Source organism: Hyalella azteca, unplaced genomic scaffold, assembly GCF_000764305.2.
Source record: "Hyalella azteca isolate HAZT.00-mixed unplaced genomic scaffold, Hazt_2.0.2 contig4943, whole genome shotgun sequence".
Taxonomy (NCBI): Eukaryota; Metazoa; Arthropoda; class Malacostraca; order Amphipoda; family Hyalellidae; genus Hyalella; species Hyalella azteca.
Window position 1 is genome coordinate 507,438 of NW_025935151.1, and position 144,179 is coordinate 651,616.

General features: G+C 38.4%; 5 protein-coding genes and 1 long non-coding RNA gene across 9 annotated transcripts; 3 read left to right on the forward strand and 3 right to left on the reverse strand.

The window, feature by feature from the left end:
• Positions 1–5,281: 5,281 nt before the first annotated feature.
• LOC108680112 lies at positions 5,282–70,917 on the reverse strand. Of its 3 annotated transcripts, XM_047880196.1 has the most exons (9): positions 70,613–70,917; positions 25,488–25,527; positions 15,599–15,913; positions 14,121–15,122; positions 13,386–13,610; positions 10,587–10,799; positions 7,870–8,127; positions 7,207–7,388; positions 5,282–6,816 (listed from the first exon to the last, which is right to left on the reverse strand). In XM_047880196.1, exons 3-9 carry the CDS (start codon positions 15,911–15,913, stop codon positions 6,681–6,683), a joined length of 2,331 nt encoding a protein of 776 aa, XP_047736152.1. In that variant the 5' UTR covers positions 25,488–25,527; positions 70,613–70,917; the 3' UTR covers positions 5,282–6,680. The 3 variants fall into 3 exon arrangements, with proteins under 3 accessions (XP_047736152.1, XP_047736151.1, XP_018024357.1); XM_047880195.1 differs by lacking the exon at positions 25,488–25,527; XM_018168868.2 differs by lacking the exons at positions 25,488–25,527; positions 70,613–70,917 and adding an exon at positions 54,281–54,326.
• Positions 70,918–76,212: 5,295 nt separating this feature from the next.
• LOC108680104 (protein disulfide-isomerase A4) lies at positions 76,213–85,424 on the forward strand. The gene is made up of 12 exons (XM_047880197.1): positions 76,213–76,381; positions 76,756–76,891; positions 77,215–77,417; positions 77,695–77,852; positions 78,277–78,405; positions 78,857–79,079; positions 79,372–79,505; positions 80,029–80,188; positions 80,665–80,830; positions 81,886–82,092; positions 82,868–83,087; positions 83,600–85,424. The coding sequence occupies exons 4-12, from the start codon at positions 77,709–77,711 to the stop codon at positions 83,648–83,650; spliced, it is 1,434 nt and encodes a 477-aa protein (XP_047736153.1). The 5' UTR covers positions 76,213–76,381; positions 76,756–76,891; positions 77,215–77,417; positions 77,695–77,708; the 3' UTR covers positions 83,651–85,424.
• An 8,492-nt stretch (positions 85,425–93,916) lies between these two features.
• LOC108680105 lies at positions 93,917–96,051 on the forward strand. Its single transcript, XR_001931406.2, has 2 exons — positions 93,917–93,996; positions 94,351–96,051. It is a non-coding gene; the product is annotated as an uncharacterized LOC108680105 (long non-coding RNA).
• A 5,302-nt stretch (positions 96,052–101,353) lies between these two features.
• Positions 101,354–105,674, reverse strand: LOC108680106 (long-chain specific acyl-CoA dehydrogenase, mitochondrial-like). The gene is made up of 6 exons (XM_018168861.2): positions 105,544–105,674; positions 105,142–105,276; positions 104,452–104,589; positions 103,733–103,897; positions 102,597–103,175; positions 101,354–101,904 (listed from the first exon to the last, which is right to left on the reverse strand). The coding sequence occupies exons 1-6, from the start codon at positions 105,654–105,656 to the stop codon at positions 101,730–101,732; spliced, it is 1,305 nt and encodes a 434-aa protein (XP_018024350.1). The 5' UTR covers positions 105,657–105,674; the 3' UTR covers positions 101,354–101,729.
• An 18,778-nt stretch (positions 105,675–124,452) lies between these two features.
• Positions 124,453–129,257, forward strand: LOC108680108 (protein OPI10 homolog). Of its 2 annotated transcripts, none has more exons than XM_018168863.1 (4): positions 124,453–124,737; positions 126,874–127,003; positions 127,465–127,649; positions 128,446–129,257. In XM_018168863.1, the coding sequence occupies exons 1-4, from the start codon at positions 124,699–124,701 to the stop codon at positions 128,701–128,703; spliced, it is 612 nt and encodes a 203-aa protein (XP_018024352.1). In that variant the 5' UTR covers positions 124,453–124,698; the 3' UTR covers positions 128,704–129,257. The 2 variants fall into 2 exon arrangements, with proteins under 2 accessions (XP_018024352.1, XP_018024353.1); XM_018168864.2 differs by lacking the exon at positions 124,453–124,737 and adding an exon at positions 124,880–125,107.
• A 221-nt stretch (positions 129,258–129,478) lies between these two features.
• Positions 129,479–144,066, reverse strand: LOC108680107 (interference hedgehog-like). Its single transcript, XM_018168862.2, has 14 exons — positions 143,833–144,066; positions 137,922–138,313; positions 137,344–137,422; positions 136,607–136,735; positions 136,128–136,276; positions 135,603–135,669; positions 135,056–135,367; positions 134,698–134,856; positions 133,707–134,290; positions 133,285–133,419; positions 132,823–132,973; positions 131,962–132,324; positions 131,566–131,657; positions 129,479–131,018 (listed from the first exon to the last, which is right to left on the reverse strand). Exons 1-14 carry the CDS (start codon positions 143,921–143,923, stop codon positions 130,947–130,949), a joined length of 2,775 nt encoding a protein of 924 aa, XP_018024351.1. The 5' UTR covers positions 143,924–144,066; the 3' UTR covers positions 129,479–130,946.
• Between the last annotated feature and the right edge of the window lie 113 nt (positions 144,067–144,179).

The window sequence follows — 144,179 nt, forward strand, 5'->3', positions numbered from 1 at the left end:
CGCTGGTGTACGCCACCGTCTCCGCGACGAATTTTAAAGCATTTCACAAATTTTACTATTTGGGCCATCTAAAATATTCTCTTGTTTCTCCAATGATATAAATAGTCCCGGTTTCAGTGCTTTGTCTTCTTGACTCCTGTTAAAATAAACTAAGGAAAATTTTATTTATGCGTCAGATTTTTCGGGAGATAGATAGTTTGATTCGTTCAAATAATATATCAGTATTGGTCGTATTATGCTTGCTAGAGCCATCTGTGGTATCGTTGTGCTCTCAAATTATGTGAAATGAATTTACTAAATACTTCTTAAGCATACGGAAGAAAACCAATTACAGGACGAAATATTTGCGTGTATGAAGATAACAGCCTTGAGCCTATATTCACGAATTAATAGGGTTGCTCTTTGTATGTTAGTCTCCGGAATCGGACACTTTTCGGTTTTGACTTTCGCCCTCACGCGATGAGCGTATTATGTTATAAATATTTCACGCTTTCTCATTCTAGGGAATTGTATTTTTACGTGGTTTGAATGCATTGTAGATATACTTGAGTAGACTTTTATTATAACTCATCAGTAAGACTTATAATTATTCTGATTTATTTAAATTTCTAAAATTTTCAAATCTTTCAATGTTTCAATGATAGGTAGCCTTGTTTCGCTTTGAATGTACTTTTCAAAAAGGGAATGCATTATATTCCCATTTTCAGGGAGTCGAAAAATTCTTTTGAGGACGTTAATAGATCAGAAGGCTAATGCCTTTTAGGTCTTTTTTATGCCCATAAAAAGAATTAGAAAGTATTTTTTTTTGCTTTTTTGATAGATTTTATGCCTTTTAATCTATTACCGTCACCTGAAGAATTTTTCGGCTCCCTGAAAATTGGAATATAATTCAGTCTCTGGTCATGAATTGTAATTGTTTCAACAAGAAAATTCTGCCACTTAATACTAATTTCCTATAAAGATTATCTGTTCATATTTTCAGCATTACTTTTTCCTGTGAATTACATGCTTTATGGTACAAGTATTTTAACATTTAACACAAGTATTAACTGTATTTTTCTTTCTCTCGTATTTCAATTTAATCTTGTATTCGACCATTCAACATTTACTCTTTTTGAAGATGGTCCATGATTTATTTTAAAATAGCCCTACCATAATAAGTATCGATATTTTCCCCTCAGTATGGCATGTATTTCTGCCAGTGTTCAGCTCAAATAAAGCGTAAGCAGTTTTAAAGTCGGTCATAGCATTCGCTCGATAAGGGAGCAAGGCAAACCGTCTCGTTGTGCTCTGCCATTCACGACGGAATGTTGACAAAGGTAACGATAATGTCCGTGTCACCATCATTGTGTCGCCGACCATAGATAATACGTTAGTGTCGCGTTTTCAGCCGCGTTAACTGAACGTAAACTTCCCTTAAAGGCCGTTCTTATCCCATGAGAACCTCCCTTGCATAGACCAAACACACAAGAAAATTAACGGTCTAAACGTATAAGTTTTTCTTTTCTCCAGGCGACAGTAAGAAAAATTAAAATAGTAACGCTCAAGCCAGGCATAACTAGTTTCTTCTGTATCAATATAACATGTATAACCTCCAAAAATAGACAGAAAATTCATTGTGTCGATTTGTGAGAGTTTATTATTATCATCGGAGACTGTTGGAACAATATGTTTATTAGAAAATTTTTTCCCATTGAATTACGAGCAAACGGCCTATCAAATTTAAACATCCATTCTTTAACTATTCTAGATGACCCGGTAGCGGTATTGAAATCTGCATAGAATGGAAATCTGAATGGTAGCGGTATCGAAATCTGCAATCATTTTGATTGTCTCCGCAATGTTATTAGCATGACTGAGCAAATACTTTTCTCATGACCTCGCTTAAGTATTTCTGTAGTTTGTCAAAGAGAGAGTTGCACGATTGAGCAAAGCCGGGCGCATCGAAAGAAGAGTCCATCCTAAAGGCTTAGATTGGATTCAGTTCTATCGGCACGGTGCGCTGCAATGGCGTGTTAAACGGACCGTAGAGCACACGACTTATAACGAATAAAATCAGGGGAAAATGCTTTGATTTATCGATGATGATCCAAACTTGTGGAATTGCAAAGACTTCGGACCATCATTTCTTTCAAGACTTTGCAGATTGAGAAAAATATTGGGAGATGGACCGTGAAAGACTAATGCTGTTGCAGACAAAACGCGAGAAACACTTTCGCTAGATTTTACATCATAGTTATTGATGGTAGATATTTCACCGCATTTCATTGTGATTTCATAAATGCTAGGGTTTATGATGTTCCAATATTCTATAATATCTCCGTGCTCAAGCTTATGCTGTATTTGGAATTTCGAATTTTTTAGACCAGTTTTGTTAATAAATTACACGTGCAATAGTTTTAGGGTAAAATCAATCTCAAACCAATCAGAAACTAATTCAAGACAGAAATCAAATTGCAGCAGATTTCTTGTTGATTATTAAAAAATTTGAATGCTCTATTCAATTCTACTATGAACTGAATCATTATGTGAGGTTCTTTATCCGATGTTCATACTTCCCTAAACATTTTGCCTTGGATCAAAAACGTGCAAATAAGTTAAACATTTTTCGTCCCAGCGATAACTTGGCCAGTAAGTTTAGATGTTGCGTCCCTGAGATAACTTGGTCTCTAAACTTGAAGGGAGTTTTACCGCGACTTTTGTACTGGCAGGTCATTCTCTGACAGCAGGTAGAACACGTTCCAAGTTTGAGTGGTTTCAATCATACATAGGTAATATTGAGGATAGTTATGACAAACGTGTAATATATCTTATATTCAACTAGGAGAGTTATTTAATAAGGATAATGATGTGGACTTAATGAGCTAGATACAATATTACACCTTGATATACACACTCCACCTTACTGTCAATGGTCCTGTAATAGTAACATACTATGAAATCCATTCTTTAAATTTATTTCTCTATTCACATAGAAGAAATCAACACAACAACCAATCATTTATTAAAAATTATTATTAGATTATTATTTGCCTTTTACGCATTTTGGTGAAAAACGAGCTTCCGGCGAGACAAAGGTAGTGAAATGTTTAAAATGTTTCTTCACATGCAGGCCAGCGCGCTGTTCAGTCATCCATCTTAAAACACAATAAACCGTAACGAGTGACTTAATTGCATCCAAATTGCATATCCCCGCATGGTCGTACAGAGTTTTATTGGAAGTCCGCGTCCGTCTTGCTCTAAATACATAGATGAACCAACTTCTTTACCTCATGTTTATGTCGTGTCAAAAATAACCCAGCACAATCTGAACTCATGCGAAAAGCCTCCAACCCAAATTAGGTTAGGATGCAATTTAATCCTATAAAACGGCAAGAAGTTCTTGGAGTTGCTGGAGGAACCTAATGCAAATGTCTAATGAAACAGCGCTAACATTTGTGGAAGATACAGGAATGGCAGAACCAGGATGCAAGTTGCCTTTCTCTGCCGGCCGCGAGAGGTAATTTTCACTGGGAATTTTAACTTCCTAACCATATACTTTGGACTGGAGTCATTTTCTGCTCGATTGCTGCCTGATGTGGGTTACGTTTCAGTGCACATTTCGAACTTTTTTGAGGGCCTGCTGAGACAACCAGGACAGTTACTTTCCTTCACTAAGCTCGTAACTCCTATTTGATTTTTGTGGCTTTTATCATTTTATGGTATTTCTTTCACGAAATTTTTTCTCTATTAACGGTTAAAATGGTTTAAAAACTACCAATAAAAAACCTCAACCTATTTCATTACTCAACCCGGAATTTTTTATTACATGGAAATAAAAAAAACGTAGTAGTATGATCTATTTGTCATCTGAGAAATTTCCCCTCGGCTGAACCTGGTCTGCTTATAGCACAGCCTGGAATGCGTATTTGAAACTTCTTATGAATAATTAGTCTTTCAAAGATGCACATTTACCTGTTGTCTAGCGTTTATTTTCTCAAGTACCGGAAAATTGGTCTTAGGAGGTTCGGTTTACGCATAGTTGAACCAATAGGAATAATGAACTAATTATTCACTTCAGAGCCACCGGTCTAATGTTCAGGTGATGGTTTTGGAATTAAATTATTTGACACAAAGTAAACAGTAAATTTATTTAGAAAGAATATGAACGCGCCATAATTTACTGTTTTGTCCTCAACACCGAATGAAAGATGAATTTAATGGAATTTTTTGTGTGATCATTTCCAGTTTCATGTGCCTAAGCTAACAAATAATTACCAATACCTAAATTTTTCGTTATTTTGCCCATTATTTCCAACCTTGTAAGTTATTTTTCAATTTTACCATAGAATTTAATTTTATATTTCCAAAAGCACCTTGATTTACGATCTTGAGCTGTTTGCCGCTTGTATTTAAATGAATGATATCTTTAATTGTAAGATATTTGCTATTTTGCGAGTCACTCAATTAGCCAATTCCCAGCAAGGCCTTTGATATATACTTCCAAGTATGCTCTTGTTTAATGAAATAAAACGGAACCCTTCGATTCAACTATGCTCGGTTCAGTCGGAAGTCAACGCAAAATTTTTGCAAAATTTAGAAGTCGTAATTAATTTGATTCTGAAGTAAATCGTTTCAGAAGTCACGATTCTTTCAAATAAATTAACCTGACTTCCTGTGTATCGCTGCGCGCTAATATCGTCGACATGGAATTAAAACAAATTACCTCTTGGAATTCTTTACTATGTATGAGTTGAAAGCTGATAAAGTAAATGCACTAATAGCATTAAAAGAAGATGAAGCATTTTGAACTTGAAACAAAAAATTTTTCGCAAGAAAATAATTATTCACCTGTATACTCATCATGCAAGTGAATTTCGTTTTAGACCTTGAATCGTATACTTTTTTTCAAGAATTTTCATTTACCCAACTTGGCAATTTCATTCTAGTAATTCAGATCACGGATAATTTTTTTATTTTTTAGTTATAGACCTAAGGATCAGTTTTCTATTAATCTAACGGTCATAGAAGAAAATTTTTCGATTGAAAATTACTATGCTTCTCAGCCTTCATAATACGAACGCCTCGACACATGTAGGGCGGACTTTTGGATTTAGTTTTAATAGTTTTTATGCAGAACAAATAATAGATCACCCTATTCGGGGAATTTTATCCGTCAGGGGGTGAAGACTAAGTAGCGCTAATAAATATTGCTACCCTGATTATCTGATGAATATTATAAACGATTCACGCTGGGACAGGTTTCTTTGATAATTGAGGAGAATAAATATACATCGCTTTCTTTACCAGACTTGTTACTTAGATCTGTTACCAGATCACTGAGTGTTATGTACAAGTATCAGAAATATCAATAGTACAGAATGATCGGGTATATCACCAACAACAGTCAATCGCTCGTAACCTTTCACCAGTTAATACTATACCTCTATAAACATGCCTGTTACCTACTAGTTCTCCCTCACTGAAGCTCCCGATGTTTTTACTGGCATGGTGTTTTTAACAAGCCAAACGAGAGCTGTTGCTCTCACGACACCTAAACTGAAAGTCTAGACGTCAGGATGATACTCCAGAAATGCAAACCACGGCGTCTAGAATGCGGATGAATGTAATCTTGGCGGCTTAGTTGATCACTCACGGACACATCACCAGTTTGATTCTCTCTGACCCAGAAGTAATCAAACTGTTGATTCTCGAGACTTTGAATGACTCAGTCATCGACCAAACTGAAAATTTGTATATGAATATTATACATACTGTCGTCTATCGGAGGCCTATTTTATTTCTATGAGCAAGCCAGCAAAATTCTTGAGGTCAAGGGTCGAGCCCAGTGAGGGGAATTAAAGCAGCCATGTTTGTCATGATTCGAAATGACACATTTCAATGTATGAACTTAACAATTCATTTCAATTCAAAATCGGATAACTGAAAAGCTGATTAATTTTTTTAATATCCTTAATTACCATGTTATCCATGTTGACGAGTCGAGAAGGAAACGAAAAAACTCGGAATGATTAGAACGTGAAAAAAAACTTCGTTCATCAGCGAACGTGATGTTTCTTCTCAATTCTTACGCGAAGACTATTGGAATCAATTGCAAAATATACAGCACAGTAACTATTTCATATCATCTGTGTATATTCACTAACTACTTGCATAAAATTAGTCTTAAGATACGAGATAGGTACAAGTAATGGAACTGTTTTACAGGTAAGCTACAAAAAATAAACATTTCATTCAGCCATGCATATTCAGATACAAAACTTAGTGCCTCAACGATAAATTATTCTTTATACGCAATTACCAATGTCATCCATGTAATTATAACATTTAATTAATGCTGTTATTTATATGAAAAAACGCACACCACTTTATGTTTATAGAGGAATTAAGACGCAAAATAAGGTACATAATACCGAATACTAGGGATTGAGTATATAACATTACTGCAAAGTTAGGGAATATTCACGTACAACCTCCTCATTTTAGATCGTAACCAGGAAATGATAAATCGGTAATTAATCGCTCGCGCAGTTTCATCGATAATAAAACTGTAAAACGTAGTATCAAATTCAAGTAAATGGTAATCTGTAACGAACGCTACTTATTGATTTTTCGAGTAGCTCGCCAACTTCGATGCGGAATTGTTCGATATTATGCAGTCAGCTGCAGTCTCCACAGGCTCATAAGTACGGTTCGGTCCAGTACCGAGACGGGTTCTGAGGCGTGGGACTGGGAGCTTCTTCGAGAGTAGCAAGTGTCGTGAAGGCCGCTCGTAACTTATCCCGATGTTTGATGTCGCGAGGCTTCAACATAGACCTGTAGGACAAAGTTATGATCAGACAACTGAGCTATATGTTCAATCAATAATTTTATCGTTTGATGATAAACTTGCGTAGCATTGTTTAACACGAGTAAAATTGAAAATTCGTCCTTATTTTCTCTAGTCAAGGAGTGTTATTGAATTAATGCACGAGGAACGCTGATAATTGGCTCTCTTACTGACAATTGCTACTGGCCCTGGAGACAAACTACGAGTCACTGACCCGATAATTCTAATAGTAATGTGGAACTGGTCGGATAGAAGTTTCATATTTTCCGTTTCTTACTGTTTGCTGCTATTATCGCTTACAAGAAAGAAAATTGAAAAGCATGACCAAACTATAACATAATGTGCTCATGACGATTATGCTGTAAAAATAAACTTGCCTATGATTAGAAAACATCCGTGATGGTGTAAGGATTGACTTCTGACTGAGTCCTGTCGCTTCCAGGAACTTTTCGTACGTGTGGCAGTTGATGCCGCCGCCGGCAGCGACGTTCGGAGCCCCCACGCACGACGCACACAACTCCGCCGTCGCCGACGTGACTTGCGCAGGAGGAGAGTCGCTCTACAATTAAGAAAAGTTTCACAACACATGTTAAGTTGTACAGGTTAATAAACTAGTTAGGTTGTCTGTCCAAGATGCAGGTACATAAATTTCTTTCTACTAAGTAAAACAGCGTTAAAATTTATTAGGTACGAATATCGTCCATGTTCTGCCAATTTCTGTGATTCATAAAAGCCAACACCCTTCTAGGTAATTTTATTGGTAGTATTTTGGGATGAATTTTTGTGACAGTTTGAAATTATCGGTTCAAATATGAATTCCATCAGTTTTCTGTACTATCTTCTTCGAGTTTACAAAGCAAGCTTATGAAATATTGTTTGCAATGCTTCTCTATTCCAGAGCACGGTTAATACTGGATCTCTTGTGTACAGGAAAATAATTTTCGCTTCTATAAAAACATTGCTCACTCCATCTGTTTTATTTAAATCAAGTTAAACCGATGTTCAATTTAATTACTATAATACAGCAGATATTAATATACCTGCATCTCTGCTCCATCGCCACATCTTCGTAACTCATAAGTGGGCAGAAGATTTTCTTTGCCTTTCCTGTTGTTTGCTTCGTTTCTGAAATGCGTGGCTCTGGCGCTCTCCTGGTCCTCGTCCAGCACCAGGGAGTCCAGTGTGAACTCTTCGAAGTTGTCCGCCATGTGATCGGGCGGGCGTCGGTCCGGGATCATCTGGCCAAAGGTGAGACGACTTCGCGACTGGTTGTCGGTGACGCCTTGCGAAGAGCATGACTGTTGGATGGAGCACGCAAATTAGTTTGATTTTCATAATTGATCTGAGAACAATCAATTTGAAATTGAACACAACTAGCCATTACATTAAATCTAGTTCAATTTATTTGAGATAATTTTTCTCTACCAATCAAATATTTTTAGAAATCAATCAACAGTTCAGTTAAAAGCCTGGAAAAAATCAAGAAGGAGAATCGGAATTATTGTTATTGCATGAAAGTGAAGGTTTAGGCCGAACCGTCTTTTTATAAATATCCTTGTGTCTATTTCTGAAAAATTTGACGCTTGCATGTATTGCCTGAAAATAGAGCTCTCTAATGCAGTAAGATCATAACAAACAAGTTAGTAGGAAAATTTCTGTGTTAGGGTCATTGTTCTTTGTTACTTATCGATGCGAAATTTAATTTTTTGTAATTACAAGTGGCTAGTTAAGATATCAAGCGTATAGCCAGTCTCGCTTAACCTCCTCTTCCATGCGAATGCAAGTAAAACAATTCTCTCTTCATTTATTATGCCGCTATTTTGACTTATTTATTATTGCCTCTTCGAATCTAGTTGTATAGTATAGTATCTTCGGCATTGAAGAATAGGCCTGGATAGGACTGTCGCCGATTCTTGTACTTTTCTTGACCAGACTGGCCCTTTGATCAAAACTTTTCAACGGACGGCTGATTTTAAATTGGCTTCTAGATTTCAGTTGTTCCGTAGGATACGAAGCATTTTAAGACTAAACATATGCTCCGGCATGGACTTGTCTAGTCTCTTGACTCTCTTCTTGAACGCGTTCATACTCGCAGCGTCAACAATATCTTCAGAGAGGCTGTTCCACATGTCGGTGACTCGCAGCGAGAAGAAATGTTGTCGCGTGGATAAGTTGCACCGCAGTTTAGTTTGTAGCTGTGGCCCCTGATGTTGGTTCTTGTTTCAAATTCTAGCAATCCTTCGGAGACCTTGTATAAACCATGAGTATACTTGTATACTTCAATGAGGTCATCACGCAGGCGACGATAACGGTGACTGGGAAGCTTCATAATCTTCAATCTTTCTTCATAAGACTTGCCCTTTAAGCCTGGAATTATCCTTGTTGCACGTCTCTGAACACTCTCAACTAAATTTTTGTCCTTTTCAAGTCTCGGTGACCACACAACGTTTCCAAACTCCAGGTTCGGGCGCACGACAGAGGTGAACAACAGCATCATTTCTAATTCTAGGTACTCGTAGGAGCATCTGGTCAGCCCAAGCAGTTTATTGGATTTATTAACTTGCGTTTCAATATGCCTAGAAAATTTTAGCTCCTTGTCGACCCAACCCCCAAGATCTTTTTCCACGCAAGACTTCTCAATCTCAACCCTCTCGTTGCAACCGTGTCTTCTCATGCTGTAAGCTTGCTGTTCATTGCTCTTGCCGAGGTGAAATACTTCACACTTGTCAGCTTTGAAACGCAGCTGCCACGCATTACCCCAGTCAACTAAACTATCAAGATTATTTTGCAGTTTCATTTTATTTGACGCATCCTTAACTGTATTATAAACTATTGTGTCATCGGCACACGCTTGGAGCACACGCTTAACACTACTTCTGGTAGATCGTTTATAGAAGCGACAAACAAAACAGGCCGAAGAACGCGCACAGTTACCCAGTCTGAAACGGTTCCGTTAATGCTGACACGTTGTCTTCTGCCTACTATGAAATTCCTGATCCATTGGAGTACATTTCCCTCTATTCCCAAAGAATTCACTTTACGTAACAGTCGCTCATGCGGAACACTCTCAAATGCCTTGGCAAAATCGAGGTACAGTGCATTCACTGGCTCCCTTTCGTCCAGCAGGCGAGTCCAATTATTCAATGTAGACAGGAGATTAGTGTTGCATAATCTGCCAGCAATAAAGCCATGCTGACAGTCTGATAGAAAATGGTTAACAGTCAAGTGATCGATAATCCTATCATCCCTCATAACCGATTCCATCACCTTACACAACACTTGTGAGACTTACAGGACGGTAGTTACCGGGGTTACTTCTGTCACTTGGGCTTCTTTCCAGTCGGCCGGCAAAGTCCCTTCGATCAAGGTTTTTCGAAAGAATACTGTTAAAGGGCCGGCCAGGACGGTTGCTAATTCGTTTAGTAATCTATTGTGGAAACCGTCTGAGATTCAGGGAGACCAAGCGCTTGAGAACCTCCTCCTCATGTATCTCAAAACTAGTTAACTTCGAGCCCACTGCTCGCTCCTCAATAGCTGTAATACTGATCAAGTCCTCATCTGTGAAGACGCTGCTAAAGAACTAATTTACAACATTGGCCTTGCCCTCCTCAGAAGATATCTTCCGTTGATTTACATTCAAAGTTGTGTAGAAGAAAACTTGGAATTTCCCACAGTAGCAAGAACATGTTAAATTTTCCCCTTTTTTCTTATTTTCGGGTTTGCCAAAATACTAGAAGATGAAAAAAAATTTATTTACCTGCACAACTTCCTGCAGCTTAGAAGGAGTGCTTGGCACGGACACAGGCCTGAGGACCGGAGAGTCCAGGTTAGTTTCCAAAATGTCGTCGAGGCTCTTGGATCTGGTGACGCCCCTGCTTGGTATGGGCATCTGAAGACGCCCACCAGAAGCTAGCTCTGAGGTGTCGAAGTTCACGTTGCTGTAGATAGGCAAGTCCTCGCTCTCCGTTACCTGATGGCAGTAATTAATTTAATTAATATTTTTGATAAAACCTTGTATTTTCAAGGTAGAACTACTCGTCGTCAATATTCTCCATATCTGTAATTGCCGTTAGTAGACGAGGTTTTGGGTAAACAAATTAGGATAACTTGGGTAAATAGCATTTTTATCTGACGAATGAAAACACGTCTAACAATCATTATAACGCCGGCAATCATAGAGGTTAAATACAGCAAACTGCGCGGCAATTCTCATCAGTACGGTCACATTCACCATCAGCAACAGTAAGGCAGCGAGTTTGGACTTTGAAGAACATCCTCGACTATGAAGACGACTACCACTATTCCGTAGTACGGTCATCATAAATTCTACGGTTAGATTGGCCGTTAGACATCATTATAGCGCGGGAAATAAGGCTATGAAGAAAGAGCAACTGTGAAAAGTGACGAGCGGTTACAGCTGCGGTACGGCCACTAGGAATACGGCCGCAAACGCGCGCGCGAGATACGGACGTTACGGGGGTCGTACCACTCTACGGCTGAACGTTTTCTGGTAAAGGTAAAAGATTTTAGTGTTGTTAAATGATAAGTTTTCAATTTTGATTGTGTTCAGAATTCCTTTTTCATGTACTAGAGCAGTGGTTCCCAAACTTTTTCAGGCTGGCGCCCCCTTTGGCCCCCTAGTGAATTTCTAGCGCCCCCCACAGACATACGCCACTTTCTTGAAATTTAGTACGTTGAAATTTTAAAAGATAAAAGTTAAACACAAATGTGTATTTCACAAATAGAACCCCATTTAGTGAACCAATATGTTTTTCAGCTGTTTTAACTGTTTCCGCACTAGAAACCTAGGACGTCTCGGGCGAATTTACGGCCGGACTCATGGCCGGTCTCACGACCAATCTCCAAATTCAATTATCAAGAAATTTCTCTCAAACAAATGAACGCAGCTCTACTAAACTTGGAACACGCATTCATCAGAACCTAACGGTGATGTTTAGCTCGTAAATTTTTTTAAATTTCACCTTCATTCGTGAGTTGCGCGTATATTGCGAAACAGGCCAAAATTCGCATTGATCAAAGAAGTTCTTCCAAACTATTGAACAGATTTGAACGAAATTTTTAATATACATTCCTAACTACCAAGCGGTGATTTTTTTTAGCTTATAATTTTTTTTCGATTTTACCTTCGTTTGCGAGTTTTTTTCACTTCACCGTCATTCTTGATTTCACACTTCCCTATATTCGGCCCGTATCGCCGGGTAATTTGTCGCTTAAATTCGCGGCGATCAAGAAATTTCTTCTAAAATACAGAACAGATTTCAACGAAACTTTGTATAAAAACACATAACCTCTCAACAGTGATGTTTAGCTCGTGACAATTTTTCCATTTTGCTTTCGTTTGCGAGTTATACAGATATAGTAGGAACGACCAGCTTTTCTACCGGTCGATCGATGGCTTCTATAAATCAGAATCAGTATACGTATAGCCGTATAACTCGCAAACGAAGGCAAAAAGAAAAAATGTAGACATCACCGTTGCTGAGGTTTAGGTATTTAAATACTGAGTTTCGTTCAAATCTGTTCAGTGGTTTGGAAGAAATTTCTTGATTACTGCGAATTTAAGCATGAATTGCTGTTTAAATCACGAGTGAAGGAGAAATGAAAAAAAAAACTCGCGAACGAAGGAACAATCGAAAAATTTTTAGTTAGGACTGTAAATTCAAAATTTCGTTCGAATCTGTTCAGTAGTTTGGAAGAAATTATTTGATCACTGTGGATTTTGGCCCGTATTGGCATATAACTATGGCAAAAACGAACGATGGCAAAATTCAAATAATTTTCACGAGCGAAACATTACCGTTAGGACCTAATGAATACTTAATGTACCAAGTTTCATCGAGTTAAAGTTCATTAGTTTGAGTGATATTCCTTGATCATTGAATTTGAAAATTGGCCGTGAGACCGGCCTCGAGTCCGGCCGTTAATTTGTCCGAGACGTAAACCCAGGAGAGCTAGGTTAAAAAAAAACAGAAAAAACCATCGCTGGGAGTCATGTGCTGCACGTGTTGTGTACAAATCGTCTAACAAACGTTCGAACTTCTGACATTGACTTCGGACAGCCGCCCTCCATATCGCTCCCCTACCGCCCTCTTCTTCCTTATCGCCCCCCAAAATCTTTCCACCGCCCCTAGGGAGGCGATATCGCCCACTTTGAGAACCACTGTACTAGAGATTTTGGTCAACGTATGATGTGAACTTCAATTTCCCAATTTAATATGAAATGTATTAAGTGTTTCATTGCTACCCTCTCTCTGTACCATTTTTTGCCGTAACCTATTTCATTTTTGGACTTACAACGTGCCATTTCTAACCACTGCGGTCGCAACCAGACCGAAATTAAAGCGATTGCCGATATAATAACAGTATAATAATAATAAATCTCATATCTAGCGAGCTTTTTTTAAAACTCTTATTTAATTAATCGCACACTCCCAAAACAATTAACGCTAAACTAGTAATTCCAGCAAGTTCACCCGAGAACAATTGGTCTCGATTGACTAATATTTTATTCACTCATGCCTCCAGCAAGCCTAACCTCCCAAACGCTGGTGTTTGTGTTGTCCAGCATTGTGGGCTGCAGGACCACGTAGTTATCCTCCTCCTCGACATAGCCTTCTTCGTCACCCTCGTCGCGGCCGTCCTCTCTGGACTCGCTCCTGAGGTTATGCGAGGACGACGACGTCGACACAGAGTCGGAGGCCAGGCGAATGTTCTCGTAGTCGTGGTCGCTGATGGCGTCGCTGTTGTAGCCACTAGTGACCTGCCAAAACAAATTAACTCGCTTAAACACTTGCCCCTTCAACTTGATGTTTTTTGTCGATATTCTTAATAAGCCTGTTGTTTCTATTTTTTCGACAGTTTTTAAGAGTTACTTTTTCAGCTGAAAAAATAATTGAATAAATTCAATGTATTCAACTTCTTCACATTTTTTCGCTAACTTTAGATTTGGATAGTTATTTAACGTAGTTTATTGGAAAGCGCGTGAAAATCATGTTGCTGTATTGTGTCCAACCACGTAACGAAAATTAATTAGTTATAAGATTCTCAACAATGATGTTCTTGTAATAACACTTGAGAGATGGCGATAGTGGATTATGACCAAAACAACGGGATATTGAATGAAGATGCTACGTCAAAATAAAATTACTAATCAATGCATTGAATTTGATTTATATGTATGACATCATAAACACTAATCTTCGATCCTACAATTGCGGCGGATTTTCAAATGGGCCCAATCAACGATCAGTCAAGCAATAAATGTCTTTACCTCGTATTCGTCCATGAGTAGACTCTTAATGACACGTTCCTGGCTGCGTATGAATTCAGGTGACGCAGAGTTCGCAGCAGAAGAAGAAGTGTCTGTATTAGGCCGCTTGGAGGCTACGATTCCTTCGTACTGACGCGCCAGTCTGATGACCCGTGGAGTTTGAGGTTTGAGGGTTGCTTCGGGCGAAGAAGGTTCACTTGAACTGCCACCTCCAGCACCATCAGACTCCTCCTCCAGAAGTCTGCTGATGGTGGAAACAATAGTGCACTGCCTGGGTCCTCGTACAACTTGAGATGCAGTCGTGAGAGGGAGCTGAGGAGGCCTGTTTTGGGTAGGTGCTCGGCTTGCATTCGTAGGAATGCAGCCTGCCGAGCAAACTTTTGGCTTCTCGGCGATCGGGGGTTTGTGAAGCACGCGGTCGGTCATCGCACGAACCGACGCAACGTTTGGGTTCACGGCTTCAACGGATTTACTGTTCCGAAGTTGGCCTTCCCAGGCTGGTTTACTGTTGTGATTGAATTTCTTTGGGCTCGTCATGTATTTTTGTTCTTTCGCCCGCAAACTTATGTTATTGCTGCCAACAGTGCATCCAATTTCTCGCGGCACACTAGATACACTAGGGGAGAGTCTGCTTGGTAGATCTATCATGGAAGTTGACACGCCGCTGGACCTGGGCAAAAGTGTCCCATATATGGAAGCATCGCTGAACTCGGATGAACTGCAGGCACTCGTCGTGAAATACTGACCCCCTCCCGAAGAGGTCTCTTGGCCTTCACTGAGTTTCTTTAGTCGATTCATGAGACGCCGATTATCTTTGCGCAATTTAGTTATTTCATGCTGTTGGCTCGCTATCGTGGCATCTCTTTGGTCCAATTTACTGAGGATTTCTTTCTGTTCTTTCCGCAGTTGTGATTCCAAGTAGAAAAGTTGGGTTTTGATTATATTTAGCTGCGCGTCTTTTTGGAGCCGTAGTCTTGACAGCATACGTTTGCTATCGCGAACCTGTATATATAAAACATGTATTCATTACTAGTGCAAATTCCATTTTTCTCATTCAATACTCGAGTTAGGCACGCTAGCTTTGAAGTCGGCGCCAAGCAATGTGCCCCAAAAATCTTCAAGACTGCAAATCTACAGTATGCCACTGAGGACGGTGCGGCTACCCTCGATTTCTTATCCTATACACTCAGCACTTTATTTCCACCAAACTTAATTTAAAATAATATTCATTTTCCAATGAATGTCCTGCAGATTTCTTACACCAAGTCATTAAGGCATAAGGATACGCTAGCTACCTGGTAATATATATAGTATAGGATTTATAGATTTAGCCAGTATTAAAAGTACCAGCATGTGGACAGCGAGAGAAAAAATAATATAAATCAACTGTAATCTGCATAATTCCATTTCCCGGAAAATGTCTATTACTAAGATTTTTATATTTTGAGCTTAAATTTGTGTCGTATTCAAAAGCTTACTTTAGACTGGTACTTGGCGAGCAGTTCAACGACCCTGCCGGGATTGCTCTGTACGGCCTCAACAGAAGGGAGACCAACGGTCAGCGCCCTGTCATCAGACATGCTCGGGGCCGACACGTTCCGACGGAGCACCGAAATTGCTGCTACACCCACGGGTTCTGTGAGGGAACGTCGGTCCGTGGGTGGCTTATTTGTGATTTTATGCACAGGTTGTCGTCGGTAGACATTTTGATCGTCGAAGTGAAGTTCATCGTTGGAGTCGAGCGAGCTGCGTAGGCTGCCTCCCTCCCAATTTTTCGTATTCTCGGCAGTCATCTGGAAGAAAAGACGAATGAATTCCCTGATAATGTTAGCAATATATCGGACGCTTTTGTGAAAATTTATCGCTGAAAGTGAATACTGTTAGCATATTAATCAAATGTTTATCCGTTTGTTGCTACACAATTTTGAAACCAAACTAATCCTACATTTACATTGTTTATTTAATGGTTATGAAATCGAAATACACAATAAATTCCCATTTGCATTTAAGTACAAAACATGCATTCGCCAGAAATTATCAACAACAAGATATTCTTAACATCTTTTGCGAAACTATTTCAAATAAAATATGCACGTAGAGAGATAGCAGCCAATAAAACTGTCAAACAACGAGGCAGCGCAAGCCTAATGGCCACTTAAAGAATCGTTCAGAAGATATAGAACTGACAAACAAGGATGTGTTCGAGATAAGCATGGAAACTGCAGTCAACCTTCAGTGCAAGAATATTGCTCTCAGAGTCAGAGATGTATACATCACACACTGCAAGCAAATTCAATAAATTTTTTACACAATTTCAATGGACAATTTCGAAAAAGCGTTACAGGTTGTACGTATAGAAAATGTTTGTAATGTGAAACATAGAAGAAAGAAAAGAATAAAAGTTACTTAAATAAATATTATATCAGCGCCCAAGTATGTCATTGAGTGAGACATGTACCTACGTTTACAGTAATCTATAAATTTGCGCTGAAATAAAATTTAACACCATTTATGGAAAAATGAATTTCCACAATGCCAAGAAAGTAAAAATTGTTAATAGGAGTACCACAAGAATTATTAAGGGTAAAAGCGAACATTTGTACAAGGCTAAATTGCAAAGAAATGCAATAGCAAAGTTCGCTAATCAAGATGAAACATAACGTGGACAGGAATAGGAGTCAGTGATTCAGACTCGTCATCCCATGTTAACTTTAGCACTAATCCTAACACCTCATACCAGAGTCCAGAAGTCGTCTCTTGAAAAATGAAAATAGCGGAAAATAAATTATCATGAAAAATCGCTTAAGTTGCGAAACCGTTTGCGGTGCAGTCTGAAGAACGATGTAACTTGTGCATCTACGACAAATGATCACAATAGTTACAAACGAACAAGAATTTTCGTTATTTTTCAACTAGCAATGAATAACGGATTTTTAGGCGATAATCAGGTAACTAATTTTCAAAGTGTTTTACCTTAGTTTTATTATTTAGAAAATACGAAGTCTTGGCAACTTTAAGAGAGAAAAAGATAGTATCGATTGACCTTCCGGGAAATTTGATCAGATAATTACGGGATCAAACGCAGTGTCTCAGAGGCTTGCTGCACGTGGGGATTAGACACCGTTAATAATGGAGCGCTTTTCTTGTTTGCGCTAGAGAAGTACTTCATAATTGCGCGTACGAACACTTCATAATAATCAAGTGTTTCATATTTATAAAGTGTTAATAAAACATGAAACATTGTTAATGAAGTATTAAATAAACATTTTTATAAATTGCGCGCGAGAAACGTTTCATAATAATGAGGTTTTCATCCAAACACATGTTGAACGTACAAAAAAATAATGAGGATTCAATAAAAATTCATAAAGAAAGCAATGGTGATGGACATTTTTATGAGCTGGAAAAAGACAAACTTAGCTACGACAGGAAATACTCAAATGACAACATAATTATTCAAAATACAATCAATGATAGCAGTGATCTAACTAATAATATATCACGACATCAATTACAGGTAAAATCCGATTAGGATTAGGTACATGAGGACATATTTAGAAATTGCACCATAGCAACGAATTCAGGGGTAACAAAGGACGCAGAGATCGGTATTCAGCACACGGAAATCAGAAGGCAAATGGGACGGACGGCCAAATTGATAAACGGGCGAACGGTGAAGTCAAGCACTTTGTTGAAACATTTATCGATCGGTGCTTCCAGTTAGTAGAAACACACGTGTTGACTGATTAAATTGGCAAAATTACTCTTCATTCTAGTTTATTTATTTAGGATGAAAAATACTGAATTTAAAAAATGCAGAAAATACTGACTATACCCATTAGTCGGCACTTAATGCACTAACATTACGTTGAAAGTGACAAACGATTGCGGCATAAGGTAGAAAATAAAGCATTTGGTACATTGCGGTGTACAAAAATTCGTTTTTTACACTGCTGTTCTTGTCAGAGCATCTTACTTCCAGTCAAGCCAAGAGAGATTGTTCAGAAAATTATCATTTTCCGCTACGCCGCCAAACATTACCGATCGCTGTTCGAGCAATGGTTGAAATAAAAAATAAATAAGGGTCATAGATAGTACACGATGTCGAATATTCGAATCCAGTTCCACAATTGCATACTACATTTTTTAGAAACGCAACATGCAAAATATCTTCCAATATATTAATTAACTGGATGCTTGAATAAAATTGCATACAAGGAAACTTTATTGCTTTAGAAGATCGTTGCGACAAATTTGGTGTTCGTTGATTTACATGCATAAAAATAAAAATTGCATGTACATAATTGGGTTTATACTGAATTATTATGCGCGCAACAAAGTTAACGCTTATAGATGGATAAAAAATCGATCAAATCTACCAGGACCAACGGTAACACGTATATGAACCATAACTATAACGGGTGCAAAGAAATTTAGAATATTTAATAAAAGTTGAGGACACACATTTGTGTTTTTCGTCAAGTGCCGTAAACGAACTACAGTACCACACCTCATGGTACGAGTGAAAAAGAACTCGGCCATACAACGCAACTGCAAGTGCAGCAAATGCAAGATAAATCAGCAACAGAACCAACTCACAAACTTTGAACTTTTAGAAAATTGCACTAGTGAGATAATACTATTTTTCCCGGTACATAAACATAAATAACAGTCTACTCGAAAATTCTGGATACAAGCTTATCCGGATTTAAACTAGCCGACAAGCGAGTGTAAATGACGATTAGCGCGTAGTTACTAAAACCTGCTGTACCGATAAGTGCGTACCTGAATTATAAAATATTATTCAAAAGATATAAATGTCGCAATAAATAAGCAAGAACTTTCATTCAATAGATATTAAGCTAAATTTTTTCAGAGACTAATATTATACATCAGCTAAATAATTGAATATTTACCTACCTCCACCGCAGTAACTAAACAATGAAAATAAATTACAATATTGATAACTGAGCGTAATCAATTATTTGATCGATATAGCAAAAATTAAACCATGACGTAAGAAAATAACTTCCATTTCCCAAGAATATTCACAACAAACACAAGGAGGTAATAATACTTAAACAATTAATATACGCGGTGCATATATACGCCCCGTGTACAAGTGCTACAGACTCACGATCAACCGAATTCAGTTGGGTTATAATTAAATATATCGGTGCAGCTATGCAGTCGCACCACTCGCTATTAGCAGCTGCTGCCAATATACAAGTCTCCGACAACGGTATGAATGCTGGCGGTCAAGTCCTAGGCCAACGGACAAGAAGAAAAAAAAATGAGAAGACTTACTGAACAGGTTTTGTATTGAATTAACGAAAAATTGTGTAGGGGACACACTGCAGGTCTCCACTCCTTTAAATCAGCCGTTCGTTGCTCTTTAAACTACCATCCACATGCTTCGCGCAATGCAGTCAGGGCAAAATAATTCGTCGTCAATGGACATGAGAACACAATTGTGGCTTGCTTGTTTCAGAATTGTTAGTAAAATCAATAATTTTGTTTCCACATTAGTATATGATTGTTAATTACATTTATAATTTTAGTAAAACTTGTAAAAAGTATATATTTAGCATAAAAAATTAGTAAAATTATATTTATAATATACCAGTAGTAAAAGTCCACTATTAAATTTCACACGAGGCTTAATTGGCATTAACACTAATAGAGTGATGTCATGTATAAGATTAAATTGCATTCGATTTAATATGCCAATCGATAAAAATCGTACCAAGTACTGACTGTGTTAAAATTTAGTTTAATTCATATCGTTGCAAGACCCACAACTGAATTACAATTCAATTAAATTTTTATCTTATAGCACCATAAATGCATGTAACATTAATGCCAGACGTTGTTGCCTCAGGTTGTTTTGATCTTTATCGACAACAATTTTGCAATATTTTGGCAGTCATAAATAGGGTCTGAAAGCATTTCGTGATCAAGTAGAGCTCAGCAGCCTTCACTCGGATTTAAATTTCACTGTACATGAACATTACTGGAATATGCATCACAGAAGGAGGTCACTAAGCCTTCAGAAAAATCGTGCTCACAAGTTTCTAGAACGCGTATTAACCTTATGACCTGAACTATTATAAATGCTTTAAAAGCAAGTTCGTTACGGATTAGTTTTTAACATTCAATTTATCCAGCGACGGTAAAGAAGAATCATCGCATGCTGCAGCCGGAGCTGCGAACGGTTGCTGGGCCGAGCAGAGCGCATAGCGAGGACGATCGAGTGAACGACCTTGCCTGAGGCGCAGCCAGCGGGACTGCGTTTGTCAGGAGCGCTCGTCATGTGGTGGCCACAGCGGACGACAAGAAATACCAGACAAAAAAGCTGGGCCACGCACGACACCGAAAAACAGAAACGCCCAGGGTCAGAGAAAAACAAGAACGTCTCTCGCTTTCTCTCTGACTAGGGTTTAATATTTTATACGTTTCATCATGTGTTACATAAGCACACGACACTAGCAGGTTAACTCGGCGTAAGAGTGGATCGACTGATAATCCCTGCAATTATATAACCCTTTTTTATCGAATCAAATTAATAAGAATATGTTAAGGAATGTTAATGTTAAGTTTGAAAAAAGAAATCGATCAAGCCCAAATTTTCCATAGAACGGAACTCCAATTTGGCTCCCGTTCAGAAATATTAAAATTTTGTACCTATCTTGAATTAAATAAATCTATTATAATTTTAAATCGAACTTCTTATTTTATCTAATCCTTCCCTCTCAGTTTTTCAGTGCTATAGGTACTATTGCACGACTGAGAATAACTATCGGGCCAAAGTAATATCTCGACACTACAGGTATTGTGGAAAAGCACTCGATCAAATATTTACATATAAGACTGGTTGACTGGAGGCGATTAAAGGTTCTCCTCGCGACATAAGCGGAAATCAATCAACCCTTCCAATATTTAATGATGCACAAATTTGGACAGTGTCAATTCTTTTTTTTTCAACGATGCATGCGTTTCGCACAGATAAATCAATTTTTTATGATTTCAAGAAATTTCGTAACTCGTTCAAATTTATGATGATGTGTTTATTCTTGTGGATTATAAAATACACCCGTGTTTCCAAATCCTCTAAATTCCCCAGACACGTCTGCTGTCTGATGCTGGTAGCAAACCATTCTAAGAACTCGGCTAGACGTTCCACTTCAATGCTCTTGACGAAAAAAAACATAGGCAGAGAATTGGTAATGTCTGATAAAGAATAATTCTATCATGCGATTAATATTATTCGGATAAACTAGTGTGAACAGGCGAGAATAATTCAACTTCCTCAATCGTTACTCAAAAAATAATGAGGATAGTTATTATATGCAATTATTCATATCACGTGATTATTCACCACTTTAATTAAGGTCAACGCATTAAATCGTAAATTAATAAGAAATTTTAGAAGAATATAGAAAAGACATAAATTTCACCATGCCACCATTAAAAAGTTCCGCAGAGAAGCTGTTTTCAGTCGTTAAATTCCAATTAGCAATACTAAAGAAAAGAATATTAACTAAAATTGTTGTGAAAAAACGTGGAAAGAGACAAGCCTAAAAGTAAACCAAGTGAAATGGTTAGAAGTCTTTTCCACAATATCGGAAAATACATACGTATGTATATACACAAAAACAACAACTCTTAACGAGCCTAAAAATTGGTATAAAAATCGCGGAAACAGAAAGGTCTGAAAGGAAACTAAGTGGAATGGTTATAAGTTTTTTACACAATATCTGGGAATACATTCATAAAAACAACTCTTAACGACCCTAAGTGAATAGTGGCGGAGGATTCAAGAAAACCGATGCTACATTAATACCTACATGAAGCTCTAACGCCGTTTTGCCGAGCTGCAATGATTATCAGCTAGTTACATGTTGATTTAAATTTTAATTAATGCTAAATTTGGCTTTCTCTTCTATAAACTCTAATTGTTTCTAAATTTCACACTGTTCAAGAAAAACAAAATTCGGACTAAACTCAAATAATTTACCACCTCGATCGCACCAGAGATGTATTATTCTCTATCGTATAGAAAACAGAACTTTCATGATTTCTTCTTATTGTTATTTTGGAGCCCACTTTTTATACGACATCAAGCAAAGGCAAGGAACTCCTTAACTGCAAATATGTGATGAGAAAGCAAGTTTGGACCAGCAAGTTCAGAATAATATATTAGACTTCTCGCATATTATCAGTGAGACCGATCACAGTTCTAGGAAATACACTGCAACATTCATCTAAATAACCAAGGCTATTCTCTGTTCAATAGTATAAGATCACTTTTTGCTCATGCTTTGAGAGTCTGCACAAAGACCAGGTCGCTTTGGTCTTTGTTCAAAATATTGAGAGGAGACAATAAACCCTTGCAGTATCTACAAATAAGTCATTGAACTCTCGACATAATGGAACCTGAAATTGCATGCAACATAACCAACAAAAAATTTCTGCAAGTAATGCTCAAATGTCAAAAACTACATGATAAAAATTAGCGCGATCGTGTTTCATGCCAGTTAGCTTCAACTAATTAATAAATCCATAAATAATAATGAAAATCATCGATGGAGGAGAAGAAGAGAGAGGACCGAGACTGGCACCGAGATACGAGACGATGCGTACACGCTGTGAGGGCGCGGCTACACTAAGAGGTCGCGAGATCAAGTTACGTGCCAGGACAATGCGCCCATGCAACCAATTAAAGGGTCAAGAAAATCTCAGTGGTTCTTCTTTTCTTCATTAAAAATATGCACTGTACCTTCTATGAGTATCTAAATTAAATGATCTCTAAATGGAAGGGAAGTAGAGTATATTGTTGTGAAATTTGGAGAGAAGAATGATGCTGGAAACGTGTGTAATTAGTTGGTACAAAAATGACCCCAAAACAGGACGAATACGTAAATGTCACCGAGAGAACGGCACTATAGTTCACACTGAATCGTCCAAGTATCTCTTTGCGGATAGATCATTTGAAAAAGTATCAAGTTAATTCAAATCCAGACATAAAGCATTTTGTTGTTTTGAATAGAGCAACTACAACAAATAAGCTTATGTTAACAACCTTTCAGGAACGCAAACGAATAAGCGTGTGAAGACGTAGACGAACGTTACACAATGAGAATAAAGAGCTTCATAGTCTACGAAAGCTTTAGGGGAGTTATAAAATTTCGACCAAGTGCTTCGAATAACAGTTTAACCTCAAAATTTCTATTCTTCAAGAGCTGCATGTGTAGTTCAGTGCAGATTGACAGTGAACGCTGCGACAAGAAAACCATTTAACCATTTTAGAGCTTCTACACACAATAAAATACTCAGAGCATCTCACATTCAACAATAGCGCTCGCAATTGACAAGCGCAATTTAGGTACGTAACGGGCTCCACGGACGTTAAACATCTACCAACATGGAAAGATCAAGACTGTGATGAAATTATTCGAATATTAGAAGAAGGTCAATGCACTAAATTGATTCAATAGCGTAAGTAAATAAATTTATTGATATAGATAAAAGATAAATCTGTACATTCTCACACTACGCTTCTATGTACATCCTTTTTAGCGCGAAATTATTCATTTCCGCGAGCAGATAAAAAATAGTACGTTTCACAGTTATGTATAAAATCTAGATTAGAACATGGGTGTGGATTAACTCTGATCAATCTCAAATGCAATAAACTAATTTTTGTATATCATGCATATGTTATAAGATTGATTAAGTATTCAGATCAAGAATGTCATCGCAAGTAATTAGTTAAAATGGTCACGTATTCTTTGATCTCGCTGCTGCCGGTTGCAGTCAAGGTAACATACTCGTATTTAGGGCCGGTGCAGCCTTGACTCTTCACGGAGCAAAACCGTTCACAATGGGCAATAAAACTGCTGTTATCACTGTCCTCTAAAGGAAACGAACCATGGAGATGGAACATTTCTACAACTATTGCCGCCAATACACTCCATTTAGAATAATAGATATTGCACACTTATCTGATTCGACTTTGCAGTCATTTTTTTTAAATGAAATGTCACGTGGATTAATAGCGGCGTTTTCAAAAAATCTAAGTACACATTCAAAATGCCGCCTAAGAACCGATCTCCGTCTACGCCATGAAAAATAAAATATACAGGATTTTTAATTAATACATATATTTTTTGCATTTTCATCCTTCAAATCGTTCTAATAGATAATGTAAGTGATGTCAAACACGTGCATCATGAATGAAAATTTCACATCATACAAATAAAAAAAAAAGAAATATATAGAAAAAGTAAATAAGGAATAGAGAAAAATATCGAGATGCTGAATTACCAATCAATTACAACACGTCCACTTGACACGGCGATCGCGCGCGCTATAGAGAAGGCGCGACCTCGCTGCGTGTATACACCAAAAGTCAGCTGAGTTCAACTCGAGGGAGAAGAGGTCGGGATGAGATAAGCAACAGATGTTGATGTTCTAGTATTATGTGTATTCCTGTGTGAATAAAGAATAAAGCAACGTCTCGTGACCGCCTCCAATACGGGTCTTATAAGCTGCTCGCTAAACCAAAGAGCTTGCAATAGTTAATTTATGCATGGCAGTCGGGGAGCAACTGAGGCACGCGTGCTGGGTCATGAGATTAACTAAACCAAGGCTGAGAAACAAGATAAACTGGTATGACAGGAAGTGAAATATTTTAAAACGGAGCTAGAATTAAATTTTTGAGTAATAATAAAAGCTGGATCATAATAAAACAAGAACGTGCGAGATAGCTTGAAATTCTATTCGCCGGATTAGCTCGAAATTTCTTATTCGAGCTTCAAACAATAACAAAGCTGGAAGATGAGCACGGAGATGTATAAAAACGTTATTTTTAGACAATTGTTTACTGCACGCATGACTTGCACAAGGAATTTAAAGACAAGGGCAGTTTCCGTGAATGAAAAAAAAACAATCGTCGGACTGAAATAAAAAAAATGTTAAAAAGTTGAAATCTGTTTGTGAATATAACGAACAAAAAATCGATGCCATTATTCCTACTCACGGTAAAAATGTTCTATACATAACATACAAGTCGGTTTAATGGAACAACACTGCACCTCCGAAAAAGACGACAGATTATTAAAGTGCGATATCAAAATATCTGCAGTGTGAGAGTTGTCTGTATGGGAATAACACCAATCTCAAATTATTATAACTAATAAAAAAACACTAACTTTCAAAATGTATTACTCGAATGTGCATTCCATCGAGTAATATGAAGTGAGGTGAAGATAAAATTATATCTCTTACAAACATGAAATACGTGTACGACATATAAATTTAAACATTATTGGAGGGATTAAGCGTCAAAATATGTATTTATTTTACCTTAATGGTGCGTATGAATCATAGAAATCCACGTTATCATCTGTAAGGGAAGAAAGGCGGAGTGAATTCTTCATTGATGTGAAAAAGTGAATAAATCGAACAACGCTAAAAATTGGCATTTTTATCAACAAACGAAAGCTTTTATTTAATATAATTTCTTCGAAGTAACAATCAATGCTCCAGTGCTTCTTTCAAGAACCTAATGAGTTTCATAAGAGTTTGAGCTTCGTTCTACAAACATACGTAGCGAGCAATTAAAAATGATCAGGTCAAAAACAAAAGTAACGTCAGTGAAAGCCGTTGAAAGTCAGCGAGTACCTACAACAGCACCAAAAATGGAACTGGTCTAGCATACGCAGGTTATGGAGTGGCAGTTAACGAAGTTCATTTCACCCTAGTTTGCATTTGACTAGGAGCACTTTGACGATTAGGCACTAAAAAAGTAAAAGAAAAACGCATGAGAAAAAAACTAGGAGGCTTGTAGGCCTCCTACTTCGCGCACTATCAAAGGAAATCTCACTTTCTCTTTCAACTGCACATGAACAAATGGCTATGCTCGTAAGAACGCATCACGGCTAAACAGAAAGTAAATGAACTCAACCATACATTACTTAAATCGGGTCCTATAATTTTACTTACAAACTAAGATACATTCTCACCAGCAGTCCCAGCCACGTTGATCGGTCATTTCCTTACATTAAAAAAGATGAAAAAGCGCGTCAAGATCATCATTACTAATATGACACGTGTTCCGGTACACACAGTTAACTAATTCCGACTTGGATTGAAGGTTTTACATTTACATGCATTTGGAAGTCCTCTATTATGAGTTTTACTCTACAAGAGAACACCGGTATTCTACCATCTGGCAATGGTTACAATAATTCATACTTATATTGATGCTTACAAAAAAACTCCTGAAATTAACGATAATCGCTTTAAAAACCTGTCGCATATTATCAAGAAGTCATCATACAGTTGTTTTAAAGTCATATCATTCTTGTTATTGTGTCCCGTATTCATCAGACGGGAATTCTTACGTAAACTTAATAGAACTTCTTTCAAGATAGGCATTAATATTCCGAATCGGAACCCAAATGAAGCAACACAAACGTATGTAAAACGAGACTTGGTTACCATTACTCCAACATTAGACGTGATCATCGGTACCGCTTGCTCCCAATACAAGACTTCACGTTAATGGGACTTTCATCTATTCTCTTTCTCTTGAATTCAACGCAAGTCAAGACACGTCCAATTTTAGACGATGGCCTTTTATCATAAAATTATTATGCAGTAAATTAATAATACTCACGAATGTAGCAAATTTATAAAGGAATTATGCTTGGGAGAATTTTGAAATAAAAAAACAATGAAAAACGTTATAGAACCAATTAAGATTGAGCAAACGTGCTAACGAGTCTACCAGAAAATTCAAGATGCTGTGTAATTGCCACATAATTTCTTTAGCCCTTACATTCTGAGTTACAAATTTAGTACTAGGCAAGTAAATGCTTACACAGGGGCCTAAACACTACACTAAGTCGGACTTAGAACAAATGTATTCTTTTACCGTATTATGGCGGTAGTAGAATAATACTTTCAGTGCCAGAACATGGCAAGGTAAATTACTGAGAGTAACTAAGAGACGCCTCTCTAAAGTGAATATGATTCCAATTTAGATGAGCTCGAGGCTAGAAGGGAAGCTGTTTTACCAGCGCGGCTTCAGTATAGGCAAAGAGAAGGGTTCAAAATGCGCATCGGGATGGGCTCTGGCAGCTCATGAAAAATGGGTACCTACTGTTTTTCTGCTTAGAAAAATAGAAGTACTAGCTACATAGAAGTGAAATGAATCTATAATGAAGCAATGCAGTGTAATTTAGAAGGCAAATCTCGTGTAAATAAATTAAGGAACATTAAACATGTAAGAAATTTTTTCATAATTTAATTGCGGTTTACGTAGCTACACGATTTTGATGGCGTAAAACATAACTAAAAGGAGGCCATCCAGCAAATGCTCAGACTGGAAGGCTTTCGTAACTAAATTCTAGTTTTTATGTGCTTTCAAAAATCATTAACTAAAAATTTTACAAAATTACAGTTTTAGTCAATATTTGAACTAAACTATTTTTGCCGAACTGTACGAACAAGTGGAACATTTGTAGCAACAATGCAAGGAGCGAAAGTTACACAATAGATCAGATTATTTATAAGTGGGCGTCAGTGGACAGCGACAGTGAGCGCTACAGAGAAGTCGCAAAACACGTAGCGTCCAACTGTCCCTGACAATTTGGGGGGCAAAAAGCTAGTGCAACGAAAAGATTATCAACGTAAATGTGAGCGCCATGAGTCATGCTTTATTAGATTTATATATTTTCTCTACCTAGAGTATATTGAGAACTCTCACAAATATTGATGAATAATTAACTTACAGCATGGAAAATAAATGGTTTACGATCGTTATGTTCCAATAAGATAGAACATTTGCATGCCTTTTTTAAAGTTTATTAAAATTGTACCAAGTTAATGGAATCCTTGCGAAAAGCAAGAAATATCAAGACAATTAGCTCAATAATAGACTGAAGCTAAAGATCCAATTCAACGAAATAAATTATCACTTCATTTTAGAAATGATGAGTGGAACACGCCAAAGGGCGGAAAATGTACTTTATGAAACAGGTACCGCATGCATGGAACAGGTACACATAAACCAACTCACAACTGTTGTCACGCTACTACAATGACAAAGAAAACGTCACATAAATGAGCGACGAAACAACGGATCTAATTTGAATGCGGATGTTTGGCAGACTTCCGGAATTAGAAGGCATTTTTCCATCAGCTCGACTTTTTCCTCATCCGTGTAACTCCTAGACACTAAAACAATTTGGACTGACTAAAATGAACTATTAAATGAGTGGTAAAGAGTCATTATGTGAATTAATGCCCGTGAATTATGCGCAGCATGAATTTTACTCAATGGTACACAATCTTTAATAGGCGAAAATTTGCTCGTTTACCGGTTCTAGGTGGGAAAATGGTGTGCTTATTTGAGGCGCATACACAAAGCATAAGCAGAGTATTTGGGAAACAAGTGCGAGCGTGAGGAACAATTGTCACCTGATATCTGACGTTAAGTAAACGTTGAATTAAATGTTGTTTCATTTAACGAACGTTGATTTTATAAACGTTGCTTCAATGTCATTTACCAGGTGCAATTTTTTCCAGAAATTTCCCATGAAGTACGGAAAGGATAATTACTAAAAAAAATTACCAGAAGTAGAACCATTAGGGACTAAATGCATTCGCTTGATCATAGACATACATAAAATCAATCTCCGATATTGCAATGGTGTCATGACTGAGCCTGGCAATTTGTTCAGTTCCAAAATATCGAGAGTTATAAAAATAATCTTATTCCATATTTCCCGACTCAATATAAGTGTATATGTTCATACATTTCTTCTTTTGAATCCCGCCTTGAATGCACCGACTAATAAATCCCCTTTCCCAGGAGCAACACGAACGGAGAAAGTTGCACACAAGCATGTGCGTGTTGATCACGCTGGAATATATCAGAGAGACTGAGGGAATAATCTCCCGGAGCAGAAAGTGGAACAGTTAGCAAGACTAGTCGAGACACAGGCGGCAAATTGGTTGTTCCCACATGCAAGCTGGGACACTCACAACACTGACCGAACTTATGACGCGAAAGCCCACAATTATGGACAATTGTGGGTTGGTTATATTAACTCGATCGATCAGAGTTGTCTTCGTTTTAAATATGAACAGCATGATAGGCTGATTTACTTATCTACGAGTTTTTATAGCGGTTTTTATAGTGGCCATTTGCTTAAATTCGGAATTTTTTGTATGAATCGAAGTTTAGGAGTTAAATTAGTAGCTCAGACAAATGAAAATGTGAGAGAGATGGTATGATAGTCACTAATTTCCTATCTCATAACTTTAACTAATACAAAACAGTATGCATTCATTAATAAAACTAGACCGAATTTCAACTACATATATACGTGTTCAATTTACTCTCTCTAGGTACGGTACTGTACTTAATTCGCCGACCTGCTTCTCAAAGAGATCTGAGGAAGCAAGACATCCGAGTTCCCAGGAAACTCATCGGGATTTGCGAATTTTTATTGATCGCGTGAACCGTTCCGCATGATCCCACGAGGCTCGAAAATTAAAACGAGTTCTGGGCTCTGGCCGTTAGTTTTCATGTGTGGCCGCGAGCAATTAAAGATATTCGCAGGCTTCCGCTTCCGTTTCATATTCCCACGCCACTCGATGACACATGACCAAGGTAGAAAATGTCTGGAGCATTTCCGCGGCTTTTTTCAAGAGTACAGATTAGCAAGTTATTTTGATGGCAATTGGCACCGAATGTCAAGCAAGGACATATATAAATTTGACACGTATTATTTAGCTTGTGGACAGATTTTTAGTTCGTTTGCATATAATTCAACTAATTTATGGTAGAAAAAATAATTCACTTAAGAACGCTTTTCCCATTGGAAATTTCATTTATGAATACCGTATAAAATGCTAAGTTTTTCACTATACTTTAACAGGTGAACGAAAATTGGACATTCGCACTCATTGAGTGAATGCGGTGCGGCTGAGCAGGCATCATGGAATAATAAATGGCACCAGATATGAGCATTAAACAGTAAACACATGTAATTTTATTTTAAGTTGTTTGTGGAAACAACTCAATCTTAAGATCACTCCAAGCAAGTTGATAGAGGAGACTATTCAAAGTATTGAAATTAATGAACATAAACTAGCATATTGGAAAATAATGAGAACACAATTGAACACCCCCCCCCCCTCACCCAATACCAGTTCTATTATGGGATACCTACTGGCAAAACGAGTGACACAATCAATCATAATAGGTCAATGGAAGTCCAGCTCGACCTCAAACCGTTACCGGAAAGATGAATCCCAAAGCGAGAAGTCTCACGTGGCGAAAAAATTATAGAGCATCAAGTGAATTCCGGTGGAGCATAGCAGGTGACCGCAAGCAATCATAGGTCTGGTCCGGAAATGATCGACAGCACAAAATTGTCCGACAAAATGGTCCAATATAAGTCCGATCTATGTGAAGACATAGATCGTCTTCACATCGTTAACAAAACAACGACATACCTAGCAACAACATCCAACATGTCGTAAAGCCAAGATAATTTGGAACGACAATAGTAGTATAAAAGAACTTGTTCTATTTTTTGGCCATAATTCGTCTAGCATATATTCAAGTAAAATTCATAGATAAAAACATTACCGAAATCAATAAAAGAACAGATGCGTAAAAATAATCAAAAGTATTCGCCATAATTGCGAGTTCAATTTCAGCTACATCACAATTTCTCATGATGCAATTAAGGTTCGTATGGGCATAATCTTCAAACGCTTTAAGTTGTACAGAAAAAAATACAAATTTAGAAATTATGAACGCGACTGGTAAAACCGTTAACCAAGCCAAACGATACTTCTATTTAGTTAGTTTAGTGGCCTCATGTTTACTATCGCATCAGCTATCGCGCACCGGAAGTCAAGATGAACATCTCCAAAAAGGTGGGAGGTCTCAGTTCTCGAAGTTTGTCAGATCAAAAATTGTTCATCACCCACAAGGGGCGGAAGGTCTCAATAGTCCAGCCCGCTGTAGCTGGCGCGAAAGAAACAGCGTTAGCATCTCAAAGAGACGAAGTGACAAGGAGGGACAGGTGAAAAGCAACAGAAACTAAGGCACTCTAACAAGAGGTCGCTTACACGGGACGTCGGCCGCCCGCACGAGAGACAGAAAAGGGAAATGGAAGGAATCCCACCTACATAATAACTTAATGTAAGGAATCCTACCTACATATTAACTTAGCCCCACAACTGAAGGATTGTTTCGCAGGAACAATCCCTCTAGGAACTCGAAATCCCATAGGACTTCTGATGAGCACAGATATGCATCAGAAGTCCCCCCTGAGGGGTTACGTTACTTTTAAAAAATTTCTTAACACAGGCGGAGCTCCATATTTAGTTATACCGCACGAGAACGAAAAATACAGGATAAAGCAAAACACAACTTAGGATTTTTAACCGCAAAGCCACGACTCACTTAGTTAAAAAAAACTTTTCCGCAAAATGACAATCGAGGCCAACAAGTATTCTGCTAAAAATTGCTTAAGCAGTTTTCTTTTATCTTAGAGATTTATTCCCATATCATACATTTAGATTTGACCATATTTACAAAATAAAATGCAAAACAAAATTTAAAATAGGAGAAAGACACAGCTAGATCGAAAAGATTCTTTGCTTAACAATATTCTTCGCTTCGCGAGCAAATTCGTGCGAAGAACATATCAAAGCTAATGTCAGCACGAAGCCATTGCAAAAATACCGCCATTCAAAGGTGCATTCCGACTAATTTCGATACTGAGAACGTAACAGGAGGAGCGCTTCCTGTCTACAGATCTTCCTTTAACTGCGAACACGGAACAAAATTGCACAATAAAACGGAACGTCAACATTCGGTTGTAATTCGAAGTACGATTGTAAAAAGAATACGTACTTTAAAAAATTAGGAGTCAGATTATTCATGAAGCAATTATAGCAACATGATAGATTATTGTTAGTAGTATGTAATGAAATTATGTTTCATTCAGGGGAAATCAAGCTAGTGCAAGCGATTTTCAAATAGCAATATTTATCTTTACACAAATGTCTGTAACTGCGTTGCTAATGATTTTAGAGAAATTGAGCGCATCTGTTCATAATTTCACCAAAAATGCATAAAAAAGGACTTGATGTCACGAACCATCAAGGTCCTTCATTGTGATAAACGTCGGAAGAACAGCTGGCATGATAGACGTTCGCCACCACAGGCAGTGCCAATAAATACAACGATGCAACGATTGCATCACTTTAGTCTCGTTAATTTCAGCGCAATTGTGTTAATAGAGATGCAGACCTTGAGGCCTACAAAGCAATGTCATACTCGTACATCGCGCACATTTAGGCGGGACTTCTCAAGGCCACAAATTTCTTTTCAAATTTGCCAAATGAATCTTCGAAGTTTTAAAAAAAAAATCCTGAAAGCTTCTTTCTAAATTATTTTTTAAATTGAAGCCATACAGCGGTTTTCCACGTGATATTTGACATGGAAACCCAATTACAGCAAACTCACATCAGAGATTCGAAACATCTCTACAATATTGAACTCAGCACGATCTCGGTGGTAGTCAAAAATTTCTGTAAACCGAATCTCATTAAATAGAATAATAACCGAAATTCTCATCTAATAAATAATAAAAATTCATCTGAATAAACAAAATTTAAGAAATTTAGTGATACTAGAATGGTTTAATATAAATATAAAACACGGAAAAGTAAAACAACATAAAATTTCAAGAAGCGAAACATTTGCACTTCAAAATACATTAGTATCTAATGTTAAAAAAGTTCATTTCTTATTCGTCGCCTCATAGATTTGAACCAAACATTCAACAAAACGCAACATGTCTGTGTGAAACTTTTGCGTTAATGTCTATCGAAACAGGATCTACAAACGCGTTACCCAACACGACCTTTCCATAGTCACTATATACCCATTTGCAAGATTGCGTTCACGCAAGAACGGTGAGAGGCAGCGCTGCGAAGCCTGCGGTAAATGGCAGTTTCAGCCTCATGCTGTAACGCTGAGCCTCCTTCGCTCGTGAGTTCAAAGCCTGCCGAGAAATGACGTTGCGCAACGAGAATCTTGACATGGCACCGACAGGAAGACCTCCTGTGAATACGTTCAGTGAAATGAAATGTGAGTGCGTGCAAATTTGCACAACGCGCGTCACTTACAGAATCAATTTTTGTTCAGAGTTCTTTATAGTAGCTTTTGAATAGCTCATTTCCGATAACTTGCATGCAAACATTTGCATTTGTAAAATAAAGAAGAATTGATGAACCAGTGTTCCGTACGACTTTAAAAGCATGATTTTCCCTAACTTTGTGCTTGAAAAGATCTCGTAAATAATATGTAAAGGAGAACAATTATCCGGTTGATCGATAAGATACATTATAGTTGACTTTAACTTCTATCACGTTGTATAAAATGGAGATATGCAAAGGGAAATTAATACGGTGAAACGCTGTCAATGCATTAATTAACGGTGAAACGCTGTCAATAGGAAGCATTCGATATTTTTTATTCAGATATGAATCACGTGCAGAGCAAGAAGACATCAAAGATTACTATGAAGCTGTAACATTTAAGATCAATGGGCGCTTTTATCTTGATCAAAATTAATTTCATACGATTACCATTTCCCAGAAAATTCTAGAAATCAACGCCTACGCCGGTGCTCTCGAAAGACGGCATGAAAGGCCCCTGGCTCAGTACAATAAAAATAAAGACGTCCTTGACTCTCAACGGTCATAAGGAACTCAGCCAGAGGACGATCGCCTTCTTCAACCAGCCAGTCCAAGCCTCCGCTCACACTAGCAGGTAAAAATATACTAAAATAAGTTTAAATAACAGTTAAAAGAAGTCCGGTGCATCATCATATTGAATCAGAATTAGATATAGGGGCTGCGTTTATTGCATGGATTATGTCTACTATTAACAGATCTTAATTTAGCCGGTATGTCAGCACAATTCAATGTTGGTATCTTTTATAATATGGCCCGTACAATACGTATGCATGCTCTGTTCACTGGTATATTTCCCGCGAACCCACAGTACACTCCTGGTTTCCTACGATAATACATGAAATTTGACAACAACAAAGGAACTTGATCTTCATGTATCGGTACACGAGATTGAAAGAGCTTTACTTTTATTCGGTTTAATGCTTAAAGTTAGGTAAACAAGAATACTTCTAGAATTTTTGGGATACACTCATTCCAATGCGGCACAAGGTTAAAGCAAATTAAAGTACATTCATTCAAAATTCTCTTACCTACAAACAAATTTACAGAATATAATATCAACGTATACTTATGCGGTATTTGAGATCCTCAATTTGAGATGAAAACAAACATTTCTTAGTTCTAGCAAAACCCACGCAACTGAAAATAAACAAAGATAACGTGTGGATCACAGTAAATATTACGTTCAGGAACTGTGGTTCATCCTCTTATCTCAAGGTATTTATTTATTCAGCACAATGCGGAGGGTTTGTGTACGGGACCGACTGGTGTACAAAGACGCAGTCCTAGCGGCGCCAGAGACCGAGGATAAGATCACACGAGGAGCCGACACGCATGCGGAACTTCTCTTCCCGTTGCAAATCACATCTTTCTTTCTCGCAGCACATCACACCCATTATTCTTATATCACATGCATTACATCACTCATGCCCGTAGCACATCATACCAATTATTTTCGCAGCTACCGTAGCATATTACACCTTCTTTCCAGTAGCATGTTTTGTCCTTTCTTCCCGTATCATTTGACAGTTCTTCCCGTAACACTTTGCACTTCTTCTTCCCGTAGCACGTTTCAGCATTTCTTCCCGAGGCACGTACCATCTTCGCTTCCCGTAGCACGTTTCATAATTTATTCCCGTATCACGTTTCGTATTTTCTTCCCGTAGCACATTGCACCTTTTCTTCTTGTAGTATACACCGAACTATTTAGAGCTAACCATTAACTAAAACAAAACGCAGGAAACAAATGCAGAAATCATAAAATCAGCGCAGAAGGCCAATAATCATTCTAAGTAATTCCAGCTGACATTATGGAAGGCTGCTGCATAAGAAGCAGCAAAAAATGTCAGTTATAATTTATTTACATGTCCAGCACAATGGAGCGTGACTCTGCCTGGCCTTCCTTCCTCTTTCAAGATCAACCGATGCGGAAGCATATTATTTTTCACTTATTATATTTTTCGTTTACAATGCAACTGGACACTGACGTTACAACCTATTCCTGCATGTAAAAAAATAAAGACCACCATTTATAATGGATTTGCAGTATAGTTACAAACTTATGCACTGTCCAGTCGACCGCGCAAACTCTTCAACACAAATATAACAAAATTTTGCAAACATTTACCTTGTAATTTCAACCAACTGTAATAATACATGGAGTCGATGACATGATTCTCATCTTAACTTCTTCATTTAAGTATAACTCAAGTAAATGTACACAATACCGACAGTGAAATGAAGAACCGAATACAAAATTCTTTTTGTAAGGCAGTTAAAATTTTTCACAGCATAAAAACAATGTATATGAAAACAAATTAAAAGGTGTTAGAGAATTAATGAAACGAACAAATGACATGAAAAAGTTACTCTGTCAATATCGGAGCTATTAACCGAATACACTAGCTAGTTAACCGAATCGCATTAAACTTCAACCCTATACGCCAGTTCTCGCTCGACTAATAAGCACCATTGTAATGCACCGTAGTACAATCAACATGCATAAGACACGACTGAGAACTACTTCCTATGACACGGACCAACAGCAGAACAATCAATATGGTATCTCATTATTAGGAATTTGCTCGAGTACGGGATAGGAGCCTCAGTACTGCTAAATAACGTCGCAGCCCTCATGAGCTGAACGTTACAAGCAAATAACTCGAGCTCCCGGTGTGAGCAAGATCGGCTTTCACGATGCATTCGGATGCGTGGCATTATTTACAGAGGACAACTACACAGCGGACCTAAATACTACAATACAACGAGGACGTTAGTTTGGTAATTCAGTTGGGCGCACTGTACATGAACACACCCATATGCCTGAAACTAAAATATGAGAAACTGCTTTTTATCGCAACCTGTATCCAGCAAGAAAATATCGTAAATTTAATCCAACAGCAGTCGTGGTTGGAAGAGTCTCCTTTATGAAAGCCGTTTTTTAACTAGTTAATGCCATATTTGTAAAATATTTAGGAAGATAATCCGTCGTTCCAATATGCTTACCGTTATAACTCATTGCTACAAATGGTAAAAGATATAAATGCAAGTACCTTGGAACACGAAACCTGTATAGTTACCTCTGGAGGAAATGCAATCCGGCACTAGGTTCTCATACGAACAAGATGGCGGGATCTGAACGCATGAATGACCACATATACTGTCGGTCAACAACAACCCAAGTCCCACGCGGCGCGCTGTGAAATAAACCCTCTAAACTGGCCATATAAGATTAAAAGCAATCTCATAGAAGCAGCAACAGAGTTTAATTTGCTAATCAGATTACAGCTCCAACGTATTTACGACTCCTCTCGGATCTAGGAAGGCAACCAATGTACCCCCAAGTCGGCCCTCAACAAATCGTACTGTAGGTGAAAAGGCGCACAAACATATCTTTTTCTATTTCTTGTATTCGAAGGCTTTACGCCTGATTGCTCATCATTTTTTGTGCGCTGTAAGTCCGTTCTTGTCTACTGTATTTACATGTTTACACCCAACACAGCTGGGAATAAGGCAAAAGGTTACTCAGACAAAAGACATCCAGAGGGAACAAAGTTTTTTAATATAACTCATTTTTCCCGTTCCATAGCCACTAATACTTCATTCCGTCCGTAACCTCAGCAAATTGCAGCAACTTAGGCAGCAACAAGACAATAAAATACTACAACAAGATAACAAGATAATAAAATACTATAACAAATACCTAGCGCAATTTAAAGAAATGAACCAATTGAATGAAAGAAAAACAGAAATAAATAAAGAGAGTGAAAATTAACATCACAATATGATATATTCTTACCGAACATGCATACGCGATACCGAATTACAACGACCAAAAATCGGGCGGAGTCCGATGAAACGATATCAGATCCTAAATATAAAGTTGTATAAGCATTATTTTAACAAGACTACGGCTTAAAAATTTTAAATTATATCACTACAAAGCTTGAGACAATATTCGATCGTTTATCGTGATGTAGTTATTCTAAGGAATACTAGAAACCTGATAATTCGTTCAAATCTAACCGACCGAATAATCTAGAGATTACTTCGACATCTTGAATTAGATGAAATTCAGGCGTAAAAGGCACAATATTCATCGAACAAGCAAATGAATGAAAATTTTATTCCATTTTTAGCGCATTTTCTCATTTATGAAAAAAATGCACTATTGTGCTCGCCATGGCCGTCTGTCTGTCCGTCCGTGACTTGATGCTTTCGTCGACGAGAAAATGCGCTCTCTGTCACTCACTGCAGTGAGTAGGTACTGAGTTATATTTTTTTAGATACGTTTGCATCCATTTCTTTTGAATAGTGAAATATTTCATTCATCATGAAACAATAGAATCGTCAGTTATGAGTTTCAGCATGTAATATCAGTTCGATATAACAGTCTCGTCGTATTAAAAATTTTTAATAATCACATGGTAATGTGGGACAATTAAAGATAAAGCAAAAGTAACGTGAATAAAGGTGTAGGAAACTAGCGATAATAGTAATACTTGTGGAGTTGGAGTGTATAGCGAAGGATCGGTACTAACGGCGCGTTGAGTTACCACCCGCTTGCAGTCTGATATAATCGAGGATTGATGAATAATACAAAGGATGGAGCAAGAACGTTTCTCCAGCTAGAATTCATAAGTAATGTACCATAGACAAAAATTTCACAAATGCATAAGCTACCAAGACGCCTTGCACCTCAATCCATAAAATGAAAATCAACGCAGTAGGTAATATCGATTAGCCGAAATTTCTCAAATCAAGAATCGTCAATGACCCACAACGCGCGGAAGATTTTATAAGGCTGAAGCTGACGTGAAAAACGTTGGCTTAGAATCTCAGAGGGACGAAATAAGAAGCAAGAACGAGAAGAAACAAAGACACTCAACAGAGCCCTGCATGAGACGTCGGTCGTCAACTTGAGAGTCAGAAATTCAGAAACCTGACCACAGAAATGCTAAGAAACCTACCTCATAACATTATAACTAAGTAGGTAGGTTAGGATGTAATCAAGAACAGCAGTCGGAGCTGTCTGTGGTGGGGCGTTCAGAAACATTGAAGTTGGGAATGCGAAAGCTCATGCGACGAGCTTTAGAAGACGCGCGTCAGAAGACTGCTGCGGGTTAGGAAGAGATTATCTCCTTACACAAATAAATGAGATCTACAACTTGGCTACGCATAATAACTGATAGCAATTGTATTAGTACTCCAGCTTCCTCGCGGAACGGAGTAAATGCAATACAAATCTTTTTCAAAGCACACATGTGCAGTGAGTATGTGTTCAAGTTTAATTTACATTACATTTGAGCTCAATTCAACTCTTTATTAATTTAAATTGCAAGACTTCCTGACGCAACAACCTCGCAAAATAGCTACAGTCATTTATGAGAAGTTCAGCAGAAATGCAAAATTTTAGAAAACATTCTTTCACACCAGCACTTTGATAGGAAATTGGTATTGGTAGGATTTGGTGGTGGATTTGATCTCTCTGTTTCGGCAAGGTCATTTGAAACTAGTTGCTGGTGAGTGGTGACAAATATCTATCCGACCAGTTTTTCTACGATCTGGAGCATCACCAGTTGATCTTTTCAAAGTTCTTCTAGCATCACCAAATGATCCCTTCAAAGTTCTTTAGCCTAACCAACTGATTAGTTCAGAGTTCACTAGCATCACTGAGGAACAAAAAAGAGAACGTCCGAAAAATCATAAGCTATAAAAAACGAGAAGGTATCGATGTAGACGTGTAATTTAGTCTCGTAAAACTTGTTTCGTTGCACTCGAGTTTCTGCCGGCCATAGTGAAAGCATCGTAATCTACGTTCTGAAAAGTACTATCTCCGCGACACGTGCAATCGAACCCTTAGCAAAAATGGTCACACAATATTTTGTAAAATATGATCGTCGATGCATCATTTTCGTTGTGATAAAAATGAAAAGTCTACACTTGTGGAATGTTAGAATTACAACCTATAAACATGGAGACATAGATAGAAAATTTGACTGTCTATGCTTCGGGTGTTTACGTACACTGTTACATTGTCCATCATCTGTCTGAAGAAACCTTCTGGAAACCTCGTCAAAGTTCAACAATCAACACCGACCAGAACAACTCGTCAAAATATTATTGATGCAATAAAATTTTTTCGAGAATTGACATAACGTTGATTATGCGGTAATAATACAAAATGCTGTAACAATAATAAAAAAAAACGACAAATAAATACTTAAATAGGCGTACTTGCAGCGCTGAACAACGCCTATTCCGAGTCACATAGGTACGTAAAAGGCAGCGTCAAGACTATTAGGGGCCGCCTCGGGAGGCATGTCACACTCCATCTAAATTTGTCACCGCTCGATTGCCCACCATTATTCACCGGCTCAGACATTAAGTGAATCCTTGGCCAAGAAAACGGTGTCGCAGCTTGCAATTCTCAGACACCAATTATCACTCGCGCCAAACAACGAGCCTTGACAGACGTGCTCCATAAATTACTGTGGCCTTCCAGTTAACGTGGCTTTGGGACGCTAATGAGCCCTTCGAAACAATAAATTTTGGCAAATGTTTAACGTAAAAACTGCGCTTGAAAACTGTGTAAAATGACAAAAATGTTACAGGGAGCTAAAATTACGAATAAGCTTTCATAGGAGGTGTGGAAGGACATTTCCTTATTGTACCTAAATCGTGACAAAACAGCTACTTTCTCGCCAGCATAGGAACAGAAATGTCCTCACAAGAGAAACATTGTAAAATCCGTTAAGCAAGCAATCCTTAATTCAGTTCAGCATAAGTTCAACAATGTCATGCTGCTTGCTAATCAAGATAAGATTTAGGGACACAAAATACTACTGCCTATTTATGCCGACACAATGAATACTTAAAAATCCATATATCGAGTTTTGTTTAGTTAGTAATGAGCAATATATTTATCGACTATTGACCGCTCGTTTAACATTTTGCTCGTTTACCTAACTAAGGATGACGAATAAAAACCGTGTCTAGACCCAAACAGTCGTCATAACTGAATTATATAGAATTACTTATATGTTTTTATTTCAATCTGAGTGTGGTTGCAACGCTTCAGCGAAAATTCATCCAACATTTTATTATTGTTAAGCAGAAAAAAGGTACGGTCGAGATGACTAGAGCTCAATTCAAGTGCCGAAGGGCAGGAAATTCTTTTATAAGTTTCTTACTGCGTAGCTAAATTAAGGTTCTTAAAGCAGCAGGAATCTTACCGTCCCATTTATCGTGCAGTTGACGCTTTGATGATGACGCATCTCATCACTTCCCGGAAATCCACAAAGAAATCTAAAGTTAAGATAAAGCTATAGGGAGAGCAAGACTTAGTAGGACGTACTGAAGACTTGACGAGGCACTAACAATAGTGCCACTTTAAAAGACAGTCACGACTTCAATTGACCAAGAGGGTGAGCGAGAGGTCTCGAGAGTTGGAGGCAGTCACGAGTTAACAATAGTTTGCAAGTGAACGTACTGAGCAAGCGTGACATAACTGCATAAATTTATTTATATCGTAGCTAAATCGTCTAAACTTAAGAGTTTCATACTCTTATGAAGAAATGAATAAGACTAAATCAAGATTGTCTTTACTTAGCATTACACTAAAAATTTTTGCTGCCGAGTGATGAAACAAGAAATCTAAATATAAAAAAATAAAATTGTTATGAGTTATAAGAAAAAATGGCACTACTTCTTTGAAATTTTCTGCACAGATTTTTAGAACAAAATGGTGACTTAGTTTTAAAAAAACTTCACATTTTCTTTTGTATACAAAGCTTCGCATCTCATAGAAGAAGCTGGTTAAAAGTAGGAGTCCCTGAGCACAAGGGACAAGCGTCGGGGTCACGTGGCATTCCGGGGACATCACACGCAAATGTCATGGCCGAAGCCGATAGCAGGCCGGCGACTTGGCACATCTTGCTCTCATGAACGCCGATCCTTGCACGAAAATTATGCGCCTGTATCTCAAAGACCTAAAAAGTACTGGTCATTATTGATAAATGTTTTGTGCGTTATCAAGAATTCAAATACAGAAAATATTGAGAAAGATATAAATAAGAACAACACTCGCCAGAAATAAAGATATTATTCGTCAATGATCTATTAAGCCCATTGAAAATCACTGCAGAAAAGTTGCATCTTTTAAAAGAGCAAGTAATTTTATAAATCAACGCATCTCGACAAATGAAGCTACTAAATTTGTCAGATTTTCAATCATTTAAAACTTCCTCAATTTGATATAATTTAAGTCAACTATTAATGCATGCCCGGCAACAGGGCAGGGATGAACATATGTTTAGGACCCCATCACTTACAAGGGCATAAAGCGTTGGGCGGACACGCATAACCTGCAAGGCCACTTGGATGTACGCAGGTCGTCGTAAAAATAGCAACTGGTGGTCATTTTTTTGGAGGCATCGGGTACGGAATATACTGTGCAGTCCCTAAGGGTTAATTCGTACTTGAAAGAAACTTCCTTGATAATTCTAGTCTATTGCACAACAGACATTTTAAAATAGTTTTAGCCGTTTTTAAAGCCATTAACTTAATCTTGACTAAATACTATCAGCATCATTTAAATATTTCTAGAAAAAACTAAACCTAATTTACAATTTTCGCTGCCAAAAATTCCCCTGTACTACTCATGGGTTACAATTCCGGGAAGGCGTGATAATACTTAAGATAGATAAATATTCGGAGGAGAGTTTCGCTTGAAATTTCTATATAAACGTCATTAGAAATATTTAGAGTAACCAACCATGGCTTGGACATCCCCAATTTTTGCTCTCGAAACGAGTTCACGTTCTATTTTCTAAAGTCTAAACAGACAGAATTCGTCTCGTCTAATCATCTAATGTAATGGCTGCTGTTCATAGAAGACTGATAATTTCGATTTGGGCCTTCTTTGCGAGCTGATAAGTGTTTCTTACTGTCTGTCCTAAAGTAGAGGTGCTCATAATCAAATGATGATACCGATTAAACCTAAGACGAAAAAAGTAATTCTCAAATATGAAACAGCGATTTGGGCAGCGTCACTTTAGAGCACTATATGACTATACCAGGTTAAATAAAATCCGGTGCTCGAAATCATGAATGTAATTGTCATAAGATGCCTGCACTCCTAGAACCTACACTAATCGGCTCACGCAAAGTTTTATTTACATGCGAACGTTTGAAAGTAACCAGCTGTTAATCATTATTTTTCGAACAGCCAAGTAAAATTAATGTGTGACTATTATTGAGTTATTAATTTATTATGTGAGGTAGAATATTTACGCACTTGAATCAATAAAGAGAATGAATTATATTCCACAATGTAGACATTGCCCATTTTCTGTCGCCCTCAAAGGTTTTAAAATGAAAAAATACGTTGGAGACAATTCGAAGAAAACTATTTTTTTCCTCAGCGTCATTGTTGCGCTTTGGCGGTAGCGAAATTCGAAGTCGATAATCTTTAGAAGATTCGAAGGACGTCAACCATGCAACGGGAACGTCGTGCAAACCCACAAAGGCCATCGCTCGAGTGTGCAAGATAAAGAAAGAGAGAAAGACATCGTACAAAAGGAACTGCCTATGGAATTCCCATAGAAGACGAACCCCACGAAACACCTGCATCAATGGGCGCGGAATAAACGCGCACCTACAAAGCATTTTGCTCTCATCCTGCAGAGCGAATCGCAACGCCGTTAATGTGAGCCAGAGTAGTAATGTGTTACGTGGTTCAGCCCGTGGATCCCATCGAGCGCAGCACCGTTAATGTGAGCCAGAGTAGTAATGTGTTACGTGGTTCATCCCATGGAGCCGGTCAAACACCCCATGCAACGAAGGCCGAACTCAGAGGTCGAGCACATGCATAGGCCCGGATGCATCCGTAATGTGCATCTGAGAGATGACGTAATTAAGGGATGTGATGTTGAGCTTCAATTAACTGGACTTTAGAGATCATGAAAATAGAAACGCGATGTTCCTGTAGGAAAGTGTATGTGCGTGTGCGTAATTTGGTGATTTAGAGATGAGCTTTTCATCTCCCTAAACTGGATTTGCAAAGCAATTAAAGGAGACGCAATGTTCCTTTTCACTCAACTAAGTATGAGAAATGACATCAGATGCATTCTTTCTATTCACTAACGAGGTTCTGAATACATGTATAAATAAACTCAGAGCCAAGAGCATTTAAACTCAAGGCAGCTAGTGTTTAAACTAATTTCAAAGCGAGCCAGAACATCTAACTCATGTGGCATGTATAAATTGCAACAGTTTATTGTTCACCCCTCAAATAACGGCACCTGTGGCACCCACCACTCCGCACATGCGGGGTAATGAGAACGAACCTGCATGCGCAGCACGATTGGTAAATATTATCTCACAGGAACACGAGTGTACATCTCTTCAAGAATGTAGCTGAGTCACACACGCACCAGTAGGTAGCTGCCTCGAAAGCGTCACTTGAAAACAGTTATATAGGAACTGCACTTACAGCTATCATGAAACAAAAAATTTACTAAATTTGCTGATAGGCAGTTTGATGATGTTTGAACTTCAGAAAGTGAATACATTATTCGCATGGGAACCTAGTGTAACAATTTTTTTTCAATATGGATCGAGTGGGGAGATTAAAGGGAAATCTATCAATAAAGAGAGCATTTTTGGTAGCCGAGAAGAGGATCCCACGTCATGCTCGGTGTGCCGGATGCTGCCGTATCTACAGCAGGCAGCATACGTGAAGGACAAAGAAATTAGTGTCTCGTGATTCGGAACAGCAGGACACTTGACGATCAGGTGGCTTCATGCATTTCTAATTACCGGAGTCAAGCAACACGCAGCAGACTCGTCTTCACGCACAACACGCAGCACACATTTCTTCACTCAAACATCTGTCTCTGTCAAGTATATAGTGGAATTTGGTCAGAGAAAAAAAAATCTTTTTCCGTTTTAATAACGCATAACACCGATCCGACGACAAATCATCTAGGTCTGTAAATAAAGGTAAATGTACAATCAAATTTATTCATGATGGCACATGGAGACATCCAGAACAAACTACATACATGGAAATTTACAATGTATTCTTATAAAAAATTAGAATACTCGAAGTTTATCTTTTCTCTTACAATGAACTCTTGCAATGGCTATATTGCGCGACCATGATTTAAATTCCCTAAAATGTTATTCATCTTGGCTGCCATATCTAACAGTAAGGAAGCTAACCAAAATATTGTCGTATAGACTCTACTAAGCTACTTGGCTTCTAAGTCAGAGCAGCAGCCGGTTCATTGCTAGTGACCGTTCTTCACACATGAGCCAACACTTATATACCGAGTTACCAACAAGCGGTTTGTTCAAGTGAGCGTCCCTACTCTGGTCTGAGAAACATCCGCTTAAAATGTGGAGACCACTCTGGACACACAACCATGTTACTCCCACCAGCTACTACTAAAGCAACATAACCGAGAACACCTTCATTTTTGTTAGAATTAAGTGACATATTTACTAACTGGATTAAAAAGTTTTCTATTTGCCAATAATGATAATGTAATTCATAATTGCAAATAACGATAACGTAATAATGTAATTGGTCTCATTATTCGATTATGGTGAGCCCGAGCATTTCTATGTTATCAAATAATCAATCTATTCAAAACATTCTGCAGACACGAATTCAAGAAACGTCAGAAAAAAATTGTATTCTATCGGAAGATTAAATATTAAGGCTTCATTTCAGATGATAGTTGTATTTTTAATAAGTTATATGGGGATACCGTAACAATATCTTAACTAAGAGTCTAGGCGCAGTTTAAATTGATATTTCGTTAGCAGCCAGGGAGAGGCGCCAGCGCAGGTGAGCAACCGTTACTAATGTTCAAGTCGAAATCCGTGGCTTCAGCCTCTGCCATGCGCGGTTACAAGTTACACAGCGGCTATAGCCGCTTTGTATGTGCCACGGGCCGTGAAGGACTCAAAACGATACTAGAAATTAGATTTCTATACATTGTTGAGACAATTAAGACCAGGAACACAGAATTTCCTAAAATATTCCAGGGATAAAATAGTGGAATTCATCAAAAAGGCGGTCATTGATGGAGAAAATCTTTAGCTGTGAGCCTGTGACCAAAAATTTACCTTGCCGAATAATGTAGCGCAAAGTCAGGAAACTAGCATTTTATTTCAAATGCCTACAATAAAACCGATGAAAGAGAACTTTTCCAGGAAATGCTTCAAAACTGTTCTCTAATATAATTAATTCTCCTACCTGTCAAATTCGGAAAAATGAACGGAATAAACCAGTAACATAAGAAAAAGGCAAATAACTTCCAGAGACATTACGTGCAGCTCTTTAGGGCGGCATAGCACAAAAAACACTCGTACACAATGAATATAACAGATCGGAAACGCTGTCCGTTAAGGGAAGAAGTTTACCGCACCTTAACACTCCCACAATGTTACTTGGATGTTGGGTTAGGAGAAGGGGTTGAGGCTTACGTCACCTCTTAGAGACGTAAATATTATGCTTTAAGAGTACGAAAGTGTATGCCCGCACCACAACGAGCGTTGGTAAACGAGACTTGCATTGTCATGAGAACTTGTTTACAATAGAACTCAGTAGAATAGAATAGCGCTTAAAGAAAACACAAAATATACTTGCTTACAATTGAACATGCTTGCATAGACACGTCCGGGCTTCGGCCGAAAGCCGCTTGCTTTTGAGTACAATTGTTCTTGATGATGCAATTTTATTTTGCTCATTGTTGAAGTTAAAGGTATTTTCTAGCCAAATGGCTCTTAATATGAATAGAGTAATAGGAGATTTGAATATCTATTCTTGACATTATGAACTCGAAAATGTAAACGGCAAGTTAGTGAGAGCATAAATAGCTCGAAAATGTAAGAGGCAAGTTTGTAATAGCATAATATTATATTACAAGCTTTGGTGGTGGAAATTTTAAAATAAAGTTGATAAGGAACATTTTTGTTCAGCAAAATCAAATTGACAATAGAAACAAACTTCAAAGAACTAGCTGAGCACCAGTCGCTAACTGGTACTCGTGCATTTATGTCTTTCAATGCATTACCATTTCCCTCGCAACAACAACAAACTTTATTCATATACGACAGCATCATCACGAAGCACTTTATTGGCATCAAATAGGGAATAACATCGATTCCAGCTAAGCCCCGAACTTTATCCCGCGGCCAGTAGAACACACGTGGCGCTGCGTCCGTTGGGATTGCGTCATCTCTCTGCACCAGATAACATTTGACTGTAGGCAACTTAAGTTCACAGGTCGCATCAACAACGATAAATTAACGACAGAATTAAATGTTAATTGATAGGAAATAAGCAACACCAAATTTTAATAACGCAATAATTAGTGGTATCAACTGATAGACGAGGCTTGGCAAAGATATATTCAGTAAATAGCTAGAATCGGCGCATGACGGCACAACGATGGCATCGGTTACAAATACATAAAGTTCAAGCCCCAAAAATACAACTATCTATAACACCAGTAACACCTGTCAAAGTAAGAGTGCACAAAGCGCACAATTAAACGCAGCCTCAAGAATAACATCTATTTAGATGCGTCAGCTTGAGCAGGTGCTATCCACAAACGCAAACACGACAGCCTTGACGGGAATTTGTTCGAAAGAAATAATGTTTATATTATAAAATCAGACTGCAGCCACCACCGCACTGAGACAAGAAGTGCTGAGTGCCACACGACTTGGCGTTAGCAATGTAGCATTCAAGATCAGCGATAGAATTATAACTGTTTATTATTACGGTGGTATGCTCCCGATCACGGATTGAGGCGATCGCGGATTGAACAGCTTGCCCAATATTCCTATAATAACGCTTGTCACAAAATTCGTATACTTGTACGGCATTTTGGCGCAATTCAAGTGGCATCAGTTTCTATCTTAAAAAGTAACATTGCTTCATTATAGACAGAATGAGGTTTTAATTGCATAATCTGTCACAATGGCACATAATCAGTAACGGTAATGAATGAGTTATAATCAAAGTTTGATGGCGATTGATATCAAAATAATAGGCGACGATGACAAAAAAATGAGGCAACAATGCAGATAACATTAAAAGTTCGATAGATGTACGAAGCGCATGGACGTTGCCTGCATTTATGCATAGAAATTTGCACATCACATGGTTACAATAGCTGTAAATAAATATCGCGTAGAAAGATAAATCTCTTATTTACAGAAGTTTATAGTAGACAAAATACTAATTGACAATTTTTTAACCAACAAGTGAATAATTTCTCCGAATTTAGGAGAGTGAACTCAAAAATTCATATTGGTTGAAAGTTATCAATTTAAAATTTTGCCTTAGGAAATAAATACACATGATTTAAATTGGGGATTGATTCGTAGGACCTAGCAAATGTTCAACTTAATGTGCCCTTGGGAAATTTTCAGTGAAAGCGTTTTATACTTTATGCATTTTAGTTAGTAATTGTAATAACAATAGCTAGATGTATCCAGCGCGTAACAATGAACTGAATGCATCGATTGTTAAGGAATATACTCACACTGAAAACTAAAGCTCATCCACTATATATATAATATGGTTCAATCGCTCCTCACCAACAATGAAATTTCCATCGTTGGACCCTCACTATGCTCGTATATGGATCCATTAGGTTCTGATAAAAACTAATTATATGCCATATTTCTTGTTAATCTATTTTTTACGACACTAATAACCACTAACTTTGAATAAATTGATAGTAAATTAAAACAACATCCAATCTGAACATTAAAGCTAGTACATTACACGGTTAATAGCATCGCATTGACACTAAAATACCGGTGATTTAGGGCGATTCGATTCAAACCTTAATCGAGCCAATATTCAATTCAAACCTAAATCGAAGATAGACTTCAATTTAGTTCGTATAGGAAGATAAGGGAGCCGTTCGTCCATATAAGCTGTCGGGCGTCCTGCTGGGTAGCGACGACCGGAGCACAACCCTGCATTGATTGCATCGATTTCAGGCGCGGCATGACAACCTCTGCTTGTTGCGTTCTGTAAGGAATTCCTTTAACGAACCAACGACAAAGAACAACTATTCCAGTAGCTATCGTACTTTACTTGTGATGGTTAAACACAAATCCAGCAATGTTTGAAGACAATTTGTTTACAAATATTTTTTCTAGGAAGACAATAATAATGATTTTTGGGCCGGGAGTTCTCGCAAAGATTAACAGGAAATGGACGTAACGGTAGCAACCTAGTTTTGCCAGCGCAATCTAAAACGACAGAGAAAACTCGACACAAATAATACGCCTTAATTACAACTTTTCAAAAGGATATGTCCACCTAAAAGTCTAATATAATATTTAAAAATATGAAAATAATGGAATGAACAAAAGACCTGTACGACATGACGCCTTTGCCTGCCGCCCCGTTACTCCACCGCACAAACATATTTCAAAAACTCGTTCGAATTAAGAAGAGTTATTGAAATTAGGTTCACCTAACGCAACTGTCGCTAATAAAACAAAGGCAGTTTTAGCCTTACCATTCAACTTTTTTCTAAAATGTTCGTATTGTGTTACAGTTGAATAAACTAATATAACTATAGTACTAAGTGCTTGGACTCAAAGATATAACATTCGACCGATTCATTGATCTTGTCTTCAGTAGCCAATTCCTCAGTTTACGTCAAAGGACTGTTTTTGTCAGCCAAGCAATTGCATTGAACATGAACTACTTTCATCAGCAAACTATATACACCTATTAACGCAATGAACTGAATAAATAATTAGTACTTTTCATATAGACCCACAATAACGGTAAAATTTCAAAATTAAACGTCTACTATTGTGATCGTAACAGAAATTTAGGATCTTTTGTAAATAAACGGTAAAACGTAAATAAAACAAATAAATTTTGCCTAATTTATTTGAGAAAAATGCGTTAGTATAGTATGAAAGTGTCCGCGCTGAAGAAATAAGACCATTGCCTGTTGCCGATTCTTGTACTTTTCGTGACCTGCATGTTTACATTGGGTCTAAAAAGCGGCCCTTTGACCAAATATTTTCAAAGCAGATCCTGCTTTGAAATATCTACTGGACTTTTATCTGGTCCGTAAGGCGATAGGCAATTCACGGCTGAACATGTATTACTTTCGCATTTGCTTTGTCTAGTCTGTTCTTGGGCGCGTTTATTGTTGGAGCGTCAACGATGTCGTCAAGGAGGCTGTTTTACATGTCGGTGACTCGAAGCGAGATGAAGTGTTGTCGCGTGGATGAGATTCTTGATACAGGTAGGAAAAATGAAATTGCAGCTCAACTAGAAGTTGATATTTCTAGTAACTATAATGAAAATAAACTTTTGTTCATCAGCGAAATATTCAAATTTGCAGCTAAGAAAACGATGAGCGTAAATTGCCGAATTCAATTCAAGCACGAAACTGCATGAGAACTGGTGCTAACAGTCGAGGCACAGAAACTTCTTGATCAACGCACCTTAATCAAACCAACAAAAATGCCAACAAAACATAGCATACCTAGTCAAATACACGGACATTTTGTTTGTTTTACTGTTCGAGAAAAATGATTGTAAATTTTGGAATCTCACGTCAAAACGATTCGGCGTAGATTCCAAATCGTTTCAGTGCAAATTGCACAGCGACAGCAACGAAAGCTATCGGCGTGGATCACTTGCATAAGATGCACACTCATCCTTCATTGAATTCAGGTTCAGTCAAATCGTCTATATTTTCAGGTTGGAGTAGTGGAATGTTCGCACGAGAGTGTTAGACGAATTACTGTATTGTATTTTCTTTAGACTATAATTTCCATGATTAAGAAAAGAATGAAACATAAAAATAACAAAGGCATGAATGTCTAAGGGAAAAATAAAAATTCTTAATCACAACAAAATAACAAAAAACACAGTAGCAATGTAAAGAAATCCTGCACAATTACACTGCACTTTTAATTACCATTACATGAAAAAGGAGATAAACTTTAGAGCATCGTCCGGAAGCTGACAATTAAAATCCACATGAGCTCCGAAAGCTTCCAAAAGATAATGAGTGACGGCTCGCGAGAAAGTCCATGCTAAAATGACTCAAATTGAGTTACAACCGAAGAATTAGGCTCGCTAAATACGACGCTCGAAATTTGTCTCGTATACACTCGTGAAAAGTCAGGGCTAAAAGCTTTAGTCAGCACAGAAACATGAGAAAGCTCTAAGTTATCGACACAGATCACAGCACAGACGAAGTCATTTATTGTAATAATTTGCGTATTGAGCCGTGTTTTATGACTCATGGAAGACTAATACAGGAAAATAATTCAGAAGCATTGAATACAATTTTTAAATAAACATAAACATAGGCGAGAGTAGTTTTCTTCATCAGTAAAACACATTAAAGTTACGTGTCTGTATGTCCAATAGTGTTACATGACGGAACTCGTGAAGCAAATAAATAAAATGCGAACAGGTGCTTTAAAAGACAATAAATTACTGTGTGAATCTCAAGGCCGCCTGCAGCTGCGGAACAAAACCTCGTGCATCGAAGCAACAAAGCCTTCAAAAGTTGCACTAGAAAAAACGTAGGATAGCACGCTCCAGTTCCCTTAAACGGCGCAGTGCCGCCATACATCGATGCGATCGCGATTTGCTTCGTCAACTCACGTCTGCTGATTTACGAGGCAAACTTAGGCTCTGTCCACACCTCCGTACTTTCAGACAACCATCGTAAATCAAGCGCAAATGAATAAAGCACTGTTACCAATGGTCAAATCTATTGCTAACAATTACGGCGGCAAATAGATGCGACAGACAGTGTTCGAAGTCGAAATTAAAGCTGATTGATACCACTCTTTTTAAATATTTCGCACTCGTTAAATAAATTTAGGGAATTATTTTTTAAACCTCCACACGATAAAGAAGATAATTGACATCTTTTCGCTGAACAAAGAATGAAGAACAGTAATACGTGCCAATAAGCCTAACTTAACTACATAAATTAGATGGTTGTGACGAGTAGATGTAATTTCGGCGCCATGTACAGCGGTAACTCTGCGCACAGGTTGAAGTCACGTTATAAACCTTTGTCTGCACACAAGCGGTGGCGTATAACAGTTAAGCGCGTAGAGCGACAATGGCAGGCTCCTCTCATCAAGTCAAATCACAATTCAATTTCCGCGTTCCTGATAGCTATAATACTGAGTGAACGTCGATCTTAGCGCACGCAATTACAAGCTCGGTTGATCACTGCTCAGCAGGGATCGCCTCACAGATTAACAGGCGTGCACATGATTACTTTGATTAAGAACCCGCGAACCTCGCGCATATTCAAGGTCTAGTAACTTCTCTGAGAGGGTACACTTTTACCGTTTAGATTAGTTACTAAAACTCAATAGGAATTCAACAGTAGCCACATTATTTACTACGCAAATGATTCTTCGTCACGACTTATAAAGCTAGTATAGTATGAAATAAGGTAGCAAGCATCGATCTACCAGTATTAAATGATTTAAAGTAATTCAATTCTTTCAGGAGCAAGACGAGTGCAAGATGTTCGTTTAATTCGATTTTTTATATGAATATCATCAACAGACACATGTAATTCTCGCTGAATTTACGTTATTTTGAAACTTAATCACAGTATAGACTCCATTTCTATATTCTATTTCATAACTGTCAGGATTTAGAAACAAATATTTAAAACCAACTATGCTCTATTCAATTATTTTCATATGAAGAAAGTTCGGAAAATCCCTCCGTAAATGACTGCAGAACAACTGCATGTAACCATGCGATATGAGCCGAGTGTCATCGTTTCGAAAATTTCGAGCGACTCAACTCGTCCAACTATGAAAATTCAGGGTCATGGTGCCTACATTATCATTATTGTTTTTTTTTCAGATATAATGACTACATTTGATGCATCATTGAAAATAAATAAGGCACACAAATAAAATTATTTATCAACGTTCCAGCTTTATTTTATAAAGCGACTTGACACAGAAAAATACGGTCAGGAAGACGAGCAGCGTCACTACATGCTACATGAATGTTTTTAAACCTAGAATGGAAAGCATGCAACGCAGACTCAAAAAAATCATTGAATCCAGCATATTTAAAAACGAAGGCACAGATGTGCTTAAGATGCAAGGCACCTAGACTGTTTCAGTATATGTTTTAAAACGAAGGGGCGGATGCGTATCAAAAAGCCAGCTACCTGGGCTCGTCCAGTATATTTTCGAGCATGGCGTCGCAGCCACAAGTTAGTCTCACCGCGCTCGGTCTCCGTGACCTCAGCGGCACTGAGTGAGCGCGCGACCTCGTGAGCGCGCTGCTCGTGCGTTGCAGCAGCTGTTGCCGACGGTCAAACAAAAGGTGTTCCACACAACACGAAAAATTCTGATTTTTTATTTATAACCATACTGCATTTAAAATTATCATCACTATCGTAGATTTCTAATAATATTTTATTTGTCGAGTTTCCAGCGAAGCACAATAATTCTTTAAACGAGTAAAACGATTATAAAAGCGCTGTGAAAGTCTTAAAAAAACATTCAAAATTGCTTTGGTTTCTATAAAACACAGAAACGATACTAAAACATGAGTGATAAAAATACATGAATTCTGAATGCATTCAAGGCGAGTAGCCGTGCCCTCGCGACCGACCTACTTCCCTGACCCCGGTGCGTGACTCGGCGAAAAGCAAAAAAACAAAAGTTGGACAATATGATGAATGCTGTCTATTAAACGCAACAACCGATAGCTTAAAAACACGATGAAGGCTGTTTACCGAATGCAAAATTAAGTGAATAGTCGTTTCATTCCGTTATCCGCTAAAAGAAACAACTTATTAGTTTGAAAATACGATAAATAGTATCCACTTGTCGTACAAAACAAGGACTTGATAACACAATGTCATTTCTCCACTGAAATTAAAGATGGTAACACCAGAGATGGTAGTCGACTAAAGCGGATGACTAACGATTGCCTGGAAACGCAATATATCTCGTATACCTAACATATTTAATGGTGAAATTCACAGCTTTCAATGAAGTGTAAAATATAATTTGTTTCCAAACTCAGTTCAAGAATTACTCGTATTATTAAAACGTCTCTACACTAATTTGTGCAGGATCATTTAAACGTTTCCGTCTCACAGGTATTTGTTTTTCAATTTATGGAGTAAAAAATGCGAGTTTCGAGATTTTTTAATCATTTTAACAGTGTGACCTCCACAAAATCGGATCGTCAAGAAGCTTGAATGGTTTACCGAAGAAAATTTATAAAATCGCAAACATTAAGTTCACGAAAAATTGAAAGCAGTATTGTGAGCTTGACAGCTTTCATACACTACTATTAACAGGTTAGCAGCAGTTCATTCAGCACCAGTCATCAAAAGGTTGTCAGCAGATTATGAAGTGCTAGTTATCAACCGATTGTCAAAACTACATACATTCCTATATAGTTATCAACATATTGTCAGCAGTTAATAAGTTGCTGATTATCAACATTATCTTAAATTGCCAGCTATCAAGAGGTTGTCAGCAGCTCTTACATTGCCAGCTATCAAGAGGTTGTCAGCAGCTCTTACATTGCTAGCTATCAAGAGGTTGTCAGCAGCTCTTACATCGCTAGCTATCAAGAGGTTGTCAGCAGCTCTTACATCGCTAGCTATCAAGAGGTTGTCAGCAGCTCTTACATCGCTAGCTATCAAGAGGTTGTCAGCAGCTCTTATATTGCTAGCTATCAAGAGGTTGTCAGCAGCTCTTACATTGCTAGCTATCAAGAGGTTATCGGCAGCTCTTATATTGCTAGCTATCAAGAGGTTGTCAGCAGCTCTTACATTGCTATTTAGAAACTGTGAAGGATGTACGTCGCAGTCGAGCCACGCGGGGCGCACGCACCAGTTGCATGAAAGACACGAGCGTGATGGTCACGACAGCGACCTGCAGAACAATAAGTAGGTCCAGTCAGGCCACCCTCATGCTCCATATTTATTGCTGAACTCTAGCAAGTCTTACAAAATGTGCCGTGGTAATTTAAACAATTTATATTGTTTCCGAAAAAGTAGCAAACAAATTAAATACATTTTTTAGCACAATCCCCAAACTGCGCTGCACCACAATACAGTGCTAACTTGTATATTAAGTTGAGCTTCACGGAAAATCACGTTTTTTCCTACTGAAACTTGTCTAGAAACAGTCTAATATGGTGAACCCTAGTCTGCCTCGCATTCATGGGGCAGACTGCCTCGCGTTTGGAATAAAATCGAAGGAGCAAACCGAATTAAAATGAACGAAACCTTGTTTCGGTGTAATTTATAGGTAAAAACTCATATTAATATTAGTTCAACAATACCATTCTTAATATTAGCGATCAACAATGCCGTAAAACATAATAATGGTAAAAAGTCAATGATCATAAATCATCAATGAAAACAGTGATATTCAATGACCGATATTAATTCAAAATATTTCATGAGGAATCATCGTGTCAATTAACTTTTTATCATATACCACATTCAGAGATTGAAGTTTGATTAATCATAACACGAACGGTAACATATTTTTTCATCCCGAAGACGACGCTATACACCAAACTAACTCCTAATACATAAAAATTTTTTCATTTGTCTTAGAACGCGTGATGAGCAAAAATCACGACTGCTCTACTGTGAAATCATCATAAAATCATAAAATAAAATTCAATTTTCCCACAATTAGATTATAACAATCAAAAAACATCTCTCGCAACAATTTAGCAACAATATAGACAAGGGGGTTTAATAGCAAAATGCGTCATAATTAAAATAACTGCAGGATGTCGTCACGTAAGTGTGAGAAGCAACAATATTCACAGTAGTTACGCTGCTGTCACCGGCCATTATGCACAGCACCAGGATTCCAAGGCCGCAACGAACACATCTCATCTTCAATTATCTACGAGATAGGTACTTCGGTAGAACAATGCTCTTCATTAAATAAACTATTAAATGAAATATCCTTGATTATAAACCTTAGCAGTTGATCTTGACATGTACGTTTTTAATTAATACAGGTACCTACTATATGCTAGAGTTCAAGTTCTGTGATTTTTCGTGGGACTGATCTGGTAAAATGTTACTCATCACGAGTGTTGTGAATTCTTCGAAGCGTCAGTCAGTAACAGTGATTGGCATTCCAGACAACATTCCTATCAATGTGCATGGATACCTGTCTCGAAAAACAGCCTACGCGCTCAGGATAAATAAGAAGTTGGATTTCATTGAAATACACGCGCACTCAAACATGCTCGACAACTAAGCTCCGCGTCAATTGAGAGAAGAAAAATTCAATCACGTTGAATAAGTTCATTCAAAGGAAAGAAAATGTGAATATTTAAGTAAAACATGATTACTAAAAAATAATTATAGCTTATTTAAAATGATTATATACACAAACACTAGATGTAATTGACGTAATTATCACAGTGATCAAAATGGCAGTCTTATTTTTTCGAACAGTCGATTTTTTCACAACCTTTTATTCGCTGAGTCTATTTTAACACAAATAAACAACAATAATCGACCATGTAGTTTCATTTCAATACAAGCGCGCATTTTCTGTAGATATCAAATCTTGGAGTAAAATTGAGGTCTTTTGACAAAAACAAAAGGATAGTTACAGCATTCAAATCGGCGAAAACAATCATAGAAAATTTCGATTTTTCGTCTGTATCTCAAAGAGAATGGAACGTTCGAAAAGGATTTAGAACATAGCACGAAGCAGGCTTCCCTTTAAAGGGCTGTCTTAGTAACAAGTCCCTTAGCCGAGCAGTAAAAAGTGACCTCTTGTGTGGGTTAGCCCACACATCCATAGCAACTAGCCAACGAGACTAGCCATTCGCGCGTAAGGAACAGGGCGAGTGTAGGAGTAGAAGAACACGCGTTCCCCGCACGATTGATAACATCACTCGCACCTCCTCTCATCAACCATGCCGAACACACGAAGTTATTTCAAGCCAGACTTCATTCTGAGGTTTGCAGAATGAAGCAATGAAACTTGCTAAATTCTGCGTACATCAGAAGGCATGACTTGATAATACTTACCAGCCGAACGTAAAATTTTTTTGACAATCTGTTTCAAATTTTCTACTGAATTCCCTCTGGGTTCCAGCAGTGAAATGCGCGAATAATTTTAGCTATGTTCTATTGACGTTAGATACTTTAACAAACGGAATAAAAATCATACCGTAGCAACAATAAGGACAATAGCGAGACAGATACAACATTTTTTACTGTAGATATGGCGCCTAAAGTTTCAAGCACCATTAATTACTGTTCCATGGCGGGTTCACTCTAATTGTGGACTCGACAAAATCGATCTCAGGATGCACAAAAGATTTCCAGCTTCAGGTTGACCGCTAGGGCATAAAAGGAAGAGAAGTCAAAAATTTAAAAGTAAAGAAAAAATAGCCAGAAAATTCACCATTTCTTAAAAAAGGAAAACGTTTCGGAGACCAGCTACATCATCAGTTCAAAACCTAAAACACAGGTACAAACAATTAGCAATAAATTCACATTGAAGCATAAATCGTCAAATGAGAAACAAGAATGAAGCAAACACGAGCACAAACCTATTATGGGATACCTACAATTTCGAGGTAATATGAACTATTAGCGGCATTTAAAATAACCTTTTGTTTAAAAATATAAAAGGACTCTAAAATTCGCAAGTCGGAAACACCGGTCGCGGAGGCTAAAATGCGAAAATCACTTTCGGACACTGGCACGTTGCACTGCTCGGCATGGACGCGTGCTGCTGAACGAGGGGGATGCGCAAGCAGGTTTCCTGTTCTAAAACTCCTTCCTTCATGCTCTGCCAGCCTAGTATAAAAGTTGCGAGATGTCATACCGACATACGCAGATGCGCATAGCGCACAACTATATTGATAAACTATGGACGATCGCATAAGAACAGGAAGTGTATCTTTATACTTGAAAAAAAAAACGATTTTAAAATTATTCACCAGCAATACATGAAGATTTACATTTGGGAGGTATTTAGAGAACAAACCTTTCAACTCTTTAGCCATAGACTCAGAAGCGGGACCAAAGTAAGGAAATGAACAATAAACAGCATTCCTATGGTCACGTTCGGGAACAACCTGCTTATTGCTTATAGACTAAAATTTCTTAATTTGTGTATATACCAATTGCGACGGAAACCCATTAAGTGAAAACGTACTGCGTAAAAATTCAAATTCAGAGTTCATAGTATGTAAAGTTGAGCAGATACGAAAGACTCGGTTTATTAACGTTCGAATACCATTTAATTTGAAACGAAATGAACAAATGCTAAAGAAGCTGGTGCATAAACCGGAAAACCTCGATTTTCGGTAAACAGAGGTCTGAAAACGGCCATTTGATTTTGTGACATTGCAATCAAGAAAAGATAGACTATTGTTTCATTCTAGCTCCATGGTTAACTTGACGGACTTGTGCTGGAGATTAAGATAATCAAAAAAAAGGCCTACATGAGAGGGATGCTGAAAGGAGGGAAGAGAAGTGCACAGAAAATTCACGACAGGCTAAAACAATGAAACAATCGTTTCTATTCGTCGCCATTTATCCTCATTTCTACCTGAAAACTCGATTTCGGATTGATAATTTTAGATTGCGAATTGTAGGTATAAAAAGCTAAAAGGCCGTAAGAGAAACACATCAAATTTAAAACATTGATATTCGTTGGTTAATTTTTTTAAATAAAATTAAAATGGCTTGGAACATAAATTGAACTCATTAGAATAATCGGCTAGAGAGAAGATGAAACAGATCCAAAGCACGCGCGAAATCACATCGTGACAAGATCTGAACGACAGAGCAAACCTAGGAAATCCTGTTATCGGGACTAAAAGATCAAGGATCAAGTTCTTGGACTTTTAATAAATGCAGAACATGAGAGGCGTACGTGGCGCTGCATACGTCATCAACGAGGAAACTTCAGTCAAAGAAAAAAATGAATTTTTAGCAGCAGACTATAGACATACTATTGAGAGTTAATCTCGGTTTTGGTGATGAGTATATAAATAACATTTTTTATGAATTGCATGGAGTTTCTACTGAATAAAAACGTATCTTTGAAGCGTATAGCTATATTTAGACGAAATGGTAAAGAAAGAGTTTGGAAGTTGCAAACAAAAAATAATAGAAAAAAATTGAAAGATCTATCGCACCTATTCAGCACAAGTAAGCACGGTCGCCAAAGATCGAAACTTCTTCAGGTGCATCAGGATTTTCAGGGATAAAGGATCTAGTGAGATTTGTACTAAACAATTTCTCTAAACCACCCCTTTTCTCTAGCAGCCGTCCTTTTTACTCTTTAGAAGGAAATACGACAAAGCCACAGCTTTTATCCGTGACGCTCACGACTTGCACAAACCCCACGTCAAGGTAAATAAAAGACACGAGAGATCTTACTGCAGTCATTTACTTGCACGCATTAGGGTTGGCGCCATGAGAATTCCCAGGTCACGATTTTTGCTGCGTAACCATTCTTTTTAAACACAACCTCCATTCGTTACCAACTGGCTTAAACATGATGAAAAATTCCACATGATGAAGAAGTTGCGGGCCTCAAATGTGTTCACGGGAACTATATATATACACGAACCTAAACTGCTGATAACATCACGTTGAGATGTGTCGAAACATTGGTGGTAAGAAATATAAAAAAACTATAGGATCGAACACATTTATTTCGCACGGTGTAAGGAAATGAAGATTGGTAAAAATCACAAATTAATAGGTTGACATGAAGTCTTCAAGTTTTCTACTCGACTATGTGACTGTCTCTTTCCGTTAAAAATTATACAATATGTTCATCTTACCGCCATCGCATTTACGACTTGGAATACATTTGTTGGCCAGAAAGTGCATGATAAACAACAAAAATTCACATTTGGAACATGAGTGGGACAAAAATTTTAAATTATTCGAAGACAATATCTTTCAATTAAGGCCTTATAAATAAATATTCTCATCAGGCCTTATGAACAATATGACAGAAACGTCCATGCGTTCGTCTGACCTGCTGTGGCCGCAATACAATGCTTCCCATTTGGATGGAACGAGTAAGCTTTTGCATTGGCCACAGGTCGTTACTGAAGCATGAAAATTTGAACATAAAACCTACTCAGCAAGGCAAAGAACGTACAGATAATTATCTCAATAACAAGAGCATCAAAAGATGAAAATTGAACAAAAATTAATATTTTGCGCGAAGTTTTCATCTATTCTTACACACTTGCGACACATCCCCGGGCGTGTGTCTAAGTTCTTCAGCACAAGTTCTTCTTTCTAAGTTCTTCTGTGTCCTTCTTAAACAGAAAATGATCAATAAATTAAGCTTAACACTCTTATTCTTCCTTCATAGATTTTGATTTTTTAATTTCGTGTAACGATTTAACTGTTGTGTCCATGTTCATATATTTATCTCAGCATCAGTACAAATAACCCCATAACTAATTTTCATGCCATGGTTCTTTGCAGATGCGTACTATGATTTTTGCAAGACAAGATGTGAACACGGCACCGAAAGCGCACAGTGAGCTTCCAGCACCAGCATCGCAGTGAGGCGTGGTTCAGGTCATGGTCGAGCTGCCGTCCAAGTGCCAATACTGACGGAGGGTCTCGGTAAAACATGGCTCGGCCGACACGTGCTGGGTAAAACTTCCCTTCCTTGCATGAGATAGAAGCAGCTTTGTCATAAGGGCGCCGACCCACTCTCATGAGAGCAGGAGACATTCAGGAAATGATTACAATATTACGATCTACACTATTTTGCTCTACACTATTATGCTCTACAGTCTACAGTACACTATTTTGCTCTACACTATGCTTAATATCATTTTTACAGTCCACAATTGGCTATTGACCCTTGAAAATCATTCAAAAATATAATAACGCTTTACATTGGTGATTGTTGATATAGTAAAAACTAATATGATAGGTATTCTAAATAGCGCAATTATTTGCGCCACTGATTCCCCGTTGCTGAATTTCTTCGTCGTTATGCACTCATCGATTTTATTACTCGACTTTAGGCATCGAACAACTGCGACAATACACGCTATTGGCACGACAATGTATACCGAATTTGTTGACATATTCAGAATTATGATTTAGATATGCAACTTGTCTCGTCTCAGTTTATTTTGCAATGTCCGCCCGCATGCAAGTCTAGTTTTGAAAATTAATGAACATCACGTTTTCTCCTTCTATGACTAAACAGGGCACGTGCAACTTAAAAACGTGAGGCAATCATAGAAAGGCACCTAAGTCTTAAACCGATCACATTATGAGTTAAAAACTCGTAAAATAAAATCTATTTGCAGGCTCTCTATTAGGTCAAATTAAATATTCAAGTAAGTAATTAAATAAAACAACATAGGTTAATCACCTCACCTGTACTGTCCAGTGTTGAACACTAAATAACCAATGAAAACAAGCAGTAAATAGCAGATGCCAACACTCGATCAAAAACTAACGACGAAGTGAACGGTGTGATGCAAATGAGAGGATGGAATTAAGAGCAAGTAAGGAAGAAAGACGAGGCAGAGGCTCGAAGCGAACGGTGTGATGCAAACGAGAGGATGGAATTAAGAGCAAGTAAGGAAGAAAGACGAGGCAGAGGCATAGCGGTGCGGGTCATCGCGGGATGCACAGCCCAGGCGGTCCCAGGCTCCAGCAAACCGGTCGACTCGGAGCAGCGACCGGGGAGGAGGTATAGAAGCGCTCGCTCTCGAGGCAAGAGAGAGGAAGGCTGCATGGCAGCCAACGGCTGTTCCCACACAATAGCTCGGCAACTAGGACGTTTCTTACTGTTGCTTTATCTTACGAGTACTCATTATCACGAGGAATAAGAGTCTCAATCGAAAAACTCCTGGCAACAAGAACGCTTCTTACTAATCCTCTATCTTACGATCACGTTTTAACATCGGGAATGTTCCACGCAATAAAAAAAAATTGCTCGGCAACAGGGACGTTTCTAAATACTCCATTACTTTTCAGAAAGTATTATGGTTAGGAACGGCCAGTTCAGTCAAAAAATAGCTCGGCAACAAGAACGGTTTCTAAGGTACGAAAGCAATGGTCTCAATTACGATATTCGATTTAATCCAATGCTTTGAAGACAAATTGGATGATTTAATCCAACCAATGCTTTGAAGACAAAGCATTGGTTTCTAATTAGTCAAATTTACGAATCGATTGCACCAATCCGTTATTTAAACTAGAATATAAAATGAATTCATGGTAAATCAATGGTTAAACTTCTGCAACCGAGCAGATTAAAAATGAAAATTTAGTTCGAAACCCATCAAATAATGAAACAAATACAGACGCAATGAGGTTAATTGAAAATAAACTTTCTATCTTTAATAAATAGGAGTGTCGAGGGCTTATCTCTTTGAAGTTATGCTTGGTTTGTCGATTTTTGCTTTCTAATAAATTCATTTGTCTCAACTAGGACCGGGGTGGTACTAATGGAGGGGAGGGTTGTTTTTTTTTGCCAATTCGTAAATATGACTTATTCGCAAACCAAAAATTTACTAACATTTTTTTAAACTCTCTATTCTCACAAATGATGTGTAGCCCATAATGTATATTTTTCAGCGATTATTTCATTAAAATTTGAACTTGCCATTCAGTGAACAGGGAAAAAACAGACAACGTTACGTTGTTTACACAAAATTGAATAAATTACCCCAGAACAAGCCATCGATTAAGCAATACTAAAGGGAAGTTCAGGACGGATCACGTCAATATATTTCTAAGTTTATGGAACTTTGCTAAAATGTAGGAAAGCCCCGTTAGGCGCCTCGTTAGTTAGAGATCCCCGCTGGCCAGGGCTCGGAGCCCCGCTTTCTATTCCAGAAACTCCGCTCGAGCCAAAAATTAGGAGGACCATAGAAGAAATTCCGGCGCCCGGGCTCGTGCGGTCACTCAGTCATGCCAACGCTTTCTATTTTCCATTACCTTACGCTTACGCCGTCCTGCATAACTGAACAAAATGCTAGGGAAAACCCAGTAGGTATTTCATCAAATGTGATTTTCTATATAAGGCAAATATTATATGGTTTAGGCAACAATCGGAAGTAGTTGATGTTACTATCCCGTTGTCAATTTCGAGCAACAGCCGCCCTGCCACAATATAGCGCTAAACCTTTTTTATACCCAAATAACGCGCAGAGTTGCATAATCTAACTTTTAGGAGCAAGTAACTTTAAATATTAATAATTGAATTCAACGAATAAATTGTCTTTCTGTTCACATCGAACAACTTTACGAATCGGAAAGCCATCGAAATTGAGATTAGGCTGAGAAAGTGTTTGAGTATACACATTGACCGATTGAAAATTTCCATACTAGGATTCGCATTGCACTTCCAAATAATGAAAATTAACAACTGATCAGGATTGATTGAGGAATTCGAGCAACTATATACCAAACTTGGTAGAAGCAATATACACATGAGAACCTGAACGACATGAAAATATTTTCGGAGATTGTGGTTGAATTTTAAGCATCATCAGTTTACATAGATAAATAAAATAAATAAATTCATGAAACTACGCTCGAACCTGTCGTCAAGATCGTACGGTTACATGCAGTTCATCACACAACGCAATCACGCGTCCACTTGGGCTTGCTGATTCGGCATCGTTTACTCTTGTTCAAACTTGACTTTAGATAATTTAAAAACATATCAAGTTTAAAATTTAAATAACACAACACAAAAAAAAGTTTAATATACTTGAAGAATATGTCGATCGAGTTTCGCGAGCACCGAAATAAGAAAACACGTTCATTCTAACGCATAAGTTTTTCGCAAAGCTCACCAATACCGTTCCAACGATAAGAGATTTCGTTAACATAGGTTGTGCCAGGAGGCAACAAAATTCATTTTGAGCATGAAAAAAAAACGAGATGATATTTATAAAATTGTATTACGCAATGGATCCAAAGACATGAAGGGCTTTTACCTGCATAATGCGTGGTTTCAAGTTCTTCCGTGCAGATTGAATCAATTAAGTTCTTCCGTGCAGATTGAATCAATCTAAGAATTCATACCCAATTAATTTATTGCCACTTTTCAGTTTATCCATATTTATTCTGAAGAATCAAACGCTTCCTTGCTGCTTCATCTGCAAAAATCGGCATACAACCATCATTAAAATTTTCATGACGTGCATTTAGCGCGGAATGCAAGGCTCTGTAGCTTGCAGTCGGTCGAATGGCGTATAGAGTTCAATAGGGCACATTATTTCAAGCATAGATAGCACACGGACGCCCCGATACGCTCCATCCTTGACTTTTGAACGAGGCACTCGCATGATCAGATGCATCCGCACATATCGACTGCATTCCAGGGAAGTCTCGTGTTTAGCTTGCTTGATCTCAGCGTCTGCTCTCACACTCACAGAAATGAGAGTCTTACTGAAGTAATCTGTAAATGAATAAACTTTCAGAGAGCCATCCCTCCTCACTTTCGCTCCGTGACCCAATTCAGTCAATCAATTATTCAAAAGTTGTTAACGGAATAGAAATAGAGTTCGTCAGGAAGATCCACTAAAAGTGCGTTGCCTTTAGGTTAAGCCATTTCGAATAACCAGAGGTGGGCAGTAGCGCGCTACATGCAGCGGCCGCTACATTTTCAGTAGCGGTAGCGGTAACGGCGCTACATTTAAGCAATTGTAGCGGTAGCGCCCGCTACATATTTAAGTAGCGATACGAGGTTTTGCCGCTACAGCGCTACCGCTACAATTATAGATAAGGCCTTTATATTTTACTTAATAGTATTAAACATTATTTAAAAACCAGCATGATATACATACATAATATACAGTGGGGGGAAATAAATATTCGTACACTTGAAAAAGCGTATTTTAATGTATGTAAGTACACAAACTTAACAGGAAAAGTGATTTAAATTATGTATAGAGACGCATAGTATTCAAAAATACTATCAAAAGAAATTAAATCTCAATGCAACAAAAAAAAATGATATTTTTGAATACTATGCGTCTCTATACATAATTTAAATCACTTTTCCTGTTAAGTTTGTGTACTTACATACATTAAAATACGATTTTTCAAGTGTACGAATATTTATTTCCCCCCACTGTAAATTACACAATAAAACTGTACGAAAGATTTCGGTGTAATGTTGTCAACCTCAGCCTGCTACTAGTGTCAACATGCAAGTTGTTACCAGAGGTGGGCAGTAGCACGCTACATGTAGCGGCCGCTACATTTTCAGTAGCGGTAGCGGCGCTACACTCAAGAAATTATAGCGGTAGCGGTAGCGCCCGCTACATTTAGAGCATGTAGCGGTAGCGGTAGCGCCCGCTACATTTAGAGCATGTAGCGGTAGCGGTAGCGCCCGCTACATTTAGAGCATGTAGCGGTAGCGGCCGCTACATTGCAAAGTAGCGCAGCCCAGCTCTGCGAATAACCCAGATTTAGATTACATTGTGAAGTATTCTGATACACTAGTATAGATTCTGAGCACATAATAAACCAGTTTCTTATCTTCCTTCCGGTCATTTGACTAACTACATTCTTCCCTGACAGAATAATAATTCTCTGTCCAGCTCAAGAGCGCAATGGTATTCATGGATTCTTTTAATTCAGATAATGAAATTTTAATCAGGTTATCTGTTTGATTTTAGGCTCCTAATTTAATCAAAGAAACGTCTCATATATTTGACATTGTTGATTAACGACAACAGATGAGGAACTTCAAAATAATTTGTACACAGCTTTGGCACCTAAAACACATAAAAGGTGCAAAGCTAGTCCGCATTTTCATGACAAATCCGTTGGTGACTTCTGAACTCATTAGATCAGCTTTCCGGGGAATTATATCAATCCTCGCAGCATTACAGGAATTAATTAGCCACTAAATGAAATAATTTCCTATCAGGAATTGTCTTGTTTACCTATCATGCAGGAATCTTACGACTTTCTAACTGTACAGGAAAAAAATTGATCTGATGGTACTGGCGCCATGCATCGACTTTTTTTCTTGTTGGTTTTCAAATAAAATCCGTTGTTAAAACAAATTTAAAAATTAATGTAGATGGAATGCATAAATCAGCTACGCTAATATCAAATATTTCAAGGCTGGAAATAAACAAAGTTCAGAATTATTAGAATATTATTTTTTTATAATAATTCACATTTAATTGGCGGCAAAGCGGATTCATCACCGAGTTCAAGGTAAGATGCACATAAGATAAGATGCACATCGAGAAGAAGTAGCAGGTGTTCCAAGAAATTTTCCATTCCATTTCGCAACCATACTGCTTTATTTCTATAAAATCATGTATACCTACACCATGTCAAAAAATCTGAAATATTTCAACTGAAGCTGTCATAGAACAGTCAAGTCATCGTACTAAATAAACACAACAGCTGTTGTAACACCAAAAACCGATAGAATAGCTGTATCTATCCTTAATTTCTCCAGCCAAGTAACCACAAAATTTCTGTACAAAACATACCGTAGGTCCCAAAAAAGTCGTACGTAAAAATCAAATTTTGGTTTCATTGATTGTTTTCCGCGATTTTTCTTCACACCATTTTATTTCGTACTTTTACTACTTTGATTTTTCAAGTACTACTTGAAATGAACCTTTGATAAGTGTTCGTCAAATCACACAACGCATATGTTTTCCATTAGAGAACGGAGAGGCCCAGCTGATCAACATCCATCGGGTACCTGAATCTTTACTTTCTAAGGGACAAGCTGCACGAGGTCAGAGGTTGGAGACTCGCAGCATAACTTTCTACGTCCATACACCTTCTATCAACAGTTCAATACCTTCGGTGCCCTAAACTTGACGTAAAATTACTAACGAGATAAGGGTTCCAGTCAGTTCAGCTATCGCGGCTTACTAAGCGATTGGTCGTTTGGCAAAGAGGTCTACTCATCATATTGTCTGCGAATCTGCCTCATCGAACACAGTTCAACACACTAACAATATATTATATTACTAAGAAAACCTTAAAATTTATATGCGCAAGCGGGAATTATTTTGGGAGCATTAAATCAAGTCGAATACCTTCGACAAAGTTTAGGAACAACAAAATGAGAGTAATTAGTAATTTTATGTAAGACGGAACGGCACAGTTCCGTGTTGTTGAGGTTCGAGCTCGGCCAAAGTCAAATGTCCCCAGTCATTCCATCACAGAAAATGCGATACCCGAGCCCATGCCAACAAAATGCTGCGCTAAGCAGCCAGCTTGGATAGATTGTAGTTGTACTGAGCACTTTCACTGTGCACGAGGCTCTGAACTTCGTTTATGACTCCATTGTGAAGTAGGAGAATACTGACAGCAAGTGCCGGGCATCTAAGTTACAAAGAATTACCGTTGCCTAACCACGATGCTTCCAGCTTCACAGCTTTCAACGCGATGATTAGGAGAACATTGTGGGGTAAGGTGAAAACTTCAACCTAGATAAAAATGCGAAAACCAAAGATTACGAACGTATGACAAACCTTCTCCACTTATACCTAGCGCATGATTTAGGCAATAAAATATATAAAGGTTTCTAGAACCAGCTATCCTTCATAGCTAGAACCAGAGTAATATAGCTAGAACCAGAGTAATAGCTAGAACCAGAGTAATAGCTAGAACCAGAGTACCTAATAGCTAGAACCAGAGTATCCTTCATAGCTAGAACCAGAGTAACTAGTGACAATTTCGGTTTATATTCAACCAGAAACTCTAATTAATCAACAAAATACCTAAATTTTCACGTTTTTAGTGAACAACAATTTTCATGACCAGTTTCAATGAACTCTGGATAACACGAGAGATATCGACGCGCAGGTGCAAATGATCTCTCAGGGACTTGCGAAGGTATTACATGAAAGTGCGTATATCTAGGATGAAATATCAAATGAACCAGCAGAAAAATCATATACATGAAAGGAGTTTTTGTGCCTAGGCAATTATATAATTGAACCAAATAAAAAGTATAAAAGTATATATTCTGTTCAACAGGACATACGGCAAGGGAATCAGTGGTGGAACGAGTCGCACAAATAGCGCTCTTACATGTCGACGGGGTTCCAAGTCGATAGTGTGGTTCAAAAATTAGTTATTCAGAAAATTCTAAATAATAGATAAAAACTACGAATAATTAAATACTGTGAACGTTAATTGATTACGTTCGTCGATTTGTATTTAAAGGTTAAAAAAATTATTACTGTAATTTAGCTCACACGAAATGCAGAGAAATTTTAAATGATGGCATGATAAGTATACTTGATATCATAACTATCGCGTATATAATTGGCGAGTTTCTATTAAACTGTATCACGGAACCGCCATTTGCATTAGTTATATTACATCACTAAAACTGCTTTAGTAGTTTATTGAAATATAAGCGGCAATACAGTAACGCAGAGTGAGACACATATTAGTAGAGGGCTAGAGGCATCACAAATGACATTCATGCATAACTTATATGTGTCCTTAAGTCGAGTTTAGGCATGCTACCCAGCATAACGGATGGTGTGGGCAAGAATTAAAGCCTTACTATTCTCCTGAGCACTGGACTGACGAGAAGGAAGACTGGAGACTACGTAAGGAGAAAGTAAAAGTAGGGGCTGGTGCCCCGTACCGTTCAAGCAAAGCTCTTAAAACGCTTCGTAATCATTCATGGAGAAATGCAAAGCGGCGGCTGCACTCGAGCAGAACGCCCGACATGTAAAGATGCCATCGCTCTGTGCAACTACAATTATAAGTGAGCCTGGTGGGTGAACACTCAAGTATTTATGGAGAAATAAGTTGTATAAGTATTTACCAAGCAGTTGTATATTTAAGTATTTATTAAATAAAAAATAAGTAGTATTTACCGACAAGCTTCGACGACAGAAATTTTATTTTTAAGGACATTTCGGAAAATTTTACAAGCACGAAACAGAGAATGCAACTTGCCCACTCATAAATTTATACTACGATTTCCACCCTTCATTTTCCTCAAAGAGTATTCAGTGGTCATACTTGAGCCCCAATCACTTTTACTTGGATCTCAGTCAACGAGTTTGCAGAGATAATCAAGTAAATAAACCGAATCTAATTAAATTGCGTCTTATGCCTATGTTGTAATTCACCATCGTCACGCAAATTGGGTCTCAGTAATGGTAATATTTTTGCAAGATACAACACAATCTGAAGCTAAGTTTCTTTGCAGTCACTTTTTCGCATGATGGTTGATATTTCTTCAGACGACAGCAATATCGTCGTAACCAACAGATCTGAAGTCAAATCCTTTTTTACTTACCATGTATTTCTTCTCCGACACTCATAATTCTACTCTCACGTCTCGATGCATAGCACGAGTAAGCAACAGCTGACAACAGAGCACACACTCGTATAAATGAGTGAAACTTTATCCTAATAGCGATGGTACAACGTACAAGCGCTCTTTGTTAGTGCCATAACTAGGAAAGTCTGTCATTATTTGGGCAATACGAGCCATTTATTTCCGTGAGTGTAAACAGCCGGTTGGTTGAAACAAAGCCGGGAGGTAAACCAAGTTATGTGGCTTCACGTGCGTCACAGACGAGAGAAAACCAAGTCGGGTAACTAATCCAAGCAGATGGTAAAACCTTACAAATTCAGAAATATTCAGTAACAATCAGCGCGCTTAATGTTTTGACTAAGATTTTAATGGTAAACAGCTTTCATCTGAATTTTAATTTTAATTCGATTTTCAATTCAATTAATTTTTCTTCAATTTTTATTATGTCTCATTACGACTTTGACTAAAAACTTGATTTCTCAATATGTAGGAATAATTTGAGGGTTAATAAATCTTCTCTCTAGCAAAATATTAATAATAATCATCTTAGGTAGGTATTCTTTACGGTTGCTTTTTTCTGCCTCGTCAAACGAGTGATGATTTGCCGAAATTCTTCCAACGACTCCTATAAATAATTGTCCCAAGTTGCGCAATCCATGGACCATAATATCACTAGATGCTTAACCTTTCATCTTCGCGTACACTCAACTTGCAATGTATATGATTGAAGGACTTCTTACTTATTGATTAGAATTATAGATTTTACAATTATAAAATTGATTTTGTCAACTACAGTTCTTTCTAACAGAAAAAACTGAATTTAAAGGAAGGAAGTCCGTCCGATATTTCAACGACACGAGCTCCCGCACCTAGCTAGAAAGGCAGCTCATCCACGCCGACAGCTGCGAGGTTGCGATAATCCAGTAATACAACTTGGATTGGCGCGAGCTCAATCAATAATTCGAAACACGATCGTTCGTTCTCGTATCACTGCTACCATTGGGTGCTGCTTCAGCTTCACAGTACGCAGGGTTGACGGGACCAGTCGCAGTATCGTGATTAAAAGGTCTACCGTTAGTTGCCAGGTAAAGGTAATGGACATGATTTATGGTGTCCAAAATACAAAAATTTCTAGCGCGTGAACGAGTTCCATTCCTTTCTTAAATGAATGTCAATACCTTGTTTGAGCCGAGCGGCCGATGGTATGCGATAAGAGAGCAAAAGTTTTTTAAATGCAAATGAGTGAAGAAATATGGCCAAAGATGAAAGAATATTTCTTATCGAACGAGCTTGAATTGTTCGTATTTTGGAATTCGGGTCATGATCGTCTCAGTAATTAGGTAAGCAATATCGATACAGCGGCCATTATCGTGTTTGACAGCCAAGCAACGTGCCATCACGGCATTACCTACTAATTCAAAATCTGCAAAAATGCATGCACTACCTACATAGAAAACGCGTTAAGTAATGCTATAGAACAGCAAATGATCAGTGAAACTTTGTGTAAGCTAGTTTTTTAACTGAAAAGCCAATGACGTGATCGAGGTTTCTTATAGGTAAATAAATTCATTCAAGTCTAACTCTAAACTAAGTAAATAAAATAAAACATCTATTTCTTCCGAATTCCGATAAAGGCCGATCAAATGACCAATTTAGTAATTATAGACTTCACCTAAAATTTCGATGGATGTCCGATATGATGAATAGCTATTTCAATAGTAAAGCCAACTATTACTGGACGTCGTTATCAGAGCAAGAGTGAAAATGGTAGAGACAATAATTGAAATATCATTTTTTTTTCAAGAGCAGCAGCTTACCTCAGAGGCTCAAGCAACGGATCATCCAGTCTTCAGTCGTTGGGGCAAATGAATATCCCAGCGACCAGCAGTCCAGACTCCAGGTCTATGAACTTAAATTCGATACAACGAACTTAAGACAATTAGAACCCAATGGGTATTTCTTATTGTTTCAAACACGGAGATCAATAATATACATTGATGTATTCTTTACTTTAATGGATATGCAGGAAGGTCATCATACTGGCACTTTTAGTACACATGGATCATGCGTCACAACCACACTCCATGACGACAAGATTGCAACTGAACCAATCGTAGCGCCAACGGTCACCAATCCAACTTGAGGTGACAAGGCAAGCCATGTTCAAAGTTTCAGGATTCTAATAAAATCTCGGTGGTTACACTTAAAAAATCATGTACAAATACACTTTCTGAGGATTTACGCTGATTTAAGTTTGATATCACGAATGGTATAAACAGGACTGTTCAGATTAATTGTTAGTGATTATGAAAGTTGACTTACAAAATTGGCATTATGCCGGAACTCCCTCTGCCTAGCTACATTCAATCTGTACATAAACCTAAAATTACGAACGCCAACTTCCATTTCAATGCTCTCAAATTCTCGTACAAAAACTACTTCATCAAGCCAACTTGGATCCTTCATTTACATCAATAAATATTTCCAGTTATGTGTATTAATTATTTTTATACGAGTATAAAATCAAATTAAGCGGGTTGGTCAATCACATGGTTGAACTCTACTAGTTCAACCATGGGTCAATCATGCTATGGGCCGATTTCTTCAGTGCCGACACTTCTATTCTATATAAGGTGCCTGTACACAGGAATAGTACTAGCCGCTAGTTCATCCGGCGCTTGAACTGTCCACGCTACTAGCCTCGTGTATAGGGGTTCAGCCGCTTCAGAGGCATGCGCCGGCAAGTGCCCGAGGCGCGGCCGAGAGAGACAACGATGTGTTGATATCTTGGCTGGAGAGTGGATAAGTGGCTAGTGGCGCTGATGCAGCCATGGTGAGAGCATCTGTGCCGCTCCTGTGAAGTATCTTGGGTTACGCGAATCATGGCTTGTTTGAACGATAATGTTTCTAAGAGGAATCCAACAAAGTGGATTCCAGACGATATTCAATTATTCTTTGAAATATTCCAAAAATATGAATTAAAGTATAATGTTTTCCATGATGGTTACTCCAACAAAATGAAGAGAGAAACGAGTATTTTGAAACGGAAAGAAGACCTTATTAGTCAGGGTTTAGGTAGTTATTACCGACGCTGTATTTTTAAGGGCTAGAATATGGAGTATAAAAAAGACGTACAGACTCGAGTTGTTGAAGGTGATCACACTATTCATCTTCACAGACCTCACTCGACGGCTTCTAACGACTCGCTGGCGGGCGCGAACGAGAAGATAGCGGCACCTTATACTCTCCTCGTGTGTACAGGCTCACTAGCCGGATAGTCACCAAGCGACCGACACTAGCCAGATTTACTAGCCGTCTGCACTATCCCCGTGTACAAGCACCTTATGCTATGCTGTAGCGCTTTTAGACGTTTCAGTCTAGTTAAAAAATTAAGGTTACACAAGACCGTTGTGGCCGTGGTTGTGGCTGCACATCTCGTTCCGGCTTTCTGTTTATATTTATTTTGAAATAGGCAATACGTTGTTATTGTAATAAATTACACAGTGTGAGTTCATTTCGTTTAAATATATGGGAAGGTTTCTTCTTCAATTGGTTTTATTTTTATCGTTACATTTTTTATTTTATCCATGTCCTAATGTATTGTTGTTTGTTTTGTGCCTAAATTTGTACATTTTATAACCAACAGATTCGCCCGACTTTGCCCGAATCAAAGTTAGGAAAAGTACTTTACCTCGGCAAGAACAACAAACAGCAAGATTATAGTATGAGAAGACATGATTGCAACGAGAAGTAATGATTGAAAAGTCTAGTGTTGAAAAAGATTTAGGACTTTTTGTAGACAATGAGCTGAAATTTTCTAGGCATATTGAAACGCAAGCTTGTAAATCCAATTAACTTCTTGGACTGCATGATCAGACGCTCTTACGAGTTCCTAAATGCAGAAACGATGAAGCTGTTGTTTGTTGCAGTTGTGAGCCTGAACCTAGAGTTTGGAAACGCCGTCTCGCCGTGTGGTCATCGAAACTGAAAAAGGACAAAATTTAGTTGAGAGTTTTCAAAGACGTGCAACAAGAGTAATTCTAGGCTTGAAGAGCAAGTCTTACGAAAAAAAGATTGAAGATTAAGAAGCTTCCAAACCTCTGTTATCGACGAACGCGTTCAAGAACTGACCAGATACAGCTATGGAAAAATATACATATGTTCCGACTTGAAATGCCTAGCACAATAACGAACCTAGCGAAAGTCTAGTAGCTATTTAAAACTATCGCCAGTTTTTGAAAGAATCTGGTCGAACGACCTGTGTGGTCCAAGGACGAAAATACACTCAATCGACGATTCCACGGACCCGCCTGCGAACTCGCCAGCGGACTCGCGCAACTGGGACACTCATAATTCCTACAATACTTAACGGATCTGTATAAATTTTGGAATGTGAGTATTAATTATCGATACGCTGCCGCAGGAGTTATTACAGATTTTTACATGAATTATTTTTTATTTAAAATACGTTACGCGGCCTGTCTCACGGCCGGTCTCACGGCCGTGACTCAAGAAATTAATCGTACATGGAATATGTTCGAAACTACTGGACCGATTTCAATGAAACTCGGTATATAGATTCCTGACCACCTAAAGGTGATGTCGAGCCCGTTTGAATTTTCGCGATTTCCTGGATGCTTGAACTAATATATAACATAATTCAACCATGATCGTTAGACAGAATTTTTCTGCACTTATGTTCCTGCATATCAGAAATTTAATAAGCTCGAGACCTTTTACAGGTCACTTAATTTTTACCTAAAAATTCAATCAGTCTGCTTCACAACTAAATGTCTACAATCAGTATTCAGTCTTTCACACATAACAAGATGATCCGTGGAGAGATCAATCAGAACATGGTTGAGGCTGAAGACAGTTGACTTTCCGAGTTCCGACTGTCGTTTTGATTAGAGTGGCACGACTGGTTGCTCCGACCTTATTACCGTTCAGTTTCATGTGCTACAGACATATAAACGCTAAAATATTACACAGTTGATATGAAAACGTCCAGAACTAATTTTATTCAAAGTCGTACGTCTGTCATTGACAGGAAATGGTCGTAACTTCTACAACGAAAATGATTCCAGAAACATCGTTTGTTGCTCTCACAGTCCCCAGTCCCCACGTTTGTTGTTCCTAGTGGCCAATGAGGTTCGGTGACGTACCAGTGACACGTAACGTTTATTGTGACGAGGTTGGAGTCGGAGCTGGAGAGTCCGCGGCGCTCATACGGCAAGCATATTTAGATTGTGCTCTGTGAATGGTGATCAACGTATCGATTACCATTACTTTTTTATTTTACCTCAAAACTGCTCAATCGGTTCTGCCCCAACCTTGAATATTGAGAGGTTGAGATTGTATTGACCTTTTAGGCAATTAGAAAGATTTTCCACCGTAATACGAGTATTCTAATTAAAATATTTAATTTCAATCTTTAAATATGTGAATTTAATACTAGACACAAAACTACCTATTACAATTATAAGACTATATATAAAATAATTAAATGCAGTGAATGGATATAAAATATTTGAATTGTGCACTAGTTTATTTCAAACAGTGTTAGCTTTTCTCATAACTTAAGGGGACCGACCTGGCTAAAATTTTCAATTTTGGCGTTTTCCACTTTTTGGGCTCATCTTAAAGCTTACTTTTTGACGCATCCAACGGTGCCAGAATCATCCCTCTACGTCGAAAAATGATTTCGTGACAGCTTCCCAAAGAAGGGCAGTTTTTAGGCCCTTTAACAAATGTCTATGGGATTTAATTACCGGGCTGGACAAACTAAAAAAAACGCCTGACGTAAAGTGGCCAATCATGGCATTATCCGGTGCAGGCGGTGCTCATACCTACTCATCTTAAAGCTTACTTTCTGACGATTCCATTGGTGGCAGAATCATCTCTCTACCTCCATTTTTACGTTCACCACGCCCCATGGAATGGGGGGTGGTGGGGGGGCCTTCACTAATTGCTAAGGCAATAAATAGGAGGCGTGACTACATATACTGTGGGATGCAACGCAATCTTTCAGATTCAGTGCCTATCATGACAGCAAGGTGGAAGGTGGCAGCCACTCGCTCTACACCTTCCTTTCTTACTTTTAAGGCTTAGTTTTGGTATGTTGGCTACCATAGTGACAAACCAGAGATTTTTTAGAATCAGTTCATTTTTAATTTCCTCATTTACTCAAGATTTTAACAGATTTCTTATGTATGATAATTCTGGTATCCATAGTGACAAACCAGAGATTTTTTAGAATCAGTTCATTTTTAATTTCCTCATTTACTCAAGACTTAACCCAATTTCTTATGTATGATAATGCTGGTATCCATGATACTTTGCTGGTCTACTTATAGGACTCAAGAATGAACTTGAGGAAGAGTCTAAAAAACTCTCTGCTTTGCCACTATGTTGGCTACGTTACGACTCTTTTACGTCATTTTACGTGCCGCCCGGCAGTCTTTTGGCCGTACTGAAAACCTCATACTGCTCTCACGGCAAATCTATCTCCTCCTACAGTTTTCAAGCTACAGCAATGAGACATATACCATTCGATTCGTAAAGACCAGGCCTATCGACTCTAACATCATTTTTTTTTAATTTCGGTCTGGTTCGTTTTTTATATGGGGGACTGTCTCTTATACACATCTAGATGTGTATAAGAGACAGGTATAAGCTAGCTAACACATTTAAATTGTATATTGTAATCAATATATAACAAATAGTCAAATAGTTAAAGACTACTTATAGCCTTATAAGAATTAGCTAAGCTGCTAGCTATGTACAATGTGTTGCACACTTGATGCCTCTGTACCAAAAACATTCAATTTATTGGAACCTAATACACACTAAAGGCAACAAGTTCATATACCAATTTGTCATTTATAGTACATTTTTACTAAACCATGAATAACAATACCTCAATATAAATTAAAGACTGCCACTCAATATATTTAAATATATGAAGAAATAAAAAGAGTAAAAAAAATCATGATTTTTTATAAAAAAATCAAGTGATTTAATCACATGATTTAATCATTTTGATTTAATCATTGCCAACCCTGATATGTTTTGTCACATAACTAATCAATAGAGAATGCTCTGAAATGGCAAAAACATGAAACATTTGTACTAAATATTTATCCATTCGCACTGAAAAATTGATGGCAGTAGTATTAATGATACGTGACTGGCAGCAGTCACAGCTGCAAAACTTTTTAGAGCACATTTTTTAACCCAATGTTCCTTCCCCCGAAAGTGAAAATTCAAAGACTGATGCAAAATGGCAAGTTTTAAGGCATTTTCTAAGACAAATAGTCAAATGATGACAGGTATGGGAGTTACCAAACTTGACGTGAGTTTTCCAGAATGAAATTAATAAAAATCCATATATTTGTCTCCTAAAATTTGTCTTGAATTTTCCAGAATTGTTGAGTGCCTCAATTGGAATTTCATCATGATTGTGGACAAATTCACTATCCTAAGTGGCCTAATGTACTTGCTTTTATACACATTAAATGTTAATTTTTCAGTATATGCCAGTGAAAACCAAATTGAAAATTCTGAACCTCTGATTCCAGAAGAAGGTATGTAAGTTATTGATAAGGTGTTCCAAGAATATGTATAATTGATTCACAATTAATTTGATCCTAACACTCACCAAGTGTTTTTTATTTACCTTTTGATTTTTTTGCTGTTGCCATGAAAAACATATGTTTGTACAAATATTTGAATTGCCTAAAGCTTGATTGATTTCACATTTTCTTTGTTGTTTTGTGGATAATCTACATAGGTCATAATTATTGTAAGATAACTGTATGTATCTGGAGACCCAATTATTTAATGTGATAAAATATGCATGAAGGTTACTTTCAACACTCCTTCAATGCTGATGTATATTCAGAGCAGCATTGATTTTGGAAATAAGTTATAAAATTTCATTGCAATTAATAATTTTCAGATATCCCTGTGGTTTAAGGCACTGCACCTGATTTGATTATTCCTGAAGAAGATGGAGTCCTTGTCCTAAACTTTGACAATTTTGAACGCATCATTGCTACCAGGAAACATTTGCTAGTGGAATTCTATGCTCCGTGGTTGGTCTTATGGCATTTGGATGGATGGTCTTGTTGTATGAAATTGATCAACAAGTCAATAAATTGTTTGCAAGGCTGAAAACAGAGAATATATAAACTAGACCAGAATATCTATTCTCATATAGTTTTTAAGGTTTTGTTCAACTAGTTTGATCTTCCTTTGGCATCTGATTATGTCAAATTGATGGATTTTTTTATTTGTCAACATGGACAAAATTTACATTACTAATACAGTTATATAATGATCCTTAATTGAACTGTAAAAGATACTTCTGTTAAGAATTTTATTGAGAATGTGTTGGTAAAATTTTGATTCATAACAGGTGTGGACATTGCAAGACCCTGGCTCCTGACTATGCTGCAGCTGCTCAACAGCTTAGGAAAGATGGTCTTTATCTTGCTAAAGTTGACGCAACAGTAGAGAGTGCTCTTAGCAAGCACTATGGGGTCACTGGCTACCCTACCATAAAGTACTTTCAGGATGGAAAACTTGTTGAAGATTACCCTGGAGGAAGAACCACTGCTGGTTGGTTTTAGATTATCCTTTCTTTAGATCTACTCATCTTATTTATAATATTAATGACTCAACTTTACTTTTTGTTGTTAACATTTTGCTGCTTTTTTTGTCATTGAGACAAGCTAGCAATTTCAGCAGCTTGGCAATAGAAGCCTGCAAACAGATATTTTTCATCCTACTATTTATTAACTAGCCTTTAGGTTACTTTACAGTTTACACAAGCATACAAATTTTTAAAGCCCTTCAACCTCCATAAAGGTAATGCCACCATATTTCTACCTAATAGCAATTGTTGAGTACATGAAGAGGAGAAGTGATCCCAACTACAAGCCACCACCTTCGGATGTCATTGAGCTCGTTGCTGAAGACTTTGATGAGAAAGTTAAAGCTGCTCCTCTTATGCTTGTGATTTTCTATTCCCCTACCAATGCGGCTTCTCAACAGGTATTTATCCTGATTATTAAAATCAGAAATTTGTGTTGTTTGCCTATCTAAATCTTTTAATTAAATTAATATGGTTATTATTTTTCTACTTGTATTGAAACAGAAGCCTGCACAAGCAAACAATTAAAAGGGCCTCATACTTGTCAACTAAAAATTATGTGTTTGTATCAATCATTTGAGAATATTTATGTCTTGGTCTTTGATGAATTAGGACTTGTGATTTTGAAGTTGGTGAAAAAATTTTATTTTGCAGTAAAATTGAATACATTTATTTCTTAAATTTGCATTTTTGAATTAACTCTTACCTGGGAGTGTACAATTCTTGCCAGATCTTGAGCTACATGATGTGTTTAGTATTTAATTGATTTAACAATAATTAAATTTTTATGAGCTGTATTGTTAATGTATGAATTTCATATATCAGGTGGCCCCCGAGTACAGCACTGCTGCCACAACACTCCTCAAGGATGGCATTCCACTTGCCAAAATTGATGCACAGTCACACCCAGATATTGCTAAGACATATGGTGTATTTGACTACCCAACTCTGAAAGTGAGTCTTCAAATATTCATTATTGTGCATGATTAACTTCAAAATCTTGCAGTGTAAGGCAATGGAAATATTTCTTACCTATGAATAGAGGTTAACAATTTCATAAAAATTAATAATTTGTACGATTTCCTAACTTTAAAAGATTATCCTGAGTTAACCAACTTTTATAACTGTATCTATTGCGCTGAAGTGTTCATCATAAAACCTACAAATTACAGAGTATTCAACCTTTATTGATATACTATTTATGTTGATTCATATACAACTTTACTAGCTAATATTACTATAACATTTAGTATAGAAAATCAAACACAATTTTTTCTTTAAATTCTAGAGAAATAATTTGAAATGTTACTTTTTTGCGGATTTACATTAGATTTAATCTTCAGAACTGCAGCAGGTCAGTTTTTATAAGCATTACAATGTGCAATAAAATTTTAATTCAATGCAGGTTTTTCGTCATGGTCAAGCTTTTGAGTACAAAGGCAGGCGAGGTGCTGATCACTTCATATCCTACATGAGGGAAATGGCTTTGCTTCCTTCTGAGGACCTCAGAACCTCTTTGAATGCCAAGAACGCCGTCCAGCGCAACCTCCCCACCATCTTCGGCTACTTCAGTGACAAGACCTCCAAGTTTTATGAGAACTTCATCACTGCCGCCAACACACTCAGAGGTTAATTAATATACCTATATCACATGCCTGATAACGACATGAAGGAGAAATATGGCGTCAGGCATGTGAATATCTGAGTTCATTCTCTGAATATATGAGTAATCACTTCTTTTCCATGTGTAATTTTTCAATTCATTTCAATTCAATTATTACAACATTCAATTAGTGTGTGGCATTTATAAGTTCAAAGATTCATATATTTATCATTAGTATCATTGATGCATGTGCATTCATTCCACATGAAAATTTTTGTCGCACAAGTGTTATGCTTATCAAAGCATTTACTTTCTAGGAGACCTGAAGTTTGTGCACACATTCGAAGCCAGCGTTGCCGCAATGTATGGTATTCCCGTGGACACTATGGCGGTTATCATGCCAGAAATTTACCAGTCTCAGTACGAGGATAAAATACGTGTCATGGCAGAGGTATGCACCATACACAGCATAAAACCACTAAAACTATGACTAGGGGTTTGGCTTATTGAGTAGTTTTTGGTTAGGGCTTTTAGACGGTCTTGTCTATACTGGTAAATCTGCTAGTCTGTTGTCAGTCTAGAATTCAGTCTTGGAATTATTTTTCAACCCAAATTGTCAGTTAGGAATCATTGTTAAGTGATTAAAGCTTGGTGTTCAAAACCTTGAATTGGTTTTCTCAAACTCTTCCCTGTAAGAAATAAGTATACCTATGGCGAGACATTACAGGAAGTGGAAGATGACACTTCTGTAAACCATTTCATTCCTTGCTGTGTCTTGTACCCTAATAACTTCAGAAACTTCTCATGCACTCAATACAGACAACGGAACAAATTTATCAACATTAAAGGGTGTTGATGTTTTCATTCGGGTCTGTTGAACTATGTTTTTGTAATAAAATATTTTGAAATGTGTTATCGATTATTCAAGTTTCTAAATATTTTGATGCAATAATTGAATATAATGTTTACTGCAGGCCTCCACTTCGGACTGGACGAGCCTGGTGAGCTGGGCAAAGAGTAAAAGCGTGCCTTTGTTGGGTGAGCGGACGGCCGCTAACCAGGAGCTGCTGTACTCAGCACGTCCTCTGCTCGTCGTCTACTCTGGCGTCGACTTCTCACATGAAAATATTGGTGGTGAGCTTGACGATTTGTTGTTCAACCGCTTGAGTCGCCACTGCACTTCAGGAGTCGGTCTTTAACAAAGACTACCCATTTTAATAATAAAACTGAACCACAGCTTTCTAGCGCGGTCAAAATAGCTTCGTAATTTTCATGTGTTAATAAAACCCTACAAATCAAAGACTGCAAGAAGCACATATTGTTTGGTTTTCATCAATAATAGTGAACACTAGCGACATAAGGATTTTCAATTAGCACTTGTAGCACTTGTCAAGTGTAGCCTGACGTCTACTTGCGTGAATTGGCATGATACATTATGGCATTCATTTTATAATTACAAGTATTAGGAATATTAATGTACAAATTGGTATCAAGGCAATAAACAATGCCAATGTGTGTTTTGAAAAATAAGAAAAATATAATTATATTGAATATATGAATACTCATTTCAAGTATTTAACAAGTAAAATTGAATATATTTTTATTGACAGCTGCCCAGCATCTGCGCTTAAAGCTGCTGCCGCTGCTGATCAAGCACCGCGATGCGTTCACGTTCGCCATGAGCAACGAGGACGCCTACAGCGACGAGATGACCAGCGTCGGGCTCGGCGAGACTGGCGAGGATGTCAACGCTGCCATCTTTACTGGCCGCGAGAAGTGAGTAGCTGCACCTTATGAAATGAAGTGCAATATTGCCGTGCTGGAGGAACGGTATTCTGATGAGAAGCATGAAATGTACTGCAGTATTGTCGTGCTGGAGGAACGGTATTCTGATGATAATCATAAAATGCAGTGCAGTATTGTCGTGCTGGAGGAACGGTATTCCGATGAGAAGCATGAAATGTACTGCAGTTTTGTCGTGCTCGAGGAACGGTATTCTGATGAAAATCATGAAATGCGCTGCAGTTATGTCGTGCTTGCGGAACGGTATTCTGATGATAATCATTAAATGCAGTGCAGTGTTGTCGTGCTGGAGGAACGGTATTCTGATGAAAATCATGAAATGCACTGCAACATTGTCGTGCTGGAAGTAAGTTATTCTGATGAAAATCATAAAATGCACTGCAACATTGTCGTGCTGGAGGAACGGTATTCTGATGATAATCATGAAGTGCACTTCAGTATTGTCGTGCTTGATGAACGGTACTCTTCTTGTGGAACGCAACCGTGGTTGTGGCAAGTTCTCTGTGCTTGTAACATTTTTTTGTGTGTTAGTGGAAGGCTTTCTGTACTTGTTATATTTTTTCGTGTTTGGCAAAATCTTTTGTATTTACAGAATGTTTCTTTCCTTTGTGTTTTTTCCTCGTTGAATGTTTATGTAATATATTTATTCACAAGTAAATATGCAAAACTTCTTCAAATGAACAGCAGTAAAGGAAAGGAAAGTATAACATCATCTAGCTGGAAATGGTTCTTGAAAATCATTTGATTTTGTTACCTTAAAAGTAATAGCTTGTTTGATTCAGAACATTGCCGAATAAAGTGAACATGATATTATTACCTCTATTTATTTAGTTGTGAAATTATTGAGCTACATTCCTTAAGAACTGCAGCTGTATACTGTTTTTTTTTAATTGATTTTGTGTCGGCTGAACAAGTTTTCTTCCTTTTTAGCGTATTTTCTGATTGAGCTTTCAGCTTTTTGGGCTATTTAATCAGCTATTAGAATAAATGCGGCTAATTTATATGCTTTGAATGTCACTTGTCAACAGGTATGCAATGGAGCCTGACGAAGACTACATGGAAGAACTAGAAGAGTTCATCACCAAGTACAGAGCAGGCAAGCTAAAGCCCTACCTCAGGTCGCAGCCTGTACCCAAGAAACAAACTGGACCTGTTAAGGTTCTTGTCGCCCGCAACTTTGAAGAAACCGTGCTGAGCGGCTCTAAAGACTACCTCGTCGAGTTCTATGCTCCTTGGTATGGAGTTGGGGCTATTATATATACGGTTTAGTTGTCTAATTTATTTATCATGGATCGTTTCATGTAAATTAGAATTTATTTTTCAAGTTATCTATATTTTAACATATCCCTAATATCTAATCCAGCTTTAAGCCTCGTGTCGTATACTCAAGCCTTTGAAATACCTGCTTTAATGGATTTTTGTTTTTAAAAATCATTGTTTGCTTCCATTTTGCGATCATCAAGAATTGTAATGCTAAAAAATATGCTTTAGTTTCACTTTTGTTTGTTCATTAATGTTCAAGGTTCCACCTGAGACTTGTCTAATACGGTATCGGTGACTGCTATTCCAGCCTATGCCGTTATTCTGTTATTCCTTACATAAACTTTGATGATGGCCAGATCTTGAGTTTACCGCAGTACAGCTCTGAATGAATGCTTTTAATACTCACATTATTTGGACTATTTTTCTTTTACGATGTTAATTCTATTTTCTTAGCCTGAAAAAGATTTCTGAAAAATTTGTTGAGTCGTCATCTGCAAATATGTTTGGGTGTCTCTTTATTTCAAGCGAATGTACTATTGTTTGCATGCAATTCTTATCAATGTATAAACTAATCTGTTTTAGCGCCCGAAATTGAGAATTGGATGTTAACTTTTCCATCACTTCTGTTGTGGTGACCGCTAAAAACGTACATCTGAATGTAGTTAATTTGAATGGGGATTGTTATATTTACCATGAAAATTTATTGGTACTATATGCCTAACCTATATTTTAATTCTCATCCTTCAGGTGCGGCCACTGCAAGAAACTTGAACCTGAATACAAGAAACTGGCCAAAGACTTGGCGACGTCACAACCTGACGTTGTTGTTGGAAAGTTTGACGCTACTGCGAATGATATACCAACGTTGTTTGGCGTCAAAGGATTCCCTACCATCTACTACGTCTCTGCCAAGGATCTGGAGAATCCTGTGCCTTTCGAAGGAGACAGGACTTTGGCGGGACTTAAGGTTAGAGGTTAATCTTTTTAACACCGATATAATTCATTTTACTTGTTTGTAGTTTAGTTGCTGTAAATATTATTAAAATTTACAATTACTACGCATACCTACCTATACTACTTGGTTTATAGATGTTCGATACCATGGTTAATTTCTTTCCTACTTTTATTTTGTTTATTAATTTACCAAAATTTTTCATACACAAGACTTAGTCTTCAAATCCCATTTTAACCCTCCTCTAATTAATGTACCTCGTCTGCCGGACGAGATGACTTTACATGTAAAACATTTCAATGGCGTAGAGACCTAACTATTGTTCTTATGATTCTAACTTCGCATAATGCAAGGAGAATTTAGTTTCAGAGTACTGATCCAGATTACCTGCATATGAAATGTTGTATCTCTTGGATGAAAATTTTAATTGGGACAACCGCAAGGACAACTTACAAGGCATCATGTCCCAGTTTTCGAGTTTTTATAATTGTTAAAGTATTGTTTACCATGATGTTTATCTCTTGCAGGAGTTTGTCTTGCAGCAACGTGCTTCTCATGCGAGCAAGGACGAACTATAACTCAACTGTAACGACAATCATGACCACCCTACGTTATCAGTCTTTCTTTGTTTCACTTCATGAATCTTGCGTCGCCTCAGCGGCCTGCTATAAAAATGCACGTGTGAAATTTGTGTGTTCTTTTACGCAGAGAGGAAACGTTTCTCATGTTGAAGCCATTTGGCTTCAACATGAACTCACCTTCAACCCAACTCACCTTCACCCCCTACTTCTGTTGAAAATATCAAGTGCTGTTGATAATTTCTTTCGTGTATAAAGCCGCTCACATCTTTCGTCTCTCTCTTCGACGCTACATTGGAGAGAAATCGCGCTCTTCTTGAAGGATAAGTTCACTCTACTATCTGTGACCTATAATTTACAAATTTAGGCTTGATCTGAGTAGAATGTGGCCTAAATATCCGCTTGGAGACTTAATAACCAAACTGATTGTTAGGTTATTAACTGTTCATCAAAAATTATTCGTTGGACTTCATCTTCACTGTTTGTTGAAATGTACACCGAGTCCCCAGGATACGAACTTCCGAGTTCCGAACTTCGTACTTACGCACAAAGCTGTCCACAACTCCAAGGCCTGTCCATAAGGATAATTTGCATACCCTCCGAGCTGCGGCAGCAGCAGGAGCGAACATGTGCGGCGCGTTGCATGTCGTAAACAATAGCTCCCTCACTGTACCACTATTGTACCACCTCACTGTACCATTATTGGTACAGTGAGGCGTCGTAAACAATAGCTCCCTCGCTCCATCACTGTCCCATTAATGGTAAAGTGAGGTGTACTATTATTGGCTGTACTGTACTTGTTACCGTAAATTTTATTTCATCTATACAGAGTATTTGAAGGTAGTTCAAGCACATTAAAAACTACCAGTGCTTTTGCTGCAGTGCAGGTATTGTTTTTACCGATGCGTCCGACAGTATAGCCGGTTGTACCGTAACCAAAACGTACCGTATGCTCGCCCTACTTTGGACATACGAACGAATATACTACGACGAACAGCCTCCTGGAACGGAACTTGTTCGTTACCTGGGGACTCCCTGCAATCGGGACCTATTTCTCAAATCCCAATCGTTATGCAGCATTTATTCTGTCTCAGTGTGTTTGATGCAAAGAAGCATCTCTGTTTCGAAATTCTCAATGCGTTTTCACTGTTTTTGTCTTAAAAGCATTTATCTAATGCCCTTGAGTGCGTGTGTACGGTACCACGATCTTTCCATAGAGAATAACTTTTTCTCTAAAATGTCTCTTACATTCCTTTTCGTCCATTGATTTTTCTTTTGATGGAAACTGGGCTATGCAACTACGCTAGTTTTATTTTTACTGCAAAGTTACCTTGTGTTGTTATGCAGCCCAAAATAGTATTTTTGCTCTTGATTGCTTTATTCACATTGAAACAATTGCATTGTGAGCATTTACATCGATAACCCGTGATCGTTTTACTGTAGTTAGAGAAATTTCACTAATTTTTTGGCATACATGTTCGCCAAGCCTTTTTTGCGGTTGATTGTCTCTCACTAATGTGATGATTTTTTTCGTTATTAGCTACTAATACACACGTGCCTCTGGTTAATAACTGTCATTTCAATTGTTATGTGACTAAATGTTAGTCGTTGTGATGTATCATCTGCTCAAACTACTGTACTGTGCTTGCAGGCGGCCACGAAACTTAAATATGATCGTTATTTTCACTGCCAAATTAGCCAGCTTTAATTTGATTGCATCATCGCAAATTTTTTTCATTATATTCGCTGTTTTTAGGCCAAATTTATTGTTACAATTCACGACCTTGGCATTTGAATTTGAACTAATTCCTATTGTAATTTATTTATTTAAGTTTATCCATACGGAATCAAATTTTTATGTTGTATTTCTGTGTAAGATTAATTTAATAACTGCAAAAACTTGCAGTCTACTAAGTATTGATATTTAGGTCGTTCCTTGGCGAATAACACATGGGAGGAAGCCATTAACCGAGTCATCTTGGCATTCTCTGAATGGATAATATGTAACATGGTATTTAATACTGGTGCTAACTCGTAGAATATTCAAAACTCAGAATTTAAGTCTGGGTAATTTATTTCGCATATTTGCATTGATATCAAACATTCATTTTTTGCTTCCAAATAGCAGACAAACATTAACTAGTAATTTTGGCTATTTGGCTATCCCGGGGGATCGTTGAGAAGCACTCTGAATTAAGTAAAACTTACGCAAGCTCTGTGATGGAGCATAAAAATTAATAACATCTTCTAAGTTCTAAAACTAGCTAGAGGCATTATTTTAGGTTACATATTTTTACGCCTCTGTTACTTAGTTTCTTTCTTTTGCTCGCTCGGTCGCTCTTCATTTAGAAATCTTAATGTGGCACCGAGAATCCCGTTTCCTCGAAAGGTTCGTCGATTAGGCTCTGTTGATTCTTTCGCTCTGAGGCTTCGGTTAATATGACACGCACCGGAATCGCAATACAATGCACTTACTCGTCTATGTTAATTATATATAGATGGAAAATTTTATTCCTGGTTAACCATGGTCGTTTGGTTTGTGAAGAAATGTGGTTAATATTTTTTGTAAATTTTTAGATTTTACATTTTGCTCCAACACATATCCTCACCTCCTCATGTATGTTAGTTTGAATTAAATTCATAGCAAATGCTCTCTTCTGCCACTTTTTTTAATTTTGGAATCAAGTAAACTATTTTGATGTAGATGAGGTTATAATTGTACGCAGTTGGAAACGCTAATGCAAAAACTCCACTTGTGGTGGCAGGGGACACACAAATTGTAAGCTACGTTGAGCTCCATGGCACGTGTGATGGAAGTTATCGGCAAACTTTTTCACTTTTTAATAAAACATGAGAAGTATCAATTTTCCTTGCTGAGTATTACTTTTCCTATCCGATTTAATTCCCATCCGTGCATTCTTTTGGTCAACCATAGAGGGCCCTTACACTGTCGAGTCTGGTTAGCAGGTCCTAGTCGGCTAGGTTGCATAATACTCCTAATGTACCCTTCCTGGTCTCCTATTGTATATCACAAAGTAGTCATGTGCTCGTAACTCTGTCAACCAACCACTGATGGCTTTGGAGCCACTTTATTTTTATCTCTCGATGACTAGAAGTTTAATACAAACAGTACTTCAAATGTTGGACAGAAATTCTAAATAGTCACTAAAGTCTAAACTGACGAGTCTAATCTCCGCCGAATACTGCTCACACTACAGATGATAGCCCGCCTCAAGCAATTACCCCTTTCCCCAACATGGCGCAGCGTAATAACTCGAGACCAACCAAACCTTTTCCGTACAATATCCCGTCATCCGAAGACTATGACACACTGCTTGCAACAACGCAGGCTCATGTAATAGAAGTCATACCAGTTGCGTTTGAGGATACCCCTACATAGTGCATCCCCAGCAACACATTCGGCCCGGACCAAAACTACCCACTGAAGCAAAGGACGCACCCAACCGAGATGAGAAACATCTTTCTCAACCATGCATCTACAAAGCATGCCAACCCTACGCATATTTACACCGACGGCTCTAAGACGAACGGCGCAGTGGGATGCGCAGCGGCGGTGTCAAAACGACTCAGTTCAAGCTCGTCAATCTACACCGCTGAGCTCGTCGGTGTCAGCTGTGCCCTTAGCCTCATAGATGAACTGCCCGGAGACGACTTTACCATATTTATAGACTCGAAAAGTGTGGTGCAGGCTCTGAGAGTTTATACGTGGTGCACGCAAAAGTGTGGTGCACGCACCCTATCGTCCGTGAGATCCTGACCGGGCTGGTGTGCCTGGCGGGGGCAGGGAGAGCGGTGAGCGTCGGCTGGGTGCCCAGACACGTGGGGGTGCGAGGCAACGAGAGGGCGGATGAGGCAACGGTAGACGCCGCCTCATCAGACCAGGGGAACTATAGTGATCAGGTACCTTGCCGGGACCACTACCCTTTCATCAAGGCAAGCATCCACCATATCTGGCAGGAACAGTGGCTGAACGTGAGAGGGAACAAACTAAGAACAATTAAGGACTGTGTACAAGCGTGGAGTTCGTCATACCAGAAATCCCGGAAGATGGAGGATTAGCACTGTGCAGACTAAGTATCGGCCACACGCGCCTCCCTCACAGCTACCTGATCGAACGCCGTCCAATGCCGTATTGCAATGATTGTTTGGTACAACTGACGGTTTTGCATATTATGGCGGAATACCCGAGCCACAGTGATACCCGGCATAACTACTACCCTAACACCACTGCTCTCAGCCCAAATGAAATGCTGTCTAGTGTCTAGAATGTTGAGGGAAGTTCCCTGAAGCATCTTTAGAACTGACAACCTTAGACAATATCTAATCGAGTGTAACCTGCTGCCGGATATCTAGCACGGCACCGTGACATAGGTTAGAAAAGACCCACACCTCCCACAAAATACCACTTTCGTGTCAGCACATTCCTGATTGAGATGAAGCGACAGAAGACGGATTGGACCTGCGCCTCGGAAATAGAGAAGAATACACCCAAGACCAGATGGATCAGGCTGCGAGCCTAAAACCAACGAAGAAACCTGAACCTGCGACACCGAAAACTGCACCTTCGGCGCGAAATAGACGAAGTTGATCTGAAGCGCTAAAAATCTCCCCCCCTACTACTAATCATACTGCGTAATGCCGTGGCGAAGTAATACCCGAGTCGAGGCAAGCGGAGCCCAGCAGTGGCAGGCCCGGGTTGGTTCCCATACGTACGCGGATTTGGCAGGTATGGTGGGGAACCATTGAACCAAGAAAAACTCGCGAGTCAAAAATCAGAAAATTATCATAACCTCTAAATGGTATAGTTTCTACTGGAAAATTTGACATTTATGTAAAATTCGAAAATTAAATGGCTACATTTTCTTGCTTTGCTACTTTTTGTCTAGTGGGTTTTGGGGAACGTGCACGATCATTCCTAATGACTTTGATTATATAGTCGCATTATATACATGGTGCAAGATTTTTGAGCATTGAGAAGGAAGGCTAAATTCCATTGAATATTTATTCTCACGCTCAGTTTTGATGCAATTACAAATAATTCAAAACGACTCAGAGAAGGATATAAAATTACGTTCTTAGCACGATTGTTCTCCAAAGTTCCCTCATAATGTAAGGTCGATAGTGGCAGCCGCCAATTAGGTAGCCCGGCGTTGAGTAGAGCTGAAGTAGACGAGTTCGACGTACGTAAACTCGTGTGTGGGGAGAGCCGGTTGAGTTGCGGTGAAAGATGAACATAGGGAAGTAAGCTCCAACTTTGCCTTCTGGAGTAAAATCGTACTTTTTCATTTTTTCGATCTTTGATTCCAGTGCTGACTGCTAAAACAATAAGTTTCCTCCCCCAACAATCTTCAGGTATGCGACGGAGAAAGACCTCTCGACAGGTGCGTAGTCTTCATGCTCATAGGTTAGAATAGAAATGAATTATCGGCAGTTCAACACTGAAAAAATAGACCCATGGCCTGTTGCCGATTCATGTACTTTTCGTGACTTGATTCACAAGGGATCCGGCCTTTTGAACCCGATCTTTCCATAAATGACGATTGATTGAGATAGCTGCTGGAATTATAATTACCTGGTCCGTAATTAAGGTGCTAGGCATTTCAAGACTGAACATATGCTCCTGCATAGCTTCGTCTAGTCTGTTCTTGAAGGCGTTCATACCCGGAGCGTCAACGATGCTATCAGGGAGGCTGTTCCACATGTCGGTGACTCGAAGTGAGAAGAAATGTTGTCGCATGGATGTGTTACAACGCAGTTTTTTAGATTATAACCGTGGCCCTTGGTGTTGGTTCTTGTTTCAAATTCTAGTAATCTTTTTGTTCTGGGACCTTGTATCCCATTTATGCCGAAGGTAAGAAAAAAAGCTTGAACAAGGAAAAACCTGATAAAATGGCTTCATTGAGACACAACTAAGTAATTTATCCAGTTTATTCATTAAAATCAGTTGGAAATAATAAAATATAAGGCGTCCTACATATAGGACGCTAGGCATTACGGAACAAAAATGGCACAAAATTGATTAAGCTCTACAACAGAAAGACTCTACAGTACATCTACTTTTTGTGGAAGTTTTTGAAGCACTTGACGTGTAATCCTTTATCACACTTTTCACACCTAGTTGTAGTCTTCTGGTGAGTGTGCACAGCGCGTCTGCTTGTCTTGAGGAATGACAAAATGATTGACGTTGTCAAACTGTTGCTCTGTTCCTATATCAGCAGGATGGCCTTTGCAACCTGGCTGTGGAGGTTTTGCGTAGTGTTCAACATAATAAGACACAACTCGTCTACGAAATGCTAGCAGATCGAGCTTCTCAGCATCTTTATTCCTTCTATGAAGAAGTCACGCGTTGTTCATAGAAACATCGATGAGATATGACACAATGGACGAGTACCATTTTTTACCTCTTTATTGACACTCTGTACTTCGATATGTTCTCATCCATTCTATCTACACCACCCATTGACTTGTAGAATTTTACGACTGCTGGCTGCTCTACTTGGATCCGTTGTCTTGTCTGCCTTGAAAAGCGCGTCGTCTGGGTTTGGGGGTAAATTCCAACAGCACTTGAACATAGAGATACCACACTGTTGTCATTCCATCGACAGATTATGATATTGTATTTATCGTCGACTCTGAAATCATGGAAGCCTCGTGGTTTTTTATTTATCTCTTTGACATCAATGAGAGGACACTTCTCGGTCCTATTTTCTCTGACTGTGCCATTTCCTTTCAGTCCCATCTCTTTCAAGGCTGATATAAGACTCACACTAGTTGTGAGTCTTATTGTAACATTGTAAAATTTAACTCTTAGTGAATAACTTCAAAACAGAGACATTATGAGTTTATGAACTAAAGTCTGAATTAGTCTAAATTCGGCAGTGTGTTGAGAGTGCAAGTTAGACATTTTAGATAGAAGCCAATTATCTGACAAAACAAAATTCCACACAATGTACCCATGAATGGCCCTCTGCAACTAAACAATGATTCCAAATAGTGCATCTATACATCAATATGCATGAAAAAATATGTACATTACGATATAAAGCAAAAAAAATCAGAAGGTTTTTCCAATAAATGGATGTACTGAACAAAGCTTCCTGTGACAATTAGTTTCGTTCAATGCCTAGCGACCTACATGTAGGACACCGTTGTTTAGTATTACCTCATGCCTCACGTGTTGAATATTTTGATATATCTCTATTCTCTATCTAATAACAGGCTATTATACTAAAAGAATATGCACCTCATGACACAAAACAGTTATTCCTACATTTGGCATAACTTACTTTTTTGGTGACGCCATGCTTTTTCAGGTGAACTAATGAATGTACATAATTTGAGCGCTCCTGTGTGACAACCTCCATATGCTATCTCTAATCTGCAACTGAAACTAGTTTTGGGAAAGAGTACTGAATAACATGCAATCGGCAACAATTCGTATATTAGTTATCTATCATCTGTAAGCAACAAAAAACTTTTGATGGTTAGCTGACCTACATGTAGGACGCCAGGCATAAATGGGGTATAAGCCATGAGCATACAAATGCCTAGCACCATATCGAACCCGGTGGAAGTCGAGTAGCTATTTCAAACTATCGTCAGTCATGAAAAGATCCGGTCAAATGACACGATTTTAGATCTTCTGTGAACAAGGCACGAAAAGGAAAAGAATCGGCGACAGTCCACATCAGGCCTACACTTCAGCGCCGAGATCACTATGTTATGTTATGTATGCTTCAATGAGGTCCCCACGCACGACGATAACTGATGATTGGAAGCTTCATAATCTTTAATCTTTCCTCATAGGACTTGCCTTTCGAACCCGGAATTATCCTTGTTACACGTCTTTGAACACTCTATTAAATTTGTGTCCTTTTCAAGTTTTGGTGACCACACGACGTTTCCAAACTCTAGGAGGAACTATTAATTATCAGAGGAACTATTTGGTAATCTATACACGACGCCTATGAGGAGGCTCTCTTTGCCTTTGAGAGAAAGTTCGCACCACACTGATTCTCTAGCTGATAGATGCTCTGCTGATAACTTGAGTTGTTGGGCCCCATAAGAGATTCTAACCCACAAAGCTACACCTCTACTGCACTTCATTCAAGTTATGCAAACAATCAAAACCAGTTGCTTTCGGGAACGTTCAACCAAACAATGTTAAGTCTTCTCTCTCTATCCAGCAGTTCACGAGTGCTCTCGCTGGCGAGATCAGAAATGACCTCTTTGCGGCGTTTACCTTCTTCAAGTTCAACTCTTTCTTGTGGTTCTCCTCAATTTCGGCTCCCTTTCTCAATTCTTTCTTGTGAGTTTATTCCATTTCAGCCTTAAAAACAGGGAATATTGACTAGCAGAACACTTCTCTTTCACCATCTTTTCGTTTTTTACAGCGCTAAGCACAGGTTGTTGGCAGTCCCGGCAATACCAGTATACTGTCTCGTTTCTGCAAATAACCGAGCAGTCTGTCTTGCTCAACTTTGCACAATTGTTGATCACAATATCCCCCCAACGATCACAGGCCACTGTAGCGTCATTGACGTTAAGCGAAATCTGCTTGCAAAATTTACAAATTTTCCCTCCCCCATGTTGCGATTTGATCTTGCCATTTGGTTTAACAGGACTGGAGGCCTTTTCAATTAATCTTTTTCCTCTCCGACCAGCCATCATGAAATGCAAGAGCTAAAAAAGTTAAAAACTGAATAAAGTTGAGTTAAAATTGTACAAATTTCCAAAGTGCTGTAAACACTCGGTTACAGATTAAGAGTAAGCGGCTTTCAGTAAGCGGCGATAAGGTGTTTTTCAGGGAAGAGGTAGGTAGAGCTTTGACAAGAAACAAAGGCTGTATACTGTTCTGCGCTGGCGAGGCAGTGCAGAACATTAGGGGGAGTGAGCTGAACCAATACGTGACATTTGACAATGCATCGTCATCCGAGTTGAGGTGGCCTAGCACGTAAACAATGTCAAAATTGTTCACGCCAATACGTGACAATGCATCAGCATCCAAGTTGAGGTGGCCCTGCACGTCAACAAAGTCAACAGCTCCTCAACTGTCCTGGTTAATCAAAACATATGATCTTCATGTTGAGCAAATGAATAAGTGGCTGATGATCGGTATGTAAAGAAAATGATATATCAAATAGGAATGGTCGAAAAGTCGAAAGTTGTACCAGATATGCACGTGCACCATACCCAGAGACATCAACCCATGTTTCTTATTTTGGTGGTTTTCTTCCCGGTTATCAGGCTAAGCATGTTCAAGATCCTGTTCCATTTGGTAAGCTGTTCCAAGTTTACAAAATGCATTGCTTATTTCTGGTGACCACTCAAGAACTTTGGATCTCCTACCACTCGTTAAGCATGATGAAGGTTTTTGGGACTCTGAGCAATTAGGGAATTTTTAAGTTAATGAAGCCATGAAAAATGTTTTTTTGTGGTCTGGGATAAATTTTAGCAAAGATCGAGTTTTCACGATGCCAGACCGACTCTTGTGGTGGGTGGCCTAGGTATCTAATTTCTAACCAAAATCAATCGCACCCTGACGGCTTGATCTGACTATTGCACGACATCAATGTATGGTGGACTTTTTAGACAAGGTTAAGGTGTTCCATGGACTGCACCTGCTCTTGCCTCACCCCACAACAGCAGCTCAGCGGCGTCGTTTGCGCCGAAAAAAACTATCACAACTCGGGCCACTCCCTGCTACCGCGACGACACCGTGAGGTTGCCGCAAGAATAACAGTGACGCTCAATTTTGCAGTGACAGTTATGATATTCAATGAACAATTAAAAATTTTTTGACTTTTTTATTAGCTAGTGAGTATTGCACTGATATGCTTCTCTCAGATTGTTTCTCATCTCATTGTTATATTAAGAAAGTACGAGCTCCTTTAGAACAAGTCCGTGAAATTGTAAATTTCATAATATATCTCATAATAATTATTTAAAGAGTCAGAATATCCGCTGGATCTCAGATTCAGGATTAAAAAAAATAATAATAAACAAATCATATTCGAATTCCTAGTAATCTCGTAATCTCAACACGAAACGTGAAAATTATTTTACCTAAATAAAATATTGTACTGTAATCTGTACTTCCTTTTTAATTAATTCTACGTAAGAGAGAGTTACATCAGTTAACTCATGGAATGAGTAGTCAATAAAAAGTTACAAACTTCAAGGACAGTTGTCGGGATTGCGTGGCGGGGGCGTCGAGGGCAGGGGACAGAGGGCCGGCGGGGGCCTATAAAGTTGGTTGAGGCGCAGGACAGCTCACTGTCTTGTTCCAGCACACGGCGCCCCGACACAACTCCGGCACCATGAAGGTGAGAGCTCCGTCCCTCGTACTTGTTATGAGGACAGCTCCTGGGTAGGCTGTATTAGATTATAAATATGAATTTACTGACAGCAGAATGCAATTTATCCTTCTCCTAGTGTTAAATTGAATGTTGAAGTTATTTAAATAGGATTTTTATTAACATAGACAGTGTCATGAGTTGCTGATTGGGCTTATTCCTGACGTCGTGCTGTGGTTAGATGTAGCTTAAATTACAGATCCTATTTCCAAATTTGTGAAAATATTTAGGCAACACCTTATATGTATTATCCCAATGCCTTGCATTTGCCCGCTAGTGCCATTAAGAATCTAGAAGCATTGTTAATTTATTTTTTTTCTTCAGGTCATTCTTTTCTTCGCTCTCGCGGCTGTGGTGAGAGCATCTCCGGTTAAAGCTTACTCAGCCGTGCAACAGCCATCCTCCTACTCCGGCAGCAACATTGTTAACGCCTTCCCGCAATACTACACTGGCAGCAAGATCGTCAGCATGCAGCGCATTCGCTCCAGTCTACTCTGGAGTCGTGCCTTTCGCTAAAACCTACTCTGTAGCCGATATCGCCCCAGTCGCTCAAGTCTCTGCTTTTCTTACACCTTTCGCCTACAGCGCCCCTGTTGCACGGCTCCTGCCCAAGTCGGTTGCTGAGACCCCAGGATCCAAGCACGTCGTCTTCTAGGCGTAAATAACAGCAAGAATATTTGGCCCGGCTCTGAACTTGAACAGTCTCTTGTTGTCGCGTTTATAAAATAAATATTAGCGGGTAGGGTACGAAAAAGAAAAACTTCTCGTCAACTCAGAGTATTTCCCGTGAAGTTGGAAGCAGAACCGAGGCTCTGAATTTAAACCGGACGCGTCCTGTGTAGTTCTAACACGCTCCAGCCGCCGTTTCGCGCACATATTTCGTTATTATAAGGTGCCTTTAGCGTAAAATCATATAATTATACTTAAAACCCTTGTAGTTGACATCCAGTATAGGAGCGAGAACATTTAGTTTTGTGAGATTAGCCAACCTGTGTCGTGTTAGATTAAAAAGCTTGTGGCCGACTGAGACCGCCATCCGTAAGCGTGAATCTAAAGCTCGTTATGGGCCTGGCAGAATTCAAGTGTTAAAAAATAGTGCCTGATTATTCTGTAGTAACGATTGAGATTATCATTTATTTGGTCAATAATTAGCTATCGATTTACCTGTCTTATTCATCATACTTGCCTGACATATTTTCCTTTATTTGAGTTTTGGAGCCTGCTTGGTCAGGTCATTAACTAGTTATGTGCCAATAAAGTAAATAATGTTTTTATCAGCTTACAATTCAAGAATTTTGTTTGTGCAACTACTGTGTCCAAAATATCCACAGTGTCCAACTACTGTGGATACTGCCACGAATACTACGAATAGCCACAACTGTGGGATTCGATTAAATAAGTTATTTTCCTAAATGGGTCTGGATGTGCTGGTGCTAGGATCTTACTGGGGTAGAATTCATTACTCTTTTGATTTGCTTACTGTATTTTTTATAATGAATGACAAACTTTGTGCTCACGCAAGCATTGTCTGATAGAATATATTTCAGCTTGTTCAAAGCATTTTTCATTGCATTTCGAAGCCGTGACACAAGTGAGTAATCTATGTCTAACCAGGGTGTAAATTTATGTCTAAATGTAGCGGAGCGACCGCAGGCCAGTATTAGCTCAAGCCGATCTGAGGCCAGTATAGCACCTGAGATTACTATTTGGTAGCCATTTTAAGAAAATTAATTTACCTTCAGGGCAATGGGATTTTGAATTAGCCTAAGCTGCTAGTTATCACGATGCTTACCACTTATTGTGCCTTAGCTTTGCCTTATTCTGCTGATGTTAGCATTAAAAATGTTTCAGCTCACGTTGATCAACGTCCTAGATTTATTCTGAACGTCTTGATGTCTAGGCTCGGCAGCGCTCCCGCTCATTCATGTAAATTTTATCCTCAGCCAATAATCGTGATCGAAAAACTTCACTAGTATATTGAATATGATGATTATATCTTTATTCAAAACATGGATGTAGCATGACTTTTTTTTTAATTTTCCAAAATGTATTCGTTACTATTTTAGTTATGTAGACTACAGCAGAATTAGCCATATTTCCTTTTCATATTATAATATCGAGTTATTTTGAATTTCGTCGTATATTTTTTAATTCGACTCCCAAATTATACTCGTGCAGCTACGTTGCTTAGGTAAATTTGATCATTTGGTCGCATAACGTTGCCTATATCAAGATCGCGAAATTCGCGAAGTACGTTCAACTTTACCATGCTAAATGAGCTATACAAAAACGTGATGACTTACCCCAATAGCTTGGGGCACTATACTTCGCATCAAAGGAATTAGATTGCTCTAATTGCTTTGAAACACTTTTTCACTTATAAGGACGACTTGCTCCAATAGCCTGGAACACTGCATATAATTTGTGAAAATTTTATGAGAAAGCATGTGTTGAAGGTTCAATAGCAACTACTAATAAAAGAATTAGAATAGTTGAAAAACGCTATCATTGCCACACATCTATATACCCTGTAATTGATCGAAGTTTTGAAGGGACGCAAAATAGATTGAAGTTTTATGTAAGGTTTGAAGGACAATTAATATTTGTCATAAATCGTACAATTTGAAATAATGAAGGCAAATGAGAGACTTGTAGAACAAAATGTCTGGTCAATCATGTAGACATGAATTTGTGCAATTGTTTTCAATATTATTCTATATTAATTTTGTAGGTGTGCAATTGACTGAATCGAAAAAATATTCACGACCAAATCTTTGATAATTGTTGCATTATTTTGAAAAAAATGCTTACATTTATGTACTAGCTCATTCAACTCAACTCTATTTAATTTTCCTCTTTCTAAATTATTCTTTGAATGTGATCTTATAGCCGGATAGCCAACATTTATCCAGTTGACTGTCGGAAATATTTGAAGTTAAATAATTCAGCTGGAAAGCCTTATCAATCTACAAATTTTTGTTTTATTATATAAACTGTGATTCGAGTTTCCACTATTAAAATTAAATTATCACCATAAGCTCAACGAAATTTATTACAATAAGAAATGAAAATGAGTATCTTGAATGCGCTTAGATTTGCATTTAAAGTATTTTCTCATTTTTCATTCCTAGAAATTACTCCTTAATTATGTAGTTTGCTACGTCATCAGTCACCGAAATGAGTACGTAGGCTGTGTCAAGAAAATTGTACCACCTTCTTGAAATATGTTTCAAGAAAATTTCTAGTAAAGAGAAGATATGTAAACATATTTAAAGGCCTTACCAGTAGTTTCACTTGTGATTAGCTGAAGGATGTGGCGGATATGTCTCAGGAACAACCTTTACAATTTTTCAGCACGAAAAAGGTAAACTCCAAGGCTTTGATCACAATAATACTGTGCAAACTGCGCTCAATTGCGTTGCTAACGGTGGGAATTCTGCAAAATTATTATGTTATTAGCAGTACAGATTTATGATTTACATTCATAATATTGAACGTAGAGTAGCTATTATTCCACTATTATTATTATTTATTACACTCGTGATGTCACCTTGGTCGTCGTGACATCAACTTGTGACGTCACCGTGTGATTCAAACTGATTTGTAACACCTGTTTTGCTTAAAATAAGACGAGTATGGACGCGCTCAAGAACAGACTAGACGAAGCTATGCAGGAGCATATGTTCAGTCTTAAAATGCCTAGCAAATTACGGACCAGGCAATAAGACTAGACGAAGCTATGCAGGAGCATATGTTCAGTCTTAAAATGCGTAGCAACTTACGGAGCAGGCAATAAGTCCAGCAGCTATCTCAATCAATCGTCAGTTATGGAAAGATCGGGTTCCAAAGGCCGGATCCCTTGTGAATCAAGTCACGAAAAGTATACGAATCGGCAACAGGCCTTGGGCCTATTTCTTCAGTGCCGACACTTCTATTCTATTCTAGTTGCAGGAAATAAATTTTTTTGGGCCATTTTAACGAGGTCAATTTTTTCATGGTTGAACTAATACAAGGTTTTCCCTAGTGCAGCTGCGCCTTGCGGGTGTCATTTGTTATTCCAACTGTGACGTCACCTTGGCTCTTGCCTCGTGACGTCAAACTGATTTGTAGGACCGATTTTGGTTAAAACAAGACTAGTTGAATGCAGTAAATAAATTTTCCTGGGGCATTTTGATGAGGTCAATTTTTTACATGCTTCTAAAGATGACAAAAAAACCGTGTGTTGATCTACACTATTTACACTTTGTGCCACAGTGACGTCACTCTAGAGATGCACAGAACGGCGAAAAATCGTTATCGCCGTGGGTCAACCTTAAATTAGTTCAACCATGGATCCGGCCTCCTAAACCCGATCTTTCCATAACTGACGATTGTTTGAGACAGCTGCTGGAATTATTGCCTGGTCCGTAAGGTGCTAGGCATTTCAAGACAACATATGCTCCTGCATAGCTTCGTCTAGTCTGTTCTTGAAGGCGTCATACTCGGAGCGTCAATGATGCTGTCAGAGAGGCTGTTCCACATATCGGTGACTCGAAGAAAGAAGAAATGTTATCGCATGGATGTATTACAACGCAGTTTTTTAGCTTATAGCCGTGGCCCCTGGTGTTGGTTTTTGTTAAAAATTTTAGGACTCCTTCTGGGACCTTATATACAGGGTCCGCCATATTTATGGCAACGCATGTTTTTTGTTATTTCTCAATGAAACAAACGGGTGCATTGTTTTTTTATTGGAAAAGCTAGTAGCTAAAAATTACCAAAACAATTCTCAAACATATTTATTCAATATGACCACCCTTATTTTTAATGACGGCCTCCTCCAATCTACGCCGGAAAGCTTCACAGGAGACACGCAGCATTTTTTGAGGGATCAAGTCCTATTTTCGTGTCAATTTAGGCTTCAAACTATCCAAACAATCATGAGGTGTTCTGCAGACCCTACTCTTTAAAATAGCCCACACAGAAAATTCAAGAGGATTCAAATCAGGGCTTCTTAAGAGGGCCATTCATTTTTGCTAATGAACGCTGGTATGTGACCCTGAATCCAGTTTTGGGTCATGCTTGAGCCATGTGATGGGGCAGAGTCTTGTTGAAAACTCCATGGTGAGCCGTTGAAGTGTTTACGGGCCCAAGGTAATAACACAGCTTCCAAAATGTCCGAAAGAAATGTATCGCTGACTGTTCAATTTCACACCTGAGGGGACAAAAACGAGTGGGGACCTCCCAGTGGCGGTTACCGCGGCCCAAACCATCACGGACAAGGGATTTTGACGTCGTGTTGCTGTTCTGGTTGCCACAGATCCATCCCGACTCCGAACTCTGTCATTTTGTCGGTTAACGCTTTGTTCAATGTCAATTTTTTCTCGTCACTGAACACCAAGTTAATGCATGAGATCCAGAATGTGCTGGCATCTTTCGAGCCTTATTCGTTCATGACGGTCTGTTAGTTCATGCCTTGTTTGCATCTTAAGGGGTGGTTTTGAGGTCATCTTTGAGGACTCTACGCATTGATGTCTGACTGACTCTTGCTTCTGCAGCCAATTTTGCAGCTGAGCGACGAGGTTTTCTCCTCAACTTCTCCCTCGTGTTTTTGACCAATTGTTTTGTTTAGACACTTCGTTTCCTTCCTTGACCAGGTCGATTGCATGTTTCACCAGTTTCCTTGAATTTTTTTACCACCTTCTACACAGTTTCACGACGAATTTGGAGCTTTTTTGCAATGACTGAATTACTCTCGCCCTTTTCATGAAGGGTTACAATTGCATTTCTATCTGCTGCCATAAGTAATAGTAAATTTAGACACCTTAAACTTCTGCAATATAAAATAGATGAATTAATAGATGATATTAAGCTTCATTATAAAAGAAAAGTCTCCTAGAAACCAATTTTTTTATATAGCATGCAAACATCCGTTGCCATAAATATGGCGGACCCTGTAATATGTAAGGACAGACAAATTATGTCTGGGACATAATTTGTAACTTGGTTTGAGCAGTATTAAAAACATTTAAATACACTCCAGAAAGTAAGTTGTTTGAACCGTAAATCATTGTCAGCTACTTGATCGTTTTCTTGAAGATCTTTCATTCGTTACTATTATTGATTTGCTCAGTAAACTAAGAATGGCTAAATATTTCCAACTATGCATTGTAAAAAATATTTTCTCTCGTTAAGTAAAATATTTCGTCTATCTATACCTAATTATTGTCAAGGTAAATTCAAAACTTATATTCAATGATTTAAAATTGTTGCATTCTAGCAGAAACCCACAATATGACGTGATATCATCAGAATTCCCTTCAGGCTATGCAGAAAGTCTTTCAGGTTGGCGCTTGTTTGCTGCCTTCTGAGTTTCACATGCGAGTTTTGGACGAGAAGCAAGAATCAAATTACCATCAAAGATAAAATAATATGCGTTTAAAAATGACTTTTTAAAGACAACACTTCAAACGAATCAGTGTCTCCGATGTTACAAATGCACAATGAATTTCTAATTTTACTATCAAATATAAAAGATTAATTTATAAATTTCATTTTTTAAATTAAAAAAATGAATTTTTCAAAATTGTTTATTTTTATTTTATCAATTGATTCATGCATTACCTCCGACTTAACGCAAGTGTTCAAAATTTCACATCGATTGGACAGGTAGAAGTGTGTTAAATATCGATTATAAGATTTGTTTCAGATCAATTGTTTTTTCACTTTTTTAATATTAAATTTTTTTTTATTTTTAAAATTATTTATTCTGTCAATTGATTCATGCATTGTCTCTAACTTTACGCAAGTGTGCAAATTTTCAGATCAATAGGAGAGGTAGAAGTGTGTTAAATTTTGATTATAAGATTTGAAAGCAGACAAACAAACAAAGAAGAAGTGAAGTTGAAGAGAAGTGTTGTAATAAAAAACCTAGTATTTTAAGAATATTTTAAGTTATCTTTTCGAGATGTGTTTATGACACCATATCCATTGCCATGTTACAGGCTGACACCATCGACGCATATAGCGCCATTAACAAGAGGCATCGCAGATCCATAACAGCTTGCTAGGGCACGCACCCAGAACTCGCTCCGCCAATCTTGGAGGGCTAGACCAATTATGAGCTGTAAGGCTTGAATTGGCATCAAAATATATTTTAAAAATTTTATCTATTTCCTTTTATGTGAGCTGCTGGTTGAAGATGATCAATAAAACAAATAGATTCACTACCTGTAAGTATTTCCTTATATTAGTTAATCTGTGAAAATTTTCCGTCTATTAAGACATTTAAACTTCTCTAAAAGGGCAATTTATAATTGGTGATAATTTAAAAAACATACATCTGAAGGTTTATACATTATACTGTATATAGGTATAAATATATATGCGTCAAACAAGACAAGAACAAGAACACGTAATGATTCATTACGACATCTAATATCCGTCTTGGATTTAGATGTAAGAAAGAAAAACATCAGAATTTAACCATACGAATATTTTATTCTTGAATTAAAAGACCATGTTGTTGTCTCTGTCTCGAACAGTCGTGAAAGAAGCAATTCCTGCCGTCGTGAAGGAAGTAATTCCTGCAGTATTTAAAGAAGTAAACTCATTCAAATCGTTATGAAATAGAAGAGATATAGTATTTTAAGAAAATGTTACCCGTATAGAATTCATCCGCATGTTTAGATGGCATCGAAATAAATTTATGAACAATAGCAGTACTCCTAAACCACGATGGTCCTGGCTATGAGTTCCTTCATGATCTCGTTGGTGCCCGCATAGATGGTCTGTACCCTCACGTCGACGTAGCTTCTTGAGATTGGGTACTCCAACATATACCCCGACCCCCCGTGCAGCTGCAGGCAGTCGTACGCCACCTTGTTCGCCAGGTCAGACACCCTGTGAGGAGTCACGAAACTTTCGGTAAAGTGTTTCTTATATTGAAAGTAGTTGAATGATAAAGCATGGCTCTTTCGGGTAATGAAATTCATAGGAAAAGTTAATGTATCTACATTAATGATAGATGTAAGTTAATTAAACTGCAATGGAAGCAAGTCGCAGTAATTTCGGCACTCCAACAGGAGAGAACCACAACAACGGGAACAGTAAGAACCTAACTGCAACAAAAGTGAACAGTAATACGTATTGGGGAACAATATTAGTGGGAAAACGACAATGGGCACCGAAACAAAGAGATACTGAAACCTCGTCAAAAAATGTAGTATCCCTCTACTAGGGTTTAGGTTTACAGTGTGGCAACACTGTATTGGACCCGAATCAACGTTATATCTCTGTGTACAATCCTGCTCAGATTTGAATAAACCTCCATCTTTTACGGATGCATCACTCCTTGCCACGCTGTAAATTGTTACGTGCTGACGTTCGAGAGGATACATCAAAATGACATCGTTTTTGGACAAGTACTATACAGAAAATCATAAACGAGATAACTCTGAACCAGGTAAAATCACAGTACATAAAATCAGAATGCGGGGTCATAAGAAGAGAAATGTGAGAATTATCGGACATTTTCTGGCCGTGCTCCAGCCCGGAATGCACGAGAAGGGCTACATCAAATCTGCACCACTCACCAATATTTCAACATAGCAGCAGTGTATTGATCGAGTCTTTTCTGCTTGTGCAGATCTATGCATTGATCAGTGAAGGCACGAGCCACGCAAATGCTCGTCTTAAGTTCAGCCATCTTGTGTTGGATCACTTGCATCTTCGTCAGACTCTTGCCGAACGCTTTGCGATCTCTGATGAAATTACGCGTGTCTTCGAACATCACCTCGCACCATGCCATGCAGAAGATGCCCACACAAAGCCGTTCCTGCGACAGCTCCTGCATGAGCTGGGGGAAGCCCTTGTTGAGTTCAGTCCCCAGGAGCGCCTCCTTCGGAAGCCTCACGTCCTCGAAGAATAGCTCGGATGTGTCTTGTGCCTTGAGCCCAAGCTTTTGCAGCTTCTTGCCTTTATTGAATCCTTTGGTGCCGGCGTCAACGAGGAATAAAGACAGACCGTGGGCGCGAGACTTTGCGTCCGGGTCTGTCACTGCGACGACGAGCACGACGTCACAAAGTGACCCGTTGGTGATGTACGTCTTTGACCCGTTCAGTATCCAGTCATCGCCATCACGAACGGCCCGTGTTTTGATCCCTTGCAAGTCACTGAGAAGTAGAGCACGTGAATTCAGCAACTTCTGGGTGCGTTAAATGGTAAATTAAAGTTAGTTTATCATTAAGTTATGTTATCATTATCAGTCACGGAATGCACGATTGATTGAAAGGTAGATAGGAAGTAGTGTGTGGGACAGGTATTCTGTTTGCGAAGCGAAATACACCTCACCCTTTAATCAGCAGACAACTACTACTATATCGACATTATCCTCTGCAGGGCAATGAGGCTATGGGGTGCCTACTTGTAAAGAGAAACTGTCCATTATGTTGATAACATCAACTTTGAAATGGTAACTGACGACTTCTGTCAGTAACTGACCTCCTGACATTTGACGGTTACTGACTGGCCGGTACCGAGCGGTAACTGCATGACCTCTCATTACCAGACGGTAACTGACCGACCGACATAGCACGGTAAACAAACAGCTATTATTGTACGGCAATAGACCTACCGGCACCCCAATGCAAGTTACCAACTGTCATCGGACGGTAACTGACCTACCGGTACCAGATAGTAAAATACCAACTGGCATCGGACGGTAACTGACCTGCCGGCACCAGGCTCGGTCATGGCTATGGCTGAGATCTTGTTACCGGCCAACATATCCGGTAGGTACCGGGAGACCTGCTCCGGGGTTCCGTACCGCGTTATATACGGCATGATTATCTGGCTGTGCAGAAAAAATCCCGCGCCTGAAGCCTGTGCGTACGCCCTGTGCGTGAAGAGTGCGTCGTAAGTGGCCAGGGAATAACAAGTGGAGAGAACATGATAAGAGACGAAAACATAATAAGTGACGTAAGTGAACACAACACAATAAATAAGTAAAGGGTACGCAATAACTGGCGAGTGAGTCTATGCAGTCCACTTCAAGTAACGAGGACAGTAACTGTATGGTCAAATAAATGTGTTTTAGTCAATATTTTAATTACATTATCGGTGGGCAATGAACCTGCCAGTTATCAGCAAGTCAATTTCATCAGTAGTAGAACTTGATAAATTACAAAATTTCCCATTTAGTCTATTTTTTTATCAAACTTAAATATCAATAGAACTTTATTATTTATAAGCAATTGAGAATTCGACTAGAAGAGAACCTGATTCATCGAGAAATGTAATTGAATATAAAACTTAACAGTCTAAAACCTACTTTGGCTTCAAAAAGTGGTTAACGGTAAACCCTATTGTTTCTTAAATGTATTCAACTTTTTTACAATTAAATTTCAATGTAATAAAAATAATAAAAAGTGAGAAGCGTGGTGACTGAACTGTTCCTCAATGGCAACTGATACGTCAAGGAAGTCTCCTCCATTGCCTCCTATCTCGACGGGAAAGTTGATCCCTAGGAAGCCCAGCTCTCCTGCCCTCCTCCACACCTCCCGCGACACCTGCCCGTCCGCCTCCCACCTGCGGGGGAACAACACGGACGTAAACTCAGGGTATTAAACTCTGGGAACAACTGGGACATGAACTCTGGGAACAACTGGGACGTTAACTCTGGGAGCAACGGGGGACGTAAATTCTTGGAACAACGGGGACGTAAATTCTTGCACAACGGGGACATCAACTTTTGAGTCGTGAACTCCTGGGACATGAACACCGGGCACATAAACTCTGGGACTGACGGGGACGTAAACTCAGGGATACTTCTGGTTATTAACAAAGATTGGGGCTCTTACGTTGAACATTGGAAGTGGCCAGCTTACTGGGCATAATAGGATGTCTGCCAAACATTTATTGGTAAGAAGTAAGCAATTGCACCTTGTTTCAGCTTGTCTAACGGCTGGCGCGTGAGCAACGAACTACTGACGCCCGCGGCGCCTGGGCAGCAAGATAACAGACTACAAATTATCATTGCCGGAATTCAATATAGTCATTGGTACCTAACCGACTGTTGCTCGCTGAAAACTTCACTGAAGAATGGTCTAAATGACTGCGCATGTCAGACTAGCCACTCACTGCGCCAGATGGGGCTTAACTTCCTCGGTGAAGAATCGGCGCGCCGTCTGTCGTAGGAGGTCGTGATCGGAGTTGAACAAAGACCGCGTACCAATGTCCATCATGGTGTCCGCTTGCGACGTCGGCAACCGCTGCCTAGTGTGCATGGAAAATAACAAAAATGCAACCACCGTGAATATGGTGACATTCTTGTGACTTATATGCCTGATGGGTCATCAGTGAATGAACTGCGGATTGAAGTCAGTACATAGACAGAAAAATATTTGTCTCGATTCCACCAAGATTTCAGTGTGACTTACATCTTTAAATGAATTGAAAATTTATTGTCGGTTAAACTAAATCTGAAAATGCCTACCGCTATACTTGACTTTAAATATTTAGGAATAATAACGAGGTACTCACGGTGCGTCGGCGTGAGAGCAGAGGTTGCGGCTGGTGGTTGACAAAAGCTTGGCAGAAAGTGAGGAAACGGTACGTAGATACCGTGCCGAAGGGAAGAGCATCTTCCTGTACATCTTGGCAGCAGCGCGGTTAGTGACTTCTATACCTGATATGTAAAAAATTATATAGGTTGCGTATAGAGACAACACTGAGCTTAATCGTATGGCGGCCTTGAGTTAGCGATAAGCCGATAACGATGCACAAGAAAAAAAACCTTACGTAACCCTACAACACTCTACAGTGTGAGAAACCTTATATAAATCTTCAAAGTTTAATTATTATGGCAGGATAACACCGAGTCCTGCAATTCTGAAGTGATAAAAGCTGACCCCACAACGCAGTTCACGAAAAGAAACCATGACACGCAGCCCTTGACAAGTAACCCTTCCTAACGTGGTAAATGTACTTTACCATAACTTCACACAACAGTCCACTATAACTATAAGTAACCCTCCATGACGTTTCACAGCAGTACATTTGAACGAACTCTAACCCCACACAGCATCAAACTGCAAGTTACCACAATTTCACACAGCGGTCCACTAGACATTATGCTACCAAACTCCACATTGTAATACAGTGGACAAAGGCTGCCAGGCCTCGCCGCTCATGGTCGCGTATAACACTGCCCACCCAGAAACAAATCGATAAACAAATAATCTAATTAGAGAGTGAGCCTTGAGTGGCGCTGTGCTTATTGCCGGCAGAATTGCGAATTTATAGAACAAGCGCGCTCATCACACGTCAGTAGAAACTTTGTCATGCTTAGAAATAAAATTAAGAATATGAAACACTGCGCTTAGAACTACTATAAACAAAGAAAACTAAATAATCATTATCCGTTTAGAGAGAATGAAATTGTATCGAGCAATAACACAAAACCATTAATTAAGGCGCCACAACATAACATTATTTTGGCAGCAGCACAAATCAAACAGCTTAGCACCTGTTGTCTCACCCAATTCCTTCCGCTTTACTAACAAGTCCAAAAACACACCCTGCAGTAATAAAATGCGTCTCCCACCCACCAAATCAGTAAGATACAAGTACTCCTTTCACATACTCTTTTCCTTACCCAGAGGTGGGCAGTAGCGCGCTACATGTAGCGGCGCTACATTTAAGCAATTGTAGCGGTAGCGCCCGCTACATATGTAAGTAGCGATACGAGGTTTTGTGGCTACAGCGCTACCGCTACATTTATAGATAAAGCCTTTAGATTTTACTTAATAGTATTAAATATTATTTAAAAACCAGCATGATACATAAATATTATAAATTACAGAATAAAACTGTACGAAAATTTTCGGTGTAATGTTGTCAACTTCAGCCTGTTATTAGTGTCAACATGTTAGTTGTTACCAGAAATGGGCAGCAGCGCGCTACATGTAGCGGTCGCTACATTTTCAGTAGCGGTAGCTGTAGCGGCGCTACATTTAAGCAATTGTAGCGGTAGCGCCCGTTACATTTAGAGCATGTACGGTAGCGGTAGCGGCAGCTAAATTTCAAAGTAGCGCTGCCCAGCTCTGTCCTTGCCCTTAAATAAGATGCTGGAGTCTCACGTCCTCTCATAAGCACATTGCCCACCACTCTTAAGAAATCGAGGAACATTTCGTAGCATCTTACGGTTATGACTTTCTCCTGAATTACATATACAAATGAAGTAAACGAGCACCAAATTCCGCAAAAAAAAACTTGAAAATTTACTTGGCGATGCACAAATGACGCGTTACCTTCACCAGCAACTGCATGGGGTGAGTGCCGGTGAGTGATGGGGCGGTGCCTCCTCGGCTCGGAGAGCGCGGGTTTCTTGTGTGTTGGGTTTCTTGCACGATTGTGTTTGCAAGGAACGATAACGCATGTAGGTGTCTCTGTCAATCTTCTTGACTCACTTTCGTCAATCTTCTTGACTTACTTTCGTCAATTTTCTTTACTTACTTTCGTCTTTAGATAATATTCTTGACTCACTTTCGGCAATCACTCTTGGTAACTGCTGGCGCTCTCATCGCTCTTGTAGGTTTCGTGTGGTGCTGTATGTTGTACTTAGATAACAAGTACCGTACAATTATTTGCATTGACCAGGCATTGATTTGTGATCACCCATAAGCGCAGTGTCATTTTAGCGAATAACTACTGATAACACGATTAATACAATTAACTCAAGGATGACACGCAGTAGAATTCTCCACCTATACAAAGGTCTAATGTGTTTCTTCTCTGTCAATGATCATGATCACGTGAAGAAAATTTTATATTTTAAGAAAAGTGAGACAACTTCGCGCGCCTGTTCTACTAAAGTATCAGGATCAAAATGAAAAAAAAACTTTACGCTTTATACACTTTACAGAGAATTGCTTGGCGTCATATAAAAATTCAAAATTGTGGCGACTGGCAATCACAAAAATGTCTGAGAATAGGAGTATAGACTTCTATAAAATCTCTGGTTTGATAGCCAATTAATAAGATAAAAGTCAATGAACGACATATCACCTTGAAAAGGACGGGCACGGCACCGAATCGCCAATTGCATTGTGGGATCGGCGGCCATATTTGTTGCACGGACTAGCTTCCACCTACGTTTTCTAGCTACTGCCGTACTGGGCATGTCTCTTTTTAAAGTTTTTGCTTGATGAGGGGACACTACTGCGCCGTTGTTGGATGCACCGCCACCAGTCGTTCACACGACTATTTAAACAGAAAACTGGATAATGGAATGCGTTTCTTCAGTTTACATGACGTGAGGGAAGGGAGACGCCTGTCGGAGACCACCGCTGCCGTGCTTCGAATGGACTGTCGATAGATTTTGGAACAGAACTATGCTTTCTGAAACCTAACCCCGGATGTTGTGCGCTAAAAATGACCGTCTGCCGGGCGTCTGGTGGTGCACGCTGCACGGCAGAATTCATGCAGTTCCACTAGCGAGCTGGGCTGGTTGGTGGCAGCATGGTTGAACTAGTATAAGGTTGGCCCATCAGAAGCCCATTTTTGCGGATGTAGATCGTTGTTCGCCTGTGACGTCTCTGATGTCAGTGACGTCACGGGCATTAGACCAATCACCGAAATGCGATCAAACCAGTCAACCAATCCGTCATGAGAATGACTGGTTTGTTTACGTTTCTCAATTTCAGTGACGTAACAAGGAAGCTGAACTGCTGATAGACGGAACTTCTCGTGGGTCAACCTTATATAATTCAATTATGGGTGGCAGTCCGTTGTTCACTACGGTAGTTACAACTTACAGTTCGAGCTAAAGTCAGGAGATGCGGGCATCAATGGTTGAACTATATAAGGTTGACCGACGGAGAAAGTCAGTTGCGTTCACGGCGAAAGCACGTGTGTGGATTGCGATCTCTAAAGTAACCGGTAAATTTGTGATTTGAAGACTCTTAGCTTCTAAAAGTAATTATCATCATATTTGTTTCCTCATTAACCCGACTGGCTTTCTCCCTCAGAGGTTTGCCGGTCCGCATTGTGTTTTTTTTTTTTGCCCCTTTAATTTCATTTTGAGTTCTTATTATTTTTTCTTGTTTAACTTTTGTTTGGTTTTCCGCTATTTTTGTTTATTTTGACTTTTGTTTCGTCTCTTCCCTATGGAAGCTTCTAGCTGCCTTACGGGGTCAGGTTTTGGCCCGCCTATGGTGATTGGAGCAGCTGAGAGCCTGAGGCTTGTGTAAGTGTTGAGGAAGCATCTTCTGATGGTGGTGGGGTGGTGGAGGAATCAGACTGTGAGAGTGAGAGCCTCATTGAAGCAACTCCTTTGGATTCTGTGCCTGTTCAGAATCAGCTTGGATTCCATTGCCTTGCAATCTCAGTGTGACTATAACTCCAGTCAAGCCATATGGCTGGAAATCCTGAGTCAGCCGATCTTATAGATCCAGGTGTGCTGGACATACAGCTTCAGGAAAAGCACATGCCCACTGATTCCCAGATCCAGCATTTCTGTGAGGTGGAACTTTTGAACAATGATTCGACTCTATCATTGAATGGAAATGCAGCACCAAACACTACTGCCAGTACTGGGAACTTGGAAGAAGCGTGAAGGTTCCATGCAGTCTGGTGAGGAAATTATGGCAGATGGAAATGGTTTACGTAAGCGCCCAAATGTACAGTGCAGATTTGCGGAAGCTGTTGAAGGCTCTGAAAGGTACAGTACTACAGTACTACTTACATACAGGAAAGCAGAAATGCAGCAGATCATGATGATTCAAGAGTGGTATTGATTAGGCCTGCAACTTTGCAAGTGAGGATGCCAAGAGGATGCTGATTTCACCAGAACAGCTATGCATAGCCTTGGAAGCACCACCATTCAATCATTTCAATGCCATACACATTAAGGATGTAGGCCTACGTGTAAATCGACGCAAAGGATAATAAATGCCAGTTGCTCTCGTCGTGCTGCTGTGGTGCTTACTCGTCTTCAATTGGGTCATGTTGGTGTTCGGTCGTACCTCTATCGATTTGGCATGGCAGACACTCCCATGTGCTTGCATTGTGGGGTGGATGATACCGTGGAGCATTTTCTCCTGGCATGCTTGTGGTACTGCCTGGAGTGTCAGGTGCTGATTGATACTACTCGAGCCATGGGTGTGCACCATCCAACTGTTCGAATACTTCTTGGAGGAGGCAACTTCAACACAAAGATTCAACATGCAATAATAAGAGCAACAATCACCTATTTAATGCAAACAAATCGTCTGATGTCCCTGTAGTGCATGAGTACCATCCTGGATCTACCTGCAAACAAAACTGGAAGCCCAGCTAATAGAACCTTCAAGAATCATTGACATTTAATGCTGAAACTTTCTGCTGAGTCCAGGTGTAACGAGTGGTCATCTTCCGGCTACTTCTTCACCTTCAAGCTGGCTACAACAACAACAACAGTTGCGTTCACAGCGAAAGCACGTGTGTGGATTGCGATCTCTAAAGAAACCAGTAAATTTGTGATTTGAAGACTCTCAGTTTCTAAAAGTAATTACATCATCTTTTAACCCGACTGGCTTTCTCCTTCAGAGGTTTGCCAGTCCGCATTGTGTTTTTTTTTCATTTTTTTCTGTTCTTTTAATTTTATGTTGAGTTATTATTATTTTTTCTTGTTTAACTTTTGTTTGGTTTTCTGATATTTTTGTTTATTTTGACATTTGTTTCGTCTCTTGACTCTCTTCCCTATGGAAGTTTCTAGCTGCCTTACGGGGTCAGGTTTTGGTCCGCCTATGGTGATTGGAGCAGCAGAGGCTTGTGTTGAGGAAGCATCTTCTGATGGTGGTGGGGTGGTGGAGGAATCAGACTGTGATAGTGAGAGCCTCATTGAAGCAACTCCTTTGGATTCTGTGCCTGTTCAGAATCAGCTTGGTCGGAAACGAAGAGAGAGGGAGACAAATGGCTCAAGTGAGAGTATTGGTTCAAAGGCTAAGCGCCCAACTACGCTTAGCAATAGAGTAACTAAAAAAAGTGTTCCTGACCCTATCAATCTGCAAAATTTGAAGTTCCCAACTAATGCCACTCTGCAGAGTTCAGGCAGGGGACTCACCATCTTGATAAAACCACAGGGTCCTAATGCCATAACTTTTCTGAAAGACCCAATTGGCTTGACTCAAGGAATTGAAAATTCATTATTTGGAGCAGTGAAGGACTTGGAAGTACGCCCAAATTCCCTCTGCCAGTTGATTGCTCTGCAGTCTCCTTCATTCACTAATGAAAACATTGCTAATTATCGTCATGTGTCAATGATTGGTTAGTGGGCCGTTCGTTGTTACCAGCCGGCAGCCGGGCTCTGATGTGTGTGTGCATGGGGTTATTGGGCCAGTTGATCCAAATGTAGATGTAAGAGATGTGGTGGAACAGGAACTTGATAGCGCTGGAGATTTTGTCATTTCTGACATCATTCAGTTAACCAGATTCAGCAATGGAAATCGTGAGCCATCAGCCACTCATAAAGTTACCTTTCAAGGTCAAGCATTGCCAAAAAAGTTAAAAATCGGATATGTCTCTTACTCAGTGAGACCTTTTGTAGCCCCTCCTATGAGGTGTTACAGATGCCAGAGATTGGGAATTTGGGACATCTTGCTGAAGGATGTAACTCTCCCAGAAGGTGTTTGCTCTGTGCTGGGCCTCATGAACACTCAGTGTGTACCTCAGTAGAAAAGCTCTGTGCAAATTGTGGGGGATCTCGTCAAGCAAATTCATTAGAGTGCCCATACATCATCAAAGCTATGGCCATAGAAAAACTGCGTGCCTCCGGAATGTCATATGCGCAAGCTGCCAAGGAAGTCTGGAAGTGGACTCACGCCACTCAACTGCTTGTGAGCAAACTCCAAGTCAGGCTGTAATGAGTACTTCCTATTCAAATGCACTAAAAGCCCACAGATCTGATCTCAGCTCTTCTGAGATGGTCTCACCCTGCAGAACAATTACTGTAGATGTTCACAGAAATCAGGGATCCAGCTCAAGTTTCAGTCAAGTTGTGAATAAACCACCTTCCAAAACTTCCCTTCCATTGGGTACAGAAAAATGCAATAAGGAAAATAAATCTACAATAGATTTTCACAAGATGATTAAGGAAGAACTCTCCTCATGTGAGAAAAGGTTAGATGATTCAATACATGCATCTCTGACTGGATTCTCAATCAAATTGGGTCACTTTTTACATGAAGTATTCAAGATAAATCTACTTAATGAAGGGGCAAAGGAAAGATCACTGCTCCTAATCAGTTTACTAAGGAATGCTTTTGGACAGGAAGTCAGTGAGGTTCTGCAGGGGGAATGGCTTCCTGCCTGTACAGCAGTTTCTGATCAGGGACCTGCCTTACTGGAAGTCTCAGCCAAAACTGGTGCCTCGCAGCTCAAAAAAGCTACTAGCTCTGAAGCATCTAAGGGATCAAAATCTTGTGGAAGCACATCACTGGCTCAGTCTCCTCAGCTAGTAACTAAAATTTGTGGTCAAGCTAAAGGTCGTGGCAAGACAAGGAGTACAAGAAAACAATCACAATGAGTTTTACAATAAAATCACAGAATCTGCACCGACATCCTAGGAGAGAATTAGGGCTAGAAATAGTGCAACTCAATTATCATGGGCTATATGGGAAACTCACAGAGTTTAAGTTGTATCTTTACAAGGAGAAGCCAGACATGGTCTGCCTTTGTGAGACGTGGGTCCAAACACATGAGCCCTCTTTTGTTGGATACTTTGTTTTGTGGCCTCATAGAGCAAATGCAATGAGGGGGGGTTTGGCAATCCTAATCCGCAGAGACATTCAGAGACAGCAATTTAATCTTACTCAATTTCCTGGGGATACAAATCTTGAATACCAAGCAATAAAAATCAATACTGCCCTTGGATGGATTACAATAGCCAATTTTTATAACCCAGGCAGAAATGTTGAATGTGAGGAATGAACTTACTATATGACTCAACATGGAGATCAATTTGTGGCAGCTGGTGACTTTAATGCTCATTCTCCCCTGTGGGACAGCCATGGTAGATCTAATATTACTGGCCGCTCTTTGGAGGCAACAATTGAGGCCCTTCCTATCTGTTTGCTGAACGATGGCAGCTTCTCGACATACATTGACAATCGTTGCGGTACCACATCATGTCTTGATCTTGTAATTCTCACTTCAAATTTGTTTACCAGAGCATCCTTAACCCAGGGACCTGATCTGGGGAGTGATCATTTCCCAGTTTGTTGCAAAATTGGAACTAGGCTTGTGCGGTCTTCTGAAAATGTCCCAGTACGATGGAAATTTTATAGAGCTAACTGGGCTCTCTATCAGCAGGCTCTGGATGATGCACTGATTTCTTCTGAGTGTGGGCCTAGGGATGCTGGCAGTGGGTGTGCTTATCTCTCTGCTGCTATATTGAAGGCTGCCTCACAATCAGTTTCTCGGAGCTCAGGTAGAAGGCATTGCCGCTTTGCCACACCATGGTGGGATGGAGAATGCTCAAGAGCAGTGGCTCTGAGGCGCCAGGCTAAGGGAAAATTGTGGCGCTCCCCCACTCCATCAAACCTCATTGAATATAAGCGTTGTGAAGCAGTGGCCCATAATCTGAACCTCAGGAAGCAGCGTCAATACCACCACACAATATCTTCATCCACTACCACCAAAGAGACCTGGGAGAAAATTCGCAGCATTCAGGGTAAGCCAATAAGCTACTCATCTTACCCTCTGGTTGATGCTGCTCATGATGATGACTCAGCCAATGCCTCACTATTTTCTGAACATTTATTACCTGCTGGTCTTTCCACTCCAACTGCTGAAGCAGTAGTCTCAGAAGTGATAAGTGATATATCCAGACTCAAGAATTATCACTGTGTTCCTTTCACAGTTGGTGAGTTTTCTCAGGCTATTCGAGCACTGAAAAATACTGCTCCTGGCTATGACTTAATTATGAACATTTTCTTTTCAAAAGCATCACCATGGTGCAAGCAGGAATTGCTCTCTCTTTTTAACACAAGTTGGACCTCTGGATTTGTCCCTGAAGCATGGAAACATGGAATAGTTGTGCCTATACCAATACCAGGAAAGGCTCCAGAACAAGTGACTGGGTATCGACCCATCACTCTCCTTCCTTGCATGGGAAAACTCATGGAGCGCATGGTTTTGCGCCGCCTGCAGCATACATTGGAAAGCCGAAATGTCTTCTCTTCGCTCCACCTTGGTTTTCAAAAAGGGAAAAGCACAATTGATGCTCTACACTTAATGAAGAATGCTATTACTTTAGCTCAACTCTCCCACGAGTATTGTCTGATTGTTTACCTGGATATTGAGGGAGCTTTTGATAGTGTTTGGCATGATGGACTGCTTTTTAAACTGCATAGTATTGGAGTGGGTGATCAGATGCTGGCATGGTTGTACAGCTACTTCCAAAATAGAACCGTGCAGGTGCAGGTTGGAGTTAATAAATCTGAACCAAAGTCAGTAAAAGTTGGAGTCCCGCAAGGTGCTGTGCTTTCACCAACGCTTTTCTATGTGATGCTGCATGATCTTCCTCTCTCTCCCCATGTGAAGCTTGTTGGTTATGCTGACAATATAACACTTTTTGTGAATGGACATTCCCTAATTGAGGCAAGAGGCTACATGCAGCGGTATCTTGATGAAATTGGTGAGTGATGCACTCGCTGGCAGTTTAAGCTTAACCCAGCAAAGTTTTCTTACCAGGTCTTCACGTCTCGTCGTTCAGTTCCAGCTGTATCACTTCGAGTTAATAACAGGAATATTCAGCATGTTGTGCATCAGAAAGTGTTGGGATTTTATTTTGACTCCCCTTGTCTCAACTACAAGGAACATGTGAGACAAACTCGCATTGCTTGTCTCAAAAGGTTACAAGTGCTTTGAGGGCTAAGTTCAGTAAAGTGGGGCGCCTTGCACCAGCTATTGCGCAGAATATATGTGGCATTCATTCAAAGCAGGATGGAATATGGCTCCATAATTTTAGGAAATGTCTCTAAATCTCTGTTAAAGCAACTAGAGACTGTGCAAAACTCAGCACTCAGATACATTTTGGGTGCTCGTCGTACCACACCTGTCTTATCCCTGGTGTTACAAGCGGTCTGCGCACGACTTCATCTTCACCTTCAACCCAGCATCAAATTAATAGATCAATCAACCTTATACCAGTTCAACCATGCGGACGTCATGCGATTTGAGCTGCTGTGTGCGACGGACGTAAAGAAGCAAGATCCAGTTTGGCATTCATGAGTAAATTAGTACTTTATCATTTTCTCGATCTTTGATTCCAGAGCATACGCTTTTACGGTGACTGTTAAAACAACTTCTTTCCTCATGAAACAATCTTCAGGTAAGCGACAGAAGAAAGACCCTCCGACAGCGACAGGTGCAGGTGCTACCGTGCTTGGTCTCTAAGCTCATCAGATCACACTCATCACAGATGTTGCATCTCAGCATCTGAAAATGGGGAGCGCAGCCGTCGCCCGTCGGTAACAAAATTGACTCGTAAACAGGCCCTGGGCCCAACGCCAACCATCAGCATGCAATATGTACACATAGCCTCAGATCAATGAGCTGTGGGTAACTCCGGCTAAGCGGGCTAACAGTAAATCCACTTTGCAGTTTGCACAACACAGCCACTGCTTCACAGTGCCGGAGCACAACTGGCCGGAGTGCAACAGGCCCTACCGCAACAGGCGGCACAGGTTAGGTTAGGTTACAATAGGAGTAGCTGTTGCGGTAGGGCCTGTTGCGACAGTTGCAACTTGCGCGCCCTGGCCAGTTGTGCTCTGAGTGAGTCCATAGTGGCAAACGAGAGCTTTTTTAGAATCAGTTCATTTTTAATTTTCTCATTTACTAAAGATTTAAACCAATTTCTTAAGTATGATAAAGCTGGTATCCATGATACTCTACTGATCTACCGTCAACCGGGGCTACTCGGGACAGGCCTCTGACACGTCGTAAAACTGTTGTAGTAGCAAAACTAATTGGAATATTGCCGAACTAAAAATAGGGGCGTAAATGTCAACATTTTTCCTATCTATGTAGTATAAAGGAAGTCGAAAAATACTACATTTACTTGCTTTGAAAAATTCATGAAAAAAATGATGAAAAACTATATTTTGTAAAGTTACAACTGCTAAGGTATGTAGCAAAAAAAAAAATATTCGCCGTATTAAAAAATTTTACTCGCATAAAAGTTGCACCCAGGTGTCGGCTTGAAAACGTAATTGACAGAATTTGCCTATCTCATTCCAAAAAGAAATGGCAGCCATTTCTGAACGGCGGGGCTACTCGGGACACCCCCCCGGGGCTATTAGGGACACCCCCAAAAACGCATTTACGGTAGAACCTCAGTTAGCAAAGGCTCCAGTTAAGAACAAATTGATTAAAAACAAAGAATATTGATTACATTTACCTCACTGAGCGAAAAAAAGTTCACTTATCATCACACAAATTACAAGCCCTCCTGTATGCTTACAGATACAGAAAAAATGCTATAAGGCTGCTGATATGAAGCTTGCAGTGAACAAGGTTGTTGTAAATGCATAATGGCATGTTCATGGATAGGGTAATATCACATCAATAATACAGTAATATCCCATCAATAATAGGGTACCATCAACTGGGGGATTCCGCTGTGTTCATAATGATGGCCAAAGCCAGGTCATAAACGGTCATAAACAATGGCCAAAGTCACTCCGGCGTTTATGACCTGGTTTACAACCCTGGCGTTTATGACCCCGGCGTTTACGACCCCGCGTTTACGACCCCAGCATGAATCAAAAACGAGGCCGAAGTCACCCCAGTTGACGGTAATTAATGTTTATGGTAATAACATATCAATAAAGGAAAAACAAGTAAAAATCACAGAAAATGTCATTTATTCTACCTCTACATCGTCTACAATGAAAGAGGAGGACTTCAGAGTGCTGTTAGTAATGGATGAGTACGCTCTGCATGCTTCAAATGTTTTGAAATGAAGTTTAATTCCCATTGTCCGGAGTAGCCCCGACCGATAGGGCTACTCCGGACAATCTTTATTTTGCGTCTGGCACCTTAGGAATAGCATATGGAATTTTTTTGACAATGCCATTTGATAGCCCTGGCAAAGAGCTATAAAATGAGCTTAAATTTGTTTATGAAATGTTTCATCCTAAGAAGTTATTAACAGTTATTAACAAAAAAACGATCAAATCTGTCCCGAGTAGCCCCGGTTGACGGTACTTATAGGACTCAAAAATGAACTTGAGCAAGAGTCTAAATAACTCTCTGCCTTGCTACCAGCCTGTATGCGCTCCGGCCTGTGACTGAACAGTGCTGTTGTGGAAAATGGTAGGGTAAACGAAGTATATTCCGACATCGTGGGTAATTCCGTCACCTCTCTAGTTTTTCCTTTATATTAAGCTTTGTTTTAGTTCCATGCGTTCGTTGATGGTTGAAATGGTGACGTCATACATTTGCGCATCGAACTACTGCCAAAACACTAGGTCTTGGCCATCTAGCGGGAAAATATTGAGATCCAAAGAGAGGCAATGCACGCTACCCAGTGAGATCATCGAAAAATGTGTCTTATTTGACAGTTGACCTTGCTCTACCAAATAGTGAATAACTGTTTGTATAGGAAGAATATTATGGTTTGAGACTTTTAAATACGTCTGTGAATATATTAGGAATCCTTTAAGTATACTTGTATTTGCCCATGGTCAGGAAGATGTGCCAGGTGCGCGGGAATTTATATTGTCATTTTAACAACCTGCGCGGTGCGCCGTACTATGCCGGTAAAAAAATGCGCCGTGCGACGACAGCGCCGTACTTTTAGAAAGCTAAAATAGTTTAAATATGGACGCGCGGCAATGCAAATTACGTAATCACACTGACCGTACACACAAACTGACAAACGTGTATCCGCATTGTATTGTGGTTGGATACGAGTTAACTAGATTGCTAACGCGTCAACTCAGGACTCAGGTTCTAAGAGTCAGCACAGTAATGAATATTCATTCATAGATCATAATTCAATCGGACATGAATTACAGAACTAAAGAAGGCTACATGACTTTAGATGTGCCATCGGTGCCTTCTAATGAATGACTGGACTGGTTTTGGCAAGTAGGGTATGAACCTGTATGTCAACAGTACAATCATGCATGCCAATGTTGGGACTACATCACCGACATCCTCCCGGCCGGCAAAATTGACACGATCAATACCTAATAACAATGCGCATAAATGGACTATACAAATTAGGTCAATATGGCATAATGATAATTACAGAGCATAATTATGCTATGTGATACATAATATGAATATATATATTTGCAAGATACTGTAAGTCAATGGTCTGTCGTTTATTTTTGCTTCATTTGAGCAATAATGGTTTCCAAATCTGGGTGCGTTACGGTTATGTTATGTCATGTGTACTTTGAATGTGCAAAAATTATAACTATCATATGAAAATTGTTAATGCTGGTTCAGCATTACTTGAAATCATCTACAGACAATGTTGCCATTCCATTCAGATGAAAACTGTGTCTAAATCAGAACTGTGTTGGACGGCTCCGCGGCCTGCACCGAGTGCTGCGCGGCGCGGAATCAATGACCGTGATTTGCACGAACGTCTGCGCGAAAAAAATATAATTAGATTGATTTACTCGAGAAATTTCCCCGTTTATATACATCTTCCTGAGTGTGGGTATTTGCTGATTTCAAGTGGTATATAAATAAATTAATAGATGATTAAGTTGAGAAATGGATTTAGACACATAAAAACTAATTCCATCACAACTTGAATAGGACACACACAGATTGTTCCAAGCTATGTACAAAAATTAAAATTTGCTTAATTAAAAGCTTTATAGTTGTTAATTAAAAGCGTAATTAAGTAGTGTTCAATATTCATTAGTGTTCTAATTCAAAACCGTGTTGTATTCCAATACAGCTCTCACAGCAAACGGAATTCGAACACGTGGATGACGGCATTACGTATCAGTAGAATTTGAAGCGTGGACGGAATACGCCCCACCATGTGCCAAATATTGCCACACACAGTGTCGGAATATGGGGATTTGGTAGGTTTGCATTCTAAAGGCTTTTAAATAAATATGGCAACATTTTGTGACGTTTCATTGTTGCTGGCACGTACTTAGTATGGTGTTTTGCGAGTCACATAAAGCAAACAGAACTCGAGTAACGCATACGGTTATTTTTTTATAGTTTTTCATTTCTCGATGCGTCCTTAATGTGTCGGAATATACCGCGTTTACCCTAATGCGGTGGGTGCTTTGTGTCAAAAGCTGTGAAGATGCTTGCTGCATTACGCTCGGGAAGCCAGAAGGTACCTATATGAATCGCACTGTGGACTTGGGCTATGCTGACCTCTATTCTAGCTATCCACCCCTGAAAATGCATCAGCCCTACAGCCCCCAGCCCCAGCGGCCACCACCACCAAAACAACAAAGTACGAACCAAACTAACGCACTCTGCACAAATTTTTGTCAGTAATTCTAATTCAAAACTTTTAGCTTCCATTTCTGAGATATTTAACTATAAACTATTTTTGGATTAGTATGGTAGATAGACCACTTAACCAAAGAAGTTGTTACATTCAACCCAAGTACAATAAGGTTTGGTCAATGGGCCGCAGGCCTGTGGTCACTGGTCAGTGTGGTGAACTGGTGATGCTGTTTGGTCAAGTAAAGCAGCAAAGAGACTATTCAATTCTCAGCCATCACAGGAAAATCTGATTACCTTTGTAAGTGTTGTCAGCCTGTCACTGTCAGGCCAGTCTGGCCAGATTCAAGTGGGAGCCTGGGAGGTGAGAATGGTATTGGCAACTGGCAAGGAAGGCCTCATGGAAGAGTTAGAGGTAGAGGTAGAATAAATGACATTTTCTGTGATTTTTACTTGTTTTTCCTTTATTGATATGATATTGCCATATACATTAATTACCGTATTATTGATGTGCAATTATCATATTATTGATGCGATATTACCATTTTTTTGTATCTGTAAGCTTACAGGACGGCTCGTAATTTCACATCATTTTAATTGGGTTAAGTGAATTTACTATGGTAAAAAAGATAGTGTAAAACATACCTGAAACAGAAAGGAATGTTTCAGTGACAACCTACGTATCTTTTGGAGAAATAAATCATAGTTTAGGTCAATTACTTTTCATTCTATGATGCCTGGTGCACAATTCTATACATGACATGCTATGCACAATATTGTGATGACCGATGATGCAAAAATTTTTTGATAAGTGTAGTTTTTTTTCACTGAGCAAGAAAAATGTGATCAATATTATTTGTTTTTAATCAATTTTTTTCGTAATTGGAGCCTTTGCTAAATGAGGTTCTACCGTAAATGCGTTTTTGTTGGTGTCCCGAATAGCCCCAGGGGGTGTTCCGAGTAGCCCCGCCGTGCGGAAATGGCTGCCAATTCTTTTTGGAATGAGATAGGCAAATTCTGTCAATTACGTTTTCAAGCCGACACCTGGGTGCAACTTTTAAGTAAGTAAAATTTTTTAATACAGCGAATATTTTTTTTGCTACATACCTTAGCAGTTGTAACTTTACAAAATATAGTTTTTCACCATTTTTTTCAGGAATTTTTCAAAGCAAGTATATGTAGTATTTTTCAACTTCCTTTATACTATATAGATAGGAAAAATGTTGACATTTACGCCACTAATTTTAGTTTTGCAATATTTCAATTAGTTTTGCTACTACAACAGTTTTACGCCGTGTCGGAGGCCTGTCCCGAGTAGCCCCGCTTGTCCCGAGTAGCCCCGGTTGACGGTACTTTGAATTTTGTGAGTACCGTAACTAACTGTTCAGAATTATTCGTACCCTCTTATTCCAGATCATTTATCATAATATTCCAGAAGAACTATTAATGAAAATAGCAGTAGATACACAATAATTGTATTTCAAAATTTGGTGTTACTAAGCATTGCAATATTTTTTCTGCAAAGTTTGAAAATATAATTTTTTTCACAATTTAGGAAAAAACTAAAATTTTGCTAAAAGTTGGAAGATGTCAAAGAAAAAAGAGCTTAATGCTCACCTGGCACATATCAACTTGCTGGACAACCCTTGCTGCTCTTGCAGGGCTGACTCTTAAACAGTCAAGCATATGCTCATCCGCTGTCCACTGCACTGAGGTGCTCGGAACATTCTTGATCACTTGCTTTCTGCACTAAATGTAAATCCCTCTCTTAAAAACTTGCTTGGAGGTGGTCCCTTCCCTCTAGAAGCTCAAATGCAATTGTAGAGGTTGTTGCTACTTACCTTAACTAATAAAGTAAAATTTCTTGTATCATATTTGGAACACTAACCTACTAATTATTATTATTACCTAATTATTTTAACCAACTTCATAGTTTACTCTTGTGAGTATTATATATATTCCTACTTGCACTCTGTGGGAATGATATTATGACAAAATAAATTCCTCCCAATGCACCTTCCTGAGTGCCATCTGGGGTGCAACCAGGGGCACTCTATGCAGTTCAACCTCTATAAGGAGTGCTTTTGTTTGCCTCTACGTAAATTATGATGTTCCTTTTTCTCCATCAGAGCCCAGCCCATATGGGAGTCCTTTTATTCAAGTTTTTAATTGTAAGGTTAGTTAATGGCCAACTTGGCTTCAAGAAGCTCCAGGCTGTGTAGCCCAGGCTGAACCTTCTGCTAGTGCTGGGACTTGTATGAGGCAAAATGTAGGGCATGCCTTAAGGTAAAAACCAATCCAGGGACACCTACTGTAGAATGTTCTTGGGCTACCTCTCTTAGGAGGCCCATGTGTATATACAGGGTCATCAATATATAGCATTACATTGTTTTTTCAAAATCAATACACTTGCAAAACAGTCAAATGTGCCATATGGAACCATGTCTACTGTTCTCCAGAAGGACCTAAAGTTGTCCCCATTCAAGCATGTCAAACAATACCAACTGTCTGCTCAAGTTGTTGACAAACCCCTCCAAAGATCCAAGATTCTTCCTTCCTGCATTCATGATGGCACATTGCCAAACCTTGTTTTCAGTGATGAGAAGATATTCAATGTTGAACACCACTTCAACTCCCAAAATGATTGAATTTGGTTGGAGAATGGGACGAAGGATCCCATGTGGTGACTAGGAAGCAAAGCTCGACCTCACTGAGATGGTCTGGGCAGCCATAACAGAGTCCTCAAGGAGTCCCCTCTTTTTTGTTGACAAAGGGGTGAAATTGTATCAGAAGAACTATCGAGATGCCATCCTTGTTGGTCAATTTTTTCCCTGGGCACAAAAGCACTTCAAAAAACGCCCCTGGTTGTTCCAGTAGCATCCTGCACCATCCCATTGGGCCAAATTGACTCAGGAGTGGCTGTCTGATGAATATTCCCCACTTCATTACCAAAGATGAATGGCCCCCATTGTCACCCAATCTGAATCCTCTGGATTTCGGGATCTGGTCATACCTAGAGAGCAAGGTCTCGACCATTCACCATAGCAGTTTGGACGCCCTAGAGGTCAAACTGATGAAGGAGTGGGCCAAAATCCTGCAAAGTGTCATTTGTGACTCATGTAAGGCTTTCTCTAAGCGTCTACAACTCGTTATTGATGCAGATGGTAGACATATTGAATGAAATTGTGGGAATTGTATCTCTGAACCTCTGCCTACATAAATACATTTTCAAACATTCACAATTGTTTCATTTCATAGTTCTAACCACTCAAAGTTGTACCGTAACGCTAAATATTGATGACCCTGTAGATCGATGTGGGAAGCCTATGCTTTGGGAATCTATTGGCTTGTCGTCAATGTTTTTGAAATCCTTTGTTTCATGAATCATGATCTTGTTAGAATTTTTGGTTTTACTGCAAAGTATCTTATTTCAAGTAACTCGTGCTACAAAGTGTTACCAGTTCTGCTGTGCCGTGTTTTGCGGCCCTGCCATATATTGCGCCTCTGCTGTGTTTCACAGCTCTGCTGTGTTTTGTAGCTCTGCTGTGGTTTACAGCTCTGCTGTGTTTTACAGCTCTGCCATGTGTCACAGCTCTGCCATGTTGCGTGGCTTTGCCGTGCTTCACAGCCCTGCTGTGCTTCATGGACCTGCCGTGTTTTGCAGCTCCACAGTGTCCTATTTTCCAACAGGTTTGCTGTCCATGCTACAACTTCCTGTCTTGGGGTGACATGGATGTGTCTTTAAGGCTCCCATTAAACAACTGTAAGAAGAAGAAAACCTGAAACACTTAATTGATTTGCCAGTGCTGCAGAGCTCATTGAGAGTTAGTACCTATTTCGTTGCTAGTTGTGTACTTGTGTAAGGAGAGCCTAAAGGATAGACTGATATTGTACAATATTAAAGAGATGCCAAAGTATGAGTACAAATATGGCAGAAGTAGAGGTGGGGACCTAATGTTCTGTGAGAGAGCAAATGCTTTGTGTGAATGCATGGACATACAGGTGGAATGAAAGGAGAGAGGATATTTATTTTATTTGTGACAGAGAAGATGGGGAAACTGGAGCATCTGATGATGGAGTGTGAGGCATATGAGAGGGAGAAACTGGTGGAAATGATGAGAGTAATACTGGATGAGAGGAATGAGGGTGATGGAGTGATGTATGAGCAAACGGGAGATGAATGAATTGCAGTGATAGTGGGTCTGTCAACTGGGGTTACTGCTGCTATGACTGAGAGTGGAAAGCAATATTTGGAGAATGAGGGAGAGGAAGAGGTTGATGAGAATGGAGGCCTGGGGATGTAAGAAATAAAGCAGTAATAAAATAGAAATAATTGTATCAATAATAATTTAATGAACACAAATAATCATTCAGAGCTTAAGAGCCTAAGAGGTCATATAGCTAATATAGATGTAAACTATAGAGTGCAATAAATGGGATATAGCTATAATAAACCAAATAAATTTCCTCTTGAATTTATCTTCCCTTTGTTTTTCATCTAACCCTTAGCACAAACTTTCACACCCCACTAGCCTCTCCTTTAATGTTGCCTCTACTTGGCTTGGTCTCCCTTTTTCCTTCCTACTAACAAAATGAACATGCAATGTGAATGCATGGCTGATGGCATGGTAAAAGCGTGACTCTGGAATATCCTTTTTCAGAGTCACCATGCCCAAATCCAAAGGTGGGCCAGCTGTTCCCTATGGCCTCTTACATCTGCTGAATTGTTTGACATTTCTGCTCGACTTGTCGCTCTGATCCTTAAATTATGATAACTTTGTTATTCTTAGTGGTAAAATTGTCAAAAGTTGAAAGAGAGAAATATTAAAGAAAGTGAGACATTATTTAAATTTATAGTATATTTACTAACCACCTTTTTAATTAGTTAGTCCTTATCAATGTATTATTAATTTATTGCAGCTTCTCACTGTTTTTATTAACTTATTTTGATATTATTAAAATTTTTCTTTTTGCAGATCAGTAGATGATAAATTATTAAATTAGCTTTCAGACTACTAAAACTAGTAAGGCAGCCAAGTAGTGTAAAATACAGCTTTATTTTGTATAAACTATTTTACTGTTAGTATGCAACACTGTACGGTAACTCACTACGATAGAAGGTATCACTTTCACCTGAAAAGTATAAATTGATAAGTTATAAAGACCTTGTGATTTCTATTTCCTAAAGTTTTTGTTCATAATTTCACACAGAAATTTAGAATGGCTGGAATGTTTGGTGTAATTGTTTCTGGAAAATTGGTAAGTAATTTAACTTAAACTTTTCTAGATATACTTGAAGTTAATAAAAAAATATATATTACATTTGATGGATCTTAAGGAGGGATCATTTCATAAACATAGTGTAAAATGATGCTTTTGTTAGATTATTAATTTTGTTCATGAATATTTGATCTCCAGACCTCACTGGGAAATGAGCTATGAAAAGAAAATTTGTAAATGTGACTAATATCCAATAATCCTAATCTCCCAAGTTGAAAAATTAGATTTGATTTAGTAAATATGTGCAAAAATAAGTGAACAGACGGCTATATGTGGTAGTGGCAAAGGAGAACATTTTTTTGTTGCCCTTGCTAAAGTTCATTCTTGAGTCTTACAAGTAGAATGAATGGTAAGTTTCTCAGATACAACATAAGAGCATTATCATGGATAAGAAATTGATAAAAATATGGAGTAGATGAAGAAATTAAAAATGAACTGATTTGAAAAAATCTCTGGTTTGCCACTATGCACAGTCATACACTATTGCATAATTTCAAAGCACAGATTTTTATAGACTCTTTCACTAGTTAATTTTTGAGTCCCTTAAGTAGACCAGTGAGGTATCGTGAATCATGGATACCAGCATTTTCATACTTAAGATATTGGTTTAAATTTTGAGTACCGTCAACTGGGGTGACTTTGGCCACTGGGGGTGACTTTGGCCACACCTGCAACAGAAACAAATGGTAGCAAAACAAAATAATAAATGTTGGCCGAAGTGACTGGGGTGACTTTGGCCACTGGTTGACCTTGACCAATGTTTATTATTTTGTTTTGCTGCCATTTGTTTCTGTTGTACATGTAGCCAAAGTCACCCCAGTTGAAAGTACCTATATGATGAAATTAAAAATAAACCGATTCTAAAAAAATCAGTGGTTTGACACAATGCTGACTAGTGTTAGACCAATCTAGTTATCCTGGTGTGGAATATATAAACCTTTTGAGTGTAACTAAAGCTTTCCTACCATTTTTGGTGCCATGAGATACTGGCTGGATGAATTACCTCCTATCCAATTGTTAACATAGGTGTGCAATCAGGACACAAAATTCCAAATAAATGAAAATTTTTTTATTTTGCCATAATTTATTGAAAATAAATATAAAATTTCCAAAAATAAATAAAAAATTTCTAAATATAAAAAAATTTCTTATCTTTGCCAGAACTTCTCATCCTGCCAACCTTAATAAAAACAAAATTGAGCTGTGTGACTGCATCTGTACAATATTACTTACCAATTCTGTTTACTTCATGATTAGAATTTTCTTCATATATGCTTATAATATCGATATTAGGGACTGGGTAAAAGAATTGTAATTCTTTGAGTAAGGTATGGTTGATGCCACCCAATGACTGCTTCAAATTTTCTTTGCTTAACCGCTCGGCCTCCGGCGGCGGGCGGGCAGGAGCCCATAAATAAGCTAGAATTGCACATGTCTATTGAGTTATTTCATGCATGTTCATGGCTCTTCCATACTTTCCATCAATAAAGAAAAATGGAATGACATACCAGTATTTTTGCAGTGAAACAATCTTTTTCTTTGGCAGCTTTTTTTATATGGTTCTTATGTTGTAGATTGTAGAGCAATTCAGAGAACAAATAAATATATTATTCTTTTTCTTATCTTGTAAACACTCTGAATTTTGTATGCCATGGTTGTGAGAAATTTTGTGAAATTGATGCAAGTTGACTTGGAACAAACGATCTAAATGCACGGTTTAAAGACATCACAAAAAATGTTACAAACAAAGGATTGTGTGTTGTGTGTTATCAATTGATGTTGCCATTGACAGGAACTGTGCTTGCTATAAGAATTGTTTACCTTTTTTCTAAAAAATTTTTTATTGAAAATAATAGTGATAAATGTTGTGATTGATGAATTTATGACATTTATGTATTATGAATTTGCTAGATAAAAATTTGATTTCATTTCAAATGCAAATTTTTGTTTGCTATTCTATAAAGATAGACCTATTTATTTCCTTTTTTAAAATACAAATAATAACTTAATTTCTATAACATCTGAGATCAATGCTTACATAGGTAAGTATTTTTGTCAATGTTCTTACAGCAATACACTATTAAAGGCTTCAATTACTATGAATAATTTTTTCAGGTTCAAACAAATTTCGAAGCTGTTGGTGATACCCGTTTTGTCATAACTCTGCCTGATGCTGATAGTATCAATCACGTCGTGGTGTTCATGACTGGAGCTCAGCCATTTCCTGATGACCTCGGTGGAGGAGGCAAGCTACTTTTGATTTAAAAATTCACTATTATTGAAACATAAATGGTCTTGTTAATTAAATAATTTAGTTTAAAATTGCTATTTTAATCTAGAATTGATAATGTCTCTTATTTAAAAATTTTACCATGCCTGTTGAAAAAACATTTGATTGCTATTGGTCTGTATTCAAATGTATTTAATTTTTTCACCAAGCAAAGAGGTCAAAGATGGTCAGCTTCTGTTAGAAATATCACTTTCTTCCAACATGTTTAGTAGAATAAAAATATGAATTTTCTTAATTGCATAGTATTTTTTATGAATTTAGCTGCTTTAAGTTTGCATATTGATTATGTATATTTCTAGAGGGTAAATGGGGGCAATATTAGTTTAACTTCCTCCCATAAAAGGGGATAAAATTGAAAAGATTATATTCACCGCCTTGCAAGAAGGTTGCTGAGCTAATTTTGGCTGTCCCTGCAGTTTACTTCAGCTGGCCATCACCAGATGGGGCTCCTGAGTGGCATTTCTTAGGTACCATCACCAATCAGAAACCATCCGCCATCTTTAAAATCTCAGGCCTGAAGAAGACATCAATGCCATCGGAGAATCCCTTCCTGCTTTCACATCCACAGCAAAGCTCACATCATGCCCAGATTGGTATTTCTGTAAGTAACTATTTTGAGGGTATAAATAAATATATAACCTTTAAATGAATCGTGAATTATAAATATACACCCACTGAATGAGTCGTCAGTCCTGAATTTTAGTCACTGTTAAATTTTCTTGTAGAAGATATATATTGCAAGAACCTTGTAAAAAAGCAACTCTAGCCAGGTCATGAAATTGTTATTTTTCTTTTCTATTTCAACAATAAATCTTTTTCAAATATGATGGTTTAATAAATATTGTTACTTCAGTTCATGAATTTCCCACTTGTTGCTTATATTTTTGCCCAATGCAACAGGTAATGTCACAAAGAATGAGTTTAAAGGATTGAATTAGCACTAGAACAAACTCTGGATGAAGCAGCTTGGACTTTGTTTTCAATTTATTTCTTCATTTTAATATCTGTTCTATGTTTTTCAGTAACTGATCAGTTTGATGATAGAATCACATAGATTCTGTTGCTTGAGATTCCTGTGTACCATACATACACGTTTAAACTGGATAAATTATACGTTGATTGCTATAAAAATTAAATGCTTCTCATTTTATGAGTTTATTTGTCAAATCTATGTTTAATTTGTCATGGTTTAATAAATTGTGATGCTTTTATGAATATTTTGAATAATAATTTAAATTATGACTGTAATTATTACAGTAATCCATAATATCCACAAAATAACTATCCTCACAACTATGCGACGCCTAAAATTATATCATTAGTTTTTGATACTATATACTGAATGCAATGCGCAGTTCTTGAAAATAGAAAAGAATCTTGACATTTTGTCTTTTCAGGCTGAGCCTCTGTCTGTGGTGTGCGGCCTCACGCCCGCCACAGACGCAGCAAGCACCCAGAGCTGGCAGCTGGAATTCGCCCGCTCTATGTGCGAAAACCTTCACAATTACAGCGCCAGTTACGCACGTTCTATCCAACAACTGCCTTCGGCCGGCTATGGTCCGAACGAGACCTTTGTGCCTTTAAGTTCTTTAGTAAATTGGTACAACAATTTCACAAGGAAACTACACCAGAACACCAATTTCTGGAGATCATAGTTGCACTGTTTCAATCTCAATTCTAGATTTTTTTTAGCACAGTTGCGGATTGCTTCATGTGTAAGAGTGTGTTTTCGCTTCACATGCGATGCGATCTCTTTGTGTAGATCTGAAATCTTCATGATTAGGATGACGTCTGTCGTATGTTTGTTTGAACTTCAAAAATTGCTGTAGGTATTGATAAGTTATAACAAAAATTCTGCCTAAATGATGAATTGAAGTTAATTGAATGGATTATTAACGTCAATAAAACGTGAAAATTTGGTGTCTCAAAAATTTCAAAATGAACGTGAACCAACTTGTGTACATTGTACATGTTCCATTATTTGCAGATGCACAATTTTGTCATCTATTTTCAGCTTCTACCGGGTAATGAACCAGCAACTATTCATGACATTACGCAACGCGTATTTTCAACATGTTTTTTCGTCAATAATTTTTGTTCTCCAATAACTATCTGATTCACAGCTGATGGTGTAGGTTATTATGCACTTCCACCAACTAGAATTCGTGTGATATGAAATCGCTCGTCAATGAAATCTTAATTAAATTTCCAACTTTTTTTCTTGATAGCCCTGTAATTTATAACATCGGCGGTAATACTTGTGCATAGCGGTTCCATTAAAATAGTCAGGAAATTAATATAAGTATGAGTAAGAAAATCGAATTCGAGCAGTTAAAGGAACTTAATTTGGTATCTCACTGATAGCTGGCTCGACTAACTATGCTGTTATGTACAGAAGTGTATGAAGAAGAAAAGAAATTAAAGCTCAAAATCAATATATAGTTTATTGAAAAGGGATTGATCATGTTGACTTACATCAAAAACTCGCTTGAAAAAAATTCATTTCTGTGAAAAATATGCTATTTTATGACTTGTACCGCCATATGGCTAATCTATTGTCTCTAGCGTTATATTCTAATTCTTACTCTTCTATTATAATGCCCGTAAAATATTATTACGACTCCATTTGGCAGTAAATATTAATCTTAAGTAAGCAATTAAAAGTAGATTCACTGAGCACCGTCGCATTTTGCAGTTATTGAAGAGTTAGCATCACTAGGAATGGGAAGAAATTATGTTGAATGAACAACAATTGCGGAAGTATCTAAGAGAGAAAAAGAACCGCCTGTCACTAATTCCGCTAATGAACTGTAGAGAGCAAAATATGAACTGCACAAGATTAGAATTGAAGTAAGTTGAAAGACATGAGTTACAGCAAACGTTTCAAGGTTTGGGACAAAAACACCACCCTGACCACAGGAACGAGAGGAGACATAAAATAGCACCAAGACATACAGAATAAACAGCAGCAGTGTTTACATTAGTTATCAGCCTATAAGAACATTGCCTAACTAAAAACTTATGCTAAAGCGTACGCAATCCGTTGATTATCACTAAGCAGAAATCTGTATTTTTGTTGTTAGATTAAAATTAAAGCACCGTAAACGTTGTGGCGCTCAAGTTTTGTCACACTGGTTAAATTACACAGAGCTGCACGGTTGCAAAAGGAAAAAATCACAATACACATCTTGATGAACCGAACACGGGGCAAAGAGAAACTGACAAAGAGAGCAAATGGTAAAATTATTTTGAACACACTTCACGTTGACGAGATACACTAACTTAAATCAAATAAAACTAATTTAAATGAAATAAAACTAACTTAAACTGGAGTCTTGTATGTTGAAATTGACGATATTTTTGTGCTAATTCGATATTATAATCAAATCGAGTGCTTCCCCTCACAGTAATATTTTCAAGATGTCTTATATAATTCTTAAATTTATCTACCTGAAGCTAAGACATTGTCTAATAACAGCGATGGAATCATATATACTGGAAAGATTTTACCTAGAATGTTAATAAAAAGAAATAAGATCGTATGTGTTTCACCATGAAGGCAATTAGTTTGAAATCACAAGTACAAGTTGAGAAAGCAATTGATAGATGTAATAGCTTTAGCTACATTGGATCAGAATACAGAGCCTATTGAACAAGTTCGGGGAAGGATTTAAAACAAATACAATTCCAACAGAATTACGTTCAACCAACTATAAAGTGCACGTTCTAATTTCGTTCCATTCCATCGTCGATCATAAAAGGGCAAGCATTGAATTGACAAGTTTCGGGGCTTGGGTTAAACAAGTAAATACTATTGGATGCATTTAGGTCGGAATCAATTCAGCTTTCAGTTGATTGAACAAAAAACCGCTCACTGTAGATTACCAGCTCGCTGTCGTCAGTCGGGCTGTGTAAGTGAAACCCGCGTTGATGCATCTTTTGCTTGGCCATTGCTGTAAGTAGCCTTGAGCTGTTGGAAAATATAATGATTACATGCACGAATGATGAAGCAAATCGTTCAAATATAATTCCGTTCTCCAGTAGGTGAGCTGAGGAAGTTGTTTCTATCAAAATCAGTAACAGGTCGAGCTCGTCAAAAATAGGTGTTACCAAAATTGGCAACACCTATTAGGTGTAACACAAAGTTGGTTTTGGTTGGCAGGTGTTACCTCCCAACATTACCAAAGCGCCTTTACTAATGAATTTGAATTATTCACTATTATTTCAATTAGTTAAAGCCCTTATCTCCTTATGAGCACAAAACTGAATGCTAGGCCACTTTTTGTAGTGTAATGCCCGAGAGAACATTGCCTGGCGGCGCAAATATAACTCAAAGTTTTATCTACCTGTGTATAAAAAGAGTAGGTTATGCATCTAACTCGTACATAAAAAAAGTAGGTTATGCATCAAACTCTAATAAAAAATAGGTAGTTACGCAATAAACTCGTCTTGATCGAGCGGTACATGAACTCATTAGATGACTGAGAGACGTAGGGAGCAGATTGATGTTAACGTACCGCAGGAAGAAGCATGGACACTGGGGGCAGGGCGGTCAGGGGCAGGGGCAGGCTGTCGACGATCGGAGGAGGCGGCTCTGGTACTTCGTATTCTGCACATAAATCATTGAATATTTCATCAAGTTTGACATATATCCGGGAGTACAAAGTAAATCCCATGACGACGATCATGAACAATGACGGTTGAAAAATTATTTCAGCCTCCAGAGCAGTTGATAAGCGCACACTGAATGAACCATGGAAAGATTGGCATTGAAGCAGTGCCCTTAGCAGGGGAAACTTTTTCAAGTACTTAGCACTAACAAGATGCATGCTAAAAAATTAAATCAGTATATTAGAGAACTTATTTTAAGCAATCATAGTGCGATACTAAACAACATGAATTTAATTAATTACCACGAAATGTGTCCAAGAATCGTTTGAAGCAAGAGCGCCTTGTCGTCCTATCTCGCTGCACCCAAAGCCCGTACGCAAGGCCGACCGCGACCATCACAAACATCCCAGAGAACAACATCACCCCAATCTGACTGGTTTTCGCCCAAGTCGCCGCCATCTTTTTGTCACGCTCCTCGTCAGTTGGGGCGTCAGTACCGACACCTTGTTCATCACTGTTATCAACTTCATCGCTATCCTGACCCCTACGGTTCTCTTCCATCTTGTCGTGTGTCCACCACAAGTGCCCGTCTGAATTTGGAGGACCTTGTTGAGGCTCAACCGCAGGGCCGGATGCTGCAGCTTGCGCCTCTTTTTCATGTGAGCCTAGGATGTCGGAAAATGTTTTGATCCAGAAAGAGAGTTATATCGTGAGTTAGAATAACATTGATATGAATAAAGAAGAGTTATGGGAATAAGTTCTTGTATACGTTGGCTGCATTAAGAGAGCAAGAATTCATTTCTATTTCACTTTTACTTGACCCAAACTATAAGAATGAATCAAAATTATCATTGTTCAAAAATACCGTGAAAATTAGATAAAGATACTACAGTACCTCCGTACGAAAATAGATTTTACAATACTTTCAATGCCGGGCTTCAAGATTAATCTGTTGATATGTATTTTAATATAACATAAAATTCTTTTAAAGAGATATTTTGGGCAACAGACTTGCACATTTTAGGGCCCATTCCGGTTTCATGAATAAATAATGTACAATTCAAAGGAACTTTAAATATATAGGGCAACACAAAAACATAGCAAGATCAATCGAGGCTCAAAAAACGACTTTCAGCAGAATTTCCAGACGTCAAGAAACGTACGGTAGTTTGGGAGCAGAATTTTGGGCGGTGAAGGGAGCGACGAGCCCGCCAGATTGAAGGCCTGCACTCTCAACTCTACGCCGTGTGAGTCGTCGCTAAGGTGGAGGTCAGTGAGTACGATAGACCTCCGATCTCCTCCCAGGAACTGCCGCTGAACATACAAACTTTATTTGAGTGAACATACAAATTTGATGCTGTGACTAAACATATAAACTTGATGTCATCTCTGTTGGAAATTTTCTAGAGGAAAAAGTAATTCAACAAGTTGATAAAGGCTTCTAAATAATATTCCGATATGACACAAAATCCAGACGGGAGTTTGAGAATGGTAGGTGGAAATTAACATTTGACAAAAATTAAAATTTCTTAAGTGAGCAAGTAAGAAATGAAGTAGAGTCATTGACAACATATTTATAACAACAAAGAAAAAAATCTGGTCAAGATTTTAGATTAAAAACCAACCTTAACGAATGCTTCAGATGATTTCGCAGGTCGCGATAAAATGTAGAAACCGTCGACTGGAGTGGCACGGCTGCCACTGTAGCGCCACAACACTTCAGCCTGCCGTTCTACTGCGTCTGTCACCCACCGCGCGTCCTGACCATAAAATTAAGACTTGTGAAGCAGATTATCTTGCGTATGAAGATGCAATTAAAGCTAAAACAAAATCACTTGTAATAGATACGCTTTTATTCGAGGCTGGTTTGGCTTGAAGATTAAAGTCAAACCAGCCTGAACTCCATCTTGCGAATTAAATTAAATTATATAACGTCATTGGACATAGGTACAAGTTTTAAAAATGTAAACCTGGAGCGATCCAAACCTATTCCATCCACAACTGAAAGCTAAAATCAGCAAAACACGACATGGGACTAAAGACTCACGGTAATGTCCGGCTGTCCGTCAGGAGGCAGCAGCGGCTGCTGATGCTGTAGAAGGAAGCGCTTGGAGCTGCTGCTCACACGCTGCTTGTCGTTCGCGAACACCGCAGCCACGCGGAACTTGTAGGTCGTGTTGGGCGTGAGACCCGACAAGAGCCACGAGTTGCGGTCATGTGCGATGTTCACGTCGTCGGTACGCCAACGACGGCGTTCGTGTCCGCGCGGCTCCCACGGATTCTGAGGCCCTAGAGGCGCCGAAGCTTGTTCAGGCACAGCTTCATCTACGATGCGATACTGTATCTTGTAGAAGCGTACAGCAGAGGGAGATCTTTCCCAGTCTAGTCTGACGGTGTCGTCGGCGACTCTAGTGACGGTAGGACGTGATGGCGGTACCGCATCGTTTTGTTCGTCAGGCATCCTTTTCTTGCTTTCCTCGGAATTGCTTGAGATCTTGTGAAGCGTGAGCACCGTAGCAGGGGTGACGGTCAGCAGGGCATGTGACGAGGCGCTGCCAACTGCATTGTGGCCAAAGCACTGCAACACACCAGCGTCTTGTTTGCTCACCGAGTGCAGAATCAATTCCCCATCTGAAAGACCACATACAAAGTGTTGGGGCTACTCCCTATCAGAAAGGTCTGCGTAAACTTTTGAACTTGGACTACCAAAATAATTTACTATCCATATGGAAATTTCTCAAATTTCTCTTAGCTTGCCCAAACTAATGAATACTAAGATGATAATAACAACCTTATATTCCTTTGTAAATAAACGAAATTTCGAGCGGAATAAACAGGCCAAATTGAACAAGATGAAGTAGTTAGTACTTACGAGGTAGAATGAATTGGTATTTTTCGCCGAATATGAAAGCATTTTTATTGCTCATAACGCAGTATTACTCATACAAATAAGTTAAAATGAACAACAAATCAGCCTGAATAATTGAGAATTGATGCCCAGCCTAAATTCTTCTAGTACAGTATTGCTCATCACTGACGAGGCAGAATAAGGCGACCAGGGCCAGGCTGCAGTAGCCGGCCATTGCTGAACCAGCTGAGCTGCGGTGCGGGTTGCCCTGTCATGGCGCACGTCGCACGAAGTTCCTCCCCTTCACCGACCGCCATAGACCGCAGCCCTGCCACCACCCGCGGGGCAGCTGTGCACAACACTGATCATTTTAGACATCGCTAGTACCTGTAGCCAATCGAGGTCACAATTCATACCTGTCATTTGTATGAAGTTGGAATGAGTTGCACCGTATGCACATGATAAACTGAAATATTCATGAGAAATTTATCCAATGAGATACTTTGAATAGAAATAATACTAGATTACTTGTAACTGCCAAATATCACCTTGCACATAAAGCTGGACCTCAACAGTAAGCGGTGCACGAGATTCAGCGTGGCATGTATAACGTCCAGAGTGCCGAGATGTGACGTGCTGAAGATGCAGAAGACTGTCCCCAGTAATATTGCTCAGACCCATTGTGTCAGGTAGATCTTCATTGACACGCAACAAATGACTGTCCTCAGAAATATCTGCAGGCTTTTCGGTCCCAAGTTCAGCATCAAACTGCGGCTTTGATGAAAGAAGAGATCTTGTCCACCAAGTAACAGACTTTTTGAGACCGAGACTTGTGATGCAGTGCAGCTCAACATTGTCACCTGTTTTTGTTGTAACCCAAATTCAGTAAAAATATTTTAATTGTAACGATGCAATTTGAAAATAATCCACAACATGTCCAACATATTGCAACCCCATGATACATTATAGTGAAATATAGGAACTGAAACCATACATCAAGAAAAAAAATGTTAATGATCAAACTAATCCAATGATATGAAATGACAAGAATGAAAACATGAACATTAATCTACCCCCCCCCCCCAAAAAACAAACCTTCCGTCACAAGAACAAGGCCAGGCTTGGGGCTGATGAGCTGCAATGGTCTGTCAGCTTCATCAACCTGGAAGATTTACAGTGTATGATAAAAATATAACTCATTAGATTTCATCTAAAAGTATCAACTAGTTAGAATTTGATATCTTAGGAATAGGAAGAATCGAGGCAATTTCACAAATTCTAAACAGAAAATGAAAATAGTTAATATTCGTAGCATTGACTTGTAGTTGCTTCAGCTGTGAAAGAAAACGCAAATGATTGTACCATTTTGAAACCATCAAGGCTCTTCTAACAGTAAAACATGCTATTACATTTAAATTAGTATTCGTAAGATAAGTACCGTACTACTCATAGAGCCCTTTATTGAAATTTGTTTTGAATTACTAATAATATTTTGCTAGGGATTAAAAAGAGTGTATAGTAACAATGCTAAGTCAAATTGTTAAATAATGCGATATTATGACAAAAATTTGACAAATTAGTGCTTTAGGTGGCATGTTTTCTGGATTTAGTGAAACACACGGGAACAACATGAAGCTTGTAGACAGCAGGACATATTCGCGTGATCTTGAGCTCAGAATTAGTGACGCTACAGCGATAATCTCCGGACTGGTCAGCAGATACGGAGAATAGAAGCAAGTCACCTTCAGCAGTCACGATAAAAGATCGCTCTGAAAAATGAATCATACTTCAAAATAGAGCATTTGATAGCGGGAAAAAGAAAATAACACAAGAGCTACTACATTAGTGCTCCAATATGCAATAAATGGATTGATCCAATGTGCAAGTTGTACTATTAAAATTCATTAAGTAGGTAGGGTACGTGTCATAAATCCATTACCAAATACAACCAAATAGACCGTTTACATTAATACTGCACTATCTGCACTGATCCAATTTTCCTTAACATTTTTCATAGCTTAGCTAAAACTATCAATGAACAATATTAATACACAAGATTTGAATTGAAGAAATGAAAAACACAAAGCTTAAAATTGTACCTGCATCTGCCTCGAGAGGAGCACCATTTTTAGTGAAGGTTATAGTAGCAGGAGGAGTTGATTCAGGCTGTCCACAGGGAATTCGTACTGAACTATCCACGGCAGTTACAATGGTTTGTGACAACACTCCTGTTGGAATATCGTTTAAATTATTCATCATCAATTCATAACTTACTATCAATCAGAAAGAGTAAGGTATTTAAAATTAAAAAAAAAAACAAAATCAAGCTACCTGGAAGTGTATATGTATATTTTTCCATTGAGGTGAAACGGTGCTTTTATGAGACAATTGATCTTCAGCAGCTGTGTTTGTTCTATTGGCAGGGGTAAAAGAATGCTTAGGGCAAGGCAAAGTTGGTACGGTAGTGAATTCTCTTAATACAAATGCACATAATTTTGGTCCAGCCTTGACACAACTATAAAACAGAAAATTTATATCAGCACAGGCAGTGAGAGAGGCACAAAAATTAACAACAGAAGCTACATATATATATATATATATAATTGTTCCATACAATAGGAATTGGAATGGAAATATTTGACACACCAGTATCTTGACATCAAATTCTGAACCAATTCTAAAATTCAATACAAGAAGAATTAGGTAGATAAGCACCTACATACAAACCAAAATCAATCCATAAGAGAGTGGGTACCTAGCAAAAGCACTTTATTGCATTTGAGAAATATGATTTATAGAGCAAGTGACAAAGCAAAATGAAGCATAAGATTCTTACCAGGACATTCCGCAATTTTGGCCACTTCCAGTCTACTTGGTGAAGATACAAAGCTGATGGTTCCTAGAGAAGCCACGCACTGCACAGCAACATGAGATTGAGTTTATAGTAATCATCAATTCTTAATAATCACAAAGCATGAAACTTTTCAGGGAGTGCTGCATTTTACTTAAAAATAAGCATTGTAATTTCAAAAATTGGCCTTTTGACTTTCCAGCATTGCAATTTGAGGTTAAATCTATGCACAGATGTCTCAAGCCCCCTTGCACAGTTATGTTATTTTCAGAATACATAAGCTGATGCTAAGAAATTAGAAACATCTCCATTAGCAAGCAGAAGCCATTTAAGATCTAATTAAGATCCTTATCCTCACCTTGATTGAAGTTATGTACTATAAAGTTACACTTAACTTTTCATTGCAGGAAAGTAAAATTACAAATTTCTTACTTAAATCAAAACCTTACCTCACTCCTGCTGAATAGTTAAAAACTAAAAAGTAGTTCTCTACTTGTCCAGCCTTTAATCAGGAAGATGTAACATTTCTTATTTAGAAGAAATCAAAATTAATCAACATTTACCTGGTAAATCCCTTCTTGATGAGCATATTGTGAAATATTTTCAGAAAGGAAAACCAGAAGGTAGCTTATATCATTCACAATGCCCATCATATATTTATTTTTGAGATTTGTTCTTTCAGAAGCTGCATTTTCTTCTTCAGCTGCATTACCTAATGAAATCTCGGTGGCATCAATTATACAGTGTCTAGACCCATTACTTGAGAGCCCTTCAATAAGTTTGGTAATCTCTGCATGTTCAGCAAGAATGATATCTTCACTGGGGATGGCATGGTGATTCAAGTGCCACTGTATATCATCCACTGGTAGGTTTACTGCACATGATAGAGCCACTATGGAGCCAGGAATCCCAAGGCATTGTTTCACTGGATGCTGAATGAACTCCAAACCCAGCTCTGTAACACAAAAAAAAAAATTTAGGCATCCAATACAAAGACTACCAAAAAGATTAAAATATTTCATTACAATCAATGAATATTAGAATAAATTTAAAATTGAACAGTGCATTTTCTTTTCAACACAAGTAAAATAGTAAATAATGAACTTTGATTGAGTAGTATTTGAAAAATAAAAGAGTGATGGAATCATGGAATTAGAGCCTTAGCTGAAGAGCAGGGAGTATAGGTATATACATAAAAAGTGTACACATTATTTGCTATTGATTTATCAACTCTATTTAGTTTTTTATAGTATCCTGTTAATGACATAACACTTTTTAACTTACTTAAGTTTACCAAAATCATATATATATGTATTTGTACCAGAATATTTTGAATTTTTCATCCAGCACAAATAAAACCATTCTCCTTTCCTACAACTTGCACTAGGCTAACAAGGCAATGAAGAGACTATTTGCTCATTCAGTAAAAATTTACTCATTTCATTTATGAAAGACCTGAGCTGTTATTCTTTTCCCAACATCCAATGCAGGCCCAACAAGTCAAAGTGCCAAAAAAAATTTAAAACAGTAAACTACCATCAAACAGGGTGATAAGGGAGAGCATGGTAAATCAGGACAGTCATTCCACATTTTGTAGAAATGTTGTAGCAGTTAAACTAATCAAAATACCTATTGCAAAACTAAAAATAGTGGCATAAAGTTCAACATTTTTACTATCTATGTAGCATAAAGAAAGTTAAGATATCATACATTTCCCACCTCTAAAAAATCCCTGAAAAAAAGGGTGAAAAGTGAGATTTTGGAAAAGTACCTCTGCTGAGTTCTGTAGCAAAAAAAAAAAAATGCCGTATTAAAAAATTTTACTTACATGAAAGTTGCACACAGGTGTTAGCTTAAAAACATGATTGACAAAAATTGTGGATCTCATTCCCAAAAATGTAACTTGGTACTCACTGCAGTGAGTGACTGAGAGCACATTTTTTCATCGACAAAAACTTGAAATCACGGAAAGACATGACGAGCACAAAAGCGCATTGTTTTCCATAAATGAGAAAATGTGCTAAAAATGGAGGCCTTTTCCACAAGACAAGGTAATAAGGGACACTCCCCAGGGTAATAAGGGACACCCATAAAAACACATTTACAGAACCTTGATTAGCATTGGCTCCAGTTAACAAAAAATCAATTAATAACACAAAATTTTTTATTACATTTACCTTGCTCAGCAAAAAATTTCAATTAAATAAAAATTAATGCATCATTGGTCATCACAAAATTGTTCATAGAATGTCATAGATAGAAATGTGCACTTGGCAACATAGAATGAAAAGTAATTAACCTAAACTATGACTTATTTTTTCCAAAAATATGATGGTTGTTGCTAAAATATTCCTTTTTGTTACAGGTACGTATGTTTTTTATGATTTTTTTTGTTATAGTGAATTCACTTGACCCAATTAAATGGTGTGAAATTACAAGCCTTCCTGTAAGCTTACATATACAGAAGAAATGCTATACAGCTGATGATTCGAAGCTTGCAGTGGACAAGATTTTTGTAAATGCTCAATGGCATGTTCATGGATATGGTAATATCACATCAATAATACAGTAATGTATGGATACGGTAATATCAGAAAAAACAAGTAAAAGTTATAGAAAATGTCATTTATTTTACATCTAAAAAGGAAGAGGAGGACTTCAGAGTACTGTTAGTAAAGAATGAGCACACTTTGCAGTATGCCTGCTTCAAACATTTTAAATTAGGCTTTATTCCAAGTGTCCCAGATTACCTACCCTGTTCCCAGAGGTAATTTGGGATGCTTTTATTTTGCATCTGGCAACCGGTACCATGCAATATCATATGGAATTTGTTTGGAGATGCCATACAAACACAATAGCCCTCTCAAAGAGCTTTAAAATGAGCCTAAACTTGTTTATGAAATGTTTTATGGTAAGATGTCATTAACAAAAAATGCTCAAAACCATCCCTGATCCCTTATTACCCCAATTGACCGTACCAGTCACTGAAGACAAATACCGGTAATCCCAAAATAATTGATAAAAATGTTCTTCTTTAGTAGTTATATCATATCAATTGGCTAAAATTTATTGCTAATAAAGTGCAGGTGAGGAAAATATTATGAAAGTGAACAGGGAAGGACAGCTCATTTGTCTTTTTATGTTTCCAAGTACCAGTATAATTTCTTCAGTCCAGACAAAAGTGCAGCTAGAACTTCAGTTTACGTTTACAAAGAATATAAATAAAAAATATAAAGCCATATGATATTTTGCTACTGTATCCATTACTATAGATCAGGGGTCTCCAAACTTTTCAATGTGCAGGCCACATTATATATTTCCCATATATACGCGGGCCAAAATAATAAAATAAATCAGTGCTAGTAATTTTATTTACTCAAATATTAAAGTATAAACATAGCAATATTAAAACATGTCTTTTTGGAAAAAATCGGGGTAAACTAAATAGATGCCTGTCTTGATGCCTGTCGAATGATGCTGTCGTTTTGACTTCAAAAATTCATTAAAATCCGGTTCCCGATTAGATGAGCCAATTGGAAGAATTGATTTTAAGATATCATCAGACATAGTTGCTCAACATTTAGATTTCACACACTTCATTTTGGGAAATGTTTGTTCACACAAGTATGTTGAACCAAAAATGGAACCAAAACTACAAGCAAACTTTATCAAATTTGGAAACTCATCTGGCTGTAGGCATTTATAAAACTCTCAATCAGATTTCCTTCTCTACACTTATCCTTCAGTCTGTCATCTGCCCGGAGATCAATAATTTTCATTTTTCATTTGAAATTGAGTTGGATGATTTTCAGCATTGCAGTCAAAATTCAGGGTTGGCAATGATTAAATCAAAATGATTAAATCATGTGATTAAATCACTTGATTTTTTTATAAAAAAATCATGATTTTTTTTTATTTTTTCGATTTTTTTCATATATTTAAATATATTGAGTGGCAGTCTTTAATTCATATTGAGGTATTGTTATTCATGGTTTAGTATAAATGTACCATAAATGACAAATTGGCATATAAACTTGTTGCCTTTAGTGTGTATTAGGTTCCAATAAATTGAATGTTTTTGGTACAGAGGCATCAAGTGTGCAATACATTGTACGTAGCTAGCAGCTTAGCTAATTCTTATAAGGCTATAAGTACTAGTCTTTAACTATTTGACTATTTGTTATATATTGATTACAATATACAATTTAAATGTGTTAGCTAGCTTATACAGGGTGGGGCAGAACTGATTGAACAGTTATGGGGCAAAATAAAAGAGTAATGGTGGTACATAAAGAAAAAAGTTTATTTACCTCAAGATTAGCATAACATACCATTTAAAATACTTATGTTTTGCAAACAATATCAGGAAAATGGGGTTTGTTAGCTGCATCACACTGTTGGAGTCGTTCTCGGAAGTTTCCTACAGCACGTTCACACATATGGCAAGGTATGGCCATAACCTCTGCTGCAATAATCCATGCCCTTTGCTGTGGTAGGGTGTGAGGGCAACTTCTGAACTTCTCTTTTAGATGTCTCCAAAGAAAGAAATCGCAAATGCTCAAATCAAGTGACCTCACAGGCTAGTGTAAATCACCCCTCAGAAACATCAGACGTCCGGGAAACATGCGTTTCAAAACATTGGGTGACATTTGGGCTGTGTGAGCTGTAGCCCCATCCTGCTGGAACCACACGTCTTGCAATGCTTCATTTTCAACAATGTTTTCCATCATGGGCTGCAAGAAATTTTGCAACATTGCAGCATAGCGATCGGAATTTGCGATCACGGTTACTCCCTCCTCCGAAAACGACTCCAAAAGTGTGTTGCAGCTAATAGCCCCCATCTTCCAGATATTGTTTTCAAAACATAAGTATTCTAAATGGTATGTTATGCTAACTTCTAGGAAAATAAACTTTTTTCTTTATGTACCTCCATTATTCTTTTATTTTACCTCAAAACTGCTCAATCGGTTCTCCCCCACCCTGTATATTGAGAGGTTGAGATTGTATTGACCTTTTAGGCAATTAGAAAGATTTACCACCCTAATACGAGTATTCTAAATAAAATATTTAATTTCAATCTTTAAATATGTGAATTTAAAACTAGAAACAAAACAATTACAATTATAAGACTATATATAAAATAAATAAATGCAGTGAATGGATATAAAATGTTTGAATTATGCACATGTTTATTTCAAACAGTATTAGATTTTCTCATAACTTAAGTCTTGTTTCAAGTCGTATGAGGTTTGTTTGGTTATCGTTCAGTTTACATTTAGTATTGGTTTATTGGTCTGAATTAAATGGGAACAGTGCAGTCAGTCACTCAGTCACTACTAGTTGGAGTGTATAGAGGGTAGAGTCTGGTAGATATCAATGTTTAGAAGATCTGCATTCCTGAAGTGTTTTTGTATATTGAAGCCAGTTAAATGGTCAATATTTAGCTTATTACCTTGCTCCATACAAACTTTACAAAGCTAATGAATAGACTTATCAATAATTGTTTACCCAAAAATCCCTAAGTGGTAAACACAACCTTGGCCTGTTGGCCATTATTGAAGGCAATAAGTGCCCTTTTTAGCCATCCATTATGATCAATATACTGTTATTGTTAGTAGGCAAATTGCAACATAAAAAATAACACATCAAAAAGACAAAAAAGTTGAAAAAATCAAAAAAATCAAATAATTCAAAATAATCATGAAAAAATAAAAAAAATCATTGATTTTTGATTTTTTTGATTTTTTTAAAAAAATCAAAAAAATCGCCAACCCTGAGTCAAATGGATTATGAAAGAACTGTGCTCCCTGAAACGGAAGCAGCGAAGCCCCTCTCGGCCTCCATACCCACAAGATACAGTTATACACAACTGATTGGTTGTAATGCACAACACATACCTTATACCAGTATTAGTATCAGTACATCACACTATCGAGAGAGAGGAAAACTGACTTGGGCTGAGCGCCACCAGTCAGCAGGCCCCAGCTTTGAATAATTATGCGATGCAATTCGTAAAATAATTATTTATTCATTTCACGATTTTGTCCGGCAGGCCGCATGAAATTATGTGGCGGGCCGGATGTGGCCCACGGGCCATAGTTTGGAGACCCCTGCCAGGCCTGCTATAGATCATTTAAATTTTTGCTTTTCACATTTAGGGACCAATTCCATTTGTGAAATAGCTCAACTAAAAATAAGATTAGCTAAATCTCAAATTTCAAATAGTTTCAACTTTCAAGATCTCCCATTGCCATTAAGAGTCCCAATCCCATTATTTCAAATTTCAAAATTGATCAGCATTTTTAAACTCCATCACATGATCACATGCCAAACCATTTAAAAATTTGAATTGCATTCAAAATCCAAACCCTATTTAAAATGGGTACCTAGAACTTGCCCTACATGAACTACAGAACTAGCGTCATGCCTTTTTGTAGATTTGTTCAAAAGGTGAATATAAAGTTGTTAACTTACCAGCACAGTGAATTTGTGAGGGCATGAAGGCAAGCAAAACAGCAGCAGAAAGTAGTCCAAAAACTCGAACATCCCAAGCCATCATCATCATAAGACAAATTCTTCATCAAATTAAAATCTATGAAAGCATTGGAGAATGTTCTACTGTGGTTACACTTTGACTGAGGAATTGTACAATATCTACTACAACTAGGAAAAAATCTGGTGAAAGAATAGCATTCCTACTGATCGCCACATTTACTATGATTTAGGCTCATTAGTTAGTTAAAAGGCTAAAAGCATTGACGGAGCTAATCACATAAAAATATCCATTTATTTCAACAATAATACTAAGAAGTTAGAGACAA

Coding starts and splice junctions, on each gene's coding strand:
- LOC108680107 (XM_018168862.2), bottom strand. CDS start 143,923: ATGATGATGATGGCTTGGGATGTTCGAGTTTTTGGACTACTTTCTGCT. Junction 138,314..143,832: donor CTCACAAATTCACTGTGCTG/GTAAGTTAACAA, acceptor TTTGTGTTACAG/AGCTGGGTTTGGAGTTCATT. Junction 131,658..131,961: donor ATTCTTGGACACATTTCGTG/GTAATTAATTAA, acceptor ATTTATGTGCAG/AATACGAAGTACCAGAGCCG.
- LOC108680104 (XM_047880197.1), top strand. CDS start 77,709: ATGAAGAGGAGAAGTGATCCCAACTACAAGCCACCACCTTCGGATGTC. Junction 77,853..78,276: donor CCAATGCGGCTTCTCAACAG/GTATTTATCCTG, acceptor TTCATATATCAG/GTGGCCCCCGAGTACAGCAC. Junction 78,406..78,856: donor TTGACTACCCAACTCTGAAA/GTGAGTCTTCAA, acceptor AATTCAATGCAG/GTTTTTCGTCATGGTCAAGC.
- LOC108680112 (XM_047880195.1), bottom strand. CDS start 15,913: ATGACTGCCGAGAATACGAAAAATTGGGAGGGAGGCAGCCTACGCAGC. Junction 15,123..15,598: donor TCGCCAAGTACCAGTCTAAA/GTAAGCTTTTGA, acceptor TTATATATACAG/GTTCGCGATAGCAAACGTAT. Junction 6,817..7,206: donor CGGATGTTTTCTAATCATAG/GCAAGTTTATTT, acceptor TTTGTCCTACAG/GTCTATGTTGAAGCCTCGCG.
- LOC108680106 (XM_018168861.2), bottom strand. CDS start 105,656: ATGTACAGGAAGATGCTCTTCCCTTCGGCACGGTATCTACGTACCGTT. Junction 105,277..105,543: donor TGCTCTCACGCCGACGCACC/GTGAGTACCTCG, acceptor CATGCACACTAG/GCAGCGGTTGCCGACGTCGC. Junction 101,905..102,596: donor GCTGCTATGTTGAAATATTG/GTGAGTGGTGCA, acceptor GACTCCTCACAG/GGTGTCTGACCTGGCGAACA.
- LOC108680108 (XM_018168863.1), top strand. CDS start 124,699: ATGGCTGGAATGTTTGGTGTAATTGTTTCTGGAAAATTG. Junction 124,738..126,873: donor TAATTGTTTCTGGAAAATTG/GTAAGTAATTTA, acceptor TAATTTTTTCAG/GTTCAAACAAATTTCGAAGC. Junction 127,650..128,445: donor ATGCCCAGATTGGTATTTCT/GTAAGTAACTAT, acceptor TTGTCTTTTCAG/GCTGAGCCTCTGTCTGTGGT.